Here is a 124,299-nt window from a genome sequence, read left to right on the forward strand (position 1 = left end):
GGATGAACTATATGGCTCGACGGTTTACTCCAAGATAGACCTCCGTTCTGGGTATCACCAGATAAGAGTTGCCGAAGAGGATGTGGCAAAGGCGGCGTTCCGCACGTATGAGGGACACTACAAATTTTTAGTGATGTCGTTCGGCCTCACCAATGCCCCGTCTACCTTCCAAGCCCTCATAAATTAAGTATTCCAGCCTTTTCTTCTAAGATTTGTTCTAGTTTTCTTTAATGACATTTTGGTATATAGCCCGAACATGGACACTTACACCAAGTAGTTGGCGATCGTTTTTTATGCCCTCCGAGAGAACGACCTATATGGCAACAAGAAGAAGTGTACGTTTGTCCAAGGGCGGATCAAATACTTGGGACACTGGGTATCCGCCTATGGGGTAGAGGCTGACCCGGAGAAAGTCTGCACGATGATCCAATGGCCTATCCCCATGAATATCAAGGAAGTAAGGGGATTCCAAGGGTTGACTTGATACTACCGCCGTTTTGTTAAGAACTATGGCAACATTGCGGCTCCTCTAACGTAGCTGCTGAAGAAGGATGTGTTCTTCTGGAGCGACACGACAACACTAGCTTATGAAGAGCTTGAAAAGGCTATGTGACGTTGTCGGTGCTAGCCCTGCCTGACTTCGCCATCCCTTTTTTGATCGAAACAGACGCATCAAATTTTGGCCTTGGGGCAGCGTTGAGTTAGAATCAGAAGCTCATTGCGTACTTCAGTCACACATTATCTATGCGAGCAAGAATGAAATCCGTCTATGAACGAGAATTGATGGCAGTCGTTCTAGCAGACCCTACCTATTGGGACATCGCTTCGTCATTCTCACTTACCAACAGGCTCTGAAGCACTCGTTGGATCAACGACAGATTCAGCTAGAATACCAATGATGGGTGGCCAAGTTGTTGGGGTATGATTTTGAAATTCAATACCGTCCGGGCCAAGAGAACAAAGCAGTCGATAGTCTTTCCCGTATTCCTCTGATAGGGCAGCTAGCCATGCTGTATGTTCCCCGATTAGTGGACTTGGAAGTCATCAAGAAGTAAGTGAGTGAGGATCCCTACTTGTCCCTCGTGTTAAAAGAGTTGGAGGAAGACCCAGAGGGTAGACCTAAATTCCATATGCAAAAAGGAATGCTCAGATACAAGGACAGATTGGTGCTGGCCAAGAAATCATCTCCGATTGCATCGATACTCCACATGTACCACGACTCTGTGATGGGAGGACACTCTGGCTTCCTACGTACTTACAAAAGGTTAACGGGGGAACTCTATTGTCAAGGGATGAAGGCGGATGTCAAATCTTACATAAAGAATTGCCACATATGTCAGAAGAACAAAATAGTTGCCGCATCTCCGGCAGGATTACTCCAACCCTTACCTATTCTGGATCGTATCTGGGAGGACGTGGCCATGGATTTCATTGAGGGGTTGCCTAAGTCGAGAGGATGCTACACCATTTTGGTGGTGGTCGATAGACTAAGCAAGTATGCCCATTTCATCGCTCTCACTTACCCGTTTACCGCCAAGTCTGTAGCCCACATGTTTATCAAGGAAATCGTGCGCCTACATGGATTCCCAAGGTCTATAGTCTCCGACAGAGATAGGATCTTCGTCAGTCATTTCTGGACAGAGTTGTTTTGAACCCAGGGAACTCAGCTGAGAAGAAGCTCGACATATCATCCTCAGTCCGATGGACAATCTGAATGAGTGAACCGTTGCCTGGAAACGTAACTTCGGTGCTACTGTAATGATTCCCTGAAACAGTGGGGGCAATGCCTGGCTTGGGCGAAATTTTGATATAGCATCACTTTCCATGTTGCAATCGGGGCCACTCCGTTTCGTCTAGTCTATGGATGTGAACCACCGACTATTATGGGGTACAACAATATGAAGACGAATAATGCAACACTAGACCAACAGTTAGCTGAGAGAGACCTCGCGTTGGACTGTATGAAGGAGCACTTAAAGAAAGCACAAGAGCGCATGAAAATGCAAGCCGCTAAGAAGAAGATGGAGCTAGAATTCAAAGAAGGAGATTAGGTGTATCTGAAATTGTGCCTCTATTGACAGAAGACAGTGACAAAGCGAAGGAATGAAAATTTGGGCCCTAAATACTTCGGACCCTTCGAGGTAATCAAGCGCATCGGAGCGGTTGCCTACAAATTGCAGCTTCCAGTGGTATCGACCATTCATCCGGTGTTCCATGTGTCCCAGCTTAAGAAAGTCATGGGCAATGCATATACGGTACAACCTCTGGCCCCGTGGGTCTCAAAAGACATGGAGTTAGTGGCTGATCCAGCATAAGTGTATGCCACACGGATCAATGCGGCGATGGGTAAGGAGGAAGCCTTAGTAGCATGGAAGGGCCTACCCGAAGAAGAGGCGACCTGGATTGAGCTGGACGAGATCAAGCTACAGTTCCCAAGTTTCTTCAAAGAACAGCTGGACACCCACCTTGGGGACAAGGTGGATTTCGAAGGGAGGGATATTGTTAGGCCACCGGTTATTCATACTTATGTTAGAAAAGGCAAGAAAGGCAAGAAGGGAGAATATGAGAGTTATTTTGTTAGTGGGAGGGTTGTTTTGGTATTTTTCCCAAAACGTTAGTAGGAGTACGGATGTGGAAGAATAGAATGTCTGTAAAGGGAAAGCCTCGGGATTAGGGAGGCAGTTTTTGGGTATTTTGTGTAAGAGACTCAGCCCTCTCGAATTGGTTGGTTTTGTAAAGCTTAAGGGCTGTTGTTTCCTTTCGAATATCAAAAACTTAGTGAGGAAGATACCTCACAGGCCCATGCACTGATCTCCTTCTCCCATAATATATAATATTTACGAATATTAAAAGAATTATTTATAAAGAAAATTATAGTGTGAAATAAAGGAGTATGATACTCTCATAGTAAAAAAAAAAGTTATTTATAGAGACAAAATCATATTCTGAATAAAGAAAAATAGGTACTTCCATATTCCGTACCAAACCAAAACCATAGCATGAACAAATGGAGTATACAATTTTTTTTTTCCATTTCCTTTACCTTCAAACTTTCATGCTTTTCTAAATGTTTATCCTCTCTCTCTTCATATATTATGTACATATATAAATAGATGAAGCCCACAATTTCCTTGTCTTTTTCATGGGAAGACACCATTTTGCAACCAACTTGAAATAAATGAAGTGGAGAACCTAACTTTCATAATTCAATTCTTGAATGTTGACACTATAGTAATTAATATAATATTTTGTATGCAGCCAACTTCTGGAGTATATATTTTGTCACTCTTTGTCCTTTCTACATTCTTATTATTATTATTAAACACTCTCTTAGAATAGTATATGTTACAATGCCTCCGATTCTCTCTCTCTATTGGAATCACAAAAGATACAAAATTCATTGGATTGATGGATGCAAATAAATGGATTTTGTGCTGACATATATAAACAGGAAGGGTTTAATTCATTGGATTATATGTACATAATTATGTGCTTGATGAACATTGTTTAAATTAGTTATTTTGTTATATGGTTTGTTTGGATTATTTTAGTTAAATTTTCAGAGCCAACTAATCTATGGAATATTTTATATATTGTTCGGTTGTGGAAGCTTAATCATCAAATAGGCTTCGCCTAACTTGAGATTAAAATTTGAAATAAGCATGAGAGAAATTTGTGATGCCAGAAAAAAAAATATGTCGTAGGAGATGTAGAAAAACAACGAGTCATAAGTGATAGAAAAGATTTCCACATTACGGTATAAATATGAACAATTATAAATCTCTAATATGTATAAAGTATGCCAATGCGTGTCAATGTAAGCATCAAGGACCAAAATGATTAATTTTTCAATGTCCAAGAATTAAATAAATATTATAAAATTTCAGGAACTAAAAATATTTTTCTTTTCTTTTAGTCTAAGAACTAAAATGAATCCTTTGAAAATTTAAGAACCAGAATGGAAGAAATCTTAAAATTTACTACGTTATAAAAAGTGAAAGCATATATTAATTTAAAATTTAGAGAGTTAATTATTATTAATGAGCAATATATCCATTAGAAGCTCACTTTATTTCCAAATTAGTAAAGTAAAATTAAATGGGAAGATTTGCAATAATTATAAACTAGTGAAAGTGAGAAGAAATTTACATTTTACCCCCTCTCTAAGATCCCATCACATCAAACATGAATGAATTTTCCAAAAATATGTTTGAATTCACCAACCAAAGTATGCCCTACACCACTCTCCATTGTTTGTTATAAATTTATAAAATGGAATCAACTTGAATTCCATATCATATCCATGTAATCAATTTTGGGAGAGAAATTTGCTACTTGTTGGGAATAGGGATGACAAAATTTTAATTAGTATGGGGCCACTCCAAATATAGAGAAAAAGAGGGAAAAAAAATTTCCCCAAACTTTTTTATTCAAATTGGGAGTAAATTCATTGTCCCGCCTTAACTACGATTCTCTAAATCGAGAAATGGGGTAGAGAAGAAGATTAAAAATATAAATAAGATCGGATAGAGAGCGCATCCCCAAATCTTTAATGTTCAAGTACATACTACATGTTGTACTTAAAAAATATATATACATGGATGACATCTTTTATTAGCATGAAACCTTTAAAATAGAATCTAGCATGGTAAATTATCAGTTTGATCCTCACATTTTGGGCTTAACTCTAATGTAATCCCATGGATTTAAAATTTTGAGTTAGGTCTTTGAGCTTAGTTTTCAATTTTATATTGTATGATCAAACCTCACAAATGACACTACAAAGTGTTAACATATTGAGTAGTACTTGATAAGTTTTCTATTTATATGACGATAAGTCGATGTTTTCTATTTGGTTTGTTGTATTTAGCTAGTTGTGTACTTAAGTATAAAATTGAGTAATGACAAAGAGGAAATGTGTGGGCATTTTCAAGCGAGTAAACTATAGTTGAACAAATTGTGATATTTGACGAAACTATACCGACCAAATTATTAAAACGCATTTAAAATTATATGAGCCAAATTAAAATTAAACCCTAACTATAAGTAGTATAAATTGCAAATTTTAATATAGTAGGGGCAAGTGAGAGGGAATATATACGAGTTCAAACCACGTGATGACCATCTACTTTAAGAATTAATTTTCATGTATTTTCCAGTACCAAATGTTGTAAGGTTAGATGGCTATTGTGTGAGATTAGTCGAGGTGCGCACAAATTGGGCAGACACTTACCAATATTAATTTATTTTTGGGCAGACACTTACCAATATTAAAAAAAAAAATAAATAGGGGCAAATTAAAACTAAACCTAAATCATAGAGACCAAATAGACATTGTCATATTAATGCACAGATATAGTGAAATTGGTTATCTTTAACACCTAAATAGAAGGTATCATTATGACATCAGGTACGTAATGTAGCTCGAACTCGTACTAAAGTTCGAACTTCAACTGACTTGAGTGTCAGAGTGTTTACTCCTCGATCTTCCTCACTAAGTGACACTCAACCTCGGCCCAGTAACGCAATCTCAACTAGTTACAACCTAAATTGAAAATCACCCTAAACAGTCTACTTAACATTTTGTTCATCTTTTTTCTTCCAACTTTCCAAGTGAGACCAAGGCCAAGAGCCACCCTCAAGGGCCAAGTGCAATGAGACACAGCTAGCTTCTAAAAGTAATGTATATAACACACAGTAATGACTAATTTTTTCAGAACTTACTTCTTTTCCCCATTGGATTGATTTACATTGAGAGGACAACATGGTAAAAGGGCATAGGAGAGAGGGAATATGAAAGTTCTATATGATCTCTTCTAAATGGATGAAATATATGATAGCAAAGCAGCCCAAAATGGGAATTTTTCTAACAACACATATAGTTTCAATAATTGGTGTCTTGGGAAAGGGAAGCTGGCCTTCATATGTTTCATCTCTGTTGGTTTGGTTTTGATCAAAAGTTTGGGAAATGGGTGTGGGAATTCTGAATCATCTGCAGCTCTGTTGTTGTTTGGCATGAATTTTCATCATTCAGGCAGTTCCTGTTCAACATTTTATAGATAGAAAAATAAAAAGTATCAATAATGGTAACAAGATGAACTTCACATGACTTTTGGAGGACTGAAAAAAACACTTTATAAAGTGATTTTTAAAATTTTAAATAACACGATTACATCGGGAAGCTGATTAATATTTTTCTAAGAGTATTGGTATAAGAAATCTACCTAAGAATTAATTTCCTATACGTTTCTTTTGACAATCAAATGAAGTAAGGTCAAGCAATTGTCCGGTGAGATTAGTCAAGGTACGTACAAACTAACTCGGACACTCATAGATATATATAAAAACAAAAAATAGAACAATTCACTTTTTTTTTGTTGGCAAAGATGATCCTAAACTTGCTATAAATCTACCATCTTAGATACAAAATTTTGTTTTAACAAATTTTTTTAGGCAAAAATTGAAAGCAAGATGTAGTAAAATTCATATGGACCAAAAGTTAAAAGGTAAAAATTTAGAGACTATATCCCATAGTAAATTAAGCAACTATAACTGTTTTTTGTAATAAATGTTAAATTGTTTATATAAGAATCTTACTCTCTTGGTCGGGAGATCCACAAGGAACTAAGAGCTCGTAACCTTCCATAGTACTCTCCAATCACCACGAAACATCGTGCTGCCTGTCGAACTGTCAATATTCGACGCAATTGGTGAAGTGTTTGTTGTCTCAACATATCAGCCTGTAACAATAGGATCACAAATTAAAATTATTATATGTACAACCTCTCATTATTTTATAATTTGCCAACAACAAGATTTTATATAATAAAATTACTCTTATGTTTTGTTTTTTTTAGTTTTTAGTTGATGGGTCACCCCAAACATCCTTTTCTAACCAACCTTTTGATTGAGACTTTTAAATTCTAAATTCCCAATGTTTATTATAATTTATAACCTGCCTTTAAAAGAAAGCTACAATTTTTTTACTCAGTACTGCATTATTGGACATCAAAAACAAATTGGATTTTGTCAGAAATTTGGTTTTATTTATTTATTATTGAAAAATCATATTAAATTTCTGTTCACATTTCCGTAAATTCATGGGTTAGACATTAACATCGACATTTCTACCGTATCACGATAAAAAGAACATATATATATAAAAAAAAATATCTAGATCATGAAAATATTTATTTATTAATTTAAATATTTTGGTTCAAAAACACATTTAGTATCCATACTTTCACAAAAACAACAATTTAGTTTTTTAAATTTATTTCGTAATGATTTAATCTCTATACTTTTGAATCGGTAATAATTTAGCCACTGGACTGTAGTATATGACAACTTAGTTCCTATAATTTAAAACTTGAAACAATTTAGTTCTTACTATGAAAAATCTTATCAAAATTAAGTGTCAATTTTTATTATATAATAATTTAGTCTTTGTAATTAATAAACATATTTGGTTACTCGTAGATTTAAGAAACTTAACAAAAAAATTTTGCAATATCGATTAAATCGTTACAAAAATTTAAACTATCACAGAAATTATTACTAATTTGAAACCATGCGAAATAAATCGTGATAAACTAAAATTCAATTACACCAACTGCACTAAAAAAGAAAATTTATGTTTTTTTTTTATATTTTATGATTTTTGTTCATGTTTGGGTACGAAGATTTATGAGAGAGAGAAGGAGAATGACCTGGCGGATGAAACCTTCAAGATTGGCGAGCTTCCCGGCGGCGGCGGCCATTTGGTTGATGCCGTCGAGGACGGCGCCGCCGGCGATGGTGATTATCAGAGAATGCTGCAGCTGCTCCAGCCCCTGATACAGAGCATCCTCTGTTTCGTGAGAAGATCGTTGCAAACTACAGATTCCCATCGCCTGTTGATCCGTCAATGTATCTAATTGTGGAATTAACATCTGTTTTTCGGTTTTTCCCCCATCAAAATCAGAAGTTTCATCAGAAATTTCTAGAGAGAAGAAACAGAGGAATTCACATTTTGATCAGAGACGGACCTCTATGAGCTTTGATGGCCGGAAACCGCCGATCCAGAGGAAGCAACGCTCCGCCGGCGTCATCCACATTCCGGTGATGAGATGAAAGACGTCAGATTTTGCGGCCACTCCTTTCAGCTGGAAAATTTCGTCGTAGTGAGAGATATAACTGTCTACTATTGCCCGCATATCGCCGTCCGGCAACTGCCCCTGCAGCGCCGCTCTCAGCTCCGCCATCAGACGGTGGTCGTCGTCTAGCCACCGCGCATATTCCATATCAAATATTGCCGCTCCTACCCAACAAATTAAATCAAAATAATAAATAAAATGATTTTTAATTTTTTAACCAATTAAATTAAGATTTTTTTTATTATTGGGATGGAAAGATTTACACCCGCGACCTTGTAGTGGGAGATAGATGTCAATACAATTGAACTAGTGTCGGTAATTAAATTATAGATTTTAATATTACTTTTAATTTTTGTTCATTTTGATCCTCTGCTTCCAAAACGTCCATAAGTGACCATTTTACTTGTTTCATTTTTACCTCAGTTTCTTTTTATCATAATGTTAGCATAAAACTTCACTCACTAAATTTTTGGAAATATATCCATAAACTTTTGTTAAATTGTTCTAATAAAATCTTTGTTATGTTAAAATTTTATAAATATTGACTAAATTGATCACTTCTCAAAATTAAAATTAGAAAGACTGAAATAGACATTTTGAAAGTACAAATAAAATGGAAAAAAAAGTAATAAATACACCGACTGTAATAATATTTAAACTTAAAATATATTCCAATGGGTAACCATTGATTTTCTATAATTTTTAGGGAAAAAAATATTGTTTTTTTTAATTCTTCAAATTAATAAAGATTTTAAAGGAACCAATTTGGCACATTGTCTTCTTGGATAATCAAATCAATGGGTGCCAATTTGTCTTGTTATAAATATAAAAATCACATCCCCATAAGAAAATGGCTTCCACCATATTGTCCCATTTTGTAATTTTAGCCATTACTTTTTTCTCAATAAAGGAAAAAAATAAATAAATAAAAATTGTATTCCCAAAAAGGAAAGAAAGAAAAAAAAACTCACCGGAGCTGATATTGCCACCCATAACACCACCACAAGCACCCAAAAACAACCCCTGTTCAACACAAATCATTAACAAAAATCACTAATATTATGCTCAAATTTAACCTTACAAACATATTATTTAACACTCCCTCTCAAACTCGATATTAATTTGATCACAAAATTCAATACGTAACCTATTAATCATCGAAAAGGAGAAAATGACATTAGAGATTCGAAAAATTTATCGAAAATGCAGCAATTTGTTTACTATTTTGAACTTCAAACCTGAGAACGTGCTCTATGGAGGTCTTGTTCAAGCTGAGAGAGCTTGATTCTACTGGATTCTAGCTGCTGAATATAAGCCTAACACAAAAAAAAATAAAAAAAGATTAGAAATTTCCAAGTGGGTTCCTCCAATTCTGTAATGGGATCATTTTTTTTCCATAAAATAAGAGAAAAACTTCTGGGTATGAAAAAAATTAGCTCAAAGTTCAAACCTTCTTCCTCAGACGGCTCTTTCTTGCAGCTTCTCTGTTTTGAGCCAAACGTCTAAGTGTCTGAAAAAGTTTCAAGTTTGTTTTTTGTCACTCAAATTTTCAGAGGTTAAAGGAGAAAAAGAAGCTCAAAGAAGTTTATGAAGATGTAAAAATGGAACCTTGGCATCGAGCTGCCTCTCTGAACTTGAACCAGCACCTTTTCTCTGCTAAAACAACAAACAAAAAGTTGAAGAACAAGCAAAAAATCAAGCAATATTCTGAATTGAGTAAGAAAGAAAAAAGAACAGAAATTGAAAAAAATAGATTGCTGACAGAGGAAATGGAACTGTGATTCTGATATTGTTCTTGAGTTTGGTTGTAGTTATCTTCCATAGTTTATGGTTTTTCAAATGAGAAGAGAGCTTGCTGATCATTTTATCAATGGTAATGAATATTCTCTCTCTCTCTCCCCTTCTCTTTCTCTCTCTAGTTTCATATCAAATAATCGTCAGAAAATCTGCCAGAGGTCAGGAAACTCTGCCCATCATTTGAAAATTTGGGTACTTTTTGGGATCAGTGAGAGAGAGAGGGAAAAAAAGTGGTAGTTTTAGTGAGAGAGAGAGAGAAGATGAACCTTCTCTTTGGCAGGGGATTGAGATGATGGCTCTGTTCTCAAGGCATCATCATCTTCCATCTCTGTTTGAAGATTTTGAAGTTGAAGATGATGTTGATGAATTTGGTCAAATCCCTGAGTTGAAGAAGAACATGCCCTTCTGCTAACTGGAGATTCAGCCTCCATTTCCATTTCTAATTTGTTCATATTTCCTGATCCTGAATCTGTGCTCTCTCCCCCTGACTTTGAACCTCCCTAGTTCATGATCATCATCAAGAACAACGAAAATGAACCACTTTTCTCTAATGGGTGTTGAAGAAGAGTTCAAAAAGTTTTCAGTTCTTGAGAGGAAATTACCAATCTTGGGGTCTGTTGGAACCTTATTGGCCAAGAAGGGAACATTTCAAGAGTTGCAGCAGGCCTCCCTGTGAGAAAATCTGCAATGGAAATCACAATAATCAGAGCACACACACAGAGAATCAATAGGAAAATATAACCAAAATTTTTGTTTGCAAATTGAAAACTTTCTCTCTCCTCTCTCTGAAAGGAACCTAATCCAACTTTTGAGCAGTTATGGAGTTAGTACAGAGAAGAAACTGAATAGGGTCAGAATTTTTACTCTGTTTGTACCCTCATGCCAATTCAACACTATTGCTCTTTGAAATCATTTTGCCTTTAAAAATGGCAACTTTAAATCCCCTTCTCTCTCTCCTCAGAAAAGTTGCAGAGAACCAAAAAATGGGGAAAAAAACTACTTACGTGGCGATTTGGGTTCTTCATTATTTCCGAGCTTCACCCCCTGCAGAACTATGGCTTCTTCTAGCTCCCCAAATCAAAAGCTGGGCCTTCTTGATTTCTGCCAAAAACAGAGCACAGGAGAAACACAAATCAAAACATATAAACACATGTTCTTCTTGTTGTTCTTTGAAAACTTACATGAAACTGGGAGATGGGTTATGGGGGATTCCATGGAAGGCCGCAAAGGGAGCAGAGTTTGATAAACCCGAGTCCCCCAATCGGTGGTTCGCCATCTGGGTTACGCCATTTTCGACCAGAAAACAAGAAAAAACAGAGGGATTTGGAAAAACAGAGGATTTGAGTAAACTGAGGAGAGCTTGGAAATGGGGTTTTGGAGGGGGGAAACTGAAGAATCAGAATTTAAATATGAAGGAAAGAGAGCAAAAGTTTAGAGAGAGAGAGAAAGAATTGAGAATTTAGAAGGCTTTGGGTGTCTCTTTCTTGAGATATATATGATATCTTCTGATCTCTCTCTCTCTTGAAAGTTTGAAACTTTTTGTTTTTGTTTTGTTGGGTGTTGGGATTAATGGTGGAATTGGGAGGTTTCTATTTCTCTGCTTCTCCATGAAGAAACCTCGTTTTATCATCATTCACCACGTCTCTTTCTCTTGCTCTGTTTTTCTCCTTTGAAACTCATTCCAAGGCGCAGAATTTTTTGTCCAAGCCGACCTGTTTCAGGCCATCGTCTGGGTTTGCTCTCCCCCTCTTTGACAAAAACAACAAAACTATGCTAATAAAAAAATAATACTTCATGCCGAATTACCATTTTAGTCTCTTTAACCCGTGTTTTGTTTCAGTTTGGTCTCTATAATATGATTGAATCTCTCTAAAATGTGTTTTTTGAAGTACGGTAAATACGTTCGGAGGAGAATTGGACCTCTGGTCCCAAATAAAGAAATGGATATCGAACTATGCTTATTTTAGTCTAAATATTTTTCTTATAGTATTAAGATGACATGGACAATTCTATTGTAAATCATATTAACAACATTTAAGAATGATATGGATGTATGAAAAAATTTAAGAATTATTTATCAAGGAAAATTTCTAGTGTGAATTAAGAGAGTATACATTTCAGAGCAGATAATAAAATTTTCGTTGAAGAGCGTAGATAAAGCCATGAGCAAGTTGGTTTCTAGCATGTTTAGGTATTTGGTAATGTAAATTTAAATAATAGTACAACAAATGTGGTAGATGATTCGAACTCATGATAATTGCTAATTACGGTTAAAGCTAAGTTCATGTAGACAATAAATGAAGTCATTATATACTTTAAAGTATACCGATCAAAAATAAATGCAACTTTTAACATGAGTTCAATGACCTATTAGAGATTTGAACGTTTGAGGTCTAAACTTGTAATTTAAGAAATTGTCCGGTGCAATTAGAGGAAGCCACTAGAATATCACTGACTCCAACTCCACTTCTCTCTCTCCTATAACCGCCTGAGGTGTTCTATTGGATGGATTTGTGGGGGAGAAAAAGGGAAAACAAAAGATAAATACAAATAATAAATTATGTTTCAACAAAATTGGTAAAAGGGATGTGAAATAAATAAAGAAAATGGGATAAGGGTAATTGAATGTGGAACAAAAAAGCAAAAACCCCCAATCATGGGGTTTTCCCTATGATCTTTTTACCTCAATTTGTAGATCCTTTCCCCCTTGGAAACATAGGCTTCTGTCTTCCATAAAAGTTTCCCTAAATGCCACCTCATTTCTCTCGGCTCGTTACAATAACGATTTAGTCCATGTATTTTTAAATTTATAATAATTTAGTTCGTGAACTTTAGTATGTAACCGTGTAGTTCCCTGTAGTTTAAAATTTGTTACGATTTAGGTTGTATCATGAAAAAGTCTTGTTGAAATTTAATGGGGTTTTTTATATATCGATAAAATATTGAGAGACAAAATGTGTTCATAAACTACAAAATTTAAACTACGAGCAATAAATTGTTACGGAATAAAATTTATGGATTAAATTGTTACTAGTTTAATGTTACAAACTAAAGTTTATGGAATGAATTGTTACTTCAATAAAACTATAGGGATCAAAAATGTTTTTAACCAAATAATGATAACATAAAGAAAGTTTTGATGGTGCCCTTCTATCTCTGTCGTTAACGATACTAAATTAACGAAACTTGGATGTGGGATTTTTTTTTTCTTTGAAGTTTAGAAGGTCACATGAATATTTTATTGATCCAATTTGCTGAATTATAAATGAATAGGTATAAAGTAAGGGTTGAAATATCATTTGATTACGAAGAAGACTGACTTTTGCCCCAACTTTAAGTGTTACGTCTATGTATTTCATATAATTAGTATTTACAAACTTCAGTGAAGAAAGCATCTATTGCTATTATAAAGATTGATGGCTGAATCTCTCACCTTTCTCGAAGGAAAAAAAAAGACCAAATTGATACAGGCATGATTTGAAGTTTAGAAATGTAATTCATTTTTTTAAAGTTTAATAAAACATATCATTTAACATAACATTATAAATTATCTTTTTTTTTTTAATTTGGATATCAAATGAAACCTTCTAAATTACTTGTTTTCTATTTTCTATTTTCTATTTTTAGTTTTTAAAAAATGTATGTATTTCATTACACTTTTTTTCTTCTTCTGGTTCACTTTTAAGAAATATTACCGAAATCAAAGAAAATTTTGGTTTCTAGTTTCATATTTCCTATTTTCCCTTCTTGAAACAAAACATCGTTCTATTATTTTTAACATATAAAATGCATAAGCATATTTAAAATATATATATTACAAGTTGTAATATTTTTTTAAAACAAATTTCCTATAAAACTTTAATGGTTTTAATTTAAAATTGTGAGAATAATGGGTTACTACAGATTATTTTTAATAAGAATCAAAAATTAAAGAAATAATAATTACCAAATATTTTTGTGTCATTTTCACGAAAAAAATATATATAAAACAATAGAAACAATAACAAAAATACTACGAAACTAGCTCGAACTTCTCTCATCTTTATCTTCCTCTGCTCTACCTAAGAAAACGTACAAATTTTGTTGTGGTGTCCGAGGACAGAGGTCTTGAGAGATATGCATAGAAAAAGAAAGAGAAAAAGAAAGGAAAAAAAAAAGATGATGTTGGTCTTTAGGGCAAAGGTAGGGCTTTTTTTTAATTTATTTTTTAAATAACAGATAAAAGAAAGGCAAGGCTTCCATTGACAGCCTTTTGCTTGGTCTATTGTGGGTGGAAAGGGATAGGCAAAAGAAGAAGATAGTGAGAAGGCCTAAAAAATAATAATAATAAAGCAAAAAGTCATGTCTTAAAAAAAATACAAATTTAACCCTTCAACTTTTTAAGTTGTTTCGATCATGAATTCTAAAAAATCTTAAATTGAAAATTTAGAGCATATCTTGTTTCTTCAAAGTTCATAAATCTGTTAGGGCTACAATCTTGAAAATTCAGAGGCTAAATTGTTAATTTATTTTTTTATTAATTCAATTTAAATAATTAGCTACTTAATAATATCAAGTTAATTTGTAAAAAAAATGAAGATTTAGGGTGAGAAAAGTAGTGGCTAAAAATAAACCTCATTAGCATGTGTGGGGAAAAGTGGGAGTGAGAGAGAGACGTTAAAAAAAAATTAGTGGTTGTTTAGAAAAATCTACCTTTTTCAATATTTAAAAAAAATATAGGTTTAAAACATAATAAACATAATTCAATTTGTCTTGGTAATACTTTTTTAGGTCATAACTTTGAATATCCACCTCTTATTTGAATTTTATACTTTTTTTTTATAAAATTATTGATATTTTATAATTCTAAGTGTTAATAAATAAATTATTATTTCAAAGTCAACATTGAAGTAAATTTCAAATTGTTGGTGGCATAGAATAATCAAAGATAATACAACAATTATTGAGAATAATTTGATGATAATAGAAAAAAAATAGTTGATTAATTATTTATACTTGATCAATCAAGATTTAGCATAAGTAATAACTAATAATTTACTATTGATGATTGAATTGTATTATATATATCTAGATTCTAGATAAACCATTAACTATTTTGGCAATTTTTGCCTTTTTGTTTAAGAAAATATTTATTGTATTGTCAAAATCTAGAAATCCTCCTAATAATAGCTCATGAAGAGAAGAAAAGCACATGTTTTTCATTCTTAAAAATGTTTTCAAAATGATACGTAATATTCAAAATTAAATAGTTTTTTAATAAATTCCATGTTTTATTTTAGGTTTAAATTTTATATTTTTTCCATGAATGTTTGTATCTATCTCATTTTCATCCATAAATTTTTAAATATTTCATTTTAGTTCTTAACCTTTACATAAAAAAGAAAAAAAAAACTTTTTTTAGTCTTATTTATTAATTTTTCATTGATCATTTAACAAAAATTTAAACATCAATATACTTAATCAGGTAAATATCTACTCATCAATTAAATAAAAAAAATATGCATCAATATGTGTAAGTACTTATTAAACAATTTTTTTAAACGCAATATTAACATTTAACACTATAAAATATTTGATGTTTTTGTTTTCCAACATCGCCAATAAGAAAAAGTCGTACACATATATACTATCAGGCACAAAATTTATTCGTGACATTCTTCGTCATAGCCATGTTAGGAGATATCTATCGATAAAATATTTGAGAGTTGTGTTGAGTTGAAATTCTATCCGTAACAAAAATCCTTTAATATAAAATAATGATTACATTTTAGTATAGAGTTGAAATTGTAATTGAAAAAATTTGAGATTAAAAATAAAACTAAAGTAAAAAATAGTAATTTTTTAAAAGTATAAACATTAAAATGAACTAAATTTAAATTTACTATTTTAAAAAAAAAAGAAAAGAAATAAAAGTCATAGACTCATAGCATAACTACCAAACACATTATCTATTATTTCTTAATAAAGGAAAAAAACTATTTTATTTTGAAAAGAGAGATTTATACAAATTTTTATGCATACCAATTCAACTAATAATTAGTTATAATAATAACCCATAAGCAAGCCAAAGAAGAAAATGAGAACCCACTTGTATAATTAAAAATAAAGAAAAAAAAAACACTCAAGAAAAAAGGATTTTTCTTTTTTTTTTTTTCTTTTTTGGTTTTATCCTACTTTTGTTGATGGGTCAACATCCATTCCTTGTCATCACCTTAACTATGCCACATTAAGATTCTCTTTCCATTAATAGAAAATTAGTTTATTTGCATTAATTCTTCAATTTTCATTTAATTTTTTTAGGCACCAAATTTCCCCACTATAAGACCAACCCTTTGATTTGTTCCTTTATAACATTACAATTTTTGCTTCCTCTTAATCATTAGTGTGAGGAATTAGAGCAAAGTTCTTTGATTTCTCATTAAAAAAATGTTTAATTTTGATTTTGGCATTAATCTTTTTGTTTGTTGACGAATTTACCCTTGTTTTTTTTTTTATAATGTTTTAAAATCTTAACCAGATGTAAAAGACTCTTGATGAAAAATCATACTTATTTACTAATATTTTCTTTATTTTTATTATATTTTCAATTTTCGACCTTACTGATAAAAAAACATGTTTTGATAAATTTTTAATATGGTTTTGAGTTTTAGAAATTTTTGCTAATTTTTCTTTGTATTCTAGACTACTTTTGAAATTATAGCCAAATTTAGAAAAGCAAAAATTAAATTATTTAAACTAAGATTTTTAAATTGCTTTTAAACAATGAAAAATTAAATAAATAAAATGTAACTATAAGTAGTACTTTAATTCATCAACTTATTTTTTAAAACAAAAATCGTTATCAAATAAATTTTTTTTTTAAAAAAAGTAGCTTTTAAAAACTTTTTAGTTTAAAATCTATCTAACATTTCAAAAGAAATTTAAAAAACGACACAATTAATTTTCATGAACTTAATTTTTAAAAATAGAAGCATTATTATAAAAATAAAAAAAAGTTTTGAAATACATTTATGGTTTTTTTTTTCTTAGGAAGTAAGTATTTTTTATACATTTGTTACTAATATTATCACATAACAATAGAAGAAAAAAGAAAAATAAAAAGTGAAAGTGATGAATAGTCAATCTTTAAAGCTTGGGTATGTATTAAAATAAATAAAAACAGGTAGAAAGGGGATAGAAATTGATGGAAATTTTAAATGTCAATTCATCTACTACTTTGTTGGTTAATATGCTTTTTCTACCTGTTATTCCTTTATGATGCAAATGATTGGCCTAAAAGGATGCTGCTTAAATTAATTTGGTTTTTTTTAATTAATTATTATCATGGATTAGGTAACTATAAAAATATCCCTATAAAGTTGCACTTATACTCCAAATTCGTGTGACATTGTAAAAGACATTATATCATTCGACATTTCTATATGCCGATCTTCACTATAAAAAAACAAAATACCGTAAAGGATTATTCATGGAACTACTATCGAGATTCTTCAGACCGTATTTCCTAACCTTTTGATTATCCTAACAATGGAGATAACAACCGCTTATGCGGCCACCCCTTATGAGGAGGCCCTATTTATTGACCTGACCCTATTTATTGACCTGTTACTTATGACATGAGGGATAAATTGAATATTTCTATAATATTCTAAAAAAATTGGCAAAATATGAAAAGTGTCAATAAAATATTACTAATAGGAACATAACACTAATATTAATAATTATAATTTCTTTGAAAAGAGTGAATATTTATTTATTAATTTAAATATTTGGTATGAACCTTTTATTTCTATAAATTATCTAGAATATTCATCGATACTTTATAAAATGCTGACATGGACATTGATATTTAAAATTTTGGTGGATACCTAATTTAGAGGTTGTTTGTGGATTTTCTAAAATTTATTTATAGATCAATATTTTAAAATTATATTATTATGATTTTTTTTTTAAGTTTATGAACGGTTCATGAAGATATTTTTTGTTATTGTGATTTCATTTTTATGTTAATTTAGAAATGTAACACATTTTGAATCGAATTATACTTATAAAATAATTAATAATTACATACGAACAATAAATTCTACCCAACACGAAATAACAAAATATGTTTATGTTTTCTGCTATTTTATTCAAATCTATACTCTTGCTTGAATGCTACTACTTAAAATATTAAAAAAAAAAAGAAATGCATTTTTTAGTTCAATAATGAATATAGAGACTTTCCCATCCCTTGATTTGAATGATTAATTTAATGTAAATAATTAGATTTTTTTTTACTTTTTGATTATTCTACCATGTAAGATTTAGAATTCCAACCTCTAACTTTTAAAACGAATGTTTAAATATCTTTATTATTTAAATTAATTTGGATTGTCATTTTTTTTAAGCAAGTTTGAATTGTAATTTTTTTATTAGTTACAATTCTACGGTACAACAAATTTGTTATTATGTCTGCTTAATTATATATTGTGCTAAAAAGAGTCTCACTTTAACATTTTGAGTGATGTTAGTGGTAGAGCCAAAATGACCCTCCGTGAGGGAAGATGAGAGATCGGAAGGAGGATGAGGAGATTAAACATTGGAGCTCAGCTTGACCTCAGCAATGGCCGAGTCATTCCAACGTATTCCGATGCAAACTCTTCTCAAGTGTCATCCCACCATAGTGGAACCTATGTCGTAATGTTTTCGTTGTGATGTCTAGTAATCACTGATGGACCCCACTTACACATTGTATAATTAGAAAAGTCGTATTTAGGGACAAATGTATGATTGATAACTTGTCTTGAGAGCATGTTAGATTATACTGACTTGAGCATCGTAACTTGTTTTTTCTCTTTTGTAGGCTACAGTCGTTCAGGTCAAAAAATTCATTTAAAACACCTCTTTTGCACCTTCTATTTTCATGCAAGAATAAGTGCCTAATTTTTAGTATATCAGAAGGGCAGTCATGATATTCTGTTCTATAAAAATAATATGAGATCACCTTCATAAATTCAAAAACGAATTCATATAAATTTTCAACCTAATTTTTAAACAATTTGTACAAATACAAAAATTCATTATTACAAAAGAATATGAATAACTAAAATTTTAAAATATATATATTAAAAAAAAACTGATTGGAGCTGGTCCGGAGTGATAGTGGCCAGTGTTCAACGTGGTACAAACAATAAAAAAGTAACAAACATTTTTACACCGTCCATCTTTTCAATTGATGTGAAATCTCGACCAGTGGATTCTTTTCAATTTCATTAAAAAGGAAAAAAAAAAAAACTTTGAGCTGAATATGTCATATGGTCCTTGATGATTTAGATAATTTTCGATAATTTTCGATTAATGTATTAAAAACATCATTTCAATAAATAAATATATATATATATGAAAATTAATTAATAGAAGGTTTAAAGTGTTATTAAATTATTGTTTTATTAACGTGTATTTAAACACTTCAACATGTTACTTGGATGAAGGATTTTTTTAATATACTGTTTTTAAGACTTATTTTTAAAAATAGTCTCAAACTCAAACTTAAAAAAATAATGCATTTTTAATTTTGACAACATTTCGTCCAATCATTAATAACTTGATTATTTTTAGATAATAGTAGATAGAAACAACGCTCGTAAGGAATCCTATTGAAACCAAGAAATATAGGCCTGCCTGTCATCCACACCAGAATAAATGAAGTTTTCCGAAAAAACCTGCTACTGGAGGAAGACCTCTTAAGGATAAGAGACATAGGGCTAAAGAGAAAGACAAAAAAGGATCTTTTGTGTATAATCCTGCATAATCTCAAATGTTATCAGTTCCGGTACGTAGACCAAATGATACAATGCGAGCAAAAGTTACTAGATTCATGGAGATATAGTTTTTTTTAATTAGGTAGAAAAACTCTTGCCCTCAACATCGATTCATGAATTGGGTTGACGTTGGAAAAAAGAGAAGTCGAATCTATCATTGATAATGGGGAATAGAGCACTAGACTGCGAGCAAAATTTTATGAAATGAACTTCCAAAAGAAGGAAGAGGTGGCTTGGGTTAGGGACGTCCATTTTTCCCACGGAAACAGAACCCGACCTCCATAGACAGAGCAGTGAATCGTTTAGATACTTTGTGGAGTCGAGATAGATAATTTTTTTTTCTGTCATCTAAATGGGGACATAGATAAATAATCCATGGATCTTGGGACAAGATTTGAGGAACTTTTCCTTAATAATAATAATAATAATAATACATCAAGTCAAAATTAAAACACATTATTTTAAAAATAAGTTTGGGTTTGAGAATATTTTTAACATAAAATTAAAAAATAATATTAAAAAACAAAATCCATGGGAAGAAATGAATTATGGTAACCAAATCCGGTTGAGGATAGTCGTATTAAATTTAATGGATCAAGTGACATTTAAGTGACATGTTCATCTATTAAAATATCTTAGTAAAGTAATAATTTATAATACATTCATTTTTATTAACCAATTTGAACAATTTTTTGGAAAAATTTAGTTTAGAATTCTTAATAAATTAAAAATTGATTTATTTAGCCAACATTTCATTTTAATTTTTACATATTGAAATTTGAGAGCATCACACAAATTAAAACTAAAGTTGTTGCTCGCCTTAAAAAAAATGTCCTGCAATTATATCCATGATATTTTAATGTAAAAATGAAAGCCTCCAACCTACCTAATATGAAATATTGGACTTTAATAATAAGTAACCTCAAACTTATGGATTTCTTTTAATATATAGTAGATATTAACGCCTCGGACTTACATAAATAGGAAATTTTTAACCTTTATTGTTGACCGTATTAAAATTTTCCACAGTTGGGAAAATTTCATATTAAAAAAAAAGTTAAAATTTTTTTTTGGATATTTGTATGCTGAAGTAACAATTTAATTTAATCCTCAAATTTAAAAGTATAGAGACTAAATCTCTATTTCAATGAAAATACACGACTATAAGAGAGTTTGAGGTATATGTCAATTATCACCGAACTATACTCGTTTTGGCGATTCCGGATTATTAATAAAAAAAATAAAATTGAAAAGTTTAAGACATTAGATCCTTCTTAATTAACAAATTCATCCACATAAATTTTATTCGATTTAATAATTCTTTGATAAAACATTTTTTTTACAAAAAAAAAAAGTCAACATTTATAGTTTTGTGGAAAAATTATGTTGTTTCGCCGCATTTTTTAAAATGTTATGATATTTTCTTCAGTTTCTACTTTTCTAAAACCTGAAACTTAATTCTATATTTTAAAAACGTGTACAAAATTTTGGACAAATTTCAAAAATAAAAAATAAGTTGTTTTTTATTATTTTAAAAATCATATCCAAGATATTATCATAATATTTTTTAAAATAAAAAATGGAAGGCAAATATTTAAATTAAAAATAAAAATGTTGAATAAACATGTCAATTAATTAACATCCAACTATGACAGTCGGTACTAACTTCATTTTAATATTTTTCTACAGCTTAAGGCCAGTTTGAAAATTTATTTTTTAAATTATTTTATTTCTTTTTTATTGTCAAAAACATTTTTAAATTGATAAATCACCAATTACATGCCAACCTCGCCTTATTATAATAATATTTAACTTTTGGACTTGTTAGGAAAATTTTCATTAAGTACGTTGATTAGTAATTTAGGTTAGGTTTTTCGTCTCTATATTTTCGATTGGTTAATTTTGATTCACGTGTCTTAAAACATCTCTATATTTTTAAATTTTTTTCATTTTAATTCACGTGCATTAGAAACATTTGTTTTGATTCATGTATCTAAAAAACTGACTACTTTAATTATCTCAAATTTATGTTAAAATTTAGTAGATAAGAAAGAAAATTGTCACGTTAAAAGTACAAGGGTCAAGATAAATATTTCAATAGTAGAAAATCAAAATAAACAAAAAATGAAATGAGCTCGTTTGGTAACGTTCCTCTGTTTCTTAATTTTTAATAAAGAAAAATAGAATTGTATAGTCCAAACACTAATGAATTGATCAAATAATCTTTAAATTTATGTATGGTAATAAATTGGAAACGGAAACTAAAAACAAATCAAATTGTTTTGATTGTTTCCAAAATTTCTATATAATTTTGAGAATGTTTCTAAAAATGGAGAAACAAGAAAAATGTTAGTTGCAAAATCCTTAAATTTATTAATAAAATTTGGAAACCAGAATGAAATGAAGCGGAATTGAAATTATATGAATTAAAACAGTATTTAAATCGATACCATATTAAACTCAATCTAGTTTACATATATATAAAAAGAAATTTATAGAAAAATAGGCACCGACTCTTAAACAACAATAACAAATTAACACTGATAAGAAATAATATTTAAATAACAGTTATCCGATCACATTTTTTAAAGAACTTTTATTATTTCAATTAAACAGTAGAAAACAAATTTGAAAGTATATTTCAAATAAGTCCTTAATTTTCTTAATTTTTTCTTTTTAACAATTACGTAGATTAAGAAGAGAAAATTTGAACCTACACCACATAAGAGAGAACATTAATATCTTATCACTTAAGTGATATGTGTTCGAGTTGGCAAACCCTTAACTATTTTTGTGAAATATTAAAATATATATGACGTTTCGATATAATTGAGAAAACGATAAAAGAATTTAAGCAAATTCAAAGTCGTGTAAAGTCATATTTATGGTTTGACTTTTTTTTTTTTTTTTTACTTCCTTTCATATAGTAATAGTATTAGGTTTGGATTCTCTTTTAAGGTAAATTCACCGCAAGAAATATTATGAACATTGTAATTATTACCAATTTGACTCCAAATTGATAATGGAATTCACACACACAAAAAAATCCACTCTCCTTTTGGGCAATTTCATCACCTAAACCTAAAATTAGAATTAAAAATACTTTACCTTAAGTTTTCAACTAGTGTATTTGAATATTTAGTTTATTATAAATTGCATTTCCACCAAGTAATCAAGTTTGAGATGTTGACTTTCTCTAGAATTAAATAATAATAATAATAATAATCATTTTTGTCTACAACAATACTTGATTTATTTCACAATCAAAATAAATCAAAGAAAATGATAGAAGAATTTTTTAAACTTATGATCAAGATATTTTTACATTTATCGATATTGAGTTTCGAACACAGGACCTTTTACTTTGGTACTGTTGAGATAAATAAACTAAACCTAAAAATTTAGTTAATGGTTGGGTAAATTTAAGAGATAATATCTTTGGAGGGCTGTTTTAGAAATTTATTTACATAAATGTCTAAATTTCTATAAATTTACACTTTTAGATTTCTGGAGGTAGAATTTTCATTTAATTCCGAATTTACCCCTATTGATTGCATTTTCATTTATTAATGGATTTGGATTTTTTGAAATATAAAATTGTTATTTCCATAAATTAATATCACAGTCATTTAATAAATGTAGGCCCTAGATATTATCTCAATTTAAATTTCTTAATTCTATCCTCAAAATCCCTCAAAAATGATTTTTTTCGTCTCTCCTCCATTGTTTCCGTTTTCTTCTTCGTTCACTACCCAACACAACATCCTTGTCGTCTGCTACGGTGCTACGAACACTTTCCCTTCGATTTCTGATATGGTGCACGGTGCTACAATATTTCAAAATGATAATCTAAATTTTCTGCACTCCTCTCACATTCACACTTGTTCCAAAAAAAAAAAACACAGTATGCTACATGCGCCACTCATCATTCAAAACATGAATTCTGGTTTTTCCACCGTCATTCATGCCTCCAGCAATTACATATTTTTATTATTTCTTATGATTACAGGTTAATATCACAGTTTTTTCCAATGTCACATTATTTCTGCAATTCCTATTACTATCTTGTTTTAAATTACATTTTATCTATTCATATTTATGGATATAAATTATGTTCATGTTGTTTTGTTATTATAAGATAGGGATTAGTACATAGATGAGTATATAATATACTTGTACTATTGAAATCTACTATCAATTATGTATAAACGCCTATTAAGTAGTATATAATTTAGATACATAAATCTTGAGATATAGTATATATCCTTATCTAAGCACTATATATCACCATACATACGTTACTCAGAACAAACGAATAAAGAAAAATATACTCGTATATACCAATTTAATACCGAAAGTCCTCTGTAAACTAGAGATATATTATATATCCTATTAGATTTTCCATGGAAATTGTTTCACCGGTATATATGGAGATACTTTTATGTAGATATTATATATCATAATATGTATCACTATATTATATAAACTCAAATATATACTGTTATAAACGATAATAGCAGATACATTGAGATATCAGAAACCAGAGAGCAACAGATTCTGTCAAAAAAATGAAACCTAATTTTAGAATATACAATAAGAACTATATCTCCAATGTTCTGTGCAAAATTAAAACCTAAATATAGCATAAAATACAGTAGAAGTGGACCCATTACAGTGTAATGGGTCGACGTAGCCGTCGGAGACGAAGGAAGCGTGACGATGTTGCCCTCTAAAATGCGACGGAGGCCGCCGGAGATATTTTCTGCAGAAAACGGAGAAGCACCCGCCAGAGATATCTCTTCAGAAACGCGACCGGAAGCTTGATGATGGAGAAAAGGTTTTTGTCGTAGTGGTGAAGAAGGAGAAAACAACGGAGATGAAGAGGTTACGAAATCCTAGGTTTCTAAAAATCCCAATTATTGAATTTTGAATTTGCTTGATTTTAGGGATTTCATATATCTTAATAAATATTTACCAATTTCATATTTTATTAATGATTTAATATTGAGATGGATATATTAGTAATTTCTATTATGGGTACCATCTATTTTGGGAATTATGTTAGATAATAGTGTAAATTCTAGTACTTTGAATCATTTTATGTAATTAGGTCTATTATGGGTACCATCTATTTTGAGAATTATGTAATCTATATATTAATCCATAAATCTAATCATATATGGATATCTCAATATCTCAATAGTAGACACATATTTATTATCTTGAAAATTGAGATTCGAAATTGAGCTTTCTACCCAATTTATAAAGCTTTTAGAAAAAATAAATTGTAGAGATTATTATTATTATTACTGTTTTTGTTGTTATTGTTATTTTTATTATTATTAATTTTGATGTTATGAGTGAAATTACTATATTACATTCATCTGAAATGAGGTCAAAAAAGAAATGTAGATTGAGCCGTTCGGATTGGACCATCCTACTATAATAAACCAGATCCGAGCCGACTAAGATTGGATCACTCGACCAACCCATACTCGACTCGACTAGGTGAGTCGATTGGAGTTAGTCGAGTTGGTCCACCTAAACCAATTCAATGAGACTTCCCGGTAAATAAGGGGAGAGACATATATGAGGTACATTTTACCACCTTATTTTTTTGTTAGTTGGGTTTAGCACCATACTGGTGGTGTAGATGTACGTGCAAACCAACGTTAAATAAGTTTTTGAATATTTATTATATGGTTTGCTTTGTAGATTAATTTGTTGAGATGGATATGATTTTTTATGATTACAATTTGGTTTTTAGTACAACATGTGGGAGTGAGAGATTGAACTGAAGATATATATACGTCAATTACTGCTCAATTATACTCTTGATTTTAATTTCCATTCATATTAATTGATAAATATAATAAAAAAACTCACAATTAAACATAGCTCAACTCAATAAAATACTTCAATTCTAAAAAAAATAAAACCTCAATATAATACTTGTTACTTCCCATCTCAAAGTTCCATCTTCCACAACTCAATTTAAGTCTAAAATCCAATTGGATAAAATTGAAAGTCTTGAGAGAGAGAGAGAGAGAAAAAAAAAAACTTAATCTTCACATCGTAAGTTGGTTACCATTTACAATTTCTACCAATCAAATCACAGTGGGTTTCTTGAATTTTGGCAATTTCGAAATTGGGGCGACGCAAGCTGAAGATCCCGAATTCGCATCACTGCTGGTCCATGGAGCAGAATCATGAAGTCAAAGGCTAGTTCGCCATGGTTATGAGTCTCCATTTTCCACCAAACCCTTCGACTCCAACAATTCCCTCTCTCCAATTTCTCAAACTTGATCGCCACCTTCTTTTTCTGCATCAATGTCCAGACCCCTTCTTGAAATCATCACCATTTTGGTGCTTTTCGGCACCCTTTGCCTCTCATGCCGTCTCTCTATTGCTTCTCCGCTCAATCACCGCTACAATGTCGGAGATCCAGTTCCATTTTTCGTGAATAAAGTCGGACCTCTGAGCAATCCCAGGTAGTTCGTTCAAACCCCACTATCGTTTACTAATTGGAGCTTCTTGCTGGTTGATTAATTTGTAAGAATTAGAAGCCTTATGATTCTGAAGGAGTGAAGTGTGGAATTCAAACTGTGTTGGGGATTGTTGTGTGTGTCCAATGAGTTCTTGACGAAGATCATATCCATGGATAGGTTAGAAGTAGATAGTACCAAATATTAGATGACGTACGGAATGGAACTTTGATATTGACTGAAATGTGGAGAAAGTATCAAATTGAAATTTATATATTAATTGAAGTTAAGCAGAATCTGATATTCATGAATTTTGGAAGCAAATGTGAAAGTCGGCCTAGAATTTTTTGTGCAACGAGTCTATTGGAGCAAGAATGGTCATCTATTGTTCTCTCTCTCTTTTGTGTATCTTGCTTCCACTCCAATCTTACTGTTTACTTTGATTCTTGTTTTCTTTGCAGTGAGACCTACCAATACTATGGATTACCATTCTGCCGTCCAGGTTAGCCTTTTAAAGGATGATAGCCTGATTGAAAGCCTTTCAAGTTTTAATCAATAATAGATCTATGAAGGTTCTGGTTTTAAGATAGTTTCCATAATTTGAACCTCGAGGTGACGGAACCACCAAGCTAAGGGTACTTTTGAAATATATGATAGTTAAAATTGCTCTAGTTGCATCATGATTTATACTTCTTGTATTAGCTCCTTGAGAACGTTGAATGGTATTGGCTTCCTGTAAGAATATTCGGTTGTTTTTCATGAGGTAGAAAGGTAGTCTACGTGTAGGTTCACTTATGGTGCAATTTTTCTATATGAAATAATTGGTTTGAAGGTCTTCTCTCTAGCTTGCAGATCCAGTAGTCCAAAAGAAGGAAACCTTGGGGGAGGTTTTAAATGGTGACCGCCTGACTGGTGCCTTGTATGGGATGAAATTTAGGGAAGACAAACATTGGGAGACTCTGTGTGAAAAGAAGCTAAAAGGTTCTGAAGTTTCATTGTTCAGGGAAGCTGTCAGGAATGATTTTTACTTCCAAATGTATTGTGATGATCTTCCAGTGTGGGGTTTCATTGGCAAAATTGATGAACAGAGTTGGTCCCTAGACAAGCAGGGTCCAAAATATTTTCTCTTCACACATATTCAGTTTGATGCTTTCTTCAATGGGAACCAAATTGTCGAAGTCAATGCTTTTAGTGACCCAAATCATGTAATTGATATAACGGATGATGTTGAACTCAATGTTAAGTTCACTTATTCCATTTTTTGGAATGAAACTTCAGCGCGGTATGGAAATAGGATGAACAAATATTCGAAGGCTTCTCTACTGCCTATCAGTCAGAAAATCCACCGGTTTTCATTACTGAATTCAATTGCTATAATCATTCTGTTGATGGGACTGCTTACTTTGCTTTTTATGCGCCGTCTCAAGAATGATTTGAGGAAGTAATGTCTTGTTAATAAATTTACTTGATTGGCGCAATAAAGGTAGTTTTGTGAATTGGCCAACCTAATTTTGTTTGCCATTTAGGTGTTCTGGTGGTGATGAAGAGGATGAACGAGAGGTTGTTTGGAAAACTCTTCATGGAGATGTATTTAGATGTCCTTCAAATTTGCCCCTCTTTTGTGCTGTTTTGGGCGTTGGTACACAGCTACTGACTATGTAAGTTAAATTGATCTATTTCTTCTAGAAGCTATTTGTTTATCATAAAGTATTGATAGGCTTCAACTTTTCCTGCATGCCATCTAATTTTTGTATTAAAGAATGAGACAGAGAGAGAGGAGAGAGGTGTCACCTAGTAGGAAGTAGGACACTGGGATCTGAAGTTACATGAAAGTAGCAGAGTGAAGGATAGAGAGAGAGACATAATGGATAAATAGAGATCTTAAGGATATCACGTAGTAGGAAGTAGGACACTGGGATCGAACTGACAAGAAAATAGCAGAGTGAAAGGAGAAATTGGCAGTTCAGAATTTATTTATTTTTCCCTTCATGAAAAAAGAATTTGATTTTTGGAAAACCTACAAAAAAATAGAGCTGAAGAGGTGGCCTTTGGTTGTGCTTTGCTTTAAGTATCATAAAATTGAATACTATTATGAGAATACAAGTGTGCCTACAGAAAATAGAAGAGTGCAGCAAAGATATAGCAGTAGAATAATCCATCCACTGGGCCAACTTGAATATAAACTTCGCAGAAAGATTCTCCTCTCTCTCTCCCCTATCTACCCTTCCTTCCTCTATTTTTAGCTCATTTACAACTGCCATACCTGTCAAATCCCTTACTGACCTATATAGATTTTGATATCTAATACTCCTGCCTACCTAAAGTATCATTTTATGCTCGAGGCAATGTTGTGACACCCTGACAAACCCAAATCCAACAAACTACTCAACCTAATAACTAACCAGCTTATAAAACTGTATAGGTCATTTTGGTATCTTATATCTATCTCCATGTTTCTCAGTTTTGTAGATCAAAATTTTCAAATATGTTTTTTCTAATCTTTCAGGAGTCTGTCAATTACAGTGATATGCTCTTATAGTTCTGCACACTATACCTGTTAATCTGGGTGATCCACAACTTTGCTAGAGTCATAGTTCCTCTTTCTTGCTTTACCTAGTCTTATAATGTGCTGTATTTTATCTTATGTGATTTTTCCCTTCCGACTTATGCGATGGGATCACCTTTTCGTTCACTTCCCCATGGCTTATAGGTGTCGGACTGCTTTATTTAAGATATTTGATATAACTATTATTCTGCCTCGAACTGCTGATTTGTGGCTTTTCGAGGCTCTCCAAGGTTGGCATCTAAAAGGCAAAGCAAAAGTTTTGTGGAGCAACGCTGTTCATGGTATTTTGTTGGGGCATATGGAGAGAGTGAAACCGAACATTCAAATTTCTTATTCCTTATGGTGTCTAAACCATAAGAAATTATTTTGAAATTATAGCTTATCTATGATACATTGATACTGCAAGATTGGAGAAAACTGATGCGAAGGGTCCATTAGTCAAGTAGAAGTCAATTATGACAGATTGCGTAAAGAAAAGTTGTCCTAGAATACCGAAATATTGTTATTGTGAAGGCTAATACTTGTATTACTTTAGTGTGATTATCTTCAAATCTATAAATTTTGTTTCACTCATTCTGTATATAATTTTTTCTACAGGTTTTGCAGTTTATTTCTTCTGGCGTTTCTGGGTATCCTTTACCCGTACAATCGTGGATCACTATTCACTTCCATTATTTTGATCTATTCTCTTACATCTGTGGTTTCTGGGTATACATCTGCTTCTTTCTACTGCCAGTTTGCAGAGAATGGATGGGTAAATTTTGCCTCTGTGTTAATTCTTCGTGGTCTGTTGTATTTCCTCATCTTTTTTGATATGAACTTCCTCATTTTCAGGAGAAAAGTGTTATTCTATCAGGGATTCTGTATTTGGGGCCCTCATTCGTCATAATTTCGATCCTTAATATTGTTGCTATATCTAATGGAACTACTGCAGCACTTCCGATTGGCACCATCATAGTGATTCTTATCATATATACTTTTATCAGCCTCCCATTGCTTGCATTTGGTGGCATAATAGGACACCGTTTTAGATCCGAGTTTCAAGCGCCTTGCGCCACCAAGCGTAACCCGCGAGAGATTCCACCTTTGGCTTGGTTCAGAAAGCTACCTTGTCAAATGTTCATCAGTGGTCTGTTGTCGTTCAGCGCAGTCGTTCTCGAATTGCATCACTTGTATGCAAGCATGTGGGGTTTCAAAATTTTCACTCTTCCTAACATTCTGTTCATCACATTCATCATCCTTGTCATACTCACTGCAATCTTGAGTGTTGGTTTGACTTACATTCAGCTATCTGTTGAAGATCATCAATGGTGGTGGAGGTATCTACTATGTCCTTGCAAATCCTTAAATGGTGCATGCTTGTTTTTTATTGAATGTTCTCCATTTTCTTCGATATAATTTCTGCATTTTTCGACTTTGCAGATCGGTGTTCTCTGGGGGCTCAACGGCCATATTTATGTTTGGATATTGCATTTACTTCTACGCCAGATCAAATATGAATGGTTTCTTGCAGCTTAGCTTCTTTTTAGGCTACAATGCGTGTATATGTTATGCATTCTTCCTGATGCTTGGAGTAATAAGTTTTCGCATTTCCTTGGTTTTTGTTCGACGTATTTATGACGCTGTCAAAAGCGAATGAGTCTACTTGATAATGTCTCCGTTTCTATCGAGGGAAAAAGAAACTAGTAATTGGCCAATGTTTGTCTCGGACCATGACATCTATGAAGTTTTTTCATCCACTTGAAGAGGTTCTTGACGTTTTTTCATCCACTTGAAGGGCTTCCAAGAAAGGAAGAAAACGCGCTGTTCAAATTCGGTAATCGTTGAAGATAAAAATCTGTTAGAAGGTAGAATCTGAGTGAAAACAAGTTCTTGCATTGTTTTTTGTTTGGAACAAGTATTCATTCTTAAGATTTTGGACTTCCTTTTGAATGGTATTTTTTTTTTCTCCCTTTCATGAAGAGATTGATACAATGGTTGATGTTTCTACTCCATCTTTATTTTTGAAGGAAATGAATGAGGACGGATTAGAAGTTGGAATACTTCAAAACAAGCCTCTTTTTACATTTATTTATTTTTACCCTTGGAAACTTTTTTTTTTCATTATTGATAAATATGTTTTTTTTTTCTGGGTCTAAAACATACTTTTTGACTTTAGTTAATTTTAGTTTTTGTACTTTATACTTTTATTTATTTTAATCATTGTACGAAAATAAAAACAAAAATGACTAAAATGAATAAAAGTTGAAAATATAGGGATAAAAAAAATATAAATACCAAAATAGTATTTAAATCAATTATTATTAGCTTACAAGTTACAAAATGAGATAGAGAAGTTAAGTTAAGAATGATAGTTAAGTTAGAAATAGATGATAGATTAAATTTTAATTTTTGGATAATATAAGAACTAAGATGAAAGTTGAGTTAAAATTAATCATTAAAATAATAATTCATCGATGAATTCATTTGAGAATGAGATGAGAGATATTATTTTCCATTATAGATGAGTTTTGTTACCTTTTAATTTTTGCACACCTCATCCTCCCACTTCATCAGATTTTTAGGTATCTCAAGAAAATTATATATATAATACAACAGGTGAAGTAGGAGGTTCGAACTTAAATCAGACGCTAATCACTTGAATTGAAGTTAAGTTCATGTTGACCTTAATAATAAGATATATATATAATTGTATATATAAAGATAAAGTATTTATATAAAACCACATCAACAATTCTTTTTTAAAATTTTCTAAATTCCATGGAATACTGGCAGTGTCTTTGGATTAGTTTCCTAAGTCATTAGAGGGCAAAAAATGATTTTTTTTTTAAATTTATTTTTTCAAATATAGAGTATTTGATAACGGAATCACTCTTGAAATAATCAAATTGATTTATAATCATTTTTTTAATCATTACTTTGATTATCTAAAAAGTTATTCTAAAGTGATTGACCGAGAATCACTTTAAAATAACTTTATAATAATCTACCATATGTAAAATCATTTTAAAATAAAATTTTGATAATCTATTGTTTGTAAAATTATTTTTGATATGGTATAATCAAACAAACCAGTCATTCGTAGTTTAAAAAATTTTAACCAAATATACAAATATTTTAATTAAAGCTAGCTTTATTAAGAGTGTTTGAAAAAGAAAAGAAAAATTTATTTAAAAAATGACTAAATTAGAAAGCATGTCAAACTCATATTTATTCTAAGATATGTACTATTTTAAATGCTTTAAATTATTTTACAAATGTCAACGTGAGTCCGTGGTAATTGATATATATCTCCAATCAAAAAGTTGTGAGTTCGATCTCCCACCCGACATGTTATATTAAAAAAAAAACCAACCAAATATAAACTTTCAAAACTTGAATTTTTTATTTTTATTTTTTTACCTGAAAACTTGAATTTGTTATAGCTCTCTCTCTTTTTCTTTTCTTTTTGTTGAATCACTTTTTGGGGAGCCCGATCGAGTCGAGAAGATGGATTTTGTCAAACCGATCAGACCGACTGTCAAAGGTTATAAAAGTTAGGTCTGGACCAAATCTCCTTGAAACTTGTGATTAAAAGGAAATTATAAAGCTAACACTGGTGTGGTCACTCCGATGCTTAAGTCAGTTGATGAACTTGACTAAAAAGATAGATAAGGAGATGTCTTCACTTACCTTGAATGGTTGCTCTTCTTCCATATTTATAGGAGGTGAGTTGACTATTAGACTCATATATCACGGTTGTACTATGCATTGGGCGTGCTAAGGCGTCGCAGTATTATAGCGTTAACTTCCTTACTTTAGTGTGCAGCTGCACTAAAACGATCGTGGGCTGTAATATTGCATATGAATCGCAATGTATTGTGCATAAGTGTTTGGTATATGGATTGCAGTATACGGGTCGTTATTTTAGTGCTACTCATGCTGCATTTCTTCTCTTCGCCCAACTTAATACAAAAACCATTTTAGTGGTGCACCCTTCTTCCCTAGACCCAATTTTAGCAAAGCCATTTTAGTGCTACACACTTCCCTTGGTCCAGTCTTAGCACAAAAATATAGTGCATTCTTGATGTGGGTCCCAACAGTAGCCCCCTCACCTCAAGTTTTTATGGTTTTTCAAATCCTTGAGGTGAAAGTTTTGGTCTTCCCTTTCTTTTCTCCTTCTTGCCGCTGTCGGCCGCTTGCTGTCTCCCCCTTTTTTTGTGCGTTTTTCTTTGCGTTTAACCGAGCCATATGCGTGTCTGACTCTTGTATTGTGCTATTTTTACGTCGTGTGCCCCGCGCTATACTCCCCTTCCTCTCTTCCTTTTTTGCCGCCGCCGACCATCTGCCGTTTTTTTAATCAAACTATTGTGCATGCATCATCTGGCTTTTCGTGGTGCGCTATCTTTGCGCTGCACGTCCCGCACTATACTGTGAGTATTTCCTTTCGAGTCGTTCTATTTTTTAGTTCATAATGCGCTATCCCCCCTTGTTGTTCTGTTCTTGCTGTATTTGCACTTTTGTTTTAGCTCTATTTTCGCTATATCTTCACCTTTTTGCCTATGAGTTTGCTCAGGCTCGATTAATTTAGCGCTGCATAGGTGGTTGCCGCTTCTATATTTCGTTCTCTGGCCTTTTGTGCAGTGTCTGACTACTTTTTTTCTACTGGTTGAATTTTGGATGTTGTTTAATATCTTTGTCGCTTACCTCTGCTTTTCATAGTTGTGCTACCTCCACCTATAATTTGGATTGAATGAAGTAGAGCTATCCTTTAATTTGGAATTTAGGTGTAACTGCCGAATTATGGTTCCTTATTTTTGGGGTGCTTTGGGTGTGCATATAAGAAGATAATTTTTTCTTTTGATAGCTAACTGTTGGACCGGTGAAGGACACTGAAGAGAAATTTGAAGTTTGAAATAAGGCCTTATAAGGTAACCTTAATACTCTTTGACTTTTATTTTTCAGCATGTTTGGCTTGGGTGGTGAGGATTCTAATGTGTGGGATTATGAGCGGCTAAGTCTGTTGTACGAATTACGAGACCTAGGCTTGCCAACGGTTCTCCATTTATGGAGAGGTTTCCATTTCTTGTTTCACCTCTTGATGATTTGATGAGGAATGGTTCATTTGAATGTACTAATGTAAATTTTGGAGATGTTAATAGCCACTGGATTTATGGTTTTGATAGGATGATTAATGAGCCTCCCGGTATTGGGTTTTCTAGAGAAAGAGAGATACTGGAACCGATAGTTACTGATAGAGGGATGGATATAGTGCCTGTATCTGGACATGAATTTGTGTTGGTATTACCAGGAATCCCTTTACGAATTCTGCATGAAGACTTAGATTATTATCGCTCCCGATACTGTATTCCAGCATCAGTCTTTATGAGAGTCCCTGAATCTCATGAGCATATGAAACATCCCCCCGAGGGAGAGACAACTCTGTATACAAAAATGTTTGAGAACGGGGTGCGATTGCCTCTCCATCCGTTTATTCAGCGTTTCTTATGTGAGCTCCAGGTAGCTCCGACACAGTTACCCCCAAACAGTTGGAACATGCTACTTGGTAGTTATATCGCCTGGAGTCGTTTTAAGGGAGGGGAAGAACTGAAGGGATGTCAATCCCGGAGCGGAAGCGGACCGTTGTTCGTGACATTTGGGAAACAAAATCACAAAGTGCAAGAAGAAAAAACACAGGGGAAAAATTACCTTTGAAGAACGTTTCTTCAATTTTTTCCTAACGAACACCACCACTGAATCTTCCTTACTATCCTCTTGGGTTTCGAGATCACGCTTGTGGGAGCGTTTCCTTGGAACGAGAGGGAGAGTTTGAGAGAGATCAATCCACAGAGAAGAATGGGAGTTCTGTTTTCATCCTGTTCTGTAACCATTGCAGAACTTCTACAAAAAACCAGTGACGTGGGGAGTTACCCCACGTCACATAACTCCCCACTTCTGTGCAATAATGCAGGGGAGTTAAATATTAATATTAATATATATATAATAATTAATATATAATTAATTAATTAATCAATCATATTAATTAATAAAAGTTAATTAATTATTAATATAATTAATAATTAATTTATATAATTAATAATTAATTAATTTTATTTGAATCTCATTCAAATAATTTCTCTCATAATATATAGTTTTAATTTATAATTAACTATATATTATAATGTATCAATATACATATAATCCCTTAAGTAATTTGAACAATTCAAATTCTTCCAAAACTTGATCCTCGTTTTACCCGTTATGAGCTAGCAAGGGGACCTAATGGACCTACAAATCCGAAGCTCCAACGATACGAGATTAATCGGTTAAACTCATTTACCAAGTTAATCAACATTCGTTAACTACGGGTCATTCCACTAAAGACCCGCAGTTGCACTATTCTCACTGCAGAACGTTTTCGTGTCCACGGATATACGACCATTAATGACAAGTCAATCCTTCATGAGTGCTTGTAACTCAAGTTGGGTCAAATTACCGTTTTACCCCTGAGTTACATCTTACTCCTTAAATACCACTGCTCCTCTAATCAACAACCCGGTTATGGTCCGACCAATAACCGGAAGTCTCTCTCGGGCCAATGAGAGGGTGGGGCCCATCGTTCAAGTCCCGGAGTCAGCATTTAAGAGAACACTCATCTACCCCCCTAAAGTCGGGGAGGATTGAATTCCATCTTGTGAAGTTATGTTCCCAGCTCCCCACTCGGTCTCGTCCCCAAAATGGTAGGAATATTGAGTCGGCAACTCGGGCCACTCTCACGCATACAGATCAAAGGACGAGCTCTCACGGGCAGGAGTCCATAACTCACTCAGGATTGAGAATGAGTTGTCTGGTCATTCTAAGAAACAGCAATCTATTAGTTAATGGTGTTACATCTAAAGATTGACTATTTCGTGGTCTGGTCTTATATAAACTCATTGTATAGGATACCCCAACTCGCATGTCTCCACACGAACGACCTGGATCGAGTCGTCTGTAACCTTTACAGAGTGGGTCGTATCCATAGTGTTGTCAGGATAAGGTACCCAGCCTTATCCATATACTATAGACCCCTTAGGTTATTCACGGGACATTATCCACTTGTATATCAGGGTATATCAAATATATACCTCGTATATCAAAGGTATATCAAATATATACCCAATATATCAAATATATACCCAGTACATATACTGTCCCGGTTACACTAAAATAACCTCGGATGTTTAGTTTATTGGATTTTGGACAATGGAATGCTATGAATTCAACAACAAATTTATTGAATAAAACTTTATTGAATATAGATTTGTTTTTACACAAAATACAAACTACGAGTTTAGGGCAACACACCCAACAATAACTTGATATTTCTAATGTTTTGCATGTGTTTACTCTAAAGGTAGCCCGCCCAAGGAGAATTTGTTTGTGTATCTTTCAAGGAATAAGGAGAAAAGACACTCGGACGAGAGAGAGAGAGAACGAAGCTAGACCTGATAAAGGGGCTGAAGGGGAGAAAGCTGATCCTAGCCTCAAGGTTGTAGAAGGGCGGGAATCTCGAGGTGAGGTCCTTTCGAGGATATCTATGTGCCATTCTCGGTAGATGGTTACATGTCCAAGCTCTAATAGACATTGGAAAGAGTCTTGGTTTTGGGTGAGCGAGGATTGGCTCGCAAGTAGTGTCGACAATTATGTGGTTCCCTCCAGGTTCGGGACACCGGGTCAGTGGTTCTTGTTTTCCCTTTTCTGCTTTAACTGATATCTTGGTTTTCTTATTAACTTCATTTCTATTAAACTGGTATTTTTATAGTGAAAATTTGACTTTTATGTGATTCTCTAGCTTCTGTTTGTGCTCCATCAGACATGGGGCCACTTTTCTCAAGAGATCGTTATTTCTTCGACTGAGCCTTCAGATCCACCTCCTATTATGATAGCTCCTCCATTACTTACTTCTACCAAACTGAGGGGTGTTACTCCACCGACTGGGTTTCCATTTTTCGAGGATCCCCTTAGGGGAGGTTCTTCTTCTCCTCCAGAGACTTTGTTTCCATTTTTTAATTTCCCAGGTCCTTATCAAGCCCCCATCTCCCAAGGGGTTGCTGATAGGGAGGGTCGACGTGTCTATGATAAGTTGCAGACTTTGTCACTATATGAAGTATTTGAGTTTGGGGATCCTAATCGGGAATTTTGTCAGGGTCTTTTTTAGCGCAGGGTTAGTTTTACTTTTGGATTGTAAGTGTCTTTCCTTTTAAATCCTACTGATGGTGAGATCGGGAGCTCAACTCACCACATGGGGACCGAACTCGCTTATGCTTGGAAGTAGAAGGCAGATGCTGAGAAAGAGGCTTAGGCTCTTTCACACCGGTTTGAGCTACAAATAGTGGAGTTAGAAACTTCTGTGGAGCAAGCGCGTTCTGGTTAGAGTCAAGCAGAGGCCGAGATGAACGCGATGAAGGTGGCCTTCGAGCGTCGTGAGGCTGAACACAAAGTTGAGTTAGAGGTTGAGCATTCTCGTTTTGAGGCTCAGCGTGCTCCATTTAAGGCTATCCTAGGTGATGCGAAGAAGTTGGAGGAGGCCATGTAAAAGATTGGAGCGTAGGATGCCCTTGAACGAGAGATTATAGAGTTGAGCGTGGGCTGAGTCAGAGACCAGGTTAGTGAGAGGTTCCCTGATTTAGACTTTGGATTTCTTTTTGCATTGCTTCGTGCCAAGTGGGGTGGACCTCGTATACCTGGGCCTTCCAAGGTTGTCACGGGATGCGTCTTAGGTGCTAGCGAGACAGGGACAGATAACGCCAGAGGGTGCGTAGCATCTATTTTTACTGATATGGTGAGATCGGGCCTCATTGGTGATGAAGCTTCACCTGTTGATGTTAGTCCTTCTGAAGCTACCCGTCTGAGGGATTTAGTAGTCCGACCTGATGTGCCGTTAACTAGGGAAGAGTCTCAGGGCTAGCAGTATCATAACTTTGCTTGCTTTCTTTATTTTTAAACATTCGATGGTTTTATGTACTGAGAACTTTTATACTTGTATCTTTACAATATGACTTAGACTTTCCTTTCGCAACGTGCACTTTTATGGATAATATTTTCTTGAGATGTTCCACGTTCCATGGATGCTTCAATGGCTTGCCTTCAGAGTTTGCTAGATAACAAGTACCTGGTCGAGCAACTCGAATGACCTTGTACGAGCCCTCCCAGTTGGGTCCTAAAACTCCATCTGTGGTTTCTTTAGTATTTTGTGCCACTCGTCGTAACACCCAATCTCCCTCTTCAAATGCTTTCGGTCGAACATTTATGTTGTAACGTTGAGAGACCTGTTGACGGGTTTGAATCCGCTGCCAGGATACTTCCCGTAATTCTTCTATCAGATTAAGATGGAGCCTAAGGCGCTCATCGTTGGTGGCAGGGTTGTACTCCACTATTCGTAATGACAGAAGGCTTATTTTCACGGGGATCACAACTTCAACCCCAAAAGCGAGAGAAAAAGGATTTTCCCCTGTTGCAGTCTTTATTGTCGACCGATAGGCCCATAACATGTTGGGTAGTTCTTCCATCCACGCTCCTTTTAATGACTCTAGACAGGTTTTCAAATGTTGCTTCATGATCTTGTTCACAGCTTCCACCTGCCCATTGGATTGTGGGTGAGCCGGCGAGGAGCGAATATGACGAATGTTAAGTTGCTCACAAAAATTTCGGAAGTTGGCATTGTCAAACTGTTTTCCATTATCTGAGATGATAGCATGTGGGACACCAAATCGACATACAATATTTTGCCATACGAACTTTGTGATTTTCTTTTCAGTAATGGTGGCTAAGGCTTCAGCTTCTGCCCGCTAAGTAAAATAATCCACGGCCACTACTGCATACTTAATCTGGCCCTTTCCTCGTGGCAATGGTCCTATGATATCAATTCCTCATTGCTCGAAAGGCCAAGGGCTAATTTGGTAGATAGCGGTTCTGCCTGCATTCTTGGAATTGGGGTGAATCGTTGGCATCGATCGCACGTTTTGGTATATTGTTGAACATCATGTTGTAAGGTTGGCCAGTCGTATCCTTGTCGGATTATCTTATGGGCCAATGATCGTGCTTCTAGGTGATTACCACAAATTCCCTTGTGAATTTCCTATATCACGTACCTGGCATCTCTTTCGTCAAGACATTTCAAGAGCGATTGAGAGTAACCCCGCTTGTACAAAGCTCCCTAAACGAGCGTGTACTGGGTCGTTTGTCGTTTTAATCGATGGGCATCAATCACTTCAGTAGGTAGTTCTTCGGTGGTTAAATAATTAATTATCGGGTTCATCCATGACACATTGTCCGGAGTGTCCATGGTATTGGCATGTACTGCCTGTTGTATACTAGGATGAGGTACGAATTTAAAAGGTATTGTTCGCCCTATATATCAGTTTGATAGGCAGTTGCCAATTGAGCCAGTGCATCAGCATTTCTGTTTTCCGACCGGGGAACTTGTCAGATCTCCCATCTTGAAAATAAGGTGAGCAACTGTTGTACCTGTGTCTTGTATGCACTTAGCTTTTCTCCCTTTACCTGATATTCTCCCTTGACTTGGTTGACGAGTAGCATTGAATCACTGAGGACTGTTAAATGTTTAGCTTCATGACTTTCAGCCGTTTGGAGACCGGCAACCGGTGCTTCATACTCAGCTTCGTTATTGGAAGCCTTAAACCCAAATCTCAGTGCAATCTTTATACGTGTATCTTTCGGTGACAGTATTACTACTCCCGCTCTATATGTGTCTCTTTCGGCGACAGTATTACTACTCCCGCCTCGCATCCTTGTTGATAGAAGATTCGTCAACATAAACGGTCCAAAGTTCAGGATCGAGAGAACTTTGTGGGGTAACATTATTAACATCATTCTTTTGTCATAATTCCCTATTTGGAGTTAAGTCTGCAATACGGTTAGCCATGACTTGCCCTTTAACCGCAGTTTGAGGCTTGTACCATAGGTCGTACTCTCCTAACTCAACGACCCACTTCATTAATCGCCCCAAAGTTTCTGGTTTTGATGAACCTGTTTTAGAGGTAGGTTTTTTAGTACAGTGATAGCATGAGCCTGAAAGTACGGTTGCAAATATCGAGCTGCTACAATCAATGCTAGTGCCATTTTTTCAATTAACGAGTAATGTGTTTTAGCATCTAATAGCGCTTTACTAGTGTAATATATTGGCATTTGACGACCATTTTCTTCCTTTACTAGCGTTGAACTTACCGCTGTTTCTGAAGTAGCTAGGTATAGAAATAATTTATCATCTGGAAGAGGCTTAACAAGCAATGGGGCGACGCTAAGATACTATTTTAATTGGGTGAATTCTTTTTCACATTGCTCGGTCCACTCAAATGGGCCATTTTTCCTGAGTACTTGGAAAAACGACAAAAAATTTATCAGCAGCCCTGCATATGAACCGATTTAATGCTGCAATTCTCCCATCGAGTCTCTGTACTTGACGCAAGGTTTTTGGGGATGTCATTTCTATTACAGCTCGTACTTTGTCGGGATTTGCCTCAATTCCATTTTGGTGGACTAAATACCCTAAAAACTTGCCTGATGACACCCCAAAGGTACACTTACTCGGATTCAGCTTCATTTGATATTTCCGCAAAATGCTGAAAGCTTCTTCTAAATCTGACTTATGTTGGGTTGAGTATCGACTTTTGACCAACATGTCATCCATATAAATTTCCATATTCTTACCAATTAACGGTGCGAACATTTTATTGACTAACCTTTGATAAGTAGCACCTGCATTCTTCCTGCTCTGTTATGAAAGACGTCTTTTCCTGATCCGGTTCGTACATTCGCAATTGATTATATCCAGAGTATACGTCCATAAAACTTAGCATTTCATGACCCGCGGTAGCATCTACTAGTTGGTTTATTCGACGCAGGGGAAAACTGTTTTTTGGGCAAGCTTTGTTTAAATCTATAAAATCAACACGCATCCGCCACTTACCATTAAGTTTCTTGACCATGACCACATTAGACAACCATTGTGGATAATATACTTCATGTATAAAACCTGCTTTGAGCAGCTCTATCACTTCCCTTGCAATGACTTGGTTTCATTTAGTATTAAAGGACATTTGCTTTTGTGCGACAGGTTTGGCATTAGGATCCACATTGAGTTGATGCACCATTACTTATGGATCAATGCCTGGCATGTCAATGTGTGACCAAGTGAATACATCTGCAATATGCCTCAGGAATGCCATCAACTTTTCTTTGGGTTCGGGTGCCATTTGAGTGCCAATCCGGACACGATGCTCGTCGGATAGCAAATGAACTGATTCAATTGCCTCAGTTGGTTCTCCCAGCGAGAGGTGAGGGTCTTTTTCTCGAGTATCATGATTGGGCAGAACATGAGGCACTTTTTCTAACTGTTGGGTTGGAGGTGTCGCTTGTTTAACGTTTTTATTTTTCTCATGTACATCAGAACCTAATGTCGGGGGGTCGTGGCATAATGCCATGTAATAACATTCATGAGCAGTAGATTGACTATTAAGAAAAACACCATTCCATTGAGAACGCACGGGTTTTCTTCGAAAGACATAGGCAACTCGATGCCACCTACCGAATAAACTCGCTTTCCATCGAATCCAACCAAGGGGGTATTGCACGTTTTCAATTGCTCTCTTCCAATATTCATGGTGTCAAAGGTTTGAAGAGCGAGAATGTCAGCTGAGCTACCTCCATCCACAAAGATCTGATGCACTTGGATGTTGGCGATGGGAAGGACGACTATCAGGGCGTCATTGGGTGGCTGATGTAAATTCTGCTCATCGGATTGATTAAAGTATATGGTTATTTCAGAACATGCCTAGGAGGCGGCACAAATGGTATAGATGTAAGGTTCCTGCCTTGCCTGTCGGGTTTGAGCTTTTCTTTTCCGGCTAGATTCTCCTCCGGTAGGTCCACCAAAAATTGTTCGTATCTCTCGTTGATCAGGCTGTTTGTCAACCTGCAATCCTTCTTGTGGGGGAGGGTGGTATCCCCTTCCCCTTTTATCAACAAATTCCTAGAGGTACCATAGTTGTATTAGGGTTTCAATATTCTTTCAAGCGTACACACTCTGAGGTGTTATGTCCATTTTCCTTATGGAATAGGCAATAACGGCTTGGGGTCCTTGGAAAAATTCCCTTGTGGCCTCTTGGTAGGCCATTTCAGCAGATTTTGATCTTTAATTTCCATAAGAATATGCTCAATTGGTACTGTAGTTGTAGTGTATTTACGGGTGTCTTACGGGAACTGTCGTCCCTTGAGCAGGTCATTGGTCCGACTTTTCCTTACTGGGTCTTGCCTAAAGTCCTATCTACCTTTTATGGGTTCAGGATTACGAGTGATGTCTCCTGGATTACTGCGGGCACTAAGTAACTCTCCAACATGCATGTGTCGCTGAGTTTTGGTGATAAAGTCATCAAAGGTGACTAGCGTCTTTTTTCCTAATGACCATAGGAATTTCTCATCCCGCAGTCCTGCGATGATAGTGGTCAGAGCGGTTCCATCAGTTCCTCCTTCCACCTTCAAGGCTTTATTGTTAAAACGGACTATGTAGTCACGAGGGCTCTCGCTGGCTTTTTGCCGAACTGTTAACAAGTATGTGGCTGGTCTTTTCTGCTTGCGTCCTCCTACAAACTGGGTAAGAAAAGCCCGAGTTAACTCTTTAAACGAGGTTATGGATCGTTTCTTTAAGTGTCAATACCAAGTGTGGTCGGACCAGCGAGGGTTAATGAAAATGCTCGGCACTTGATTTCATCTCGAGCCCCCTACAAATCCATCCATGCACTAAGTGTTCACATGATCAAGTGGATCTTTGGTGCCGTCATACTGTTTCATAGTAGGCCATTTAAATTTTGGTGGTATGGCCATTGTCATGACATTATTTGCAAAAGGCATGCCAGATTCCTCATAGAAATTTCCCTCATTTGACGCTTTATTGGTATGGCCATTAGGATTAGCGGGTGTAAGAGCTGGTCGATCATTGAGGCAGGTGCGCAGGTCTAGATGCTCTTGACTTGCATTTTCCTTTCACTGGTTTTTCAGGAACTCTCTTAGATGATCAGTACCTATTCTATCTAAATTTGCTTGTGAACATACCGGATGACCCCTTCGCTTGCCAGGGAGACAAGATTTGGGAGAGTTGATACTCTTTGGGGGATCTCTTAATCGATTGTTTCCCTCTAGGATTAATTTCTTAGGTGGATTTGGAGGACGATTTACCTGTGATTCATCTTCCACTTCCACCGGGGATTTCCCTTTTGCCGGGTCTCTAACAGAGTGATTGTGGAAGGAGGAACTGGCACATGTTCCAAGATTCTCCTTTTGTTTTAGAAGAGCCAATACCTCGACCATATCTCCCTTTAAGCCTTGCAAATCTTGATTAATTTGTGTGTACCGACTTCGTCGGCGTTGGGGCACTTCTGACTCATCCACAAAGTGTGTTGTGATCGTAAGATTTTCATTTACTCCCTTTGCCCCTTGAATAGGGTGCTGGAAGCTGGGTTGCAGCCCTCCAGGTCTTCGAGAAGGAACGAGTGAGTATCCTTGTCCTGGGACTGGATTTCCTTCTTGAGGTGGGTGGCTATGGTCAGGATCCATAAGTATATTAGATTGACAGTCGTCCCCACAGACAGCGCCAACTGTTGAATCACTTTTTGGGGAGCCCGGTCAAGTCGAGAAGATAGATTTTGCCAAACTGATCAGGCCGACCGTAAAAGGTTATAAAAGTCAGGTCTGGACCAAATCTCCTTGAAACTTGTGATTAAAAGGAAATTATAAAGCTAACACCGGTATGGTGTTGGCCAACCACACTCCGATGCTTAAGTTAGTTGATGAACTTGACTGAAGAGATAAGTAAGGAAATGTCTTTTGATGGTTTCACCTACCTTGAAGGGTTGCTCTTCTCCCATATTTATAGGAGGTGGGTTGACTGTTAGGCTCAAATATCACAATTGTACTACGCATTGGGCGTGCTAAGGCGTTGCAGTGCTATGACGTTAACTTCCTTACTTTAGTGTGCAGCTGCACTAAAACAACTGTGGGCTGTAATATTGCATATGGGTCGCAATATATTGTGCATAAGTTTTTGGTATAGGTTGCAGTATACGAGCCGTTATTTTAGTGCTACTCCATGCTGCATTTCTTCTCTGGCCCAACTTAGCACAAAAACCATTTTAGTGCTGCACCTTCTTCCCTGGACCCAATTTTAGCACAACACTTATCTCTTGTTTTTTTTTTTTAAAAAAAATTAAATCTATTGTCCAAAAAATCTTCCAAATCACGAGCAAAGGGGTAAGATTAGAAATAAAAATAAATAAATAAAAGAAAAAAGAAAAAAGAAAAAAGAAAAAAGGGCAATTAAATGGGCTTCTAGGCCCATTTAGTTGGACCTCCTAGCAAATTGGACAGCCCAGTTCCCACCGTTTCATCGCTCTCTTAGAGACGTATAAATAAATTCTTCCTCTAAACCCTAATTTTTAGGTCTCTTCTTTTCCTCCGGTAAGCCGTCGCTTCTGATACTTCTTCTCTTCTCCTTCGCTTCTTCTTCACGATCTCAGTAGCATTACCTTAATTTCCGCTTCATGCTTCTTTGAATTTTACGCATTTGTTTTTCTGTTGGTGCTCTCTTTTGGGTCCGATTTGCAGTTTTCCTTTGCGTTCTGGTTCATGTTTATATCAGTTTCTCCCTTTTTGCTTGCTTCCGGCCATGGGTTTTACATTTTTCTTAACTCTGTTTGTCTACAGGACTGAAGTGTATGGTATTTTAGCGAAGGCGAAGGTTCGAATATGAGGTATGCTAAACAGCATTCTCTTTGCTTTGGTTTCAGATTGATGTCTGCGTTTTGAAATTCCTAGTTATGATGGATGGACCCCCGATTTCTTTTCTAGTTTTGTGGTTGGGGTTCTCTGGGATAATGGGTTTTGATTATTAAACTACAATCTTGAGTTGTGCGAGCTTTGGGATAGTTATGAATTGATGATCTTGGGCAAGTAGGCTTGCATTCTTGTGTTTGTTCAAAAAGTTCTAGTTTTTTATTGTGTGGTCTGACCTTACCGTCGTTTGGTTCTACAGTAAGCTTCAGAGTGATGCGTTGAGAGAAGCTATCACATCTATCTTCTCTGATAGCAATGAGAAAAAGAGGAAATTTACCGAGACCATTGAACTTCAGATCGGGCTGAAGAACTATGACCCTCAAAAGGATAAGCGTTTCAGTGGTTCTGTGAAGTTGCCCCACATTCCCCGTCCGAAGATGAAGATTTGCATGCTTGGAGATGCATTGCACGTTGAGGAGGTAATTTGACCTCTATGGTTATGTTAACCTGCAGTGCAACTGCTTATTGTAAGCTACATTTGTTTTTTTGTTAGAAAATTTGAAATTTGCACATTTATTGTTGTCTATTAAGATTTAATCGTATGTCCCATCTATAAATATAATCTTCCTATTTCCATATTTCTACTATTTAAGGATGTTTCATAGTGTATAGATTTTAGCGTTTCTGATATATGATTTTAGTTCGTAACTCTTTTGTGTTGTGGTTGTTTTGGAGATAAATATCTTGGTGTGCATATGAACTGATTTTACTTGATTTTGGGACTATCCCATATATTTCCTATTGCTATCTTTTAATTTTAGCCTTCCAAATGCTTAGAGGGCATATATTGATGGGATTTCCTAAATTTATATTTCAGGCCGAGAAGATTGGTTTAGATTATATGGATGTGGAGGGCTTGAAGAAGCTTAATAAGAACAAGAAATTGGTGAAGAAACTTGCCAAAAAGTACCATGCCTTCTTGGCATCTGAAGCTGTAATCAAGCAGATCCCTCGTCTTCTAGGACCTGGGCTCAACAAAGCAGGCAAGACCATTTTATAAACTTATAGCTCTACTGTTTTTAGTCCTGGAATAATTAAACCTAATATTTTACAGGCTTTTGAATGAATTATATGTTAATTCTATATTTACTTCTTTTTGCCTGTTACAGGAAAGTTCCCAACATTGGTGACACACCAAGAATCGCTCGAATCCAAAGTTAACGAGACCAAGGCAATGGTCAAGTTTCAATTGAAGAAGGTGCTTTGCATGGGAGTTGCAGTGGGAAATGTTTCCATGGAGGAGAAGCAAGTCTTCCAAAACGTGCAAATGAGTGTCAATTTCCTGGTTTCTTTGTTGAAGAAGAACTGGCAGAATGTAAGTTCTCATTGAAATTCATCTCTCTGCTTAACTTGATTTATCTCATCGTCCTTGCCCGTCTGAACATAAATATTTGTTGTTTCTTGTTTGCAGGTTAGGTGCCTGTACCTGAAGAGCACAATGGGGAAGTCGTACCGAGTTTTCTAAGCTCTGTTAGTGATCTAGTCAGTCTTGTGTTCGATCTTTCTACTGTTGAAGTTATTTTTTGAAGAGCAGTTTTGCGAATTGAGCGTTTTTTTAATGATCATTGAACAAAGAAACAGGGATGCTTTTTTCTCCTCTAAAGTGACTATTGATAATGAAGTTTTCAATTCCTCCATGACCGACATGAACATTCATTTACTTTCGCTTCGGTTTATGGTATTAGAGTTGTTGGGTTCTTTCTTAATGGGTTAATACAAAGCTTCCATCTATATCAATTGTCTTTAGTATTATAACAACTTGAAAAATAATATCAAGAATGGCACGATCTGAGCTACATTTCTGAAATGATCATCCCAATACTATGTTTAGTTTGTCTATTTATGATTCATCATGTAGCTGCTCTTAACTTAGTTTATAATTTTGAATTATGCGTGTTTCTATGTTCTAAAATGACCACCCATCGAATAGCTTTATGTTGAGCTAGCTATTCTTTTTTCAATACAAGGGCAAAAATCATGTACTGGATAATAAAAAGTGGCCATCGTTGAGGTCTTGAGGTTTCAAGAACTGAGTTTTCAAGTTCGAATTTTGCACTGGCTGCTTAATCTAAGCTCGGATTCTGCACTGGCTGCTGTGTTGCTTAATCTTGTTAGCTGTGTTGCTTAATCTAGATAACAAGCTCCTGTTAGGGATCCACCAGCCCGAGTTGTATCAATTTTGAAAAAAACAAACAGCAACCATCTATGGAACAAAAGGAGAGAGAAAATCAAGCATTCTTAATCATTTGCTAATGTATATCTAGCAACAGAATGCGCAATTAAATTTGCTCTAAAAATTTATTGGAGTTATGAAATTGAAGTATTAGGCTCAGCTTCAAAGCACTCAATTCAAGCACTTGAGCAAGCAAGAATATCAAATTAGGCAATAAAAGCTTGAGTAAAAAAGAAAAACATTAGCATCAAAGCGAGGAAGAAAAAACATTAGCATCAAGGAGAGGAATTAGTTTGAGACTCATTTGAGAGCGATGTGAATTTTGTCTAATCTGCATACTCGAGCCATACATTAAAAATGTTCACTATGTCCTTCGTGTGAGTCTATTTGAAAGTCTTGTACCGACATGAAGTCATCGAATCTCCATTTTTAGAGAGGTAAATAATGTTAAACATCAAAGCATTAAATGTCACAATAACTTATGGATCTCAAAAATTAGAATCTAATTGAATAAATTTAAAATTGGTTGATGAAAATTGAAATGAGCGAGATGCAGATGAATGTGTTCAAAATTCTGAAAGAAGTCAGAGATGGACAACTACTTTATAGAGCAAAAAGGGCTTGATCCTGCAGCTGCTCTGCCTCTTGGGAGCTTGCAAATGCCAAAACCTCCATCCCCTCTTCCTCTTGGGCTTTCAGCACATCCCAAAAGCCATTTCTCTCTCTCTCTCTCTCTCTCTCATGTTTTATATGTGTATATATATTTCTATATGTATTGCCCTAATTGTTGCATCATTTAAGGACTTGGGCTGCGTTCAATTTTGTTGCTTCGCTCTCTCCGCCGCCGCTCCACCGGTAAGCTTCTCTTGTTTCTTTACTTTCGCTTTCTCCATTTTTCAATTGAGCATGTTAATTAAACGTAAACCTCTTGTTGGATGCTCATCTTTGATCCAATTCTCCCCTTACAATCTCTGTGCTTTCTGTGTGTTTGATATTTGGGGTTTTGGTATACATAATGGCGCTATCTATGCTAATTTATTTGCCTTCATTTAGTATTATTCTGTTGAGGGGATCTCACTGCCCATCTTGATCTTGTGTTGTTTAGCATCGGAAGTTTGATTATACAGTTGCTGTATGTTCTTAGCCTTGAATCTGAGATCTGGGTTGGATCGTTTCCATTTAGGATGGAGCTTCGAGTGAAGAACAGAAAGGCCATTAGCCTGCTTCTTCTCATAATGCTCCATACATCCAATTTGCCTCCATTAACCAATGGATAGCTTTCTGCAACTGCTACTCATTTGTTACCTTTTAACAGGCATACAAATTACCAAAAACTTTGCTCTGTCTTGTGAATTTGAAGAATCATTTCGCATGTTTCTTTTGTTTTTAGTTTTCTAAAAATTATGCTTGTTTCGCGAATATGAACTTAGCTTAACGGTGATTGGTATATGTTTCTGATCAAGAGGTCACGAGTTCAGATTCCTCCCCACTTGTTGTACTAGAAAAAGGAAAAAAAAAAAATTAGGCTTGTTTCATCAAATTTCAAAAGACTAAGTTGTTAGAAACTATGTTTTTTCAGTTTTCAAAATTTAACTCCGATTTTGAAAACGTTTGATAACAAAACACATAAATTGTAGTGTTTATAAACTTACAAAACACATAAATTGTAGTGTTTATAAACTTAATTTTTCAGTTTTCGAACTTCTTTGGCATCAGACTAGGACTGTTTTCCACTGAATTAAATAAGACGATGAAGAAAAAAGTTGTAAGATCTTAGTTTTGCCTTTTGGTTGTTCATTTTGGTGGTGCTTGCAGGGAAATGCAATATATTTCAACTTCGTTTTCTTTGTAATTGATGTTATATACTTCATTTGTAGTCTTTACACGTTCATTTCTCACCTTTTAGCCTCTGGTTGATTTGTAAACCACACCATTTCAAATATTTTTCTTGGATTTAGGATCAGAAATGTCTACCATGTCCACTGCAACTCTTCCTTCCCGCTTCACGTTGAATGCACCGTGTAAAAACCGATACCGAATCACCATAATCAAGTGTCCATCTTCCATTGGATCTGCAAGCAACATTTCGAGATCCTTCGGCTTGAAATCGTCTCCCTCGTTCAGAACCTCTGCAATGGCCGTTTACAAGATCAAACTTGTGGAACCATGTGGGAAAGAGCACGAGTTTGAGGCATCGGATGATACTTACATTCTTGATGCAGCTGAAGAAGCGGGAGTCGATCTACCGTATTCTTGCAGGGCAGGTGCGTGCTCTACATGTGCTGGGAAAGTTGTTTCGGGTTCGGTCGACCAGTCGGATGGATCGTTTCTGGACGATACTCAAATGGCAGAGGGTTATTTGTTAACCTGTGTTTCACTCCCAACTGCAGACTGTGTCATTCACACACACAAGGAAGGAGAACTGATCTGAGTAATTATTGTAGCCGTTAAAAATTCTCCTTTTTTATGGGTTGGAGTTTTAAATCCTCATGTCATATCCTAAATAAATAAATTATAGATTTGAATGTCCCGGTATCCAAAATGTATCAACGGCTTAAAAGTACCCGTCCTATATCCGAGTTTTGAAAGTTTCAATTTAATTCTCGTGATTTGAGTGAGTTTAGTTTCAATTTACTTAGAGGAGTTATAAAATCTCATCATAAGATTTTATAGTTCCTAAATGTTATAGGTATTACAAAGCTATATTCGTTTTGAGATATTTGTAATAATTATTTTTTAAGGCTAGTTGCTAATGTTTAAAAAGTATTGAAATTATATTTCTCCTTTTTTATGTGGAGCGGAGATTCGAAGATAACGAATTGAATTATATGCTCAGTTTAGCTTGAAATTGTACCATTAGTCATCAAGAAAAGATGCGATTACTTTGTTCTCTAATGAACTTTTAAGTTATCTAACTACCTCTCCCAATTTAATCCCAATACAAGTGAAGGCATAGAAATTGATCATGTTTAAGTTCTTTCAAAATCACCATGAACAAAACGAAAACGAAAACGGAGGGAGGAAGAAGAATCTAAAGCACGATGTCCTCGGTTACTCATTTTCTATCTTTTTAGTCTCCCGATTACTCATTTTCTATCATCTTAGTCCCTCGATTACTCATCTTCTATCTCCTTAGTCTCCTCTTTAATCTCTAAATTCACAATTCCCTCGTCACTCTTACTCACTTACTTTTTTCTTTCTCTCTATAACTTTTTTCTTTCTCTCTATATCACTAACATCTCTTTACACACATTTTTAATCACTCATTTCTAATATTTTCTACCTAATTTTTCTCCACGGACACTTTCTCGTTTCTTTTAACTAATCTCACTTAATATACTTTCGGGAACTATTTTCCCTTCTTCACTCGTAATCTCTCTCGTTAATTTACATATTTTATCTTATCAGTAATATCCTTAGCTTCACGTACACTTTCTTTTACCAATCTTGGTCTATACATGTTCTTTCACTAATTGATCTCTCTACAGAAGTAATCTTTTTCCTTTTTTCCCTTCTTGTAACTTTAATATCTTTATTGAAGTAATAATATAATATCAATTCTATAAATATCTGTAAGTAATTAAATATAAATATTTTTGAAATAATAAAATTAAAAAAAGGGATTTTATTATAAAAGTACTAATAATTAAAAAAAAACTTTTTGGAAAGCATTCTCTACCACAAACTTAAAGTCTATATAATCAATTAATCCTAATTAGATTATCTGTCAGATTCTTAAACCTCATCTGAGTCTTTTATTGGTCAATTACTCTCAAAAAAAAAAAGAAAAAAAAATCAAAGCTTTATTAATTGACAACAAACACAGCATAGCTATGTGGCTTTTGCTTCAAGTTATAAACAATAATGGAATTCCAGTTAGATTTGTGATAATGCAATATGTTATCATAACAAGAGTTGTTTGTCCTTTTTTCCTTTTCATTTCCCTTTTCCATGAAGCTAAGCATCTTTAGACTTTAGGGATCATTTGATTTACTTGAATAAACTTTGAATTTTGTACATAGTGTGAAATTGAAAAGTTATGTAGTCTTTTAAACGTATGAAAAGAGAGTTTAAAAGTTAGAGTTCAATTGGTTAAACTCCGGTATCCAACTACGAGGTCGTGAGTTCGAATTTCCACCCTCACATGTTGTTGTATTTAAAAAAAAAAGAAAAAAAAGTTAGAATATGTAGAGCTTTTGAGACTAGTACATTTCCTGGTTAAAAAAAGATCACCCGAGAGAGTTGTGAGAAAATTACTAAAACCCTATGAAAAAAGCTATGATGATCTGGAAATAAAAATGCCCAAATATATAGGGTACAAATTTAAAGGTCAACTTAGGTCTGGATGATCGATTCCTCTGGACTGGAAACCATAATCGTGCTTAGAATCGTCAACGAGCTGGTATCTGCTCTTAGTAGGCTACGACATTTATGAACGAAAAGTCTATGACTCATAATTGAGAGACGGATAACTATAAATTGAAGTCAAAGGAGCAATCAAGACTATTGCGAGAAAATGATTATAAAGGGAAGGGAACAAGAGTCATCTTCACCATTATCATCATCCAAACTTTTCACCAAACAAATTCATTGGAAATAAAGAAAAGATGGAAAAGAAGGCACAAACTTTCAAGGAAAGTGACAATATAATTCAAATTCTCATGAGACTTGAGAGAGAGCCTATATATATATATGCTAACTTTTTTGAAGCTGCTGAGAAATTAAAGTGGATACATAATGCAAAATTTTCTCTCTTTTTCTTTTGGTTAAAACTTTTTGTTTGTGGGAAAGTTTGTTTTGTTAATATTCCAACAAAGGGTCTCCATGTAACTCAACTTCACTTTTTTCCTCTTTCTTTTTTGCACCTTGTTTCTCAAGCAAAAAGAATGTTCTCTTCTCAAATGTATATATTTTCACACCAATCAAAAAAAAAAAAAACTAAATATCCATATTAATTATGATAATATCAAATTGGGTCAACTCTACTTTTGTTTCTAGGATTAACCCCAAGATAATTTTAATTTTTGGGCCATGCCACGGCGAGAGCGAAATTGTTGCTAGAAGTCATATTTGTCGATGAAATTATAAATTTGTCAATAAAGTCACATCTCCCCCATGAAATTTTTAACACTTTTACGAAAGGTGACATTGCAGCGCGCCATTTTTTTTGTAAAGCGACAACATAATTAAAGACATATCCCAACTAAATGTTTTCGTCGAGAAAGATATAGAAACAACAACGAAATTGGCGGAGAATATTTAAAAAAAGTAGAATAAATATGAACGTCTTTTTTTCCAGAAAACTTTAATTTTATGTGGTTGCAATGGAGATTCAACGAAACATTGCATTCTTCAGGTAAGTCGATAGCTTTTCGAACTTTTACCGACGCTTAATTTTTGTACTTATAAAAGAAATAGTTTTTTTTTAAGAGAATAAATAAGAAAATAACATTCGTACATAGATTATATCTTGGTGAGCAAAGGAGAAAGGGAACATGGTGGAGATAGATAATGGCTCTCACCATTTTTCTTTTCTTTGTTTTGCATTTAGTTTTGTCTATGGAAATGCTTCTATAGAGGGAAAAAAAAAATAAACCAAAAGCAAAAATGGTTTAATAGCTAATAATATATTAATTAGCACTAAAATATGTCTTAGTATCTCTCTAATCATTTAAATGAATTGTGCAATATTTAATAATTTGGCAATAATCACGTTTCCATGGACATGGATGGGAAGTTAATTAAAGGGAATAGTTGGTCAACATTAACTTAAATTTTAAAGTATTGTATATTAGGCGAGCTAAATCTTATATTATTCTTTTTTTTTTCTCTTAATTTTTCTAAACTTTTGTGTTAATTTTGTAATTGAGTCCCTTTGCTTTTGAATGTTTTACTATAATCTTTCAAATATAGTATTGAAAACAAGAACAAAATTTGTTAGGAAAATAGTTTTCAAATCTCATATATGAAAACTATAAGGAGGGAGGGAGGTGAAAATGTATCAGTCGATTTTATTCCGTGTTAATATTTAGGATTGCTAAATTTAGGAGGCTTTTACGGAGGAGAAAAGACAGAAAATGACAAAATAAGGTTTTATATTGAACACAATTCATTTCTTCAGAAAGATATATATATCTCTAATCAAAAGATCGTGTCTCTATTGGAGGCGATTGATTGACTGCCACACGTGTCGTCATCAAGTGTCATCGACGGTTAGGAGAATCAAGTAAGAAGATTCGACAAAAGCAAGTTTAGTCAACTCAGTGTTCGAAGTCGAGCCGAACTACATTCTACATACTGATTGACCTATACCGGTAGGAGCCGAACCAAAAGAGTAATCGTGGGTGCATATGAGGTAGACATGTTCTTTGGAAGGACAACTTGGTCTTACGTTGTCGGAAGCCCTATCGGGAGCTCGCTTCTATAAATACAAGCTCCACCTCTCATGTAAGGTACCCGAAACCATATTATCTCTCGAATATGGGTTGGATTGCGTACTAACTAGAGTGTCGGAGTGTTAACTTTGTTTTATAGATCTTTCGTATGTCGATTACCGAGTTTGAGCTTCGCGAATTCATGATCAATTTTCAAAAAACCATGTCGATCCCATTCTGCATATTGTTGTTAAATTAAAAAAAAAAAAAAAAAGTTAACCAAATATCTAAAATTAACCTTAAAAAAAAGTCACTCAAGTGCTATTAGAGTGAGTTTCACTCACGAGGTAAATTTATGTAACGATTTAGGCTTAAGAGGGTGCTGGAAAAAATCAAGTCAACAATTAATATATGAGTTGACTTATCCCAGATTATAAGTTTATTAATCATGTGAACTACAAAAACATATGCTACAATATATTACAAAAACGAGAAAAAAAAAACCAAACATGTAAGTCTTTCTTTTTTTTTAAATTTAAATTTAACTTTTTAATTGGTCATTGAGGTTTGAATTTAATTTTCAATTGATCCTGAAGTTGAGTGGATCGTTAATTGACTTAACGAAATGATGATGTAGTAATTTTTCCAATTTTGAAGTATAACTTGTCTAGTCAATGACATAATTTAGAATTTCTTATTTACGAGACTGAAATGGTACAAGAGAAGTAGATAAATTATATGTCAATTACTGTTTTACTCAATTTCGTACGGTACAATTACAAAATGTACTTGAAGTAGATTTCGAAGAAGAAAGGACGATGACACGAAAAAAAATAAAAACCAATCTAAAAATGTTGGGTTCGATTTGGGATTGTCCGAAAACCAATTCCACCAGAATTGTTTGCACTCCTAATTAACATATTTGAGTCTTTGCTTATGTGTATTTTTTTAATGAGTCAGCAATTATTATTAATATTATTTTGGCCTAGTGCCATTTTTCTCTTCCTCTCTTTCCATCTTTCTACTTCTGTTCTTCCCTTTTAAATTTAACTGATTTTGAATTTGGGTTGAATTAGGGCTTTTACAAAACAGGGAGAAAATGATACTGGCGAAACTAACCAAAACCGTCGAGAAAAAAGAGAGTGCCGAATCAAAGGGCAGAGCGGGAAGAGAGCAAAAAGAAAGTGTTTAAATCAAAGTATCGTATACATTGAGTTTGTATAGGGTTAAACAGCAAAATATTAATAATTTTTTTGTAAATTCGTTAAAAGATCAGATAAATACTTTACCAGACGATATCATATGTGACTCGGTCATAATCCTGAGTGATGTACGAACTCTGTGAGACACTCTGTGAGAACAAGTCCTTTGATTTATATGGGTGAGGTGATTTTTGTAACCGATTCCATAAGCCTATTATTTTGGAGACGTGACAAAAAAGTGGGAGGCACTCGATCTTCCAGATTTTCAAGAGCCGTCAGGGGCGCATCGGACATCACGTGACGTGCGGTGCTCTTTCAATTGCTGGACCCTACTTTCGGCTGAGCCGTTTCCAGGGCGGGCGGGCTTAAACATAAAAAATAACTCTTCCCGAGCCCCCCTCCCTCCGACGTCTCCGGACTCCCTAACGTTGTCGTTAGTCGCCATGTCCCGATTCAGGAATTTTAACCCGATTCCCTTTCGAAGCTTGTGCGATCCGTGCTATCAGATGGGCATCCCCCGTCTCTTGGGATCGACTAATCCATGTACAAGTGTCATTCACATGGAACCTTTCCCCTCTTCGGCCTTCAAAGTTCTCATTTGAATATTTGCTACTACCACCAAGATCTGCACCGACGGTTGCTCGCACCCAAGGTTTTCCAACGACCGTCGTGCCCTCCTACTCATCGGGGCCTGGCACTTGCGCCGACGAACGGGTATAGGTCGCGCGCTGCAGTGCCATCCATTTTCGGGGCTAGTTGATTCGACAGGTGAGTTGTTACACACTCCTTAGTGGATTTCAACTTCCATGACCACCGTCCTGCTGTCTTAATCGATCAATACCCTTTGTGAGATCTAAGGTAGCGTGTAGTTAGGCACCGTAACTCGGCTTCCGGTTCATCCCCCATTGCCAATTCTGCTTATCAAAAATGGCCAACTTGGAGCTCTCGATTCCGTGGCGCAGCTCAACAAAGCACTCGTGTCGTCCTACCTATTTAAAGTTTGAGAATATGTCGAGGACATTGCGCTCCCGATGCCTCTAATTATTGGCTTTACTCGATAGAACTCGCCCACGGGCTCGAACTACTAGACAGTTTGATTAGTTGGTCTCCGCCAGAGTTTCCTTTAGCTTCGCCCAAGCATAGTTCACCGAAAAGTGTTGATTCCTAAACTTAATAGATAGTTCATTAGATGATCAATGATACATAAGGTATAATGTAATTATATGGGTAAAATATCAATATTCATGGAGTTCCATCTCAAAACCAATTGGTAAGGAGTAGTCTTACGTCCATTTTCTTTTCAATGTGGGATCCTTAACCTAAAGTAGATTTATTATCCAACTTAATTATAAAAAAAAAACTCGTGAAGGGTCGACTTGGTATATCCATAGACATACCTTGTCCTACAATGTAACTCCGAATTTTATAATGGAATAACCATCTCAATTTTAGAATTGACGAGGACAAATATTTTTAAATTAAAATTTGAAAAAATCATTGAAATCTAATTCTAATGGTAAATCAACAATTGAAACTCGACTTATACCATCTCAAACTTAACAACTCTTCACTCCAAACACAGAGTTCAAGACTCCAAAACTCCATATTAGCGTTTCTACACTCCAAACACAAACTAAATAACTTAAGACTAGTTAACTATTCAGATTTACTCTCTACGTTAAATAAATTCAAGTTTAATAACTTCAATTCTTTTATCAACTTGAGTATAGTTCAACTAGTTTAAACACTTGTATCTAATTAAAATGTAGTAAGTTCGAATTTGCCCTCGGGAAAAGAAAGAAAAATGAGCGTTCTTAATTTTTAAAAAAGGAGAAAACGTTTTAAAAATTGTTTATAGTTTGAAAAATAACATAGAATTAGAATATTTGGATGTAATCATAAAATGACAGAAAATTGAAAAGGACGGCGAAGTTGTCGGCGATCCCACGCGCACAATAAAATCGTAATTAAATCGATTCGATACACGTGGATATTTTTGGAAAGACGTGTGGCCGACGTGTCACCGACTTTTCTGAATAGGACGGCAGCCAGCCACGTGCCTGTTCGTCAACATTCACGTCATCACCACCCCGCTAATATTATTATTAAAACAAAAAAAAAAAATTAAATTTAGAGTTATCGAAAAATCTTAGAATTGTGTCCCTTCATCTCTATTTTCAAAATGTTTTAAATAAGTCTTGAGCTTTTAAATTTCTATCCCTCCAATTCTTGTACCATAAATTATTTTTAATAGGACTTTAAATTTTTTATTTTATTTTATTTTTCTTAGTACAAGATAAATTTTTAGTTTTAAGAATTTTTAGTTTTATGTTGAGTAGGTTGTTTTTTTATTAGTTCATTGATTATAATATTAAAATTTTAAATCGATCCAAAATTAACCTGCTACGTAATTTTTATATTATACTAGAGTATCATTAAAGTATTAAATTAAAAAGTTAATTTATAAAAATTCATTAAAATTTAGAGATCTATTAATTTTCATTTTAAAGTAACTAGATCGATAAATATTATCTAAAAAAATTAGAGACTTATTAAATAATTTTTAAAATGTAAAGACTAAATACTTTTGTCAAAATTCAGGGATCAATATTACAATTCTAATAAAATCGATGATACCACGCTTCTAAAGGTCTAACATCAATATTAGAAATGAATCGATTTGATAGTATAGGAAAAGAATCAAATATCAACAAAATATCAGGACATAATATTAATATTAATAATTTTTTAACAAAAATATCTATCATTTAAAACATCTATATTTGTACCTATCGAAGTTTAGGATCCACCAAATTTGAACCCATATATTTTTTTTATTATTTTGTATTTTCTTCGTCCCTCAAGATATTATTTCCGAGGCATCGTTTTTAACAAACCTTCTCTTTCTTTATCTGTACTCGGAAAATAGGCTTTTTTATTATTAAATTCCCTATCTTTTTTTCCCCACAAAGGTAAATTCCCTATCTATTATTGTATCATATTCTTACAAAAATATGTTTCTAATTTTAACTAATTTTTTTAATTAGAAAACACAAAATTTTCCAAACAATTTTTAATATAACTAAAAGTTTAAAATAATATTAAAAGGTAGATCACAATATTAAAAAATATATAATTTGTAAATAAGATTATTTATTAAGACAAAGATAGAAACAAAATATTTATGAAAAGAGTGCTAGTTTCTTTTTCTTTTTTTGGAAAAAAAGGTGCTAAGTTTTTTTTTTATTTATTTTAAACAAAAGGTGCTAAGTTAATGGAATGGTGGTTGCAAACCAAGAATAATTGAAGCACGTTGTTATAAAACTGCCACTAAAAAGGTGAATTTAAATTTCACAAAAAAAAGTACAATGCACATGACTCATAATCTATCTTATGATTATCTTTTAAGTTAATAATTGAATTTAATACGAGTAATTTTCAAAAAAAAAATTGATAATATAAATATATAATTATTTTGCCAACATAAAAGATAAACTAATTACCATTATAAAATAAATAATGTTCACTTTTGCAATTATATTTATAAAAAGGTATTCCATTTATAATTACTTTTTTTGTAATAATAATCTGCAAATATTTTTTAAAATAAAGTTACTAACTCAATGAACTTTAATAAAAACGTGATGGTAAGTTGGTATTTGGTAATATTGTTTATTCTCCACATGTTCATATCTCATAACATCACTTTTATGCCATAGACTAAATGTAAAGTGCAATAAAAGGAGCAAAATCATAAAAATCCTTTAAATAAACCTCAGCATAACTTAAAATGAGGCTAAATACTATTGATGCGTGATTATAGTCCAGGTGTCGCGTCCACAAACTATATGAAACTATATGATGTAGATTCTATCATGAACCCCTTTAGCATCTATCAAATAGAATCTTCTACTAGTATGATTGCTCGTGTATATAATTTCTGAAGCTTAAGTTAGAACTTAGTCTGAGTCGGTGTCGAATTGAACTTATTCTTTAATACGAGAGATTTTGCACCATTGAAAATGTAGGATTCAACCTTTTATAAAGGGGACCTAGGAAATGCGGCTTTGTCATTGTAGCGTATGTCCTTTAACGAATTTTTTCTGGCAATTGGAAAATCATCTGATAGTCGAATCGTTCTTCCGTCGAATCTCAATGGATTTTTCACTAATCAAAATCTTCAAGTTAGAGTCGAGCTGAGTTATGCTTCCAAAGAAACATGTCCTTCCTCAGATTTGTTGTCTGAGTTGAACCTCAAGAGAACCACATGTTGTGCTTGACTTTACCGCACAACAAATATATTTAATTCCTAACACGTATACTAATCTTCAATTAAGTCCTTACAAATTAATAACACGATTGGAGGTGAATAACAAAACACTTATTTAACATTTAAAAATTAGTGTGTGTTTTCTTTTCCTTTTTTTAATGGTTTAGACATTTTGGTAATATTAAATATCCATTTTACCTCTACTTGTATGAAAAATTACGAGGTCCTACTAAAAAATCACACAATTTTGAAACAAAAAGATAAGTGTTACACCAAAACGAGCATAGTTTAGCGGTAATTAAAAAAAAAGTGTTACGTTAATTTTTATTACATTATAAATAAAGAGTGGACTCCGAGAACCAAAAAATGAATAACTTCTACGGACGAATAAAGAAGTGATAAGCTAAATTATATTTAAAAATAATTAATAATTATAAAAAATTAAATCAAATTAACTCCAATCTAACTCTTGCCGTGTCATGCTCCAAAAAATTACATATTACTCTGTTTTTAATTTTCTACTTTTACAAATTACACTTATTTTCTCGCTATTTTATTTTTCTCATTTCTTCCCAATATATTTAAATTCTTAAAATTTTAAAAATAAAAATAAGTTTTTGGAAAATACTTTTGATTTTCGTTTTAAAAACATGGATAACAAGACAAAGGAATATGAAAATAGTGGTGTGAGCTTTAACATTTTAAAACAAAAAATTCTATGTAAAGTTTATGAAGCCAACAAATTTTTTTTTTTTTTTTTTTTACTGAAAAAAGGAAAAAGTAATCAGATTTCATTTTTTCTTTCTGAAGATATTTTGTACCATAAAATCTGAATAAGCAACCAGTAGGAGGTGAGCATGTGGCGAACAGTGACAGGTGTCGGGCATGGAATCTTTCTGAAGGAAAAAATAAATAAAAAGTAAATAATAAATAATAAATAAATAAATAAGATAATTGGTGGAATGAAGAAGCCCAGAAAGCAGCCTCTTTTTGTCCACCTTGTAAAAGGTATCAGCCATCGTCCAATTCCAAACCTACTCTAATCATTTGTTTTCAATTTCATAATTCTACTACTCAAAATATTTAATTTTTATTAATGAACTTTGCATTTCAAATTATTATATTTAATTTCCCAATGTATAGTGGATCATTAACTAATTTAATTTAATACACGTGGTTGTTATGCGCTATGTAGCCATCAAATAAATGAATAATAATACGTTGTTGGTATGATATATCATGAATGAAGCCAAAGCAAGCATAGTTTAGCGGTAATCGACATATATGTCCAACCACGAAGTTATGAGTTCGATCCTCCACCCCTACATGTTGTATCAAAATATATATATATGATGAATGAAGAGCGATGTTAATCAAGCCTGATATCACGAGCGTGACAGGTTACATAGTACTTTACATTGGGGTGAATGCAGCCTTTTTCAAGGTGATGAGATTTGTCTAATAGATTTTGTCGGAATATGTTGGTGTAGTGCCGGCAAAAAATTCTTTGATTCTTAAGCTACAGTTGGTTTATAGGTGATATGTAATTGACTGGCGTAGATTGAATACCTCAAACTTAAGTATACTTTCTATATTTATTTGGAGTAAGCTCTCATGTGGCTACTAATTCTAATGCAAGTGGCTACATCGATTTGATAAGTGGTAGGTATATAAATTGCCACATGCTTAATAATAGGCGGTATTATATGAATCGTCATTCACCAAATCGGTGACATCTAGTCTGAACGATGGAGACTAGTCGTTCATCAGATCGATCACATCTTTCCATTTCTCTACGCTATGACATTTTGAAACATTAAAATATATTAATAAATATAATTTGTTATCATAAAAACATATGATATAATTGAAACTCGTTAAAATTAACCGTAAAAAATAGAGCCTCTGACATCCTAATTATACATACAATCTTACAAATTGAAATTGTCTTAAATGAATGAATATTTGATGAATTTACGTGTATACTTATTACTTATTTTACAAAATTAGATAATAAAGCAAATAAAAAGATATCAATGAGACAACCGTTTGTGATGGAATAATAACTCAATAATTGGATTCTATTTAATAAAATATAAAATAGCAAAAAAAAATTATGACAATAAATAGCTAGTTCCATCGATAGAATATATGATTTATCAGTTGAATAAAAGAATAATGCATGTTAATAAGCACATAAATAATCAGAATTCATACCATTTCTTCGTAATTTGACATAAGTTATAAATAAGATGCCATTATATTGGGAAAAATGTCAAAATTATTAAAAATCGTTAAATTATTGTTCTATTCGTAGAAATTAAAACCGTTAAATTATATATATATATATGTTTGATCAAAATTTTAATCAAGTTCGCGAAGCTTGGCTCAGGCAGTGGCTGATTCAGTGGACGAGCTAACGTGCTGGCAAGTGCAAAAAAAAGTAAGTACTTTGACGTAGTAGCCGACCCATCTATACTCGAGAGAGAATATAGTTTCACGTATTTGAAAAGTGAGGCGAATGTCTCTATTTATAGGTGAAGCGTCCTACAAACCTCCAATGACTCTCCAACAGCCCAAGATTCACACATATTGTCGTGGAATGTGTCGGAGTTCAATTCCTGAAAGAATATGTTCTCTGTTTAACACAACTGTCAACTCAAGCGTCTGATATGGAGATTATAAGCTCAGCTCGGCTTAGACTACAAAGAGCTAAGGTAGGAGGTGTATGTGGACTCGTCCAATAGATGGCTTCTCAACTGGACTTTTGGATCAGCTCGGGCTCTGTGGAGAGGTGACATTCAAGTTGGTTCATTGTTTTATTAGATGTTGATATGTGGTTGATGAAGACTTGTCTCCAACAAAATAGTTACCGCATCATACAAAAAGTTCATTTGGATTTTTTAATTAGCCTATTTTATTATTGTTGTGTAATCCTTTCTTACTTAATTAGTTTTCATCTTATTTTTTCAATAATGTCATATCATTTAAAGTTAAAGTTGGTAAAAGGGGGTGTCACACTTGTTATCAACGTAATTTTCCAGTCAAAAACATGTATTTTGTGCCACAATTAGCTGAAGACGAATAAAGCAAAGTAGGACTCACCCATTAACATCAATCCTTGTCCAGCTCGCACCAAACTCGAGAAAACACGAATATCATCAGGGTAAAATTCATTGAACACACCATATATGAAGCGCCAAAATAGTAAACACAGCACTGTCCAAATATTCCCAATAAAAATGTGAGATCCATTCATCACAAAGGTACTTATAAGCTCGATTTGACACTAACTAAGACCAAACAAGTAGTAACTTAAGTTTCAAAGTCTACAGGTCATCACTTCCACTAATTGAACAGCCACTTCAAATCAAAAGCCTATTCGTCACCTCATCCCAAATCATCCATCAACGACACTTACATTCCATGAATCAATGCTATTACAAAAAATAGAAGCATAATTAAAAATTTAATAACATAATTAGAATATTTTGAATATAGGCAGTTTCAAAGTACAAAGATAGAAAATACAAATCTAACTTTAAAAATAAAATACAGTAAATAAATACTTGAAATAAGTGTGTACAGAAATTCATAAACAATAACGCGTAAAATTCTTTACTCTTAAACACAACTTTTTATGAAAACGAAAATAAAAATTATTCCATAATTCACACCATAATTACGTTATAAAGTTGTCTTTTTATTTCCATAATTGAACCAATTATTTGTTTATATACCATTATTACCAAATCCTATTCTCAATTGATTGCACATATTAGCTCATTCTTAAAAATAATGTGTTCATATTAATTAGCTCCATCCTCCAAAGTCATTTTTGGTAAGAGGAGATTTTTCGTTTTTCTTCCAATTTTTTTCCAGTGTTTTCTATAAATAAATAAACTATAACCAACGCTTTAAATGTTGATATTAATGAAAATATGAATCAAATGATGAAATTCATAACAAATATTTAAATTAACAAACAACCATATTTCACTTTTTTAAATAAGTTAAAAATTACTAACATCGATGTTATGTCTAATATTAATTATATTTTGTTAATTTTGTGTGTATTCGTCTCTCACGAAAATTTAATATTTTGCATGTAGTTTGTAATTATTTGTTTACAAAAATTATTTCATCATTTTCACTCAAAATGTCACATTATTTTCGTTGTGATTATTACTGGTAAAATTTCACGTTTCCTACCATATTTGAAAATACATATTTATTTTATATCATGCATTCCTATAAAATATGTTTAAAATTATTTTTTGTTTATAAAAATATTATAAAATCAACTAATCATATAAACATTAAAAGAAAAATTAAAAATGGTTGAATCAATTTGTTGTTAGTTGTTTTTTTTTAAAAAAAATCAATTTGTTGTTTAACTTTAAAAACTTTTGAGATTTTAATTTTATGATTTTGAAATTTAAAGATAAAAGAGAAAATATTTGTGAAATATAAAAAATAAATATTTGTAAAATTGAAAAATATAAAAACTTCTTATTTCAATAATTCTTATAAAACGAAAATCAACAATGTGAATGTCCATTAAAAGAAGAAAAAAAAAGTCTGCAATGTGAAATGAAATTAAAGAGGAGGAACAGCCAATTTAGCATAAATTCTAATTAAATAAATGAAAAGATTTTCTTAAATAAAAAAAATACTAAATAAATAAATAAAATAATACAAATAAAAGCTGTCCGGACGATGCGGCTGCACCGTCTCTCGAACGGGCCATGGGCGACAGCTCTCACTGCACACCTATAAAACGCGAACTCGTATGAAATTTAGCTCCCATTTTCTCGCCGGAGATCCTTCAATCACCTGATTACACGGCCGTACCGGCGGCGGAGGGCGGTGGCGCGGCGGTGTTTGGTCGGTTTGGCCTTATCTACAGGCGGTGATGGCTAACTTCCACCGCCTCTTCCGAGTTCTGTTGCTGCTTTTCACTCTTTCAGGTTTGCTTTCTGGATCTTGTTTGTTTGGTTGCTTAGAAACTGCGGGAAATGCTTCGGAACTTGTATTTTGTTTTCTAGTCATGTAATCAGCTACAGAATATGGAGATTCTGACTGGATGAGTTGTATTTTGTGTTGTGAAGTTGAATTCTGTGTTTGTTTCTTGAATTATTCAGAGAGTCGGAAAGGACTCTGTGCTTCTCGCTTTTGTTTTCTTTCTTTTTCTTCCTCTGCGGATTTTTACCGATTAGTTGGACGGAGTTCCGTTTCGGAGCATATTCCGTGTCTTTTAGGACTTTATCTACTCTGGAGAATATTTGAGAAATTGAGATGATCTATTGTCGATTAGGAATTTGAATTGTTTTGAACTCGGTGAGATTCGTTCTTCTTTTGATTTGATTACCACGAGTTGTTTTCTTTGGAATATGGATTCTCAACACTTGTCTCTGATTTGGTTCCGGTTGTGTTTCATTTCAGGTTCAGCAATTCGAACTCTGAGCGTTGGAATTGGAATTAACTATGGCCAGATCGCTAATAATCTGCCATCTCCATCGCGCGTCGCCATTCTTCTCCAAAGTCTAAATATCAGCAGAGTAAAACTGTACGATGCCGACCCCAATGTCCTGTTCGCCTTCTCCAGAAGTAATGTCAATTTCATCATAGGACTTGGGAATGAATATCTTCAGAGCATGGCCGATCCTCAGAAAGCCCAAGCTTGGGTTCAACAACATGTTCAAACGCACATCACTCAGACTCAAATCACCTGCATCACTGTTGGAAATGAAGTATTCAGCTCTAATGATACCCAATTAAGGTCTAGTCTTCTTCCTGCAATGCAATCTGTTTATAATGCGCTTGTTAATCTTGGGCTGGATAAGCAGGTATCTGTTACCACAGCTCATTCCCTTACCATCTTAGGGAACTCTTTCCCTCCGTCTGCTGGGGTATTCAGGCCAGATCTCGCTGAATACATACAGCCAATTCTCAATTTCCACGCTCAGGTCAAATCGCCTTTTCTTATAAATGCATATCCTTATTTTGCATACAAGGATAACCCTGGCCAAGTTTCTCTAGAGTATGTGCTTTTCCAGCCTAATCAAGGGATGACTGATCCCATTACAAATTTGCACTATGACAATATGCTGTATGCTCAAATCGATGCTGTTTATGCCGCCATCAAAGCGATGGGGCATACAGATATTCAAGTCCAGATTTCGGAGACTGGTTGGCCATCTCGGGGTGATCCAAATGAGGCTGGTGCTACGCCAGAGAACGCCGGGTTGTACAATGGTAATTTGCTAAGAAGAATACAGAATGGACAAGGAACCCCGGCCAAGCCATCAGTTCCTATCGATATCTATGTTTTCGCTCTATTTAATGAGGATCTGAAGCCTGGTCCGGCTTCTGAAAGAAACTATGGTCTTTACTATCCAGATGGTACACCAGTTTATAACATTGGATTACAGGGGTATCTCCCAGAGTTGTTGTATTCATCTTCCAAAAGAAATGTAAGAACCGTTTACTTTGTTTTGTAGTTCCTAATCCTGTTTCTACTTCTTAAATAAAAATCTAATTTGTGAACTATTTCTTTGCAGGTTTTCTCAGTTTTCAGCTTGTTTATGGTATTCATAGCCTGCTTAATCTACAATTAAGAGCATCACCATCAATAATGCGATAGTAGAGGTACACCAAGCAATAGATAGGAATTCTTTTATCAGACACCATGGAAATCATAATTGCCCGAGGAGCTCTATAGAGAAGCACACCCCATACAGATCCTTTCAGCTGCTGCACTTAACTAACCATCTGTATTATATATTTACTTCCCATCCCATCATCAATTTGGTTCATTGGACGATTTTTTTGTAGTTTCAAAAGGCAATAAAGTATTATTATTTCATTAATAAACTCTCTCAATGTCATGATTGGATAATATTGAGCTCCAGAAGAAGGAACAGTTTTCTTTTTCTTCCTCTATTTGCAGCTCCATTCTGATGATCTGATGTTAAATCTCACGAACTCAAGGACTAACGTAAAGGGCCATTCAATTCATTCTCTGAGAATCTGGAATTGGTATGGTCTCTCTTCTCTCTCCTCTAATGGTATATCCAACATAGAAGAACCTATCTTGTTCATGATAAATTCTGGTAGTCCCCATCACTCTTGTCTCTCTCTCTCCCCTTCATTTTACATGTGAATCTTGCTCTAATTTCCAGTAATCTTCAGCTGTAGCAGCCATATGTGAACATGATTTCATGTAATCTAAACACATATCTGAGCTGAGCTGCCCAATTTGGAACTCCGAAAGTTACCATCTGGGGAAGGTTGGATGGACACATCTAAGATTGTGGACTTTTTCCTTCCTTTGTTCTTATTCCTTGAAGGAACGTAAGTTGGGTATCTGCTTCTGGTGGAGTAATCAAATACGCATTCTCTTTTGACTTTTGACATCTGCTTCTTTGGTGGGGGCTACTGATTTTACCAGATGATTTTTGGTGTTGAATCCATTGAACTGTTGAAGGGTCAGCTTCTCCTTGGCCCTCTGTTTTCTATTGTGATAAGTTTTTATTATTATTATTATTTTATTTTGATGTCTTTTTAGCAGGACTTTGATTTTTATTTTTAAATGGTACCATTGCCATATGAGGAGAAAGAAGAGCCCCATTTCTATATGAGGCGGTGGCTGTCTTTTTCAAAGGGAGGCATGGGAACAGATTTGAGTGGCTTCCAGATAAAGGAATTGAGTATGCTTTTAATTTTTGTGATATTTTCATAAAATAGGAGGAGGTAGTTAAATGGATCTTTTAGGTTTAAAAAGTAGTGATGTAATATCAATGATGAAATATTTTAGTCCACACGTCTTTGTTCGATTTTTGTTTATTTTAGTCTTTGTATCTCCCAACGTCTTTCAATTTTTTCCATTTTAGTCCATGTATTTTCGAAATGTTTATTTTAGTCTATGGACTTTTTGAAAGTAACTAAAATAAATGAGATAGGAATGAAAATGTATCGACCAAACTGACCCCTCTTAAGAGTACAAGAATCAAAAGAAATGTTTCGAAAGTACAAGATTAAAATAAAACTTGAAAGGACAGCGATCAAAATGGTGGCTATTTTGAAAGTATAAGGATCAAAATCAATTGTTATAATCTTTTCAAGATTGTTATCTTTTCATAAAATCGAGAATCTCGATAATTATACTTCATATCATTATTTGTTTGAGAAGTGACTACTTCTTGCCATGCTTCTTTATCGGGATAAAGTCAAATTAAATGGGTTTTAATTAGACTCCAAGAAGATATATGATGATTTGACTCCACAATTCTACAAAATTTTCAAACATAACAACATCAACTATTGATCTACAATTCTACAAAATCTCTAAATAATCTCTTTTTGCGCAAAATTTTTACTAATTTGGATTGAACATACATTTTTCCTGTTCTCTATTCCTTTGTAATTTAGTGTTTCCTTCTCATAATTGATAATAAGATAGATACTTCTCTTAGTAGTATCAATTATTCAAATAAAATTTAAATTAAGCACTTCTGAAATATCACGATCAAAATAATTGAGTAATTTTGATTTATAATAAAAAAAGAATTGCTTCAAATCAACACCTTACGTCACTTGATTTGTCATTTCTTCTAATGGTAGGTTGTTGCTCTCTCAATTAGATAACAAGATAACAATTTAAAAAATATATATATATATTGATATTTAGACGAGACAAATGACATGGTTGACTATTTGCAATTAAATTCACAAATTGTTCGAACTCACAACCTTTTGATTTGAAATATATGTCAATTATCGTTGAGCTATACTCGCTTTAGCAATTCAACAAAAAATTTTAATCTATAAATTTTGGAAACTATGATATTGGCCTTAAAAATATTATCTTAAATGTAATAACTACAGTATCAATTAACTCGAAGCAAATTAATTTTAACTCTAAACCGACATGTCGATTTAAGAAAATAATGACGTTGAACCACTACAACCCAACTTGAAAGAATTATTATATAATTGGAGAAAATGGGAATCACTTTCCATTCATAAGGAATAACATTCAACTAATGTTCTTTTTTAAGTTATCATTTTTGTCTTTATGAGAAATGCTCTGATTATTAATTCAAATTTTTTATTACTAATTCAATTATTTCATTTAAACTTAATAAATAAATAACCCTCCAAAGCTGAAGTAGAGCTTGAATTTTAGAAAGATGGGTCCACAGCCTACATTAAATAATGTTGGGACCAAACTAATTTCTAGCTACTCAACTACCTAAACCTATTAGTATATGAATTAGAATGCCCATGTGAGCGACATTATTTGTTTGGGACGATGACAAGTTTTTCATTTTCTTTTCTTTTACTTTCATCCAGAATTATGGATGAAATGATTGTAGTCAGGGTTGGGAAAAAAAAATATAGATCAATCGATCCTCCTGTTCTTCAACAGAAAAGCTTAACACCAAGGTCAAATATCTCAATCCTTGTAGGAAAACAATATTGTAATCTTTATAAGACAATAATATCCTACTCCTTGTAGGAATATATAGCTGAGCGATAAATGAATATAACTCCTTTTTAACGTTGGAGATTCAAATTCATCACTTCCACATTTGTTTTACTAAAAAAATTATTATAAATTTATCCTAGGGGATGTGTTGCTTGCTGAATCGTCATATATGATAGGGCTACCATGGGCATGGTCGAAGGCCGAGACCCAATATGCATTCAAGTAGGCACTTTTCTTAAGATGACTCTTAAGAGAGTTAATCTCATCATTGGATCGACCAACCTAAAAAGTTTTTCAGCCTAAGCTGTGCCCAAACTATTATTTAGACCTATACTAAATTGGCCTACCTTAAGTTCGTTAGAGCAAATCTTAAATCGAACATAAACCAATCTATTACCTCATCATTTAAAATTTAAAGCAATAAATTCAATTTTTACCCTGAACTTAGCAATTGAATCGAGATGATTCAACCTTAAACTTGGATAAATATTGCAACTTTTTTTTGGTACTAACCATTATTCTTTTTCCTTCTATATACTAATAGAAATCATTAGAAACACAATTGACAACAAATGCAACTTCTGAAGAAATCTGAAGAATGAGAGTTGCCAATCCTCCAAGGGTGATTAAAAACGACACCTTTAACACAAAATTAAACTTCAAAATAAACTTTAAGAATAAATGAACTGAACTAAGCTCCACTAACAGAGAGAGACTATAGAGTAGTGAGAGTGAGGTTGCACAGAAAATCAACTCTCTCAAATAAATCATAGCAACATATTTCTTTATCTTCTTGTACAAGCTCCGAAACTTGATTGAAATGAGTCACAAATAACCTAAAAAAAACCAACAAATAAAAGACTTCTACTCAGCAGACAGAATCAGAACAGAAGAACAAATAAACAAACAAATTAATCTGTACAGGGAAGACCCTCCCATGCCAACATATATGAACTTTTTGGTCTAAAACAGCAGCTTCCCTGAATGTACAGCTTCCACTACTTCAAGAAAACAAACCAATGAAGAGACGTTTTTCACCTTTCGGGGCTTTTAACTGTACGATACGAGGAAAGGGAGGATCGTTGACATGAAATCTTCGTATGTAAGCGTTGCAGAACCGGTGTAGTTCCTATCCTTCTCCTTGAATTTCTCGGTCAGGCCCTGAAATTTTGTAAAAATTGGTTTAGAAGGAGGGTCGGTATCAGTCTTCTACATCACATATTACACTTGAAAGTATGTGCCTGTTACTAAGAATATGATATTTAAATTTTAAACTACTGATGCCAGAGGTTTCATTTGAAGACGTATCTGGATACTTCGATGAGAATGTATCTATAGTATTATATGGTCGAGTTAACGTGACGGTATTAGAGGAGTCGTATTTCAAAACAGGGAGTAAAAGGTCAGCAATCTAACCTTTACTATCATGCCACATCTGCAATGAAACACAAAACCAAAAATGTAAGTACCAAAGGCTTTTGGATCATAAAAGGCTAGAACTATTCAACTATTTTGAAGCACTTACTCAACAAAACTGTCAAAATTATATTCAACTCGACCGCCGCAATGATCATCGTATAGCGAACTTAGAAGTTGAAGGACGGAAGATGGAACTGCATAGCCAAGGCCATAGAGTGCATCCCTCATTTCCAATGCATCAATCTTCCCACTTCTATCTCTATCATATCTCTCAAATGTGGCCTGCAAATTAGATATTCGTTCTTAGCCTCACTGGGTACAATATGGATAATCATAAAAGAAACAAATCACCAAAAATAAATTTTCATTTTCGATGGGGAAAAGGCAAACAAAAAACTTGTTCTGTATACAACATAAAAATGTCATAATAAGGACGTTCTATATTAAACCACCGAGCGACTCTGAATTATTGGATCAAAAGGTTGCTTTGTTGCTCCGTTTTCTACTTATCTAACCTTTTTCCCAAACATCTAGAAAATCTTGTCCTAAAAAGATCTTTAGAATTTGAAAAAGAACCATCAACTTGAAGAGAAGTGATGCATGTTGCATGTTGCATGTGCTAACACCAGTAGCTATAGAAGCAAGAGAGTTTTTCTTTTTTAATGAAGAAACAAAATGGGAAAGAAACCAAGTTTTGAACTAAGATATATCATATGAGTTAAAATTCTTATTAGAGATATTACATAGACATCAGATGCCAACAACTTAATGGATCAACTAAAATACGTTTCAGGTGTCTTAAAATGGTTTAATGGTTTTAATTCGAACACTCGGTCACGAGCTGATCAACAATATGTCCGCCAACTCTTTATATCCATAAAGCAGTTCATAATGGAACTTGAACTCAATTGTCTACTTTAAGTTAGAAGTTCTAATTTCATTGGCATCATCTTTCTTACATAAGTTTCAGCAAAAACAGAAAAATTATGCATTCAAAATGGAGAAGAAAGAAAGTAATCACAGAATAAATAGCCAGAAACATTACTTACACGCCATTGGCCAAGACAACTCCATATTGCTGCGAACTCATTAGGCCCTGCAACAGCCACCGGAAAACTCTAGTCAATATAATATTACAAATGTAGGGTCAAGATTTGAACCTTTTGACCGAGAAGTTATTAATATTTAAATTAGGTTTACAATTTCTGTCAACGTTTGAATATATTAAAAAGAAACAAACTAGTTAGCCTAAAACCACTTAGAGGAATCCAGATATAATGTATCTAGCTGTATTAATGTTAACATTAACAACAAACAAGTTTCTTCATTTTCAATTTCCTTTTTTGAACTTCCTATTTATTTGTAGTTTGGTAAAAATCAAACAAGAGAGCCACTGCTTATTCAACTTGGCCACAAACTCAAATCACAAGCTGATAGTTATGTCTGAATTTTCGGCATTCTTTTGAAAGAGAGAACGATTCTAAATGAGCATGATTGTAAAATTTAGAATTCGTGATTGTACCCATTTGCCACATTAAATCAAGGTTAAGTTTCTAATATTCACAACCCAAACAGGGATTGGATTGTACGTGTAACTTAACCATGAATCTAAGGAAACATCGAGATTTTGATTTAAGGAAGGAATGAAGAAGTAGAAGAAGAAACTCACCCATTCTGGTGGAATCAACCGGATTTCTGAATAAGAAGATGAGCAAACGAACGGTTCTAAGACTAAACCTCTGGTACCCAGAAGAAAGGGCTTGCTGCAATTCATTCTCATCGATGAATCCACTTCCATCCCTATCCACCATTTGAAAGCTCCTAATGACCTCAGGGCTTGTCCCCGGCGGAAAACCGTAGGACCCATATGAAGAAACCCCGCCATAATCAGACCCATAAGGCCGCGGCCGCTGCTGTTCGGAGTAATACTGCGCGGCGGTCCCGTGAGATTGGCCCTGGTCGTGGGTTTCCGGCGCGGGCGGTGGTGACGGCGCGGATGGAGCGGATGGAGCATTGGAATTGGAATGGGAATGGGAAGTAAATCTTCCAAAGAAGGACGCCATTGATGGCCAACAAGAAGAGCAAGAGAGAATTAGAAGATGGGTTAGAACAAGAAATTGAATCAGAAGGGGATTCGAATCTGGGGAGCAACTTTTGGTTTCGTGCGTGGGAATTTAAACGGAAAAGATGGGAGAAAGACAGAGAAAAAAGATAAAATTGATGCAACAGAGGGAAGTAAAAGGAAAAATCAAAGACGAATTCTGTAGAAAGAAGACGCGGTTGCTTCGATTCAATGAAAGATGAGATCACGGGTTTGATTTCTTTCTGCTGTTCGTTTGTTTCGCGTCCATTTCTTCAAATCTTCGGCCGATCAATTCCTCAAAAAACGTGCTTCAATATTCAAAATGGAGATTTCGATATTTTAAACCAATTAATAATTAAATTACTCTCACTTTCTAAATAGCGACATGGATGTTATTATGATTTATGAGTATTTATATTCATATTGATTGATTTTTTTTTTTTTTGAGAAAATATTCATATTGATTGATTGATGCTAATGTTTATGTTTCATGAATATTTATTATATCAATACATTGATTTTATTATATAGTACTAAAAAAGTACATGTTTTAAAAGCATGACTATTTTTTTATTAAAAAAGAAAAGAAAAGAAGGTCGAGTTTAGAAATAATAAAACTAGTCCCCTAATTAATGGCAGAGTGATAAGGACTTTGATCCTTTGTGTTGGTCATTGTAATATTCCGACTTGCTTTATTTGGAGGAGTTTTAGCGATTTAATTTAAGACGATTGTATTTTTCTCTCTAAAATTTTCATCTCAATATACTTTTATTTCGTTTTTTTTTCTCTTTAAAATTTCTTTTTCTCAACTCTCTTTCTTTTTCTCTCTAAAATTTCTCTTTCTTTCTCTTTCTCTAACAAATATTCTCTCTGGTCTCATCGCTCCTCACTAACTTTTCTCCCTCTAAATCTTCTTTTATCTCTTTAAAATGTTTTTTTCCATCCTTGGAAAATTTTATTTTCGTATCTCTTAACAAAATTTTCCAAAATTGGGGTCGGGATGGGAATGGATGCACTTCCCCCGAATTTTTAGGAAAATAATATGTTGCTCTTTTTTTTTTTTTTTTGCAAAAGCACATGAGGTTTTATTTATTCATTTACTTCTATTAAATTAATTAAATGTTTTTCTAAAAAAGAAAAAATTAATTAAATGTTTAATTACAAGGAACCTTGTGAGTTGTGTTCTAATAGTTAATTAAACTTTTAAAAGGGTTTATTGTGGTATCACATACCGTAAGATCTTGTGTTCGAATCCTATAATGTGTTGCTCGGCCTAAGCAAGAGATCTACTAACGTAAGTCACACGACATGAATTCCAAGAAATTAAAAAGAAAAAACTTTAAAATAATTTAATAGATTCCTAAATTTTTAATTTTGTATCTATTAGATCCTCAGATTTTAAATTTTGTATCTAATAGATCCAACTTTAAAATGTGTATACTAAGTTCATGACTTTCAATTTAGGTCCTTTAATTTCAAATAGTGTTTAAAAGATTTGAAATTTATACCGAAGATTAATAGTTAAAAAAATTTATTAGAATTTAGAACACATTTGAAGCCTAATAGTAACTATGAAACTTCAAAAAAAACAAACTTATAATTTAACCTTAATTATATTATCTTTGAATTGAATATTTATAGGTGAGTTTTTTTTTTTCAAATTTATTTCCAATGAAGCCAAATTTGAAAAGGATTTTGTTATAAATAGACTTTTGTCTTATTAATCTTTCAAAATTTTGAATTGAAGTCGGAAAGTTTTCAAATTTTGTACTTTTGACTCATCATTTGATTTTTATTAATGAAAATCTCTTAAAATAACTCCTCCATCCACACTTTCAATAAGCCTAATTTTAGCATAAATATAACATTAACATTCTATTCTATACAATTGCCATTGTAACTTATTCATTGCCAAATCGAGCATAGTTTAAGTTGTTAAGACATTTATCTCTGACCAAAAAGTCATGAGTTCGAACTCCTACCTCCATTGTATCAAAAAAAAAAAAACTTGATTCATTAGTTGTTACAACGGTGATCTTATTTAATACTATTAAAAATTTATCATAAAGAATATTTCTTTTTTGTGAATTTCAATGGAAAGTTCTCTTTTTTCTAATTGCTCATTCAATTCTAATCTACAAAGAAAAAGAACTAATCACAAAAATATTTTTAAGATATTAAAAAAAAAAAAGAAATGTACGATTAATTCGTAAATCACATCATTTTCTAAAATTTTTCGTTGAAAACATATACATAGATATCTTTCGACGTATGATTAATATCCCGAGGATTAATGTGCAATTTTTTATTGAATCAATAGAAAAATTACTAAATACAGTTCAAATAATAAAGCAAATCAAGAAGGAATTGATAAAACAAATCAAAGTATAATTCACTTTATTTCAACTATAAAAAAGTCACTTTAATAAATTTCCACCTATTAGTAACCCAAGATTCTATTTTGACATAGCTAATAACTTTTGCTATTCTCCAAAATCAAAATCACATTTATATCGTAATTTTGGTCTTGTCTCAACCACTTCCAAATATCCTTAATATTCAACAATTAAATAAACGTTATTTTCACTATACCCATTTACTAGAGCCTGTCATGACAACTGCAAAGAGGATTCCAAGCCAAGATTGTCCACAATCCGCAAAAGCTATATTCGTATGCTGAATTGAGACAACTAAAGAGGAATAAACATGCCAACCATATTCTAGCCCAGGTTTCTTGGGCTATACATGGTCAAGCAGAGGCGTACTTTTTTAATATATATATTTTTTATTCATGTAAAAGTGAAGATTCGAACATTTAACCTTTTGATTGATGACATATGTTTTAAACAGTTAAACTATGCTCAGGCTTGGGCTGACTTTGAATTACTCGTCCTATATCGCCTATACTAGGCAAATGTTTTATTTGACAAGCTCGTGATATATGATGTGCTCGTACTTGTACGCATCCATATGATTTTAACTCAAAATCCAGCGAAACAAAAACATAAAAATTATGGAGGATTTCATGTTAACAACATTCTCTCTCTATAAGTCCATATTAAGAAACGAAATGAAAATCAATAACTAGAAACTTCTTGATTGGATGCATACAGAATCATAAAATCAATCCAGAAGGCATAAAAAATATAAAATAAATAGGATTTCATAATCAGTCTTCAGCTTTCCAATGTTCAGAGAATTCAAAGGACGAATACAGAAGTTTACTGGATTTGTATGTATGAAGACACAAACACCTGTAATGAAGAAATGACCATGCATTTATAGGACTAAACAACTCAACATCTCCAAGCAAATATTCTTCACAATTATTTCATAACAATAAAGTTCTATCAAATTATCTACAAAAATGATCGAAGAAAAACTAGTTACCTTCTCCAAACAACTGATCCTTTCATAACCGAAAAAACTATCTAATGAGCACAATTCTAACTAGTCTCATAGATATATTTATCACGTTCAGACAGGAAAAATATAGGCAATTATTGAAGACCTGTTAATTGCTTTAATAAAGATGTAGCAAGAAGTAAGAACCTGAAAATTATCTTTGTATAGCATCCACCAAAATGATCTAGCAAGTATTCGTATAGATCCCTTCCCTCGGTTTTGGATTTGGGCTCTTCATTGGTCAGACTCGAGAGTAGTTGAAATATCAGGGACATTTTAAGCATGCATTGTCACGTCTCGTTGCTGAGAAAGACGGGTTCCAAGCAGTACGAGTCTATTTCAGATATTCCAACACACTCTGCTTGATATCTTCGAGGAAGGAAACGAAACCCATGACACTAGTGAGGCCGCTTCCATCGACATCCTGTTCCTCTATAAGATAGTTTTCGAAAGCCGTAGCATCATCTTGACCTCCCCGGATAAATATGAGTCTTGGGGTGATGCATCTGTCTTGTTTTAGTTCGTTAATTGTAGTCCTTAACAAACCTGAAAAATCAGCATGGCAAAGTAAAAAAAAAAGGCACTTCAGCCAAACTTTATAGTATCGCCTCTTTCACATGAAAGCAGCAGATTATCTTACAATCCTGAGGTGGAGGAAATGGAAGAGTACGGTCTGCGGCAGAAGAATAAAACACAATCAGAGTTGTGAAAGCGTCTAGGAAAAATATTGGACTGCCACTAGTAATCAGTGCAGCACGACTCAACGAGTGACGCGGATATGCTTGAATGTCCGGGGTAGAATATGATGACAACACTGGATACACAGCACAGTGTAGGGAACTTGGTTCAAGTGCACTGCACCAGTAAAAGACAACTAAGTTGCAAAGCAATGTCACATTAGATGAGAAACAGGGGAATAGAAGATAAATATCTGGAAGAAATTCTTCTAGCTTGTGCTAACGCCAAAAATTCAAGGTGCATAAAGTCAAGGAAAACAAAATCTGTTCCAGTATACCTTCTAAATGAAATAGTATAATGCATCAAGAGTAGGTTAAGTTAAATATATATGACATAAGCACTACTGAATTAGAAAAATTGACAGTGAATTATGAAATCGGGAGCAACATAATAATGGAAGATGGTAGGTCATCTTCAAAATAACCAAGTTCACAACGTTACCTGAAAAGGCATTGCAGGTAGATCCGATAGTCGGGGTGGATACCTTCCTCATGAAAACGAAGGAGAGGGTTCCGAAGTAAAGCAAAAACCAAGCGGGGTAGAGATTGAAGTTGCGGACACTGAGAGAATACAACATCAGTGAGAGAGGTCCCTGATGCTCCATTTTTGTAATGAACAAGCTTATAAGCCTCATTGTATTGTGCGGTAAGAATTACAAGCCAATCGTGAAGTAGAGCCCTGCCCTCTCGGACACCTTGCTCCAAAGAAGCTAATATAACCTTCAGAAATAAAAGTATGATCAAGACAATATAAATGTCAAAGACACATTGCTTTTATAGCTGGTAGCACATACATTGTACACATAAACAGAATGACTATTGTCTGCATTTGCAATATGTCAAATCAGTGGCTGTGGAATTAATTAGGCAAGCATGGATTAGCAATAGCCAACTCCATATGCCATCCTTATTTTGTTTTGCATGGAAATTTTGTGAGCGTTCTTAAAAATAGCTGTCTTGTTTTGCAGACTTTATACATAGAAATATATTATAATTACATTTGATTTCTTGTTATACTCTATTGCACTCTAAATTTAATTTATTTCATATATGGAACTTTTTAGATAAGATAACTTCATATGTTAAACTAATTTAATATTTTATTATAATTTCATTTTTAATTACATTGGTTTTATTGTAAAATAAATAATGGGAGAATTGCACAAACTACCCCAAACTGGGTGATGATTATGATTGCACCAACAAACTTTTAGTTGTGAAAATTGGAATCTTAGACTTGCATTAGTATCCATTACCCTCCATTAAAAGTCCCATCTAACGAGAGATAAATGTCACTCTCTTTCTACCACACTCCTCCCTCTAAAAAATGTCTCTACCACACTTAGGGGTGTACAAGATTGGTCGACAAACCGATCTGATCAAACCAATGTCAGTCGGTCGGTTTTCAAAACCCTATCGGTCGGAGGTCGATTTTATTAGTACAAAACCGACCTGTCGGTCGATCAGAAAAATATCCCCCAAACCGACCGACATACATATATTAAATATATATATATATATATATATATATTTTTCCATTCGTGAATGGCAAATTTATTTTTTTCTAATTTAATTATTTTATATATTTATACTTTATTTTTTATTGTTTTATCCATTACCTCTCATTTTCTATCTAATCCTTTCTCAACCTTCACTACCTTCCCTCTATAATTTCTTTTCTTCCCTTCTTTTTTATCTTTCTTCTTTCTTCTCCCTTTCAAGTTTCAAATCTACTTTTTTCTTTCTCCATTTTCATTTCAGATTTGTTTTCTTACCCTCTCCTCTTCTCCTTTCTTCTATCATTCTCAACTCCAATTCTTCTTCTCTCAACGAGAAGTCTTCACAGCAGCAAGACTGGATATAATTTTTTTTAATGCAAAGGCCATGGGGGAGATAGAATCAGTACAAAGGTCTGTGGAAAAGAAAAGAAGAGAAGGAAGGAAGGAAAAAAAAGGGCAGTTGGTTTGTTGGAGGGAATTTTGGCCTGAAAACCGACCTCACCAACCGATGTACACCCGTAAGCACACTCTGCCTTAAAAGTCTCTTACTACCACATTCCTCTCTCTACCAAACGCCACCCTCCCCGTCTCTAACAAGGGTTATCTAAGATTATATGTCTGATTTTGATTCTGATTCATGTGTGAAATATTCATATTGTTTGTTTGTTAGCCATGATTGTACAGAAATTCAGCATGCTCCCATATGAATATCGCTTTGATAGATATAATCATAGCAGATTGTTACAGAAATTCAGCACTCCTCAATTAATCAAGGTGCATATCAGGCTATCAGCTAACCCTAAAATAAAATTTGTTTTCAAGATAGTTGAGGGTGGATTTGGAAGGACTTACTTTGTGAACGAGCAATGAGAGAACCACCTCAGGCTCAACACTGTCATAAAGCTCATTAAAATTTTGAGCAGTGCCAAACTGTATAGTTCGTATCCTTAGTCTTCGTTTAAGGGAATGTTCAGTTCTGTATAAACAATCCATCATGTGTCAAGTTAGTCACAATAACTTATTATATAAGTAACTGACAAGAGAAGAGTACATGATGACTCCCGCTATCTATGAAATGCTGATTTCAGACAACCAGAACCCAGAGGAAAAGTTTTGTCATAGGAAATTTCTCACTTTCTCTTCATGAAAGCAACTAGTGTTGTAGATTATTGTGACCTTATAACTCAAATAGAAAAAGAAACTGAATTGACAAAAAACATGTGCATGATAAATTTTATCATGCTGCTTCATATTGAGGAAATTAGTAAAAAATAAAGTGAAGAAAGTGACGAGGATTTTAAGCTTTCATAAACCAAGGTGAGTAGATGTATCGCAATAAGACTAAGAAAAGCATCAGAGTGCACCTAAGCAAATCTTTCTGGACGCATAATACATGTCATCACAGTGGTTAAAATTCCTCGATCATGTCATAATCAAGAGAAACAAAGAATTAAATTAGTGAATGCTTCTAGTATGAGAATGTAAGCTGTGACGTCATTACCTACCAGTAAATTTAGAAAATGTTAAAAAAAGGCCAGTCCTACAAGACATTAACTCGTCAAAGGGGACTGGACAGTCAATATTGATGTTAATAATTGATATATATATACATCATTGAAATTCAACACTTTTATGAGACCTCAATTACACAAGAAGATCTACCTATCGAACAGATCACATGTTGAAGATATTTAGATATTAGAACATTCGAAATGAGGAAAATTAATGTTGACAGTCTTCTGCATATTTGGATGTACCTACTAGATGGAACAGAACTAGAAAGCTCCTCAGGAGGCACAACAACAGTATACTGGAACGCAATCTGCACAATAGGAAACACAGAAGCATGCCTGCAAAATACAATAGCATAATGATTGTACTATTAAGCTAGTAACATGAAGGATCAGAGAATATTGCGTGAGAACAGGAAGCTAGTGAAACGCCGGCCAGTGAGGTCAAAGACTAAACTAATTTATTCGCAAAGAATGAACATTGAACGAGAACTTGAAGGAATTCTAGAAATTTTGATATTATGGATATCATTTTCATAAAACTAAACTTTCCTTAAGAATGATACGACTATAAATAAAGCTGTCTACCAAAGGGGGCCAAGAAACACAAAAAAAAAAATAATAATAATAAATAAAGCTGTACATGGTGGCTATGAAGGACAAGGCAAAAACAATATACTTTAATCACAAATGAACCACTCCCCCTTCCCCTCTTCCCTAATTATCAACGATCAAGAGTAGAGGGTAAAAGAAAAAATCATGGAAGTATATAGGGATAAACTTAACCCAGCTTCAAACTTCAAAAGTATGAGCACCTCCTAAGCTATGGATCCCCAAGTTAAGAGGGAAACTATGTTGGGCTGAAGTTGGCTACAAGTATAATTTTGTAAGTTAGGGCAAGAACAATGTTTTCGAGGCGCACCCGGGCGCTCGCCTCAGGCGGAGGCGAGGCATTTTCGCCCAAGTGCGCCTCGCAAGGTGCCCAGGCGAGCGCCTTCAATCGGGCGCTCGCCTTTGGGCGCCTTGGCACGCCTATCGCCTAAGGCAAGGCGATCGCCTCCTTCAAGGGGCGATCTGCCTTATTATTTTTTTTCTTTAATTTTTTATGTGTGTTTTTGTAAAATACCCTCACCTGCGCGACCCAAACCCAATCTCTGCCTCCCCTCCCTCTCGACATTCACCTTCACAGGCTTCAAGCCTTCACCACCATCAATCTCCGCCGTTGCTTGTCTTTATCTGGAACTAAACTTATAGAATTTGGTTGTTTTACATATCTTGTTGACATTTAATATTTTGGTATTAATTTTTTTAAGGTAATTTATGCACTATATATATAATTTTTACTTATTCGGGCGTCGCCTTTGTATCGCCTCTCGCCTCAAGGCGATCAAAGGGCTTGTCGCCTTGCGGTGCGCCTTACGCCTCGAAAACACTAGGCAAGAAGACTGTCAGGATAATGCCAGTGAAATTAAGGTAGAAAAGACCCACAGGCCAATGAAATAAGAGGATACTTATGTTTGAGTCGACGACAAAATAATTGCATCAGGCCCTCCCTATTGCTAAGGAAAACAGCTGGAAACACCCAGCGCTTTTGTCCAACATTTTATTACTAAGGTGCAGGCAATGGAGAAGCGGCATGAGGACTGAGGAGTCCTTCAGATCTTAACTTATTGGGACAAACAGCCATTTTGGGAAACCTTCTCTGAATTTTAGTAGCTGGTACGAGTACTATGTCCATCTTGCACCACATTTGGAAACTTTATTCGACCATCATTTTGGTCTGAACCTATACTAAGAAATACTTTCAATCACATACGAATTTGTTCTCTTAAGAAAGTCTCCAGTCTTATTTGTAGACGAGCAATATTCCTCTTTCCAAGATTTCCAACCCTCAACCTTCTTTCAATTTCTACCCTTGACCTCCTTTAGTGAAGGAAAGAGAGGATTTGTAATTGATTTGATTGATGTTCCAAAATAACCTTATGAAATGATCAAACCGATAAAATTCAAGTTACTGCTATTCTCCTGATCTTCTCCATTTGAGTTTTTCCGTAACTGTAAATGTGTGTGCATCTCATGTATAACTAGATAAAACGTGGTGACAGTGAGCAACAACCATATCAGTGATAGGTATTTGTTAGTATTTCATATGAATGATATCAAGAAGATTAGGCAAAAGCATCATTTGATGCTATAAAATTTTTTCTCTCTAAGCTGTCAATAAGGGAAAATAATTCCACAAATAATATAATAGTTGTTTCATACCTTGAAAATCCAACATTATTTCCGAATTCAAAGTCATATGCGTATGTTGCATAAGAATCACAACAGATAATATGTTGAACATTCTCATATTGTGGATCTGGGAAAAAATGACCATACTGCAAAATGGTTAAGAAAATAAGTACAATGGAAAAATTTAGAGAGTAAGCATACATACATACATACATACATATACATACACACACACACACACACACACACAAAAATATATATATATATACACACACATATAAATATACATATACATACACACATATACATATACAAATATATAATTCAAACAATATTACAAACTCACACAACGGCCTGGCTTGAATTCAGAAGAAGTTCTTAATCGTAATACGCAACCAAAAGCATAAGGCCGACTTAACATCCGATACCTGCAACAGAATTCTCCCATCAAACTACCTCCTGGATAATAGCAATTTCAGAATTGAAGGTTATTTAGGTTTCAAATATTAATAAGTATCTGCATTAACATATTTTTGTTCCAATAGATGAGATAAAGACAAGCTCTCATGCATTATGTATTTTACCTGGGAAAAGCACGAGTACCATGACATTAATTCCCAAGTGCACAATTTTAATCCTATGTAAATGCAGTTTATACAGATTTATAATTAAAAGCATATATGCTACAAGGTTCTGGATATTTTATTTCTTTGAATTTGAGATGAGAAGAACAATACGAACTGCTAGATAGATACTCACATATCCTGGGGAAGAGTTGAGTCATCAGTACTCGAATAGAGGCATAGTGAGCCACCGCTTTCAATGCTAAGAAATTTTAGGGATGCCAAATCTGTGTATTCATTTGTAACAGCAAATATGTCTACGCAAACTCCTGCTTGAACGGCAACTGTAGCCTGTAAGATGTAAATCAATTCTTACAATCCCCAAAAGCATTGGAGAAGATAAGAGCAAAGACTAATTAGCCATATTACCAGCTCTCTATAAAATGGGGTCTGCTCAGGAAGTAATGCACGGTCGGCATCCTCCCCTTTACTAGCATATTGCTCCCCATATCGTCTTGTGTCAAGTTGCCCAGCTCCATAATCAGGAGGGCCAGATAGGAAAGCAAAAACTCTAGCTGAAGTAAATAAGACAATACCATACATCATAATTTATGGACATTGGTTGCACGAAAAATGTACATTGCTCAATGCCAATTCTTTGAGAACATAGAAACTATTATATAAGCTTTCCCCTATAATACTTGCCTAATGCAAATATGCTTCCATATTCTGATCCAAGGTAATTAAGGAGTGCTTCCATAGCCACACCAAAACCTCTCCCACCCATCAATATACCATCTATTCCTTGACCTGCTGCTGTGGTTCTCTCCCATGATGTTGTCGGTCGAAGTGTTTCAAGAGCAGCCTCAATGCGATCCTTACATGTTTCCACCTGCAACCGAGTTACTAAATAAAGTCTCATGCATTTGTGATGCATAGCAGAGTGATGATACTGAGCTACTTGATAATTGACGAAACAATCAATTGTATAAGGGTAGAATGCATTAAAACCTTTTACATACCGGTGCCAAAAACTGCAACAAAGGCATTACATCTTCAAGCTCAATTGGCAGCGCACCCTCTGTATCAGGGGGAATGAAGACATTCTTCACAACGGGTATGGGACCCTGAACATCATATAGACCTAGTTTGTGGCTGAAGGTAGCAAGTCCAAAAAGTGAACCAGGCCCAAGAGCTGCGACAAATATTGAAACAGCATGCATATAAAAGGACTTAATAAGAATTACAGATTTAAAAGACAATAAGGTTTTAATCTAACACTTAAAAACCTTCCAAAGCTGCCAGTAATGCACTTTTGGTGAGCTCCAAAAATTCTTCTGAAGCTGCAGTTGAAAACCATATAGAATAACATAAGAAGAAAAGGAAGAATATGTCATGGACGCAAAAAGAAAAGGGATGAATTGTATTAAATAATTAATTGGTATTTCCAAAACGCACATACTTTTCAATCATTTTTCCATCTTTTCCATCTTGTTTAACCAGACCAATATGTTAGAATAAAAACTTTTAATCTTCACTCCAAAACACTGGTACTAGAAACAATAAAACCTACTCTCGGAAAATAAAAATCATGATAGATCCAGATACTGGAGAAGAATATAATTGTATCTCCTCCAAACAAAATTTGGATGGTTGAAAAATAAGCGTACAGTTTTTTTTATACGAGTCAATAACAGCTGATAAGCAAATGCCTGCATACATATTGAATAAATACTGGTTCGTTCTTGAAAAAGATGTGCAGCATCATAGATTACGTTATATCGATTTTGAGTTTTTGAGTGGGCCTCAGTGTTGTATTCTTTGCTAGAGAGCTGCTAAGGATCTTGATCACCTCCTATGGTCTTGCCACTTTGCTTCTTCAGTGTGGGATTGACATTGTCTGTTTTGGACTTTCAAGGTTCATCATGCTCGTGCCAAAGACTGTTGCTCAATGCTTGAGGAGGCTCTTCATTTCTCCCGTTCAAGGATAAGGGTAATTTTTTGTGCAAGCAAGGGTCTTTGCTGCTCTTTGGGGTTTGTGGCTTTACAGGAACAACAGGATTTTTGGAGGGGTTGAGAGATCGAGCAAGGAGGTGCGAGATCATGTTCGGTTCCATGTTTCCCTTTGGGCCTCGATGTGCAAAGTGTTTTGTAATTACTCCTTAGGTTTGATCTGGCATGATTGGAGCTCATTCTTTTAGTTTAGCTCCTTTTTGTGGGCCGGTTTTTCTGGACATATTCTTTCATTTTTTCAATGAAAGCTCGACTTTTTATCAAAAGAAAATAAATTACATTATAACTAATTATGATGATAAATCACGTGCCTGACATAACTAGTTGTGACGAACTCCAAACTATATTAACCATTTGTGTTAGTTGAAAAAAAAAATGAAATCCTCAAGAGAAATTATGGGATTGCATTATTTTGGTGCCTTGTAATTGGACTTTTCTTTCTAAATTCTTTTGTAATTTTCTTATTTCTATGATTATATCAAATTAGAGAACCTTCATTAAAATTCTTAGCTTCTTTTCACCACTGGCCTCTTTTTTCATTACCTATCAGGGATAGACGGATACAACTCAGAGGTTTTGAATCATGTTTCGACGATATAACTGATGATTAGTATAGAGTAATCCTCGTAATTGGATTAGAGATATTCTAACAAAATTATTTGGATAATAGGCATCTGAGTGGGTTCAAAGTCATCTTACATGACAGATCAATGGCTGCAACATATACTGGACGAGCTTGCATTGCTTCCCCTCCAGAGCCTTCGTCTATATGATTGGAAGAGTAGATCAATGTCAAAGAAGGAAAATCCAAGAAATAAAGAGAAGCAAATACAACCATGCACAAGGCAACAGAAATAATATATACCACATCAATCAATAGGACCATTGGTACCAGAGGGAATAGGGTTTTCAAAAAAAGGCTAAATTTCTGCTGAATGTCGGGTACATGAAAACGATTACAACAGCTGATTAACATATGAGTCAATTATAACAACCAAGCTCCATGACTCCATGAAATTAACAAAAATGACAACATTCATATTCACCATCCTCCTTTCTCTTCCCATTCTCGCAACCAACTTAATGCGCGAGTGCAGAGAAAAACAAAATTGGAATCATTACTCCACAGCTAAACGATTCTTCCACACTAATCCAAAAAACCCAACAATTACAAGCTAAGAAACAAGCAAACTAAAGAGATTCAGTGGCAGGAATGCGAATTGAAAACCAACACTGACCGGGAAGCTCGAGATCTATGAATGAGGACATCATCTCGGGGCAGGACTCAGGATTGGAGAAGCGAGCAATAGCCTTAGAGGAGAGTCCGTTAAGGGTGCCGCAGAGGGCACAGGTCCATGCCCAATGCTCGAGGTCGCAGTAGGAGTTGAAGTAGGCCCAGCAATGCTCGCAGCGGGGGAGGAGGTTGGCGTCGGATCCGTAAGCCGGGGGCCGGCCGTTCTCGTCCTTGGCGGCGAAGGGGGTGACGGCGACTCCCCATGGAAGGCCAGAATTCTCCTGAGCATCCGCATCGACTGGGAAGCGAGATACTGTAGCTCTAACAGCCATGGCCAGCCCCGAGTTTTTAGCTCTCCGTCTCCGTTGAAACCGAGAGCGAAGCACAGGAAATGGTGCCGCTCGTCGGAGATTGTATGTTCCAAAAATTAATAATTTAAAAATAATAAAAAACAGACGTGGCATTCCACATAAGATGAACCAATTGTGACGCGCCTTGTCAATTTATATTTGCTGACGTGGCACTCCATGACGACGTCTTCTTTTTTGAGATTTTATAATTAGTTTTCCGGGGGGTTGGGGGGGGGGGGGGGGGGGGGGGGGGGGGGGGTTCTTTTTCTTTTTATTTTTTTTTATTTTACAATATTGATTATGAAAATTCAATTTTTTATTTGTGGTTTTCAATTTTAAATTACTTTTAATTTTGTTGGATACAATCTCAAGCTTAGGTAGGGAAGTAGTGCGATTAAGTCATTAATGTTCAAGTAAATAAAATAATATAAACTTTGGGGGAAAAAAACGTTTAAGATCTAGTTATATAAATATGAAATCACTTGTCAAAACTGTCTTTTTATTTTTTTATTACATCATGGAAGATCGAATTATCAACCTTAAAAATGGTAATTATATACTTTTATCTACTTAAATCGTGTTTGATTAACGTCAATTATAAAACTATAAACGATAAGAATGTATAAATTACCCATCTCCATATTTTATACCTCTTTTTAAATGGTAAAAATGATCCCTAACTAACTATCAATAGTTTTTGAAAATATCCATCGTATCCTCGTACTTTTAAAAAATGACCATTAATCTATTTATTATGTCTTTTATCTTACTTCATTCATATCAATTTTAATATTATATTCCACTTAATAAATGAATTAAAAATATAACCATAAATTTTTAGTAAAAAGTTTTCACAGGGTATAAAAACTATGCCAAATTTTTAGAAAGAGATTAAAATCACCAACATTAGCTCATATGGCATTTATTTCCTATGGCCACTCTATATTTAACCTACTAAAAAATAATAACCAAATTAACTCCTTTTTTTTAATAAATGAATATAATAGATATTTTGAAAGTGCATTCAAGAACAAAATCAAAACAAAAAGTACTAATATAGTTTTTAAATCTAAAGAAAACAAAAATCCCTGTACAGTCATCAACGGAGAAACCCTAGACTTTATTATTATGATCTGAACTCCAGCCAAAGTTCACCCACAACAAGCTTCTGCTTCGTCGTTGAGCCAAATTCTCTGCGCAATACCCAGCCAACATGGTATGCTATTTACACTGAATCCTTAAAGTTATCTTCTTTTTCTCTTACTGTATGTTACGTAGGCCATCGAGTAAGACTGGTGTAGAATCTTCTTGTGAACTACTGCAACTTTTCCCTTGTGATCTTTAGTTGATAAAGCGATGCTAGGTTTTCCGGAATTAGTTTTGTTTTGTGGAAAATAAGCGATATAAAATCGTTATTGCGTGAGCCCATGTTCTATGCTGATTTTATTGGTTAGAAAACAGAGCCTAATCGACTAATTTTTTAACATTAAAGTTGCGGAATTAGTTGGATTGGACTGGACGGCAATGAGGTCGATTATTTTTCTTTGTTGGATCTGAAGTATGGTTGAGATGAATCAGCAGCAATTATAGGGATGTATCATGATGGTTTCTCTGAACCATCGTGGATCGGCCTAGTGGTCAATTTGAGGCAATATAGGTAAATAGTGAAATACTTAGAGAGAATGCTTTTAAACTATGGTGGTCACCTACCTAGAATATACAAGATACATTGACAACGAAATGTAGTAGGGTCAAGCGGTTGTCTTGTGAGATTAATCGAGGTGCATGCAAGCTTGTCAGTTGCCCGTATACTCGCGGATATAAGAAAAGAAAAAAATCATGACGGTTTCTCTGTTTCTACTTTCTATATGTGAGGTTCTAGGGTAAAAAGTACAAGTAATTTTTCTACTGAAAGTCGAAAATATGGGAAGGTTCAAGTGTTATACAATGCATGAATTCAGAGATGTAACTTTTTCCTACTTGGTATCTATCTAACAGGCACCGAAGAAGGATAAGGCTCCTCCTCCGTCATCCAAGCCTGCTAAATCTGGCGGAGGAAAGCAGAAGAAGAAGGTAATTCTTTATGTGATGACTGTTTTGTTTTGAAAGTTTAGTGATTATGGGTCTAGTGAGCATTCAGGTACATTTTTCATGCCTGTTGCTAGTGTTAGTTTGTTTGAGGAATTTTTTGTAAATTTTATCATTGAGTGTTGTATTTACAATTCTTATTACTGTTTGTTGTTCAGAAATGGAGCAAGGGAAAGCAGAAGGAGAAGGTGAATAACTTGGTATTGTTTGATCAGGGAACCTACGACAAGCTTCTTTCAGAAGCTCCAAAGTACAAGCTTATCACTCCTTCCATCCTATCCGACAGATTGAGGGTATGGTTTGCTCAATCCCATTTTGCTTATATTTGTCCCATGTTGTCAAAATTCTGTCTTTTTTATTGTGGAATATGGACCATGTTTCTTTATGTTTGTTTGAAGTCTGCACGCCTCAAACTACTCCCTTTGATACTTTGAAAATGGATAGGAGAAAGAAGCTGTAGGTGGGTGATTATAGGTCGAGCCTCTTTCTCTGCTTTTTACGAACATCATTACATGATTGTTACATAATTTGACCTCCATGTCAAAGACTGCCCGTATTTAAGAAATGTTCTAGGCCAACCTTCATCTGTTAATCTTTATTTAATCGAGCATGTTATTGTGTTTTTACATCTTACGGTTCCAAAACACATGATCTGATTCATTCTATAGTTTTTTTTTTTTTTTTTTTTGACGAGATACCAACTTTCATTGAATAAGAGAAAATTGCATTACATAGGTTTATGCATTCAGAAACTACCTCCGTAGCAAAAGATAACCTTCTTTCTTATATTTTTCCTACTTTATTACGAATATAGCATTTCATTTGAGATGCCACATAAAAGTAAATATACATCCATTGGTTTGAGTCGTTTGACACGTTTACCAAAGTACCTCCTCTAGTTTGATGTCATGTCAGGAAGGAGGTTGTTAGGTATCCCAAATACAAGAACCTAACAAGAACACTATATTGCAATACAAAATAGGGATTACAATACCGATAGCCTTTCGAGAGGGCTATCTCTCTCCCAAGAACTCTCTCAAGTTTCTCACACAAAACCATTCTCCAAGATGTCCTTTTCCCTCCCCTACTACCCTTATTTATAACAACTCACCATAATACTCTCCCACTAATATACTAATAATATTCTCAAACTGCACTTACTAGAACTCTCACAGAGGTTTATTTTTAGGAGTGGTTTATTTTCAGGAGTGATTAGAATGAGTGATTTTGAAAACAAAGATTTAAGTATAATTGATTTTCTAAAATTATCACGCAAGTGATACCTTAAAAATCAATTTAAAGTGATTTTAAGCTTTCTTAAAATCAAATTTTTAATTGGCCAAACATGATCAATAAGAAGGGAAGTGATTTTGACAATAACAAAAGTGACTTTGCAATGCCAAAATCACTCCCAAACACACCCTTTGCACCCTATTAATTCCTTGGATTTGAAATAATCACTTTTAGCCCATTGAGATATAGTTACGTTTGCATTAACCATAAGATAAAGTATCTAACGTCCTCAATATGTCATTATTTACCAGAAATAAAATTTTCTTTGGTTCTCATGTCATTCCTGTTATCCAACCAAATTAATATTGGTTTTGGATTGATTGTTATCAAGTTATGGCAAACTGATAAAAGTCTTTCGTTGTTTTGTTGTTCCTTACAATTCATCAGATCAATGGATCATTGGCACGTCGGGCAATTAAGGATTTGATGGCGAGAGGTTCAATTAGGCTCATATCGGCTCATTCTAGCCAACAGATATACACTAGAGCCACAAATACATGATCAAAGAGTTTCTGTTTGCAAGAGGGACATCTTGTTATTTTTTGTGAGGCCACCATGTCAGGAGCTAATAATATCTATGGTTTTGAACATTATCTTCTGCATCTGTTGAATGATGTTGCATTGAGAACTCGGATGAAAATTATTTGCATTGCTCAAACGTAATTTTTGAAACATTTTCTTATCTGTGGCTTGGCAATTCACTGTCACGTGGTTTATGTTCTGAGCTCAAGCAATTTAATATGAACAAGATTTGTGAATTCCTGTTTGAGGAAATTACAGAAGTTACAGCTGTACTTAATGTCATGGGCATAATTATTTTCCACATTAAGTTTTTTTTTGGTAACTATCAAATTTTGTACTAGGGTTGAGGCAGTAGTAACATGAATGCAGGTAAATACTTCGAGACTTCGTTGAGGATCAACTGTGTTGTCTGTTCGTTGGAATATACTTTCTAACTCAAGTTTTCTTAACCATTAAGATGAGAATTGTGAAGCACAAAGGTAGTCTTGGTTGTGCTCACCGAAGCTTTGTACGGTCTTAGGTGCTACATTAGTATGAGGTCCAGCAAAGAAAATTTGGCTTGGCTAAGCATATCTTGGCTGGTTTTCGAAAGGGGTTACATGAGGTATCGGTACTGAGGTACAAAGCATACGGGCGGGAGCCAAACTTTTAAACTTGCCACGTCCTCTATCTCAAGTGTATCTATTTAATGGTAAGACCTTGCCCCTTGAGTGTTCACGAGGATGCCTAATATTCTCAAGTTTACTTTCAAGTGTGGAAAGTGTGTCGAGGTGAGATTGGGTGAGAGGTGAGTCGAGCCAAAAGATTGACATTCTAAAACATTTGAAGTATATGCAAGTGATTGAAGGAGACAGAGTCAAGTGGCAATACAATCCAACTAAACAGAACTACTTGTTACAAAAGACATCTTTACGTTGCATCAAACGTAAAAGTTATTGTTGCAGTAAACATAAAAGGTATAATCTAATTAGTATCTCACTTGGTAAAATAGAAGGGTTAAATGATTGAAAATTGAGATTGTTAAATAATACACATTGAACACTAAGATTATACAGTTGGTGGTTGTATGAATATCCATAACCCAAAAAAAAAAAGAAGTGTGATTTAAAGGTGCATAAGAGGGCCTTGCTAGTTAGAATGCACAAGAGTTTCACCACAATGTCACCCTAAATAGTGTTGCAGAGGATTCTTATGCTTGTCTGCCTACAGTGATGTCGATGAAAATATATAGCTCCCAAAAATGTTGATATCAACAGATATTTCGAAAAAATTACAAAAATTATAAAAATTATTTGAATTAATAAATAAAACATCGATACGATGGTTAAAAGTAATAATTTATAGTCTAATTAAAATTTTATTTACTAATTCAAAACATTTTCATCTATTTTCACACTTTCTGTAATTTTTCTTCAAATACCAATCATTAATATTTCCATCTAACATTTCTATAAAATCGAGACATTCAAATCTCAAACTCTGGTTGAGAGTTTATTGTTGATTATTTTGTTATTAATTTTACTTAGTAAAAAGAAGACTTCTTATCCTCGAAAATTCACTCCTCCCGACGCCAAAGAAGACCGACCACACAACTGCACCAAATCTTATATTAGGGATGATTTTGTTCAAAATGAATTGTTCTAATGAATCCCTCTGAAAATATTAAGTTTATGTTTGGGAGTGATCAATTTTTTCATTTTCTAAAAAATCATTGTACGACATTAAGGATGTGAACACCCTCTTTGGAAAATTGGAGAACACCCCATTTCAAACCATCCTAGACGAAAATTTGATAGATACATGATAGCTTTTCATAAAGTCATCAATCAAATTGGAGTTTCTATTTACTCAATATTTATTGGAGAGAATGTGAAATTGAAACCCAATTAAACCAAATCTTGGTCACAAAGCATGCACCCATGCAGTCTCTCACTGTCAATTTCCAGGAAATGAAATAAGGTTGAAGAGAACCATTTCCAGAGAGAAACGTAAATCTAAACAGAATGTTTTCGTTAACCAAGAGCCATATGCACTCGATTAAAGGTTTATTCAGCAGAAGAAAGAAGAACACTCACCTCCTCCTCTTCCTTCAGACGCTGATGAGATGAAAAACAACATGCTGTTTGCTATCTCAGTCCTGGACTTCTTCTGGCTTCTTTTTAGATTTGAGATACCAGCCAACTGCACCAAGAATAGTCACAGTTCCCGCTACAACAGCGTAATTGCGGTGTTTGTCAGTAGATATCTTCTCTGCTGATGCTCCTGATGCTGATGCTGAGGCTGAGCCACTTGGAATGGAATCAGCCGCTGAACCTCCCGGCTTTTCTTCTGGTTTAGGTCCCTAGAAACATTCGGCATTTGTAGCCTGGAGGATTAGAACATCTAACTCTCACTCAAGAAAATAAAATTATATTACCACAGACCTAGATGTTCAAGTACAAGCAATTCACCGCAGCGAGTGGAAAGAAAGTAAATATGATAATGGAGCTAAATAAATGGCCAGGGTGGTTTTCGACTTCCATTTACTTTAATCAAGTTGCTTTGGCATTCATCAATGTTCACTCTCATATGAGCATTACAAAAATTAATTTGTTGAAAAATTGGTTCACATAATATCGTAGAACCATCAAAACACTTAGTGTAAGCATAAAATGTTTTAAAACCACAATCAATGGCTCTGTTTACCCAATAAAAATGATAAATCTATTTTCACTGCAAACCTTGTCAATTACATAGGACATCTAAAATTTTACTTCAATAAGATAATATTATAGTTTTACAACAATGAAAAGAATTATAAAATTTTAGTCTGTAAAAGCTAGATTATCCAAGATCCAAATAATTTCAAACTCATGTTCCCAAGCGGAATTTTTAAGGATCTACAAGCATACCTTGCGTGCAAGCTTCTCCAGTTTCTCTTGTTCAGTTTTCTGCAAAATCACAATCAATAAGCTACGAATGGAGAAAATGTACTAAAGACATCATAAGAAAGTAGATGGTAAAGGTGGGATGTACACTCATACATAAAACAAACTCTTGGCGTTGAAAAATCTCCAAGAGTTCGCCATTTGATGTTTCAACTTAGACAAATGTCCCACATTAAAAAATTCAGTTATATATGTTGATAAACTAAACTTTCATTAAGAACAATGAAAATACAACTAACTAGAAAAAGCTTTCAGTTATATTGTAATGTCAAAATGAATAACTACAGAACTCCACAAAGAAGTAGTTTTAATTCCCAAGTCATGAATCTCTATGGCAATATCCAAAAACCAATCTTCTACTTCAATAACACCATCTAACCCACTAGACAAAATAAGGTATGAGCCTATACTAAATTAAAAATACAATTGAGCAATAGAAACTTAAAAGGATGGTACACTTGTTAGAGGGAGTCTAGACCGCCATTATTGACTCTTCAAATAAATCAAAAGGCAAAACCATGTACATTTCCCATAAGTGAATTCTCCATACTTTATCGCTCATTTCATCATTCAAATATGATAACATATGAAAAACAGCAAACTATTAGAAATCCCTAAAATTAGGAAAATCACTAATAAGAAGATAAATGCGAACCTAAAAACATATCTAAATACCCAATTATTCAAAATTAAAGACAAGCCTAGTTGATAAAGTAAAACATGATCGTTTTTTTCCTCCTCCCTTGAACAAAACTCTCATCCTCAAAGGGGAAAGATATCTTTGCACACGTCACTATTAGGATCGAAGCCATTTTATTTGACACCAAATACTGCAATACCGCTCTTGAAATTATAGTACCGATCCTACGAACAGACGTAGGAACTTTCGCCTTCAACACAAAGGGACTCCGATCGCTCAATATCTTTGAAACTGTCTCTAATACCAAATAATACTAATAAAGATTAAAATGAACAGCAGAAAAATAAAAGAGAACAGTAGACTCATTCGAAACTGTAGAACTCTATCCTTCGATAAACTCAAAACAAGCTATACTACATATTTACAGCAAGTAAATTCGCCATACTTTTCTATCCATTTCATCATTTATAATGAATGAAACAACCAACGCGACCTAACAAAAAACAAATTTAAAAAGCACACAATCATTTGGCAAACACACAAAAATCACAGGTCGGAGGCTCCAGACGGTCACCTTGATGTAGACATTCTCGGCAGCCTTCTCTTCCTCGCTAAGTATCTTGCCGCTGCTCGAGAACCTTCGAGAAACAATCCTCGCCGCCGTCCGCGCTGCTGCCATTTCGATCGATCGCCTTTCCTAACCAGGAGAAAACGAGTGATGCTATTGAAACGGAACAATCATCGGGAAAACATGCAACATGTAGCTTGCAGAAGATCACTTACCGAAAAGAGAACAAAGATCAAGAACTGTGAAGAACAAAGATGAGTGAGATGAGAAGTGAGAAGTGAGAAGAGAGAGATTCGGGAAGAAAACGGTGGGCGTCGCTGTGGAGGAAGTCAGAATAGGGCTTTTTCTCGTGGATGTAAAAAAATTATGAAGGCGAAATGTGTGGAGATCAAGAAACTGGAACCCGTTTGATCTAAGAAACGAATCAACAAAATTACAACACCTGTCTGCATTTTTACTAAATTTTAGTTTGGGTTTAAATACTATTTTCTTCTTTATATTTTCGCCTTTTGACTTTGTTTGGGCTTATTTTAATATTTCTGCTCTCAAAAACGTCTATTTTAATTTATATATATTACTTTTTTTATTTTAATACATTTACTTTTAAATCTTCTTACCTGATTTCTTATTATCCACTGAATTGGTATAAAATGGTCTTAGTTGGGTATAAATTTTGTTTATTAAAATTTTACAAATAGAGATAAAATTTGTCACTTTTTTTAATATATGAACTAAAACTAATGTTTGAAAGTACAATACTAAAATGAAAAAAAATATATTTGAAAGTACAAATTAAATTTAACGTTTTAAAAATATAAATATCAAAAATTAAATTAAAAGTACCACGATCAAAACATTGAGTTTAGTTTGATCCTTAATCATCTTAATCATTTTAAAATTTTCGATTTAATTGTTATAATGTATATAAAATAAATGGTGGATGGGTAGTTATTTTATAGGTTCATATTTCTCAATGATATCCCACGATCAAGACAATTGGCTAAATCCCGTGAACCCGAGAACCGAAACACATATAAAAAGAGTAAATACTCGCCCGCGAACGTTTCATTTTATTAGATTTATAAATTTTGGTGGATCAAATATAATAATAGATAAAAAAAAATTATTCTATTATTCTAGAATCTATAAACAGTTTAGTTTTCTATCAAAATAAAAGGGAGCAGGTTTGAAAAAGGATCTTATCCCTTATCCCTTTCAAACAAAGGGGGAGAATCGGTGTTTTACTACCAACCACAAATTTAATGATAAGTTTTAGTTAGATATGATTTTAAATATATTTGGTTTCTTTAGTAATGGAGTTGAACCTACAATTTTTTAAATAGAAATACATATCTTTAATTGAGCTACGTATTGGTTTTAATTTATTTTTTTTCTAGTGTTAATTCGATGCTCAAGGTGGGGTTAGATTTTGTAAATCATTTCACAGCTATTTTTTGCGACTTGAAAGTCCTTTTGCTCTCATTTTTCATCTAGCCTAAATCTGAATGGGTTAAATTACAAAATTGCTTTCCCATATGATTTAGTGTAGTTTTAGTTTGGTGTATATGGTATGAAAAGTTTTAATTTGATCACCACAATTTGATTTTTGTTTCAATTTTGTCAGTGCAGTTTTTAGACTTTTAATTTCATCTCTATAGTTTGATTAAATCTCACCACTCGACTCTATTGTTAGAAAATATTGCTTATTTTCTATTTACGTGATGTGATGTGAGCTTTATTTACTGAGATGATGAAATAGGTCAATGGATGAGTAAAGAAAATTGATATATCAAATCAATTATTTTGTATTCCATGTCCTCTAGGGATGTTAACGGGTTGGGTCAGATTAGGAGGGATTTTGGAAACAAACTCGAATTTTTGAGTTGGCCATATATAGGAACCGTCGAGTTTGAATTTGATGGTCAACCAAACCCAACCCAATATCTTCGGGTTAGGTTGTTGAGTTGTATTTTTTTTTAATTCGACTTGGGTTGGACTGACCCGATGTTTTAAAAATTGAACCTGAGACCTAATCCAATCCATCGGGTTGGGAAAATCATAACCTAATCCAACCTGAGACTTCATCCAACCGAACCCTTACGATTTGGTAATTAAATGTTAAGAATAAAAAATAAGACCATTAAGACTTAAAAATGTAATAAAAATCTTATGATATTTTATAATTAGGTAAATACAACCGCCAAAGCGAATATAACTCAACGGTAATTGGTATACGACATATAATTTTTCAAGAAAATAATTTGGTTGGTGATATGTATTTGGAATAAATTTAAAATAAAACATTATTAAAAAAATATCGACGCACCCTTGCTCACAATCGCAATTGGCAAGCCATGTTAGACTTGTTTTTCGTCCCCACTCGGAAAAAGATGATTAGAAATGGGCATTTCACGCCATTGCCAGTCCCCAAGCTCAAAAGGCGAGTACAATTTCGCTTTATCAGCAGCCTTACGAGTCGCAATTTGTCTCTCAAAAGTTAGGATTTGGTAAAGAAAAAAAGCAGCAGACAGATTTGCTCCGGCTCCGCCTGCCCTCGACTACTTCATCGGACTACACAGGAACAACCAGCCGACTGACCTCCCGATGGCGACACCAAGAGGAGAGGTCACTGTTTCTGCTCTGCAATTTGCTTGCACAGACGACGTCTCCACCAATGTCGCCACCGCTGAAAGGTTTGCCTGTTTCCTCAAATGGGTTTCTACTTCAGTTGTTCCCTACACCTGGGTCTTTGAATTTTATGTAATCTGAATTCATTGTTCCTTCGTGTCACGCCCCCGTAACTGTGATGCTCATTTTGAATCTCTTTGCTTCTAGTTGTTGTTGTACATGAACGAAATAGTGAAGTAATGGGATAACTATCATGGTGGCTGTCCAAAGGAGTTGGGTTAATGAAGAGGGGGCGGGTTCAAACCCATAGTGGCCACCAACCTCACGATTAGTAATTCTTATGTTTTTCGACACAAAATGTGGTAAGATCTAGTCGATGGCACGCAAGCTGATCCGAACTCGTAAAAAAAAGTAGTGAAGTAGTGGGATACTTTTTGAGTTTATTTTGTTGTTGTAGGTGATTGGTATGACTATGACTAAACTTCAAGCGACTGAGATTCGGGATTCTTTATTGTTGTCCCGAGGAGTGTCTTATCATGGCCGATAAATTCCAGTTTTTATTTGATTTAGTGCTGCAGACATTGTGTATTGACAATTTGGTTTTAGTATTTTTTTTTCCTTGTCCATTAACGTTAGTATTGCAAGTCTCCTCACTCTCAAGGAGTAAGTTTTTGTGCTGCTCCCTCATTTAGCAAAAACTTGTGACCTTGCCAGATTTCTCCTGTAGACAACTAGCTAACATTAGGGTTTGAAAGTATATTAACTTTTATACATCTTGATGTGTTGGCTCCCGTTTGAGAGCTTCCTTCTAGTGCTGTTTCTAGTTTATTCATTTGTGCGTGTTTAATACTGCTTGAACTTCCATTTCTTTGCAGGCTGGTTAGATCGGCGCATGCAAAGGGTGCAAACATAGTACTGATTCAGGTATATAAACTAGAAACTAAATCTATAAACTTTTCCCATTGACAGGTTAAATTTATCCCACTGACGTTACTTTTGTTCATTATGTATATTAGTTCTAAGTCTGGCCATAAAAAAAAAAAAAAAAGCATAATTAAAAAAAATTGAAGCTACTGTATTAAAAGAAATGGATGAAGGATCAAATTCAGAAAGCTGCTTGAATCCTACCCTCAGTCTCAGAGAATTGGCAGTGGAGAAATTAATGATCCAAGAATCCAACATCACTTCCACATAAAGGCAGCAATGAAAAATAAGGACTTCTCCCCTTCAAGAGATCACAAATATTTAACATTTTCAAATCCATAGGCCAAAGAAACACTCTACCGAACCACTTTGAAATTGTAAAATAGATTCATATTTAACTTCTGATTTCATAGAAATATTTACGAAAAAACACATCCTTAGAAATCATAAAGCGTGCATTGAAGAAATGACTTGGAAAAGTTCCTTTAGAACAAAGATAATGGTGTTAACTTGATAGTTGATACAACCTCGAATTGAAATAAGGAGCCAATGAATCAACAAAGTCAACATGATCAAAGACAACCTGTTGATTTGAGGAAAATGATATATATGAGCCTGAGTCGATTCATCGAATACTAATGCAGCATATGCATGCATCAAAGCATTCCGCATATGATGTCATGTCCATCTTATTGCTGCCTTGTTGCATGGTGTGGAAATTTGTTGAATTGTGTTTGATACATCAACTGTAAAGACACCGCCTACTAAGGGACAAACTGGCTAGACAACTGATTCTTTTTCTTTGGAGTCATCTGGTTGCAACAAGCTAATTTTTTATTATATATATATTTTTAATTGAACTTTTTCTCATGGATTTTCTCAGGAACTATTTGAAGGCTACTACTTCTGCCAGGCACAAAGGGAGGATTATATTCAACGAGCTAAGCCTTATAAAGATCATCCTACAATTCTTAGGTAAAGTCAAATCGACATTGGCATTTCTCTTAACGTGGCATTCCATATAGCTTTATACTCCATCCATTTCAGATCCCTTATCAGAGGGACAGAGATTTACTCTTGACCTTATCGAAATAGATGCTTTTTTTGTCAAACTTATTTCAGCATTTGTTTCTTGTCTAGGATGCAGCAACTTGCAAAAGAGCTGGGTATGGTGATTCCTGTTAGTTTCTTTGAAGAAGCTAATAATGCCCATTATAACTCCATAGCCATAATTGATGCTGATGGGTCAGATCTTGGACTTTACAGAAAGTCCCATATCCCAGATGGACCAGGTAGCAAGAAGCATTTATTTCTTAACCCAAAATTTTTTATATTAATTGTTTTTACAGTAAACATTAATTTTCTACAGGCTATCAGGAGAAGTTCTACTTTAATCCTGGTGACACTGGGTTTAAGGTGAGCGCTTGTGTTTATGCATCTTAATCTGCACAATCTGTGGATAATCTGTGAATTGAATTCAAATACTAGTGGAACTCATCATGATGCCTTTTTTGATGCTTGAACAGGTTTTCCAAACAAAATTTGCGAAGATTGGAGTTGGTAAGATAATTGTTTTGCTTCTTCCACTGTTGGAAACTTTTATAGTTTGAGCCAATCTTTTAGAAGTCTTAGTTTTGTCCTTGATCCTTGCGGATGCTATTTTATTAGTTAGTGCTGTCCATTAATAGGGCAGAGTTAAATCATAAGGAAATGTTGGCGTGCCATGTTATTTTTTGATTTGGCGTGCAGAGATTTATTATTGATTTTTTTTTAATAAGAAACAAGACATTCAATAGAGAAACAAAATACGACAGGTGAGGAATCAAATCTAGAAAGCCAAGGGGATTACTAAAAGTTTCTCCAGTTTACGAGGGGGGGGGGGGGGGGGGGGAAGAATTGTAATTACAATAATTTTGAAAGAGAGCTCAAAGATAGACTTTGAAATTAAACACTTCCTAAATTTCGTTGCTTTTTTTGACATATCCTTGAAAGTTCTAATGTTTCTCTCAGTCTAAATCTTCTATGCATTTTCTAATAGGATCTTTCATTTTCCTTTAAATGCTGGCCTCCAAGAAGTTTCTCAAAGCCAAAGGGCTAATTGAAGAAAAGACCCAAGAGAGGAACCAAAGATTTTGAACATAGAGTAGTGAAGGAATAGGTGATTTTTAATTTCCCCATTCTCTTTACAAAAACAACAAATATTCAAAAGGAGGTAACTTTTAGAATGTTCCTTAAAAAAAAAAGATGTCTTATCCGAGGAACATCAGCTGTGTTTAGCCCACTCAACATCAACTTCCACACCCACGTGGAAGTCAAGCTATGTTCCGCTCTTTAAGATTGCTAAGACTAATACCCCCGTCATTTTTATGATTACAGACCCTCCTCCAACCAGCCAAGGGGCTATGAAGTATTACCCCTTGTGATCTTCTTTTCAAGAATTATATCACTCTAGAAGAAATCTTCAATAAAGACATAAAGTAGATAGGTATAGAGTGAGAATAAATTGGATGATTTGAGCAGCTCCTTTCGAGAAGATATTATGCTTCCATCTGTCAAGTCTTTCACAAACTCTCTTCACCCAACAGGATCCCAAAAAACAAGAGAATTTGGATGCTTCCAAAGGGCATTCTAAGAAATGCAAGGGCCAATTTTCCACCGAGCAACCAAAAGAGTATGCTTTGCCTGGGACCTCCCGGGGATCCTTTTTTTAACACTTGCAAACCCATTTTGTTGTGGTTAACCTTCATAGCAAGCATATGCTCAAACTTTTTAATAACGCCCAAAATATTACCCAACTCTCTACCTGCTGATGAAAAACAATTTCTATGTGGGGCTCCTTTTTGAAATTCTTGTTTATAATATATATTCTTTTGGTTGCCTTGGCGTTAGCTTGAACATTTTTGTTTTTGGACTTCTTTTAGTCTTATAAAAAGAATGTGATTGATTTATCACCACTCTATTGCTTCCCACCTTCGCACCTTTCAGGAAATTAGTGTAGGGGGCTTTAACTAGATTATGTTGAGCACATCCATGAGAAGCACAAAGAGGAAAAATAAGAGTAAAGTGGAAAGAGAGTATGAGAAATGCATTCTTGTTTCTAATCTCTCCATCGGTTATTGAAGCCTTTACTTTGGATGATAGCTAGGAGAAAATTCCAATACATCGGATCATAAACCTTTCTGAAAGTCAGTATTGAGCACCCAAGCATCTGTATTCGAACTTTCAGTTCAACCACCTCATTTGTGATGAGTACAGCGTCCTTGATGTGCCTGTAATCAACAAAAGGAAATTGAGTGCAAGATATTGTATTAGGTGGCACCATCTGCAATTTGTTAGTATGACTTTCTCCCTAGTATTTTCTACCCACACTGAACCAAGCTTGTTGGTCCAAAATTGTTGATCACAGATCAGAGGAAGTCATATCACTACTTCTGGAATTGGGCAGATGAAGTTTTCCCTCGAGCAAGCACTCAACAATTTATTCTCAAAAGTATCTAATAAGACCTTAAGAACATCCACCTACATGGTGTTCCAACACTTAAATAAATTCTCCAGAAATGAGACCAGGAGTTTTTGCTTCTCAGCTCTCGATTGCTTGAAGGATTTCAGACTCTTCACTGATATCTCTCACCACTCCAGAGAATACAATTTCTGAAGAGAGTTGATGTGTTCATTCAACTGATCGCCAAATAGCTGACCTTTGGGATTCCATTTCGCTTTTAATCTAAGTTCTTTTGTACTTATGCTGTTAATTCTGTAAAATACTAGAGCTGTCGTGTACCTCCTTGGCATTTGGTGTACTACCATAGTACCATATTTTATTTATAAATGAAATAATTTATTATCTCCTAAAAGGAAAAAAGAAAAGGGAGGGAAATCCATGGACCGACTTCATCGTCTCCACCCTGTAGGAACTACAAGATCACCCAAGTATGCCTTTGGTATCCAAATTTTGATTTTGAATGACACGACTCTTTCGATTAAATCATACATCAAATTGCCGAATAGGAAGAATGAAGTGCTATAATATAACTTTGTAATATTTAGTAACCTCCACCCCAGTGGCTTGATGTTTGAGGAGGCTCAAATAATTTGCCATTGTGTGGAATAAGGTGGAATTTTTGTCCCAGTGTTTCTAGTCTAATTTGATAACATGCAAAGTTAGTCGTTGGAGGTAAGATGTATTTTTCTAAAAAAATTAAGAAATGCATGTAATAGGGGAGAGGGGTTTTCTCAAACCCTCGTCCTTAGGCTGTGCTTTGTTTTCTTCCTTTTACTAGAACTCTGTTTCTTATATAAGAAAAAAGAGAGTGAGGCTAAAGGTACCAAATCATTTTTATTTCAGCCATTTGCTGGGATCAGTGGTTTCCAGAGGCCGCCAGAGCTATGGTTCTTCAAGGTGCAGAGATTCTGTTTTATCCTACAGCTATAGGTTCTGAACCTCAAGATGATGGACTTGATTCTCGTGATCATTGGAAACGCGTAATGCAAGGACATGCTGGTGCTAGCGTGGTAAGTTTGTGGACAACAGTATAGCCGACTATATGATGTTAGCATAAGAATTAGTTTCTTTTTTGGTTATCTAAGGGCTTTCATGATTTGTATTTTCGGGGAGCCTCCTTGACCCGCTAATGAACAAAATTTGAACCTCATTAACATAAAAATATTCAGGTGCCGTTGGTGGCTTCAAACCGCATTGGGACGGAGATCATTGAGACAGAGCATGGAAAAAGCAAGATCACATTCTATGGGAATTCTTTTATAGCAGGTACCGTGTTTGCATGTTAACATTTGAAAAGTTGAAACATCTTGGATTGAAGCCATATGCATAATATGGATGCTTTAATGACAGGACCTACTGGAGAAATTGTTGCTGCTGCTAATGACAAGGATGAGGATGTTTTAGTAGCCAAATTTGATCTGGATAAAATCAAGTCCAAGCGACATGCTTGGGGAGTATTTCGTGATCGCCGACCCGAGTTATACAAGGCTCTTCTGACTCTAGATGGCACCAACCCCGTTTTATAAGAGCTTCGGTCTCAATCCTGTCAGTTTCCTATTCTAGAAAGGTGGAAAGTTTAGGACCATAGACACTAGACAACTTTCAATTCCCCTATTTATATTTCAAAGATCAGCATGAAGTATGAATTAATTTAGTTTTGAAAGTGGAAACATGTATGAATAGCTTCTGTTATTTCGTTTGGAATATGAAAGTGCATAACATTGCACATTCTCGGGAAATAAGAAAGGAGCTGAAGTATTCTTTCGTTAAAGTTTAAACTCCCATGTCCCCAAATTTGTTGTACTAAAACAACAACATAATTACTTAACACATATATTAAATATTTATTATGTTTAAATTATTTAATCGACATACTAAGTAGTCTTCTTGATAAGCTCACAAAATTTCATTTAAAAGTATCGCTCCTTAATAAATATTTTCTTGTTAATCTTGTACTAAGCAGTCTCTCTTCAGTTTACAATTTTCCAGAAAGAGAACAATTTTCCATCAAATAAAAGAGAGCACTATTCTAAGCAGTCTTTCTTCAGTTTACAATTTTTCATCAAATGAGAGAGTACTATTCTTGATGAATAATATTTAGATGCTTAGAGAGTACTATTCTTGATGAATAATATTTAGATGCTTATCGATCATATGACAGCATAATCTCATTTTCTGCATTTCTTTCTCATACTCATCAAAATTTTAGTGGTTAGGCAAAGCATTAGATGCCAACAGATGAACACTTAAATATTTTTCGATTCTTGATTATTGTTTATCAACAAATCGAAAGCGTCTCTTATCTCAAATTTTTTCATAGTTGAAGAAAACTTGAATGCTAATTTAATCTTCCCTAGTCTATTTTTCTTGTTTAAGGATTGATTTCTTCCATGCCTTATTGATTTCAAATATCTTAGAACTTTGAACACTTAAAAAGGGTAAATATTTTGCATAATAAGGGATGTTTGTTATTATTGGATAATGATTTCGTCACACCAGCTTAATTCTAAGCTTTTAACAAACACATGACATGAAAAGAAAACATCAAACATGTTTTTATTTTGAAAATGACAATAAAGAAAGACACACACATACATATATATATATGATGAGTTCATGATAAAATATTTAGTTTGTACTTCTTTTAAGGTTAATTTAGGGGGTAACTTGTAACTCCATTTATCATTCCGAATGATAGCTACATGAGTATTGAAAATGTTAGCAAGAACATCATCACTTATCCCACTCGAAAACATCGACACGGTACCGGCGTTGGCACTGTCGAAGGCAGCGATGGTGGTGGCGGAGTTGAGAGGGTCGGAGTTGAACTGGAAGTGAAGCAATCCTTTAGGGAACAAAAATACATCCCCAACTTGAAGAGTTTGTTGGTGGTGTCCAAGAACCCCACCTTGGGAATAAATAAAAGTATTGATAATTTTAAAACTATTTATTTAAAAAGGATGAATTTGGGAGTATCTAGCAACTTAATATGGTACCCAACCTGTCATAATTCGGACGTATCACATGTGAATTGGTAGATTTCTCGTACTCACTTTTCTAGATTGTTGTCTCATCAATGAGCATAGATTTATAGAGATGATTTTTATACTGATCAATATGTATAACTCATTTTTAACGTATAGTTGTTTCGATACAGATTGGTAACTGATTCATCATTTGGTCTCCTATGATTTGTTAGTCATCTTGATCCACAAAAAAGATCTTGAATTAGCTTCTTTGAAGAGGTTTGATGGGAAAAAGAGGTGTGCAAGCAGCCATTTTTATGGTAAGAGATTGGTCTAGCTACTGCTGCAACGTTATACTAGATTGGTGTATATTTAGGTACATCTTGGTACAACTATATTAATATTTGAACGAAAAATACTTGGCTCTTTATCATTGAAGGCCAAATCTTGTCTTTACCATCTTTTTAAATGTTTGACAACTATTTATTAAAAAAAAAAAAAAACTTATGTTTTGCATTTTTCACTCTGCCAAATATTGAAAAACTTATGTACGTGAATTGTCTTTGTTACCCAATGAGTCCAAAAAAATGCTGAGTGGGCCGATGAAGGTGAAGAAACTGCCATTTGCGGCGCCGTTTGGTAGGCCGATGAAATCCAGTATCAAATCCCGGTCGCCGGCGTCGCCCATATTCCAACAATGGGAGAAGATGGCCACAACCAAGAGCAAGCCATAGCCATTATGCTATATTATATTTCATTATGGTTTTGTTGGGATAAAGGTATGATTTTTATAGGGAAGGGATTTGGGGAAATTTGGTCCGAAATGTTTGGGTTATACAGAGCGTTCTTAATTTTGATGCCTTAATTCTCTGATATCCAGCTGGTGGGTTTAATTTGATAATCACAGACAAGGGTTTTCTCTGTTGATTTGTGGGATTTGTTCTACAAAATGGGGTAATTTTTGGATGGAGATGTGTTTGGAGTTCAAAGAATGTTCAAAGAATGTTCTTTTACATGTCTCTCTATGCAATTAACTTTCAAAAATTCATGGCCCTTGTACCTAAAAGGTTCCATTAGTTCAAGAAGTTGTAAAAGACCAAATTATTTTGATTTCTCTTGGCCACCCATCATGCTCGTTGTAGATGTTAAGAATCATCAAAACTCTTCCAATTTCGTGGGAGGTTAGGAACGATTTTATCAACATTCGTAATCACTTTGTCCTGTATTCCGAGTTCTCTCATATTTGTGAGGTTTTTAGCCCCATGGAGTTCATCTAGTGTAATTATTAAGCTCCATTCCAATCCCAGATGGTGTTTTTAGTTTAGTAAAATATGCAAGCATGGCATAGATCAGGAAATCATTGAGAAGGCATATTCATCAATTTTAAGAAGAAAAAAGCAGAGACTTGAAAAGTCCAAGCTTGCAGCAATATTCTACCTAAGAAAAGTGATGGCCTCTTATCTCATTATGGGCCATTTTCAATTACAACCTTGCATTTCCCAATACCATTTTCTTTCTCTTGCTTCTTCTTGTCTTCTTCTTCTTCTTCTTCTTCTTCCTCTTCCTCTTCTTCCTCTTCCTCTTCTTCTTCCTCTTCCTTGGTCTCTATGGTCTGCTCATTTGGTAAAAGAATATGCAGTTTCAGACGTCCATTTTCCCTTGAAGCATGAAGAAATTCATGTGTGGGAACTCTTATTTCCTTCAATATAAACCTTCCCCCATATCTGTAGGACTTGAAACCAACCCAAGGCATCCCACTTTTCCCCATACAAGAAATTGGTGGAGGAAAATCTGCCATATTTGCTGATCTTGATCTCCTAATCATCCCAGGCTTCAAATTTTGATATTGAATCTGCTGCTTCTTCAAGGCCACTGATTCCTCTTCCACCTCCCTCTGCCATTCCTCTTCCTCCATCTCTCCTTTCAAATCCTCAACATCATCCAAGCTCTCATACCCCAGCCCTTCTGTGCACAGCTGCAGGCTCTCCGAATTTGTCGACGAAAAGCTGTTGCTTCTCCCGTGGAAGCTCGAAGATTCCCCGTTCAAGAACGGCTCTTTCCACGGGCTATTAGCGGACACCGCAGCCGCAGCAGCGTTCGAGTCTGTGAACGGGGGCGACAGAGAAGGAGAAGGAGGAACAAAGCTCTCCTTGAAATGAAGCTCGCCGAAGATCTCGGTGAACGACGACTGCTCGGTCGGCTTCACGGGCAGGATCTGGTTCCATGATGAGAGGGTCTCAAGAAGGGAAGGATTCTTTTCAGGCAATGGGGTCTCAAAGATGTGTTGCAGGCTTCCACAGGCAGCAGCCATGGCTGCAGTAGATATCAGATAAAGATAGAAGTTGATAAACTGTTGTGTTTCTTTTTTTCTTTTTTCTTTTTTTTTTTTTTTTATGGTGGGAAAATATGAAAGAGGGATGAGATTGGGGATTGTTATATTGAGGTTTGAATTGATCAAAAGAATTTGCTTTAGAAAAGGTCAGTTCCTGGCTTTTGGGATCTCTTGGTTGAGTGGTTTTACAACCAAATCTTCATTTTGTGGTCATTATGATGCCTGTTCTTATACTGCCATTGGTACATATTCAAAATTATAATGTTTGTTTGTTTCTCTTATCTTAAAACAAACAAAAATAAAACACACACACACATCAGTTAGTTGATGGTTAATTTTAAGGATTAATCATGTCAAATTTGTGTAAACGCGTGAGAATTTATTTTCTTCCATCTGTCGGCCAATTACAGATAAGAGGGATCACAAAAAAGGGAAATGATGATCAAACAAGGGGATATATTCACATCATATAATTGGATCTATTCTGATTAATGGTAATGGGAATTTCTCTAAATGTTATTTTGATTGTTCAACACGTGTAGTAATTCGACTCGGAGATGATTTGAACTCGAAAATATACATATATATATATATATATTTAGACAATATTATATTGTAAATGAGGAGAATAGTAAAAGAGATGCTAGATGCTTGATTATCAATTAAGTTTGGCAAAGATATGTAATGGTAATCTATATTTGTGATTAATTAATATTAGAGATGAAAACACAAATATTATAGCTTAGAGTACGGTTGAGGAATAGGTATACACTTCGCTAAATTGATTAAGACACATATCTTCGACTAAAACGTTGTGAGTTCGAATTTTCTAGTCCACATGTTGTAGTATTAGAGTGGTTATGCATATATCACATTATTGAATCAATTCAATTTCACCATTTTGAAAGCTTTGTTTGATCATAGATTTATGGTTCATATTATTTTTTAGGTTAAAATCTCTACCTTGTTGAAGTACAACATGTGAGAGTATCTTAACCCGTTGAACTATGTCCAAATTGGTTATAAAATCTCCTCGTCCCTGAACTTTCAAGAGAGTTTAGTTATTTTTTATTCTTCAACTTTCAAAATATTCATTTAGGTCTTTGAATTTTTGAATTTATTTTATTTTAGTCCCATACTTTTTAAAATATCTGTTTTAGTCATACAACTTTTAAAATAACTATTAGTCCTTACATTTATTTTATTTTAGCAAATAGGTAACTTGACTTTCAAGTATGTATAGTAACAATGCTCATGTAAATTTGTTTGACAGTGAGGGCAAAACTAGATTAATTAAATATTATGATTAATTTAGTTTCCATGGTTTGTCAATAATTGTGCGCTTAGACTCTCCGTTGAATAACTCCCTCATTTTTATTGAATTAAATGATGATGCATAAAAATATTGACTAATTTAACATGACATGCCAAACCGAGTCTAGCTCAAGTGGTTAAGACACCTATCTCTGACCAAAAAGTCATGCATTCGAACCCCCACCCCACATGTTATACTAAACAAAAAAGACGTGACAAATCGATATAGTAGAAAGAAGTGGATTGTTAAACAAATAAAATGAGAAGAGTTGTTGGCTAATTATAATTAGTACACAATTGTGAACAATTCCTAAGAGATTCCATACAAAAAACCAAGCACAATTCACCAATTATATCCTATTCTTAGTTTCGATTTCGAGCTAGAGAATCGATTTCCTATTTCTTAATATCGCATTTCGATCTAAAATCTCACAGAAAAACAAACTTTGAAAAACAACTCGAGCTTTTTCTTGTCTCTTTTGATCTTTATGCGTTTTTTTCTCATCTGTAAAAAAGTTGAGAAACGTTGTTGTTTTTAGACCCTTTACTTCAAATTTACAGTTGGCAGACAGAGTAATCGTCATGACCGGCAGCAGACTACCATAAAAGAGGAAATAACTTCTTTCTCCCTTGCCTTGCTCTATTTTCCTTTGATGATTGAAAGTAGCAAGTCACTCCACTCATTTATATTACTTGTTATGGACCTTCAACGTTTCACCTTTTTTTGATCTAGAAAAGGATGTCTTGGAAATTCATGCTCGAACTACTCAGCTAACTCAGATTCTTCCAAAGAAGACCTTTATTTGAAAAGAGAATCAACACCTTAAACAAATTTTCTTTGAATACTCAACGGTAGAACACTAATTATTTCCCAACTTCAAATACAGCAACTTGGAACAACACATCTTCACCACAAACCCAAATTTGGATTAGATCATCCTAAAGACAAATTTAAAATATTTGCTACTTTTCAACTAATCATATCTTTCGGTATAGAAATGGCAAGTGTGACATCCTTCTTTAAAATACTAGTTTGGATATTAGAAAGATTTAACGTGTGATGTGATCATGAGAGGATGTCGTTAGAGATAAGAGATAGTTATAGAGAAACGATAATTTGACCAAATTATACACAACTATTAATCATTTTCAAATCGTGGATAAGGATTACATCTACGATACATATAATAGATTAATGACAAAAATTATAATTAAAAATTTGATTAATAGAAATTTGCAAATCCAATAGTTCTCTTGTTAGCTCATTATAATAATGTAACAAATTAATTATTTAGCAGAGAGGATAATAAATAGTATTGATTATTTAATTTAAATTTTAATTAAAAACAAGATCACAATCTGAATTGGACTTGAAACACCACGTCCAAATAGTTTTAGTTGGCCACCCTATTGAATTTTTAAAAATAAATTTTGTATATTTATTTAATTGGGGAATAGTTATTTATTTATTTATTTTGTTTGACAACTCATGCCTATTGAATTCTTTCTAAAGTACCTTGGAAAAATTATAAAATCTCTCATCTCTTTATGAGAGAATATAAAATGTCTTTTTTTTTCCTTCCATTTTCTCTCCAATTAGTTTGGCGGTAATTATGGAGGATAATTAATAAAGATCTATTGGATTGACAACAAAAGATGACGATTTCATCTTAAGCTTTTTGTTTTCTAAAATTATGCTTCAATATAGTCGATATTAAAAAAAAAAAAACGTTTGAAATCTTAGTTAAAATTTCAAAAAACAAAAGTGAATTTTTGAAAAATAATGAGTTGCGTAGGTAATATTCTTATTTATTGTTTTCTATTTTTTAATAAAGAAAATAGACCGTTGCAAATATGACAAAACTATTTAGTAAACTTATCAAAATAACCAACCACATTCAGTTTTCTCAAATATAGCACTTTAAAAAAGAAACACATGTCCAATTTTAAAATGATAACTTTACCTAAATGATATACATCTGTAAATATATATGTAATATATATGACTACTGATATATGTATGTGATATACATCTGATATACTATTGATATGAGTGTCTGTGCAATATGTATATGATATACTACTAATATCATTTGTCTGATATACTACTGATATGAGTATTTGAGATACTAGATGCCGCCCACTGCAATTTCTCTAAAGAAAAACATAATTAACTGTTCTTTTCTTTTCTACTAAAAGAAGAAACATAAACATGTTTAGTGACCATTTCCATGGTTGTTATCCAAAATTTTCAACAAAAACAGAGAAAAAAAAGAATATATATATATATATATATATATGAAAATTACTTATATAAGAAAAAACAAACTTTCCTTCAATTATATATACCATCATATACTTGGATTCATGATCTTCCCATATCTATATAATGTTGCCCTTCACACATGTCTCTTTACTCCAAATATAATTTCATAACAAATATATATATATATATATATATATAAAAGATTTGCTCCAAGTTGATTTGACACAGCCAAATCCTACATATTGTTCATGGGGCTGTTTCACATCTTTTTTTACAAGTCAATGCAAAATGGTCATTTTTGCTCTGTTGTTCAATTATTGCACGTCTTGAGATTGAGTTTTAGAATATTGAAATCGTGCAGCCCATTCCAGCCAATTATAGAGAAGCTTAAACCTTGCCATTATACATATATATAGATGATACAGGGAAGAAATATAATTGTGTGCATGACAATTAATTTGGCATACTCATTTGATTGATTGATTCCTTTTTCACAGCTCCATAACCATGACAACAATGTCAACAACTAAAATTCCTTGTTCTTTGGCGCTCGCCTTAGGTCTCATGATGCTCTTGAGCTTCGTAGTTTCGAGCTCTGGAAACCTTCAGGTGGGATTCTATAAGGGAAAATGTGGCTTCAGAGATGTTGAATCCATCGTTAGAAATGTCGTTACTGCTGCACTTGCGGGGGATCGAACTCTCACTGCCGCTCTCCTTCGTTTACAGTTCCATGACTGCTTTGTTTCTGTAAGCGCTCTCTCTCCTTGTTTTCACTCTCTTTCGACATTAACATGCTGAGAGTGTCTCAAGATTTTAGATACTGATGTTGATAGAAATGTCACGGTCTCAGAAAAGATTATTATAACTACTCATAGCTTAAGTGTTTGGGTTTCGTGGATAATTTGATAAAATCTTTTCATTTGAAGGGATGTGACGCTTCCCTCCTACTGGATGGAAGCAATAGCGAGAAGAGAGCTCCTCCGAACCTGAGCGTAAGAGGTTACGAACTTATTGATGCAGTGAAGAATGCTGTGGAGAGGGCATGCCCTGGAGTTGTTTCTTGTGCTGATATTATCGCCATGGCTACAAGAGATGCTGTTTCTTGGGTTCCTACTGATCTCTCTTTTCTCTCTTTCTCTTTTTATAAGTATTTTCGAAGACACTTTGTGAATCAATATATATCGTCATTGGGTTATTGTAGGCTGGAGGAGGACGATACGGCGTGGAGACCGGACGGCGAGACGGGTTGAAACCCGCCTTTAACATAGATCTTCCGGGGCCTTCGATATCAGTCTCGGACTCCATTGCAGCCTTTTCTAAGAGGAACCTAAGTGTTACAGATATGGTTTATCTTCTTGGTGGGTAGCCCTAAATAATATGTTCTTGTTGTGTTAATTTCTTTACTTTTTCTATTATTGATTAAATTATATTTTCAGTCCCTACACTTCCATTTCTATTGAGTTTGTAATGTAAATTTTATTTTTATCATTACTCTTATCCTCTATTAAAGTTTATCCAACATCTTTGTGATTAGTGAATAGTAATAAAAATCCAATACATTCTAGCAGAGAAACTAACTAAAAACAAAATAATTATCAAATAAGACGGGTGATTATTATTTTTGTTTCCCTGAAACACAAGCAGGTGGCCACACTGTTGGGGTAGCACATTGCATTTTCTTCAAGGATCGCCTCTATAATTACAAGAACACAGGGAGACCCGACCCGACCATCGATCCATGGTTGCTCAACAACCTGCGAAACCAATGTCCTCGAAATTCAGACAACGACAATGCTGTATTTCTTGACCAGAACTTTCTAAGTTCTTTCGTCGTCGACAAGTCATTTCATAAACAGATATTGCAACGAAGAGGGATACTGGAAATCGATCAACAACTTGCTTTAAATCCATTAACGAAAGATCTAGTGTCGAATGTAGCATTTGGATTCGACTTCTCGTATAAGTTTGGACAAGCCATGATCAATATGGGAAGAATTCAAGTTCTCACTGGTTCTCAGGGGGAGATTAGAAAAAGATGTGGTGCTGTTAATTGAATGTCATAACCCTAGTTTTTAGGGTTGATTATATGCTAAGATATTATTTTGGTCTCTGTATTTTTTTACTTTGCCTATTTTATCTTGAACTTTCAATTTTTATTCATTTTATAAGTTCTAGTACTTTCAAAACGTTCACTAAATTTCTTGAATTATAGTCATAAATTTGTATATATTAACGGGGTTCCATTGTATGTAAAATTTGTATTAAAAATTTTCAAATAAAAATCAAATTGATCACCTTTTTAAAAGTATAGTAATCAAAATAGAAGTTTTTGAAAGTACGAGGAATTAAAATAAGCGAAAGTTTGAAAATATTAAGACTAAATCCAATGGTTTGAAAATACATGAAAAAGAGCCAAAATATAGGAACAAAAATATATAATATTTAAACTTTGATTATATTAAAGGTGCATGCATATAGACTGCTATCCTAAATGAATTTTTTTAACCTCTTGCCATTATTTCTAATGTATTTTGTTAAATGTAATCATTATTCTTTTGTGTGAATTTTCTGTATGCTTTTAAGATTTTTACTGTATTGTCCCAATAATTTAAAATTTATAAATTATAACAATGATACTTGTGTTAATTAAAGTGTGGATTCTTTTTTAGCATATTTAGGGGGCTTTTTGATAGAAGATATATATCTTAATCAGTTGAACAATGCTTGGTTGGCAATTAAAGTGTGAATCGATGGACACTGATATGCAAACTTTATTAAGAAGACTATAATGGAGCCAAATTAGAAAATCCTGTAACCTATGAGGGAAATTATTTTCAACTCTACTACGACTTCCTACCAGAGAGGTAGAGTATTGCTTTTTTATAAGGATTAAGATACTGTTTTTTAATAAGGAAGATTTTATTTGTACAGAATCCAAATAAAAGAGATTTGAGTGGTTGTGTGAAAAAGAGTTCGTATATGCAGGTTTGGTGAAGATATTTTTAATTATGTAATCCTAAATAGTCATTGTTAGGATAGAAGTAAGATAGTCATTATACAATGATATCCCTCCATTATAATATTCCAATTATGGAATTTGCTCTTGTGGAAGATCGGGAATAGTCCCAAGATTGGGCAAACCAGTATAATCCTTTTGGTGGTTAAGTTTTTTAATTCATCCCTATCTCTTATTGGTTTATTATTGCTGCTAAGAGAAAAAATTAAATAGTTTGTCTATATTTTTTCCCATCACTTCTCGTTTGGAAGACTTACCTAAAACTTAACTTTAAAAATTGCAAATTACAAGCATCCAGCGATTTCTTCTAACTTATAATTTTCTTTACCATAAGTTCTTGAACTTTTTAGGATCATGAATTGTAAGCTAATTGATCATGGATGTTGATTAATAACACTTCAAGTAAAATTCTTTTTTCTTGCGAAGTCTCAAACAAAATGATGTAATTTTCAATGTGGGTTTTTCAATGACTCGACACGTTTATTAGATTGATTTGCGTGAGCTAGAAGCTACTAGCTAGGATGGCACATATATGACCCAATTGAGTGAGACCCTAGGCTACGAGGTGAACCTAGTTTATTTTTTAGTACGATATATAGAGGTGGATATTCGAACTCACGAATTTTTTTTAGTACAACATGTGGTTGGTGTGGAGATTCAAATTCTCAACTTCATGGTTGAACATATATATGTGCCTTAATCCGTTGAATTATAAATCGAAAATAGGTGTCTTAATCAATTGAACTATGTTCAAATTACATTTGGCCCAAATGTATTATAGCTCGACCATGTGAGATATATAGAAGCCACCTAACAAAGTAAATTTCACTACCAACCACATTAATATGCAAGTAAGGATTGTCAGCTTACAGTTGAGCTATGTTCATTTTGGCCCAATAATTAAATTTGAGACGAGGTTCAAAATTTGTGGAAATTAATTTAAACTTTGATAATTTATGTGCCATTTGATAATGGTTTTTTTTTATAGTTTTTTATTTAAAAAAATCATGTTTGTTAGGGTACAATTTCATCCCCTCCCCGTTTCTCTTTAAAAAATATTTGAATTTCTATCTAAATTACACACATACATATACATACGTACGTAGAGTTTCTAATATTTAGTCATTGAAAATTAATGTTCACAAAAACTATACAACTAAAAAAGGGAACACAATAATTGACTTCATCCTAAACTCATCCTAAATTCACCATGAATCAATTCAGAATCAAATAGTCGATTTTCCCAACCCTTCGAAGGAGCTTTGCCATACGCTGTTTTCAACCCCCTCTACCTTGCTCCTTTTGAGATATGCTTAGGACTTAGGAGGGCCTCTAGCGTATGTATCATTAGTAAGAAACTAATCAAATATAGTTAGGCAAAGAATATAATTCATCAATCTTTGTAGGTCCGATTTCCTCTAACGAGCTATACGATAAGGGGAAGTAATGTTTCTAAGTTTTTTTCTTTTTGTGTTAACATGATGGGCTCGGTTCAACGTAATTGGCATTAAAAAGTCAAAATTAATACCAACCTATCACATGTTAGATCCAAATTTAGTTATTAAGGCATATTCCTATTTTTCCTAGGCAAACGAACAATTCTTCAAACATTCTTTAAACTCCAAACACCTCCATCCAAAAACCCCGTTTTCTAGAACAAATCCCACAAATCCAAAGCGAAAATCCTTCTTTGTAATCATCAAATTAAACCCACAAGAAAGAAAGAATAACACTCTGTATAACCCAAAAATTTCCAACCAAATTCCTTCCCTATAAAAATCACACCTTTAACTCTCCCAATAATTAAAAAACCATACTTAAAATATAATATAACATAAATGGCTATGGCTTCCTCTTATTTTTTGTTCTTCGTGGTTGTGGCCATGATCTTGTCCAGTTGTTGGAATATGGCCGACGCCGGCGACGCGGATCTGATAGTGGACTTCATCGGCCCACTAGACGGCGGCGCAAACGGCAGTTTCTTCACCTTCACGGGGCTACGCTTCGCCGTGGCCGGAGAGTTCCCTCCAAATTTCAAGCCCACAAAAGCGACCTTCTTGGAGTTCCCAGCCCTCCTCGGGCAGAGCGTTTCTTTGACCGTCCTCCAGTTCCCCGCCGGCGCCGTCAACCCGCCGCACACCCACCCCCGCTCGGCGGAGCTCCTCTTCCTTCTCTCCGGCACCCTGCAGGTCCACTTTCACATTTTTTTTTCTTTTTATCAATGTTTCTTTTTTAAATATTGTATTTTTAAAAGTAATTATTAGGGAAAATGATATCACCGTGATTAAAATTTTGACAGGTCAAAAAAGAAAAAAATAAAAAAAATAAAGAAATTGAGATATTTTTTCTATTTGTTTTAGAGAACCAAAGATTATCAAATTTGTAGCGGTGGTCAGTAGCAAAATGCAAATAAATATTTTTGCTTAAAGTATTTTTTGGGCTCATTACGTAACCAAAGACAATTTATTTGCTTTTTTACTCGATTTTCATCACGAACGATGACCTTTCAATATATTGCTATTAGACTTTTCATGAACTTTATCACCCTTCATGAGTTGTTTTTTATCTATCGAGTGAAGATAAGTTGTAAATGTATTAGATCATATGAAATCATATATATCTTTGGCATCTTAAAACACGTGTGATATTATCATGAATATACAGATTAAAATTGCGAAAGTCTCAAAATATACACACATACTTGGCTCCTTACCGGTGAGAACTAATCTTGTACTCACCACAGTTAAATGTCTGACAACTAAGAGATAATTAAAAATGCAAAAACATAATTTGTTTTTAATAATGAGTTGTCAAACATTTAACGGTGGCGAAGAAAAGATTTGTTCCTCACCCGCAAGGAAGCCAAGTATTTTTCGTTCACATGTAAAACATATCTTATTATGTAAAACATTGATACTAATGATGATTGTATATACCACAAATAATGGACTACTTAAGTACACAATCTAATATAGATCATTGTAGAAGTAGCTAGATCAGTCTCTTACCATAAAAATGTCTGCATGCACACCTCTCTTTCCCATTAAATCTCCTCAAAGAAGCTAGCTCAAGATATTTTTGGTGGATCAAGACGACTAACAGACTATAGAAGACGAAAGAATGAATCACCTGTCGATCTCTATCAAATAAAACTATACTTGAAAAATGAGACACATATTGACCAACACAAAATCCATCTCTATGAATCTAGGCTCATTGATGAGACGACGATCTAGAAAAGAAAGTCTATCGATTGTCACCCCTCCAACTATGAAAAATCCACCAATTCACGTGTGATATGTATGAATTATGAGAGTTTGTGTACCATAGTCGATAACTAGATATAGATACTCACAAAATATTCATCATTCTTAAACAAATAGTTTTAAAATTATTATACTTTTATTTCTTCCCAATTTCCTTGCAGGTGGGGTTCGTGGACACCACCAACAAACTCTTCAACCAGACCCTTCAAGTTGGGGATCTGTTTTTGTTCCCTAAAGGATTGCTTCACTTCCAGTTCAACTCCGACCCTCTCAACTCCGCCACCGCCATCGCCGCCTTCGGCAGTGCCAATGCCGGTACCGTGTCGGTGCCGTTGTCGGTGTTTTCGAGTGGGATAAGTGATGATGTTCTCGCTAAGGCTTTCAACACTCATGTGGCTGTCGTTCGTAGAATCAAACATGGACTTACACCCCCAAATTAATCTTAAAAAAGTACAAGCTTAAGCCATTTTATATATATATATATATGTGTGTGTGTGTGTGTCTTTTTTTATTGTCATTTTCAAAATAAAAAATGTTTTCCTTCTCATGTCGTGTTTGTTAAAAGCTTCGAATTAAGCTGGTGTTAGAAAATCATTATCCAATAATAATAAACATATCTTATTATGTAAAACATTGATATTTGAAATCTATATATATTATAATGGCATAGAAGAAATCAATCCTTAAACAAGAAAAATAGAATTAGCTACGAGGGAAGATTGAATGAGCATTTTGGTTTTCTTCCACTCTGCAAAAGCTTGAATTGAGAGACTTTCAATTTGTTGATATACCATAATTAAGAATGAAAATATTTTAGTGTTTATTGGTTAGCATCTATGCTTTGCTGACTACCACTAAAATTTTGATGCATGGGAGATCAGAGAAAAGAGAAATGCAGGAAAATAAATCATTTTGCTGTCAAATTTTTTTTTGTAGTAGTAAACATGATGGTAGGTGTTAATCGATGAGCACATTGTTCATAAAGAATATATAGTGCTCTCTCTTTAATATGATGGAAAATTGTATTCCGACGAGAAATTTCTTAAACCATAATCTTAATTAATTAGATGGTATTGAGGGGCGACACTTTTAAATGAAATTTTGTGAGCTTATTAGGAGGACCACTTAGTATGTCGATTAAATAATTTAAATATAATAATTATTCAATGTTTGGGTTAATTAATTATGTGATTAAAGAAATAAATGTTTTGAAAAATATACTTGTGAAATATTAGATTTGACGCAATCTTACTTTATAGGGCAAGTTCATTTTCTATATTTGTCATTTTTATGGAGTATATTAATCAATTCAAATGAGAGATGTTTTTTGTTAACCAATTGAATTGAATATTAATTGTGGTGTACAGTCACATTACTAAACTTCGCTAAAGGAAAATTAATACCTACCCCTTCTGTTCACACTATAATTTTTTATTTATAGATAATTTTTTTATTTTGATAGACTCCACATAATTTTTAATACGACCTAACAAATAATGAATGGATAATATAAGCTTAGTTCAGTGGTATTTGACATCTATATATATTTTTTTACAATTGAAATTTTTGGCCGACCAGAGAGACCGAGGGTCAAGTAGTCACAATTGAGGACAAATTAAAGGAGCAAAGAGAAATAGAAACCAATTCTATTTTAGTTAAATTACAAATTTGAGTCGCCGACCACAAAGAAGTTTTAGGAATAAAATAAAAAGTTTAAGAAAATTAAATTTTTTTTTTCATTTGACAACTAAATATGTAATTGGAGAAATTCAAGATATTTTGTGTAAAAAATATGCATATAAAACTCTAAACAACCACGCCTAACAGCATACATGAAGCTAACAAAAAAAAAAGTATACATTAGAAAGGAGATTGTTCTTTTTTTTACGAAGGACCAAAATGAGGATCAAAGTATATACGTATAAACCAATTCGAACATAGCTCGGTAGTAATATGCCAACTATCTTATTTAAGGTGGAATATTCAATTCTCCACCTCTGTGTTTGTTGAATTAAAAAAAATAAAGTTCAAAATATATGACATTTAATTTCTCAATAAAATAAATAAATATGTACTTTCTTTGTCAAACTAGTCAATTCGAGATAGTTCACTTGGTTACGATACCTATTTTTGACGAAAAGATTGTGAGTTCAAATCTTCATCCTACAAGTATACTAAAAAAATTAGGAAACTATGATTCGTTCAACTAGAATTTGGAGTAAAAATTAGTTGGAATTTGATTTAGAAAATAGAACAATGACATATTTAGTCCATAAAGTTTGAATTTAGTTTTTAACTAGTTCTCAAGTTTGAATTTAGTTTTTCTCTCGTCTCTCAGTTGAGTTGAGCTAGTGGAATGATGAATAGATGTAGTAGCTAACATAAAGGCTCCGATTTGTTTCTGTTTCTTTATTTTTAATAAAGAAAAATATATTGCATGATTCTAACATTAAGATTTAGAACAAATTAAAAATGGGAACCAGAAATGAAAAACAAAGTTAGTTGTAAAATGCTTAGATTTGTTAAGAAAATTAGAAACGATAAACATGAAAACGTTACCAAATGGGTCCAAAGTACTAGACTTTGATTATGCATAATTTTTAACGAGTTGATAAATTTTATTATTCCTTATTATCTTTAAGTGACATTTTTCCCTCATTTTTCTCTCTCCATTCTCCTCTCATTCATTTCTTCCCCTCTCGACCACCCCTCTTCGTTATCAAATTAAACCTTTAAATTCACTCGGTTCTAATTTACAATAATGTGAACACCAAGTTTTTCGACAATCAAACTAGATTCATCAACGCTCGTCTTGAGTAATTTGATAAATCTCTTTTTATCTAGTAACATATGTTAACTACTACATCATCATTTTGCTAAGTCAAGATCAAATTGAAATTTTAGGAATCAATTAAAAAAATAAATTCAAACTTCAATTACCAAACATGTGAATGGAAATTGAAATGATGGCTTTTTAAACTCAGGGATGAAAAGACGAAAAATATATTTTATCGCAATATTTAATATAGTTTAAAGTTGTATGATATTTTTATTTAAATTTCAGTTGAAAATAATTCAAAAAAACAAGATTTAGTTCCGATTATTCTTGATTTTGTTTCTGTTTCTAAAAGGTAAAAAGAAGACTTTTTCTTCTATAAATTTACATTTACACACAGAGAAACGCTTGTTCTTAATTGCCCTTAATGTAGAAATTCTGCCTTTATTAAAAAACCCTGCGTTGCCCTCGCGGATTGGACGACGGCGCGGGTATTCTTCTGATTCCGGCCAAAATGGACGTCAATGTTGGCTCCGCCGCCCGTTTCCGCCACCGCAAATCCTCATCCACCGAACGATTTCTCGGTTCCCTCTCATCTCCGGCCTCCCGCCATGGAAACCCTAGCTTCAGCTCCACCGCCGCCCCTGTCAACGGAGCCGACGATGAGAACGAGCTCAACGAGGACGACGTCTTCTGGACCGGCGATTTCGCTGCCGAATCCGGCCACCATACCCACTCCACTCCCTCCTCCTCTTCCTCTTCCACTCCTCGCCACCACATCCACCACCTTCAGCACAAGGGTTTCCCCCAGCCGGAGACCTTCGGAATCCTCGCCGCTCTCCCCGAAAACGAGGCCTCGTCCAGTCTCCGCAGCTCTTCCTATTTCTACCACAAGGCGTCCATTTCCTCCTCGTCGTCTTCTTCCTCCCCTTCGTCTTCCCGTATGATTCCCACCATTCCGAAACCTCCTCTGGAACGATTGCCCCTTCCGATTTCTGCCTCGTTGAAGTACCAGTCGGCCCCGGTGAATGTGCCGATAATGTCGAAGCCGGTTCAGAGACACCAGGAGTTGGACGTGGATGACATTGATGAAGGAGATGGTGAGATGTTGCCGCCGCACGAGTTTGTGGCCAGAAGTTTGGCCCAATCGCCATTGTTGTCATGCTCAGTGCTCGAGGGCGCAGGAAGGACGTTAAAGGGCAGGGATCTCCGCCAGGTTCGCAACGCAGTTTGGAGACGAACAGGTTTTCTTGATTGATTAATGGGAATTGAATTTCTGTAATTAATTTTGGAGGAACAGATTTGCTTACTTAGCTTTCGACAATTCGCAAAGCTGCGAGTGTCTGGTTCACTTTGACGACTATTTGCGTCGCTCTTTCTAGAATGCCGAGGGTCCAGGAATATTTGAATCTGCTTGACACTCATCATAAGAAAGAATTGGAATTGTAATTATCTGAAGGGCATCTAAGAATTTACTTGGCAAGTTTCTTTGTAAGTTTGACTGTTTATCTGAAAACATTTTTCAATCTATCATTATTAAATTCTAGTAATGTTGTTAGATTTGCATCTACATTTCTAGTTACAAGAGTTCAACTAGAAGGGATTCTACATAAAACTATTGGGTGCAAAAAAGAAGTCCAAAATGGAGAGTGTTCAATTTGGTTAATTTTTTTCGTTTATCCTTCTGTGTTTAAAGGGAGCTCAATTACTCTGTCTTAGTCATATAACGCCAATTACTCCTTACTTAGTCATATAAGGCGGCATAAAATAATTCAAACTGTGTACACTGTTCATTTCTTTTTTTCTTAATTTGACTGAATCAAATCAATAGAACACTAGTTGTAACTTTGCCAAGTTTCTTGGACATCTGGATTAAGAAATACGCTACATGTTTTATAGGTTGAGTCGAACGGTGCTTGTTTCTGAATATTGTGGAGCTTTTCTTTTACCTTTATCGGACCATCACTCATGTCTTTTCTTTATGTGGATACTGGCTTAACATGATAAGTTGTGAATGACAGAGTGCGTCCTTTATGATACCTTCTTGTAGTGATAACCTCGAGCAAATTTAGCCCAACATGTCTGTTTATTTTAATAGGGTTGGGATCATAAGGAGCAAAAGTATCCATTTTGTTGCTGTGTTTAATGATATTTTCCTCAATCCCTACATCAGACTATTCTCACGAGACAACTGTATCTACTACATTTGGTTGTCATATTAAATCTTAGGTAGCTAGTTACAATGGTTTGAATCTATTCGCTCCAACTCCCTTTACTATTTATATTAGTCCTATTAACAACTAGAACAACCTATGATTGTTTGTGACGGAGGACCATATGTTCCCCATGGAAATGTTTATTGTTGCTCTCAACTTCCGTTCCCCATGGAAATGTTTATTGTTGCTTTCAACTTCCGTCCCCCATGGAAATGTTTATTGTTGCTTTCAACTCCTGTAATGGGTGATCGAACCTCTTGGAATGCAGGATGAGTACGTACTGATGTGGGTGAGGGGAAGCTGGAAAAGAGAGGATTAATTATTAGTGTAGAGAGGATTAATAATTACAGAGGAGAATGATGAACAATCAACACTTCAATTCATTAAGATTTAATGAAGATCAATTTACATAGGTATTAATAGGCAAAATGGTTGAAACAAATGCAGGAAATCAAGCTATGTTGATGATACAGAATTGTACTTTCTAGAGTTCTATAATCAATACCAGAAATAATGCATATAAAATGTGGCTCCAAAAATAAGTTCATGGGTAATCGTATTTGAATAACTGCTGTTTGGTTCTTTCCCTCCTTTAATGAACTTCAAGTTACTTTTTATTCCATTATTCTGTCATGGTACGTAGGAAGTTGAGGGGATTAGACTAGGTATGGCTCCTTGTTTGGGGACTTCTGAAACCTGAATTCTTTTTATTCAGTGCATAGACGAAAAGTATTAAAGTGAAAAGTGAGTCGTGCATGGCCTATAGTTTAATCTGGATAGAGCAGTAGCTGGATTTGATTGACATACTTCCTTTCATTATATCATAATTTTCCACTCGTTTTAGTTTATAAATATTCTGACAGATCCTTGCTGGTGGTGATGTTGCTTGACGGCCTCCAGAGGTAATTTGTTTGCTTCCAGTGCCAGCAGAAAAACACTTTGTTGGACTGTTTCTTATGAGATGGGAGCATGTGAATGGACTACATTTCATTTTAGATCTGCTGTTTTTGTCTGTTATTGTTTTCTTATAGATTTGACACAGACAATGTCGTAATTTGATTTTCTTTGAAAATGAGATTGCCACCTCTGATTTCTGGACATTGATTTGCTCCTCTGTCTCCTTCGTCCTTTCCCGTTCTTAACTTGTTTCTTTCTTCTCCCGTTGTGTATTATTGTTATGTCATATTTTGGTTCCTGGAAAATGTGACGGAAGTAGACTTCTTTTTTTCTTTTCTTAATATGCTTGTTTCTTCTCATCCCCTGGCTCCACCATTGCAGCTCATGGAAGGTTGAGAAATTTGTCACATAAGTGACTATGCAATATGCATTCAAGGATAAATAGATTTGGTTATTAATTTCTAGGTGTACATGGTTAAAGTTCGAATGACCTTTGCCTGCATCTTGTAGGTATTACTTATTAGATTCTCAATCTTCTCCAAAGTACTCAGCAGGAGGAGAATCATTTTGTATGCTAAATGAAGCTTGAAAATACCTCTCAATATTAGTTTATAGATTCTCAACCTTCTCTAAGGCACAGGAAGAAAGAGAATTGTTTTGTTTGTTAAGGTTTCTTGCATCCTAGAGGCGATATAATCGCATTCAGTTTCTTTCTACACTATGGCTATACTGAATTTGGATGTGTTTGTTTCTGGACCTCTAATTTAACCAATCTTCTGCTTGGCCCTGTACAAGACAATAAGTTATCCTGAAAATTTAGCAGGGGTGACCTCTCTCCTGTCGGGCATTGGCCGAGTTTCAGCTACTCCATTTTCGCCATTAATGCCCTCTGCTTCCCAAGTCTCACAGAGAAACAAGGTCAGTTTATGATGTACATAGGATACTGTTTCGATGAGGTGAAGGATAGTAGTACTTAGTATTGACTTATGCAATTTGCTTTCTGATAGTAAACTTACTACCTTTCCTTAGCTATGGATTCTGTTTGAGCCACAGCTTCCTTTGATTCTACGGTTACAACTTTTGATTCGTGGAAATGTAGATAGAAATATGAACACGTTGGATATTTTATTATTTGGTGAGGTCATTTTTTTTGGATTTCGTTACGGATTCTGTCCCTAAACTTGCAGCCTGTTAACATGCTTCTCCCAATCGAATACGGCAGAAATTTGGCTGCACACCATTGGATTAGACAGGTCCAGAAAGTGAGGTATGTATCATTTTATTCGTCCATGTCCTGAAAACAAAACAAGACGTTAGCAACATTTTTGTTCTTTGGAGTGTGAAGCGGGTAAAAATTGCCGGACTAATTATGTCATTCTACATTTCAACTATTTTTTAGTACAATATGTGAGGTAGGAGATCGAATTTAAAATTTTATGGTTGGAGGTATATGTCAATTACCATTGAGTTATGCTTGCTTTGGTATTTTATCATATGAATTTTTAGTCTACGTAGGATTGGTTGAATTTTTATTGTTTTACAAGTTTCAATTCTACTCTCCGTCTTTCAAATTGTTCCATAAGTAGCCTGAGGACTTTTTTGAGTATAAGCTGGGGAGTTTGGTGATGGGACCGCATGACAATATTGAGATCTCGACATTTTCAATGATATCTTATCGATACACCTGGAAAAATAGCAGCAGAGTAATTTTTGTGGCACCATAAGCCAAAGGGAGGGGCATTATTGATATTTCATTTACCCTTGCATTCCGGGAAATGGCTGCAGCCATATATTCCTTTGACTGAGTGAGGGGATTTTTGAGAATGAATTGGATTAAGATTAACCATTCAGTTTCAATTTCATATATTTTGTAGGGTCCTAAATTTTCTAACAATTTTGACCTAAAAGAAAAATTATAACGAATTTGTTTTGATTTTGGTCTTTTCAAATTTTAAATTTATGAACAGTACTTGAGTTTCTTTTTTTTTTTTCAATTTATAAAAATATTTCTGAAAGGCCTAACATGTTTTCAAGCAAAAAATGGGGTTTTTGAAAAATTGAAAATTTTGGGTTAGGATTTAGAGGTATTTGTTTAAATTAAATTAAAATTTAAGGGCTACTGTTTGATTATTATTTCATTTTTTATTCTTTTGACTTTTAAATTAAATCAAGAAACACTATTACTTTGGGTTTCATTGTTTTGAAAATTAACAAAAAAAAAAATTTTAAAACTTGTTTTGGTTTTTAGAATTTGCAAGGGATTCAAATGTGTTTACTAAAAAGACATACTAAATAAATTATTAGACTCATGGTTATCAAATAGGGTCTAAATTGTAAGTTTGATTCTTAAATTTTAAGGTTAGGTTGTGTCTAATAGGTTCATAAACTATGGTTTTTAAGCTTTCAATTTTGTGTTTGATGAACCATTTACTTATTAGACAATATATAATAATCTTGTGTCTAAAATGTTCTTGAAATGTTCTTTAAAGTTCATGTATTTACTAAACACTTTAAAATTTAGGAACGTAGGACTTTTTCACTTAAAAAGTTCAATGATCTATTAGATACATCATTGAAAATTTTATTTGTTAAGAAAATTTTATTTGTTAAGTATTTTTTAAAGTTAAGAACCTTATTAGACACGGTTTTCAATTACTAAATTTATAATTTACTCTAAAATAAAAAAAAACAAAGAAAAGTATTGGTATTTTAACTTTCAAAAAGTCTATTTTAGTATATTCAAAATCACTTTATCTATCTATTAAACAATTATCGACAAAGTGACAAAAAGGATCAAATGGACAAATTGGACCAAATATGAAGAGGAAAGAGCCAGGGCTTGAAGCAATTCAAGTTGATGGTTTGTTTTTGGATTTCAGATTTGAAAGGAAAACAACGTACAATACTAATAGGTGAGTGAATATGTCTCAAGATTTTTCTTTGT

General features: G+C 34.2%; 14 protein-coding genes and 1 pseudogene across 22 annotated transcripts; 9 read left to right on the forward strand and 6 right to left on the reverse strand.

Annotated features, from left to right (window-relative positions):
- Positions 1-5,701: 5,701 nt before the first annotated feature.
- On the reverse strand, positions 5,702-11,650 carry LOC111012544 (transcription factor TGA9). Its single transcript, XM_022286711.2, is given in 13 exon segments — positions 5,702-6,041; positions 6,598-6,740; positions 7,710-7,931; positions 8,028-8,299; positions 9,107-9,158; positions 9,374-9,451; positions 9,586-9,645; positions 9,744-9,791; positions 10,199-10,432; positions 10,535-10,614; positions 10,937-11,011; positions 11,014-11,033; positions 11,114-11,650. Coding segments are annotated over 13 exon segments (1,467 nt in total). The 5' UTR covers positions 11,209-11,650; the 3' UTR covers positions 5,702-5,953.
- A 14,123-nt stretch (positions 11,651-25,773) lies between these two features.
- LOC111012633 (transmembrane 9 superfamily member 5) lies at positions 25,774-30,741 on the forward strand. Of its 2 annotated transcripts, none has more exons than XM_022286854.2 (7): positions 25,774-26,226; positions 26,682-26,722; positions 27,073-27,661; positions 27,747-27,878; positions 29,384-29,540; positions 29,621-30,105; positions 30,209-30,741. In XM_022286854.2, exons 1-7 carry the CDS (start codon positions 26,066-26,068, stop codon positions 30,423-30,425), a joined length of 1,782 nt encoding a protein of 593 aa, XP_022142546.1. In that variant the 5' UTR covers positions 25,774-26,065; the 3' UTR covers positions 30,426-30,741. The 2 variants fall into 2 exon arrangements, with proteins under 2 accessions (XP_022142546.1, XP_022142547.1); XM_022286855.2 differs by having other exon boundaries at positions 26,085-26,226; positions 27,066-27,661.
- A 13,601-nt stretch (positions 30,742-44,342) lies between these two features.
- Positions 44,343-46,290, forward strand: PGY1 (Ribosomal protein L1p/L10e family). The gene is made up of 6 exons (XM_022286963.2): positions 44,343-44,412; positions 44,525-44,571; positions 44,853-45,072; positions 45,471-45,636; positions 45,763-45,968; positions 46,065-46,290. Exons 2-6 carry the CDS (start codon positions 44,567-44,569, stop codon positions 46,116-46,118), a joined length of 651 nt encoding a protein of 216 aa, XP_022142655.1. The 5' UTR covers positions 44,343-44,412; positions 44,525-44,566; the 3' UTR covers positions 46,119-46,290.
- A 1,003-nt stretch (positions 46,291-47,293) lies between these two features.
- FD3 (ferredoxin 3) lies at positions 47,294-49,351 on the forward strand. Of its 2 annotated transcripts, XM_088121682.1 has the most exons (3): positions 47,294-47,681; positions 48,010-48,141; positions 48,785-49,351. In XM_088121682.1, the coding sequence occupies exons 2-3, from the start codon at positions 48,096-48,098 to the stop codon at positions 49,255-49,257; spliced, it is 519 nt and encodes a 172-aa protein (XP_087977808.1). In that variant the 5' UTR covers positions 47,294-47,681; positions 48,010-48,095; the 3' UTR covers positions 49,258-49,351. The 2 variants fall into 2 exon arrangements, with proteins under 2 accessions (XP_087977808.1, XP_022142635.1); XM_022286943.2 differs by lacking the exon at positions 48,010-48,141 and having other exon boundaries at positions 47,306-47,681.
- Positions 49,352-54,603: 5,252 nt separating this feature from the next.
- On the reverse strand, positions 54,604-55,577 carry LOC148212469 (25S ribosomal RNA; annotated as a pseudogene; the record flags this gene model as incomplete).
- Positions 55,578-63,407: 7,830 nt separating this feature from the next.
- LOC111012635 (Glycosyl hydrolase superfamily protein) lies at positions 63,408-66,520 on the forward strand. Of its 4 annotated transcripts, none has more exons than XR_002601606.2 (4): positions 63,408-63,642; positions 64,118-65,148; positions 65,236-66,162; positions 66,246-66,520. XR_002601606.2 is itself a non-coding variant. In XM_022286859.2 (3 exons), exons 1-3 carry the CDS (start codon positions 63,588-63,590, stop codon positions 65,290-65,292), a joined length of 1,143 nt encoding a protein of 380 aa, XP_022142551.1. In that variant the 5' UTR covers positions 63,408-63,587; the 3' UTR covers positions 65,293-66,520. The 4 variants fall into 4 exon arrangements, 1 of the variants encoding a protein (XP_022142551.1); XR_002601607.2 differs by having other exon boundaries at positions 65,236-65,787; positions 65,867-66,520; XR_002601608.2 differs by having other exon boundaries at positions 65,236-65,713; positions 65,867-66,520.
- A 2,382-nt stretch (positions 66,521-68,902) lies between these two features.
- Positions 68,903-71,994, reverse strand: LOC111012744 (Calcium-binding EF-hand family protein). Of its 2 annotated transcripts, XM_022286998.2 has the most exons (6): positions 71,254-71,994; positions 70,634-70,680; positions 69,691-69,866; positions 69,582-69,600; positions 69,204-69,326; positions 68,903-69,001 (listed from the first exon to the last, which is right to left on the reverse strand). In XM_022286998.2, exons 1-5 carry the CDS (start codon positions 71,645-71,647, stop codon positions 69,216-69,218), a joined length of 747 nt encoding a protein of 248 aa, XP_022142690.1. In that variant the 5' UTR covers positions 71,648-71,994; the 3' UTR covers positions 68,903-69,001; positions 69,204-69,215. The 2 variants fall into 2 exon arrangements, with proteins under 2 accessions (XP_022142690.1, XP_022142689.1); XM_022286997.2 differs by having other exon boundaries at positions 68,903-69,326; positions 71,254-71,993.
- Positions 71,995-74,927: 2,933 nt separating this feature from the next.
- On the reverse strand, positions 74,928-85,280 carry LOC111012538 (sec23/sec24 transport family protein). 2 transcript variants are annotated; one of them, XM_022286705.2, is made up of 14 exons: positions 84,869-85,280; positions 84,330-84,395; positions 82,907-82,960; positions 82,640-82,812; positions 82,323-82,509; positions 82,047-82,192; positions 81,814-81,968; positions 81,401-81,482; positions 81,085-81,200; positions 79,066-79,158; positions 78,161-78,284; positions 76,252-76,529; positions 75,713-75,927; positions 74,928-75,618 (listed from the first exon to the last, which is right to left on the reverse strand). In XM_022286705.2, the coding sequence occupies exons 1-14, from the start codon at positions 85,194-85,196 to the stop codon at positions 75,407-75,409; spliced, it is 2,229 nt and encodes a 742-aa protein (XP_022142397.2). In that variant the 5' UTR covers positions 85,197-85,280; the 3' UTR covers positions 74,928-75,406. The 2 variants fall into 2 exon arrangements, with proteins under 2 accessions (XP_022142397.2, XP_087977903.1); XM_088121777.1 differs by having other exon boundaries at positions 82,897-82,960; positions 84,869-85,011.
- A 991-nt stretch (positions 85,281-86,271) lies between these two features.
- LOC111012531 (small ribosomal subunit protein eS25y) lies at positions 86,272-89,418 on the forward strand. The gene is made up of 4 exons (XM_022286692.2): positions 86,272-86,430; positions 87,213-87,287; positions 87,461-87,595; positions 88,983-89,418. The coding sequence occupies exons 1-4, from the start codon at positions 86,428-86,430 to the stop codon at positions 89,094-89,096; spliced, it is 327 nt and encodes a 108-aa protein (XP_022142384.1). The 5' UTR covers positions 86,272-86,427; the 3' UTR covers positions 89,097-89,418.
- A 1,521-nt stretch (positions 89,419-90,939) lies between these two features.
- On the reverse strand, positions 90,940-93,657 carry LOC111012716 (copper ion binding protein). 2 transcript variants are annotated; one of them, XM_022286970.2, is made up of 4 exons: positions 93,468-93,657; positions 93,259-93,376; positions 92,009-92,047; positions 90,940-91,458 (listed from the first exon to the last, which is right to left on the reverse strand). In XM_022286970.2, the coding sequence occupies exons 2-4, from the start codon at positions 93,361-93,363 to the stop codon at positions 91,249-91,251; spliced, it is 354 nt and encodes a 117-aa protein (XP_022142662.1). In that variant the 5' UTR covers positions 93,364-93,376; positions 93,468-93,657; the 3' UTR covers positions 90,940-91,248. The 2 variants fall into 2 exon arrangements, with proteins under 2 accessions (XP_022142662.1, XP_022142661.1); XM_022286969.2 differs by having other exon boundaries at positions 93,259-93,381; positions 93,468-93,654.
- A 1,975-nt stretch (positions 93,658-95,632) lies between these two features.
- On the forward strand, positions 95,633-102,077 carry NLP1 (nitrilase-like protein 1). The gene is made up of 9 exons (XM_022286871.2): positions 95,633-95,945; positions 96,756-96,804; positions 97,688-97,779; positions 97,945-98,096; positions 98,174-98,220; positions 98,331-98,364; positions 101,150-101,316; positions 101,476-101,572; positions 101,657-102,077. The coding sequence occupies exons 1-9, from the start codon at positions 95,857-95,859 to the stop codon at positions 101,830-101,832; spliced, it is 903 nt and encodes a 300-aa protein (XP_022142563.1). The 5' UTR covers positions 95,633-95,856; the 3' UTR covers positions 101,833-102,077.
- A 2,542-nt stretch (positions 102,078-104,619) lies between these two features.
- LOC111012561 (uncharacterized) lies at positions 104,620-105,783 on the reverse strand. The gene has a single exon (XM_022286732.2). It carries the CDS (start codon positions 105,581-105,583, stop codon positions 104,738-104,740), a length of 846 nt encoding a protein of 281 aa, XP_022142424.1. The 5' UTR covers positions 105,584-105,783; the 3' UTR covers positions 104,620-104,737.
- A 3,847-nt stretch (positions 105,784-109,630) lies between these two features.
- Positions 109,631-111,411, forward strand: RHS18 (root hair specific 18). Its single transcript, XM_022286944.2, has 4 exons — positions 109,631-109,931; positions 110,111-110,290; positions 110,386-110,542; positions 110,829-111,411. Exons 1-4 carry the CDS (start codon positions 109,692-109,694, stop codon positions 111,236-111,238), a joined length of 987 nt encoding a protein of 328 aa, XP_022142636.1. The 5' UTR covers positions 109,631-109,691; the 3' UTR covers positions 111,239-111,411.
- Positions 111,412-113,930: 2,519 nt separating this feature from the next.
- Positions 113,931-115,990, forward strand: LOC111012724 (putative germin-like protein 9-2). Its single transcript, XM_022286978.2, has 2 exons — positions 113,931-114,389; positions 115,628-115,990. Exons 1-2 carry the CDS (start codon positions 114,039-114,041, stop codon positions 115,904-115,906), a joined length of 630 nt encoding a protein of 209 aa, XP_022142670.2. The 5' UTR covers positions 113,931-114,038; the 3' UTR covers positions 115,907-115,990.
- A 2,647-nt stretch (positions 115,991-118,637) lies between these two features.
- On the forward strand, positions 118,638-119,788 carry LOC111012725 (protein S40-7). The gene has a single exon (XM_022286979.2). The coding sequence runs from the start codon at positions 118,757-118,759 to the stop codon at positions 119,498-119,500; it is 744 nt and encodes a 247-aa protein (XP_022142671.2). The 5' UTR covers positions 118,638-118,756; the 3' UTR covers positions 119,501-119,788.
- The last annotated feature ends 4,511 nt before the right edge of the window (positions 119,789-124,299 follow it).

Source organism: Momordica charantia, assembly GCF_013281855.1.
Source record: "Momordica charantia cultivar OHB3-1 chromosome 3 unlocalized genomic scaffold, Mcharantia_2.0 BLBB01000003.1, whole genome shotgun sequence".
NCBI lineage: Eukaryota > Viridiplantae > Streptophyta > Magnoliopsida > Cucurbitales > Cucurbitaceae > Momordica > Momordica charantia.

What these genes read in the sequence shown, in the direction of transcription:
- PGY1 (XM_022286963.2), top strand. An exon ending in ATGCATTGCACGTTGAGGAG is followed by an intron (nt 45,073 to 45,470) that starts GTAATTTGACCT and finishes TTTATATTTCAG; the next exon opens with GCCGAGAAGATTGGTTTAGA. An exon ending in TGAAGAAGAACTGGCAGAAT is followed by an intron (nt 45,969 to 46,064) that starts GTAAGTTCTCAT and finishes TCTTGTTTGCAG; the next exon opens with GTTAGGTGCCTGTACCTGAA.
- LOC111012531 (XM_022286692.2), top strand. An exon ending in GAGGAAAGCAGAAGAAGAAG is followed by an intron (nt 87,288 to 87,460) that starts GTAATTCTTTAT and finishes TTTGTTGTTCAG; the next exon opens with AAATGGAGCAAGGGAAAGCA. An exon ending in TCCTATCCGACAGATTGAGG is followed by an intron (nt 87,596 to 88,982) that starts GTATGGTTTGCT and finishes ACAATTCATCAG; the next exon opens with ATCAATGGATCATTGGCACG.
- LOC111012633 (XM_022286854.2), top strand. Translation starts at nt 26,066, where the DNA reads ATGTCCAGACCCCTTCTTGAAATCATCACCATTTTGGTGCTTTTCGGC. An exon ending in ATTACCATTCTGCCGTCCAG is followed by an intron (nt 26,723 to 27,072) that starts GTTAGCCTTTTA and finishes TCTAGCTTGCAG; the next exon opens with ATCCAGTAGTCCAAAAGAAG. An exon ending in CTCAAGAATGATTTGAGGAA is followed by an intron (nt 27,662 to 27,746) that starts GTAATGTCTTGT and finishes TTTGCCATTTAG; the next exon opens with GTGTTCTGGTGGTGATGAAG.
- RHS18 (XM_022286944.2), top strand. Translation starts at nt 109,692, where the DNA reads ATGACAACAATGTCAACAACTAAAATTCCTTGTTCTTTGGCGCTCGCC. An exon ending in TCCATGACTGCTTTGTTTCT is followed by an intron (nt 109,932 to 110,110) that starts GTAAGCGCTCTC and finishes TTTCATTTGAAG; the next exon opens with GGATGTGACGCTTCCCTCCT. An exon ending in CAAGAGATGCTGTTTCTTGG is followed by an intron (nt 110,291 to 110,385) that starts GTTCCTACTGAT and finishes GGGTTATTGTAG; the next exon opens with GCTGGAGGAGGACGATACGG.
- LOC111012716 (XM_022286970.2), bottom strand. Translation starts at nt 93,363, where the DNA reads ATGGCAGCAGCGCGGACGGCGGCGAGGATTGTTTCTCGAAGGTTCTCG. An exon ending in CCGAGAATGTCTACATCAAG is followed by an intron (nt 92,048 to 93,258) that starts GTGACCGTCTGG and finishes GTGATTTTGCAG; the next exon opens with AAAACTGAACAAGAGAAACT. An exon ending in TGGAGAAGCTTGCACGCAAG is followed by an intron (nt 91,459 to 92,008) that starts GTATGCTTGTAG and finishes GAATGTTTCTAG; the next exon opens with GGACCTAAACCAGAAGAAAA.
- LOC111012744 (XM_022286998.2), bottom strand. Translation starts at nt 71,647, where the DNA reads ATGGCGTCCTTCTTTGGAAGATTTACTTCCCATTCCCATTCCAATTCC. An exon ending in GGTTGATTCCACCAGAATGG is followed by an intron (nt 70,681 to 71,253) that starts GTGAGTTTCTTC and finishes TGGCTGTTGCAG; the next exon opens with GGCCTAATGAGTTCGCAGCA. An exon ending in GTTGTCTTGGCCAATGGCGT is followed by an intron (nt 69,867 to 70,633) that starts GTAAGTAATGTT and finishes TCTAATTTGCAG; the next exon opens with GCCACATTTGAGAGATATGA.
- LOC111012561 (XM_022286732.2), bottom strand. Translation starts at nt 105,583, where the DNA reads ATGGCTGCTGCCTGTGGAAGCCTGCAACACATCTTTGAGACCCCATTG.
- NLP1 (XM_022286871.2), top strand. Translation starts at nt 95,857, where the DNA reads ATGGCGACACCAAGAGGAGAGGTCACTGTTTCTGCTCTGCAATTTGCT. An exon ending in CCATATCCCAGATGGACCAG is followed by an intron (nt 98,097 to 98,173) that starts GTAGCAAGAAGC and finishes AATTTTCTACAG; the next exon opens with GCTATCAGGAGAAGTTCTAC. An exon ending in GACATGCTGGTGCTAGCGTG is followed by an intron (nt 101,317 to 101,475) that starts GTAAGTTTGTGG and finishes AAAAATATTCAG; the next exon opens with GTGCCGTTGGTGGCTTCAAA.
- LOC111012724 (XM_022286978.2), top strand. Translation starts at nt 114,039, where the DNA reads ATGGCTATGGCTTCCTCTTATTTTTTGTTCTTCGTGGTTGTGGCCATG. An exon ending in TTCTCTCCGGCACCCTGCAG is followed by an intron (nt 114,390 to 115,627) that starts GTCCACTTTCAC and finishes ATTTCCTTGCAG; the next exon opens with GTGGGGTTCGTGGACACCAC.
- FD3 (XM_088121682.1), top strand. Translation starts at nt 48,096, where the DNA reads ATGGATAGCTTTCTGCAACTGCTACTCATTTGTTACCTTTTAACAG. An exon ending in CATTTGTTACCTTTTAACAG is followed by an intron (nt 48,142 to 48,784) that starts GCATACAAATTA and finishes TCTTGGATTTAG; the next exon opens with GATCAGAAATGTCTACCATG.
- LOC111012538 (XM_022286705.2), bottom strand. Translation starts at nt 85,196, where the DNA reads ATGGCTGTTAGAGCTACAGTATCTCGCTTCCCAGTCGATGCGGATGCT. An exon ending in ATTACTGGCAGCTTTGGAAG is followed by an intron (nt 82,813 to 82,906) that starts GTTTTTAAGTGT and finishes TATTTGTCGCAG; the next exon opens with CTCTTGGGCCTGGTTCACTT. An exon ending in TGTTGCAGTTTTTGGCACCG is followed by an intron (nt 82,510 to 82,639) that starts GTATGTAAAAGG and finishes ACTCGGTTGCAG; the next exon opens with GTGGAAACATGTAAGGATCG.
- LOC111012635 (XM_022286859.2), top strand. Translation starts at nt 63,588, where the DNA reads ATGGCTAACTTCCACCGCCTCTTCCGAGTTCTGTTGCTGCTTTTCACT. An exon ending in GCTGCTTTTCACTCTTTCAG is followed by an intron (nt 63,643 to 64,117) that starts GTTTGCTTTCTG and finishes GTTTCATTTCAG; the next exon opens with GTTCAGCAATTCGAACTCTG. An exon ending in ATTCATCTTCCAAAAGAAAT is followed by an intron (nt 65,149 to 65,235) that starts GTAAGAACCGTT and finishes ATTTCTTTGCAG; the next exon opens with GTTTTCTCAGTTTTCAGCTT.
- LOC111012725 (XM_022286979.2), top strand. Translation starts at nt 118,757, where the DNA reads ATGGACGTCAATGTTGGCTCCGCCGCCCGTTTCCGCCACCGCAAATCC.